General features: G+C 43.4%; 7 protein-coding genes across 8 annotated transcripts; 3 read left to right on the forward strand and 4 right to left on the reverse strand.

Moving 5' to 3' along the window:
• Window positions 1-13,114: 13,114 nt before the first annotated feature.
• Window positions 13,115-16,803, reverse strand: cetn3 (centrin 3). The gene is made up of 5 exons (XM_070924562.1): window positions 16,683-16,803; window positions 15,814-15,949; window positions 15,285-15,399; window positions 14,943-15,134; window positions 13,115-13,590 (listed from the first exon to the last, which is right to left on the reverse strand). The coding sequence occupies exons 1-5, from the start codon at window positions 16,697-16,699 to the stop codon at window positions 13,547-13,549; spliced, it is 504 nt and encodes a 167-aa protein (XP_070780663.1). The 5' UTR covers window positions 16,700-16,803; the 3' UTR covers window positions 13,115-13,546.
• A 19,617-nt stretch (window positions 16,804-36,420) lies between these two features.
• hapln1b (hyaluronan and proteoglycan link protein 1b) lies at window positions 36,421-41,220 on the forward strand. Its single transcript, XM_070924590.1, has 5 exons — window positions 36,421-36,526; window positions 38,528-38,691; window positions 39,314-39,512; window positions 39,914-40,216; window positions 40,931-41,220. Exons 1-5 carry the CDS (start codon window positions 36,421-36,423, stop codon window positions 41,218-41,220), a joined length of 1,062 nt encoding a protein of 353 aa, XP_070780691.1.
• Window positions 41,221-48,227: 7,007 nt separating this feature from the next.
• vcanb (versican b) lies at window positions 48,228-69,085 on the reverse strand. Its single transcript, XM_070925061.1, has 17 exons — window positions 68,951-69,085; window positions 68,641-68,890; window positions 66,606-66,780; window positions 66,266-66,393; window positions 65,554-65,847; window positions 60,780-61,544; window positions 57,952-58,142; window positions 57,091-57,746; window positions 56,349-57,040; window positions 55,688-56,290; window positions 54,469-54,582; window positions 54,268-54,381; window positions 51,410-51,568; window positions 50,461-50,543; window positions 49,461-49,605; window positions 48,550-48,732; window positions 48,228-48,463 (listed from the first exon to the last, which is right to left on the reverse strand). The coding sequence occupies exons 1-17, from the start codon at window positions 69,083-69,085 to the stop codon at window positions 48,228-48,230; spliced, it is 4,923 nt and encodes a 1,640-aa protein (XP_070781162.1).
• Window positions 69,086-72,936: 3,851 nt separating this feature from the next.
• Window positions 72,937-96,437, reverse strand: LOC139301542 (DNA repair protein XRCC4-like). Its single transcript, XM_070924968.1, has 8 exons — window positions 96,357-96,437; window positions 92,415-92,566; window positions 90,964-91,154; window positions 85,989-86,155; window positions 84,639-84,767; window positions 84,038-84,174; window positions 80,710-80,851; window positions 72,937-73,987 (listed from the first exon to the last, which is right to left on the reverse strand). Exons 2-8 carry the CDS (start codon window positions 92,554-92,556, stop codon window positions 73,885-73,887), a joined length of 1,011 nt encoding a protein of 336 aa, XP_070781069.1. The 5' UTR covers window positions 92,557-92,566; window positions 96,357-96,437; the 3' UTR covers window positions 72,937-73,884.
• A 9,387-nt stretch (window positions 96,438-105,824) lies between these two features.
• Window positions 105,825-108,778, reverse strand: zcchc9 (zinc finger, CCHC domain containing 9). Of its 2 annotated transcripts, none has more exons than XM_070924893.1 (6): window positions 108,745-108,778; window positions 107,545-107,982; window positions 107,145-107,295; window positions 106,964-107,056; window positions 106,820-106,888; window positions 105,825-106,090 (listed from the first exon to the last, which is right to left on the reverse strand). In XM_070924893.1, the coding sequence occupies exons 2-6, from the start codon at window positions 107,959-107,961 to the stop codon at window positions 105,978-105,980; spliced, it is 843 nt and encodes a 280-aa protein (XP_070780994.1). In that variant the 5' UTR covers window positions 107,962-107,982; window positions 108,745-108,778; the 3' UTR covers window positions 105,825-105,977. The 2 variants fall into 2 exon arrangements, with proteins under 2 accessions (XP_070780994.1, XP_070780995.1); XM_070924894.1 differs by lacking the exon at window positions 108,745-108,778 and adding an exon at window positions 108,616-108,649.
• Window positions 108,779-109,738: 960 nt separating this feature from the next.
• On the forward strand, window positions 109,739-112,167 carry LOC139301625 (zinc metalloproteinase nas-4). The gene is made up of 7 exons (XM_070925062.1): window positions 109,739-109,804; window positions 110,341-110,410; window positions 110,488-110,602; window positions 111,019-111,191; window positions 111,581-111,662; window positions 111,750-111,871; window positions 112,067-112,167. Exons 1-7 carry the CDS (start codon window positions 109,739-109,741, stop codon window positions 112,165-112,167), a joined length of 729 nt encoding a protein of 242 aa, XP_070781163.1.
• A 4,752-nt stretch (window positions 112,168-116,919) lies between these two features.
• On the forward strand, window positions 116,920-118,509 carry LOC139301369 (alpha-2B adrenergic receptor). The gene is made up of 2 exons (XM_070924743.1): window positions 116,920-117,733; window positions 117,785-118,509. Exons 1-2 carry the CDS (start codon window positions 116,920-116,922, stop codon window positions 118,507-118,509), a joined length of 1,539 nt encoding a protein of 512 aa, XP_070780844.1.
• The last annotated feature ends 25,670 nt before the right edge of the window (window positions 118,510-144,179 follow it).

Here is a 144,179-nt window from a genome sequence, read left to right on the forward strand (position 1 = left end):
AAATAAACTGGAACCAGCGGGAGGTCGATATACAAAGCTTTGGAAAATGGCCGCCAATGATGTAAAGAGTGAAGTTTAAACGAATGCAAAGACATGTTGTGGTCCCTAAACTATTTGTGAAAGACAAATAATCTGATTTATTATTCACTATAGTGATACAGATAATCCTGATGATAAAATATTGCATTTGTAAAGATCACCACCATCATCATCACCATCATTGGAACTCTTCCTGGCTGTAAAACTGCATGACATTCATTGAAGACATCAGTACACACTAGTTTTCTGTATTGTCCTCCACACAAGCCCTCCTCTGTGTGGGACCCTCTGACTGGAGGCCACAGCACTGAACAATATTTTGTGAGCTGCCTTTATTACTGCGGGGTTAGAACATGAAATGCAGTAAATGGAGAACAGTCGGACTGACTGTCAAGCTGGAACCTTCTGCCGTCCTCTTTGTGGTGGGACGCACCAGCACACAGATTTACCTCTGGGCAAAATGAGGGGCTTTTCAAGTCAGCATGAGTACATGAATCCAGCTAACAGCTGATTTCCAGACACCTGTGCGTTGCCAGAAATCTGCACTAAGTTGTAAAAGTGCAAAAAGTATACTGGTCATGTTTGGATGGATGACATGAGGCAGAGCGTGTCCACAAAGTTCAACGTGTATCATCGACTTTAACAAACAAATACATGCTAAATTACTCGTCAAAGTCCCTTTTAAGGTCTGAATGTGGAGGCAGGTAACTGGATCTAATATCTGGTTTGGTTAGGGATACCCCTCTATAAGCAGCGGGTGAGTCACCACATGCTCAGCATGCGTGAATGATATCACACCGACATCTTTATAAGATGCAGCCGCTCTTCATGCTAATGTAGCGTTCAGGAACTACAACTGTTGTCTTTTGCTTACCCTTTTTACAATTTAAGTCCACCATTTTTGTTCAACATTATGGGAAATGCGCTTGTTTGCTTTCTTGCCAAGAGTTAGATGAGAAGATTGATCTCATATCTGTCCGTTAAATATAAAGCTACAGTACATCCCTGCACAGTTTCAGCCTGAGGGACATTATCGTGGACACTGGTGACGCAGCAGATCTGGGCATGCGTGCACCTGAAGCGGAGGCCAAGATACTGCATGAAGTGAAAGAGTCAAAAATCGCACTCCTTCTCAGAGTCATAACTCAGTCAGATCTGAACACACAGACGTGAAACACATATTGAATCATTCAGTGGGACTTCCACTTCCGGGGGGATATCATTACCTCTTATGTCCATCATGAATGAACCTCCAGAAATCCACTTAGAAATCACAGAAAAAAAGACACTTCAGAACTTGCCTGAGAATCATCACAATTTTAAGATTTCTTCAGCATCACAGTAATCCAGTAATAGTTGTCTGTACATCCATGGGTACACTGCAAACAGGAGCTCCCAACAGCTAATTCGGCATGCTATATAGCAATTTTCTACCAGAACAGACAAAGCGCTTTAGAATTTGCCTCTCTGAACTGCTTATCGGCCGGACACTTGGACATGTGGACAGGAGGATCCAGGGATCAAACCGCCAACCCTGTAACGACCAGCTTGACCTCCTGAGCCGCAGACTTAATGAATATAGGCAACAAAAATGCAGCTGAAAATAGAGGAGCAGCAGACCTGTAGCTGACATACAGCTCTTACTCTCCTGGTGGCTTTACTTGTTTGTCATATAAATTCACCCCCCCCCCCCCCCCCCCCCCACCTCCCTTACAGACATTAACCAGTCTGAATGTTGCTTCAGACACAAGAGGAGCCCCCTTACTGAGTTTACCTATAGGGCCCCAAAATATCTAAATCCAGCCCTGACTGGTTCAACTGCCCGCAACTCACTTCATGTAGACATGGAGACCCGGTCCGAGTCCGAGTCATCCTGAGGGGCCACAGGAAAACTGACACTAACAAAGTTCCTGAACAGAGTATTAATGTGGATGGAGTTTATAGTTTCAGCTCAGGTCACTTCTCTTACCAAGTGTCGCTGTAGAAAAGTAACTTTCATCCCTCACATGGCGCGAAGGTCTGACAGAAAAGTTCCCGAGTGTTTCCGACAGTCTCTGCCGGGGAGAGTCAACCGGTCCGCGGCGCCGCACAAAGCCCTAAACCGAGCTGCAGCTCCGGGCTCTAAACCACCACCGAGCCGAGAGATGAGCAGTAAGTTCTCCGGAGTCGGAGCGACACAAACTGAGTGTTTCAGCTTCTTCGGACTTCTTTATGTGAAGAGAGGAAGAGGACGGAGAGGAGGATTCTCCCGCTCCTGGTTCTTTCCTGTTGTTTATCAGTTAACTGGCGTGTCAAGCCCGCACGCCCCGCATCACGCACACACACACACACACTGCAGTACATCCACACTGTCCCGACAACAAAGCCTGGGGGGACCGCAGCTTACCTCCCGCTCAGCCCCGCATGTCCGTCCTGTCCGTCTCTGCGTGTCTCTGCGTGTCTCCGTCCAGCGGTTCAGTCCATCGGTGAGTCTCCGGGAGCACGCGCTTCTCAGGCTTGTCAGAAAGCACCTGGACGCGTCAGGAGGCGGCATCATCATCATCATCATCATCACCACCACACACACGCGCACACACGTGCAAACGCACGCGCAGAAACACACAGAGGAAAGAAAGAGAAGATCAGCATCGTGATATTTTCTGTGTGACATGAAACCGAAACTAAACCGGAGTTAAAGGTTGAAAACACGTGTTTTAATTTGTGTAACTGATTTATTTTAATGTTAATTCATGTTTTTTTCAACAGGTTCCTCCAAACTGAGAAGAAACACTGATCAGGTTCACTACTGCCTCCTAGAGGACACTGTGGAAGCTGCACCTTCACTCGTCTCTGCTCATCATCGATCCTCTTTCCAGCGGGCTGCACCTAACCTTTATTTCCACTACGGAGTAATCTTTGCCCTAAAACATGTCAGAAAAATGTGAAACAAATGTCTGTTTATAACTGAAAAGTCCAAAACTCAAATTAATTCACGTTATTATTGAAGAAAACAAAGAGAACCAGCAAATATTCACATTTGACCTCAAATAAAACTAACAAGGCTTTCAAGTAAATATACATCAGCCAGCTACGCATGTTATGTTTTAATAAAGACTTGTTCAAAATCAGGATTCACAATATCATCTTCAGTTCTGTTGGCACAGTTTGCTTAAGCTGTTAAAACTGGTACAACGCTTTCAAGTGAAGCTGAACATTCTTCTAAACATCTTTCATCAGCATATCAAACATTTTTAATTCTTAATAAACAGTGCCAGCAGATGGAGGGAGATGAGGAAGTACTCGAGGCAGAAAATAAAGAACAAGCAGAGACAAACCACAAGTTGAGCAATTCCTGCCTGTTTCCTCACGAAACCCTCAAGACTGACGTATAAAACTGATTGTGGATCTGTGGAAAATATGACTTCACCAGGTCATCACCAAACATGTCTTAGACACTATTCATTCAGACCCAGTGGCGGTTTGACTGGTTCACTGCGTAAACTCATTTTAGAGTTTCTTAAAGCTGCTGAATTGTTTTTTTGTTTGTCTGCTGTTGTTGTTTTTTGGCCACTTGGGGGCAGCAGAAGAAGCTGTACACCATTTATCACATATTAACACCTTATAAAGACGATATGGTGAACGTCCACATCCAGCCGTCACAGAGCAACACGATCCTTCACGTGGAGTCGTGTTAGTGTCACCTGGTGAACATGAGTCCAGCGTTCTCTCTCTGTTAGCTTTTACTTGTTTCTGGTGCCTCTTGGTTTGTAAAACCAAAACAATGAGCTGAAAGAGGCTAAAACGCTTCGTAGCGCTGATGGACCTGCAGAGTTGGTGATGAATCTCTTGATGTATATATCAAATACTCATAGAAGTTTATCAAGATTTTTAATTGTAATTTCTAAACTATGAAAAGCTGATTTGACAAGTTACAAAGAACATTGTTAATGTGATTAATCAACTGGTAATTATTATTCTCTATTCGTCCATCGACAGTATTAAGCAGCATCCTACATCATCCTGCGTTCACGTGGTGAGCTGATCATTTCCTAAATTATTAGTTCAGTAGATCAACTTGCGTGATGAGATTTATCAATTGACCTTTTTGAATTTAATGTGGCAAAGCAAGTTTAAAATTCAAAGTATGTAAGTATAACCATGAAAAGGTACTTAAAGTATTAAACGTAAAAAATGTCCCATGTGACTGTTTTAGTGTTATTATACATCATTAGAGGATTATTCCTCCTCATTAATGTGAAGCAGGAGTTTACTGTTGGAGTTGAGGTCGAGCTCATTCTGAACTATCAGCTAATGATTATTAGTTCATTGTGGATGAATCAGCTGATTATTTTCTCCATTAATCGATGGATTGTTTGGTCACAATGACCCAGAGCCCAAAGTGACGCCTTCACAAAGCTTGTTGTGTCCAAGCAACAAGGTATTATTACACACAAATTAGTTTCTATTATTTTATCATTCTTTTACAGTTGATTGCCTTGATGTTGACACACACACACACACACACACACACACAATCAGGACACACAGTTCAAACAACTACAACAAACCACTTCAACTGTCTGCAGGTGAATACAAACACATCTGAAAGTACTTCCACCAGCTGCTGCCTCACAAAACAAACAATATTTAAAGCTGCACTGATCAATATTTCTATATAAACAAAGGACCAACTCTGCAGCTCCTCTCAGCTCTGATTAATAGAGCTGGGTCGATATATCGGCTGATATTAGCTTGTTGCAGATATAGTGGCTTATACATGACGGAAATGTCAGTACAGAAAAATGTGTTTGAGGTCTCTGAGAAAACGTCTCTTCTTTACATAGTTTGTCCACCAGAGAGCGCTGACAAACAGCAGAGCTCAAAGAGAGTGAATATTAAAATATTTCACATTTAAATTTATCGAGTGACCGTAAAAACGTCTCTAAATGAAAACTGACGTTGCTCCGTATCAGCTGGACGTTAACGTCAGCTTCATAAGTTCAGTCAGTGTTTCTGCCCCCAAGTGGTCAAACATGATCAGTCCGTCTCCACGTAACACTTTTTTGCTGTCTAATAAACATGTTTTCTCTTCTTCCCTCCAGAGAAAGTTCACAATATTCCAACTGTGTCTACGTTTCCTGAAGATTTAAAACCATCATCATCATCATCATCCATCACCCACTCCTCCTGTTACGGTTGACTCACCGGTGCTTTTTGTTCTGTCTTCACCTGGAAGTTTCCCAGCAGCTCCAGCTGTGGGTGTTTTCAGTCGGTCCCTTGTATCAAACAAGACAGGATTTAAAAAAAAGAAAGTGAACGAAGCGACATCAAGCCAGACCAGCTGGCTTACAAGAGGGGGGACCCAGAACTGGGCTGCGTTTGGATCTGAGCTCAGTCCGCACTGAGCAGAGGTAGTCTACACTCGTCAGACCCTGACGCTCAAACGCCACCCCCTCCGTCCCATCGACACGCACACACACACACACACACACACACACACACACACACACACACACACACACACACACACACACACTCCTCTGTTACACTCACAATCGTACACTCATACCCTGTGACCTCCTGTGTCCGAGCTGGCCGGTCTGTGGAGGAGCCGGGTCACCTGTCGTTGTCACTCAGGGTATATTTAGGTCTGAGGTGTCAGTGATGCTGCCTGTGTGTGTGTGTGTGTGTGTGTGTGTGTGTGTGTGTGTGTGAGAGAGAAATGTGTTGCTGACACTCAGGGCCTCCGTGGGCCTTGGTCTAAGAGCCCAGGATTACTGCTCCAAAGACCGCCGGCTCTACACATTACACATGCAGAGAGAGAGAGAGATCAAACCAGCGAGTATGTCCTAGATATCAGCACACCGAGCATCTGCTGGTCTGAGGATTACCCTCAGCTGTCCACTCCCGTCAGAGGGAGGGAAGGAGACCAGCAGGCTTGGTTGACTTCCATGATCTATGAATCCATCAAATATCGCAGCAGAAACATGACGGACTCATGGAAAAGCCCCAAAAACAACGACCCCCCCCCCCACTGGTTTCTAGGCCAAAGACAAGTAAAACAGGCAAGATGGCCGACACACATCCCTCCAGGGTCAGGTCAAACAACACCGTGATGTTCTCAGTGGGTGTGTTTCCATCCACCTGCTTTCAGCTGCTTTTTCAATTCGCACATAAAAAAACGCAATAAAAGTTGGTCTATCGATGAAGTGACTCGGTTTGTCGACGGTTATGGTGCAAACAAGTCATTTGATTAAACTGTGAGAACTTGTTGTCCAGTTAGCGATCAAGCTAACTAGCTTGCTAACTGACAGTTAGCTAGCTCGCTAGCTTGAACAGCTTTTTTTTCCCTCTTCAAGAAAAGATGGAAAACTCTTTATTGAATGAATTGAAGTACAATCCTGAGAACAAAATGTCAGTGGGAAGGAAACATTGCAGTCCAGAGAAAGAGGCTCAGAGTGACAGCATCTTTCTGGCTAGCGTGTTAGCCGTTAGCTTGCCATCTACAGTAGTTCACCAACTAGCCCCGCAAGTAGCCTCCAAATGAATGAGCTAAAAGAGGCCGGTTGGGCGTTTCTTACCACAAGCTACTCTCACACATTTGTTTGATCCAGTGTTGGATGTATGAAAAGTATTGAAGTGTGAGCTTTAGACATCACTCGCTGTATTTTAGCTCCTGACTGTCGCCTGCAGCTGGTCCACACTAGAATGGACTTTAACTTGGTCTCATTATGTCCAAATCAAAGATATAATCATTATATAATGCAGTTTTGCCACTGAAAGCAGCTTTCCAGGAGCCTCCACGCTGCAGACTGCAGGTCAGTGGGTTTCAGTCAGTGAGGACCTGCTGAAGGAGATGAAAGCAGTTGAAGCGTAAACGATAATTCTACCTGAAAATACATTTTGCGCATGATTTCTCTGCTACAACACACAGAGACGGAGACGAGGGCAGCTTGTTAGCGTTTAGGCTCGAAGGAATGTGTAAAATGTCCTGGTGTGTTAAATTCACATGTTTTAATTTCCCCACCGTTGGTTTGCATCCATCCTTTACCTCCTCCTGAAAAAGAAATGTGCTGTTCATTCAACCCCCTCCCTTCTCCGCCTGTTTAGACTCCTGTCTGCACCATTTAGACTTGAGGAAGGAAATGAAAAGAGGTGGGAAGGAGGGGAAAAAGCTAACAGTGGAAGAAGGCGAAACACGGGGCTGAAATTGAATTATGGCAGATTGGAGCTGTCAGGGAAATCATTCTAGTTCTGGTCTGTTTAGAGGCTGAAACAAACCTTCAACCAGCATCAACAAGCCTCAGTCTTTCAGAGGTTAAATGATCCATGACAGTAGATCCATGTTTACTTTAACGTGTTGACAATTTGAGTACAAGACGTCCAATAAAGAGAGAGATCTCACGGGACCCGAATCATCACGGATTTCTTATCTAATAAACATCGTAGAGTCGAGGCACCGAAACTTTCACCAGGTGGAAAAGTTTGTGCTTGAACCAAAAGAGTGAGCTCTGACCTGTGACTGTGCGCTGCAGTCCCCGAAGTGGGTGTTAAAATATGAGCTCCAGTTAGCAGCAGCGTCAGCTTCGGGCCAGTGTCAACCAGGGATGTATGATAGGGACTGGATACCGACTCAAAGATGGCTCCCAGTCACTTGAATGGAAACTGCTCGCTGCACATGCACGTTGATGTTTCTGCCCACGTGCTCTCGCTCGGTCCGTAGACCGATTAATTAATGGATAAATCTAAAAAACATATTCATTGAAACACGTCCTTTGTCCATCTCATAACAACACATTGATCTGACGCATCAGGGCAGGCAAGATGGCCGACACACATCCCTCCAGGGTCAGGTCAAACAACACCGTGATGTTCTCAGCGGGTGTGTTTCCATCCACCTGCTTTCAGCTGCTTTTTCAATTTGCACATAAAAAAACGCAAACAAAACGAGTTGGTCTATCGATGAAGTGCAATGGAAACAGGATCAAGAGTTTTGCGAAGGTTCAGGTCTGCTTGTTTCATGTACAGTGTGTGTGTGTGTGTGTGTGTGTGTGGCGTCCATACGTAATGTTTAACGCTCACCGTCTGTGTCGGCCGATGGAGGAGGAGGTGGATGAGGTGTTGGAGAAACATAAACAAGCAACGACAGAAGCAATAAGCTCCGTCTGAAGGGAACCAGATGTGTCCAGGGAAAGACCCCCAAAATATTATTACTGGAAGCAGAAAGTCTTCCAGCACTCGTCCTCCTCCACCTCTTCTTCACCTTTACCTCCACCTGACGGTCGGAACAGAGCTTCATTGTACCTGAAACATCTTCCAGGTTCTGATAGTGTGACTCTGGGATTTGCTGTTTTTCATACAAACTCTGCGCCGTCTTTCAGTTTCCTGAGTGTCGGGCAGAGTCAGTGCGGCCGAAGCTGCTGTCGGGGAGATAAAGTTACCGTGAAAGCCATGAGCGTGTGTAAACTAATCCATCCTCACCCAACTGCCAGGCATAGTCCACAATCCACAGCATGTCTCCAGGCATTCCCCCCCTCCGGTCTGTCCGCCGCCCTCGTGTACCTGCTCCACGAAGGAGGTCCGGACTTTCTGTTGTTTCTGCAAAGTGAGATAATAATTTATGTCATCATTTATTGTACAGAAATGATCAAAACAGTAAAGTTTAACTGTCTTTTGATGTTGTCGTAAACTAAAGACGATAAACTGTAGAACCGTCACATCACTGCTGTTGGTTTCCTAAATTTAACTTTATGATCAACTTACAACGTGAACAACTCGTGTTTTAGTGTACGGACAATATTCACTGTGGCACTTTAATACTTTTGTCTTCTCATATAATTTAGATTTCGTGTCCTTTATATATTTATTTATTCTAGTTATTATTCTCTATTGCTTATTACAAGCCTTTATAGCACAACCTGCATGTCACTACACATATTGTATGTGACAAATAAAACCTTTTAATCTTTGAGTCCAGGGCTGCAACAATTATTTCCTTTATCAATTCACCTGTTGATTATTTGATGATCAAGACGACGACTTTAAATGTCTCGTTTTGTCCAAAAAGATGATAGAAAACAGAAATGTTCACGTCTTTGTTTGCAGCTGAATGTCTGTTTCCTTGTAAGTGTTCACATATTTGTCCAATAAAGTTTCATGTTTGGATGCACTAAAAATAAAAAAAATGAAATTATTTCTATTATTATTATTCATTTTCTAACAAATCCGAATCATTTCAGCCCAACGACAGCATCATCTGAAAAGTAATTTGAAACAGCGTGAATGAAACACTGATGAGCTGCTTCAGATGCCGGTCATTTCTCAGCGCAGCTCCGCTCGCGGCGGCCGCGCAGGTTGAGGTCGTTCTTACGGGAAGGGTCAAAGGTCACGGCCCCCACCTGGACGCCGGTGTCACTCCCAGCTGACACGTCATAAACACTCATCGTGAACAGCGACATCTCTCTCGGACGAGACTGCGAGAGTCTCAGTTTCCTTTTAAACGATAATCATCTAAATAACTGATGGAAGCATGTGAGTCAGTTGAACATGCAGTCAACATGCCGTCACAGATCAAACCAGACCGGCAGTAAACCCCCCCCCCCCTCCATCCATGTTCCCTTGTCTCGGTGAGGGTCGGAGGGTAAGTGTTGTCACATGGTCGGCATAACTCTCCTAATGACTGACAGCTGGACGCAAGAGCTGAACTCTGGTTACCAAAGAGACGGTCCGAAGGCGAACATGAGGACACGTACAAAAAGGTTCACGTTCGAGGTTTCTACTGCGAAAACTGGAAGGAACAAATTACATCTACTCGTTACTGTAATAACGTCGGCCTTTTGTGTATTACTTAATTTTACTTTTACGGAAGTCATTTTTTATTTCAGGTTTTGTGCTCGGCTCCGTTACAGAGCAACGACAAAAGTCACATGAGGAAGCCGTTGCTTCTGGTTATGAGTAACATTATGTACTTAAAATAAAGGTTTCATGCACTTTACTTCATTTACTGATGTAAAGCGCCGGCTTTACATGCTGGCTACATGCTAAATGCTAATATTGGCAATAAGCTAATATTAGCCGACAGGTAAGTCTAGCTCTACTCACCAGGATTCATAATATTTTTTGCACATTTTAGCTATTATTTTCAGTAATAAATAAAATAATTTCAAGCTTACTGTGTTAATGGAACAGTCATTTTTATGCAGCTCAAACTGCACATCAGAAGAGGAATTAGCAATTGCCAAAATTATAAAAAAACATAACAGATGGTGTTTCCTGTTTACCGGGAATGTTTTCTATTTTTGAACCACAAAATGAACAGATGAAGAGTTTCACTTCAGCCATCAGTAGAACATGTTGTGCTGAACATGCGTAATATCATGTGTTAACTCTACATGCTACATTAGTTTGAGTTTTCCTGTAGCTGGCGGGTTTAATCCCTGCTAACTATAAAGCTCCACGTCATGTTTCTCCAAACTGACTGAAAGGTCCGACGACTAGCTTCTGAATTGTGAAGTACTTTATGGACCTTTACAGCCCACGGCGCCGCAAGTCTTTTTTTTTCATATATTTTCCCTAATTGCCCTGTAACAACGATCTGTGCAGCCATTTGTTTATGCTCTTGTTAGTGGGTCTCTCTTCTGGCGGCGTGCACATGCTGCATATTCATTAACAGGACGGCTGACAAAAGGGGGTTTGTTCCTCAGTCTTCACTGTATTCACCACCGCAGTTATAGTGAGTCCTCAAACTCCGTACTGTCCTACAAAGGCAGTGAAGGGGTTCACATTTTGACCTACAAACTGCGGGACAGACAAGTTTCAAAGCCTTCGTTTTATGCTAAATATATATTATTTTATATGTTTTACAACAAAAACAAAATGTCCCTTTACTTAAGACTGGCTGTAGCAATCTCCCTAGCTAGCTTTAACTCGTTGCTTTAGCTTTAGCCTCGTTACAACAGTTACTGGTTTTTAGCTCTGTTTTGTAGTTTCTTTGTTGAACTTAGGTTTCTATAAACAGAAGTCCAGAAGTCAGATCTGGTTGTACAGTTACTCAGTTCTGACAAAGGTTTGGCTTCCTGGACACCAACGTTCCTGTAAAGCCTTTTGTTTAGGATCTTGTTAGTGGGTTTCTCTCGGGGTATTCATTAAACAGGATGTTGTTTCTCAATCTTTCCTGCAGAATCCACAAAGTGAAACTTACTCCGGTGTAAAACATCAGTAAATGTGGCCTCGTCCCATTAGCTAATCTAAATGTGGAGCCTAAACTAACCTACGCTATTAAACGTAACCATAGAGCAATCAGACCCTGGCGAGGTCCGCCACACTGATGTATTTATAGAAGTCTCATCAACACAGATGATCACTAGCAATACAAAAGAGTGTGTGTGTGTGTGTGTGTGTGTATGCAGAGTCATATAGTGCAAACCACAGGGGGGCGACTTTGAGGTTGTAACTGGGGAGGAACTGGGTTGGTTTATTTCTGGAGCATGTGTTGCTCTGGTCCAGGGACCAACAGCTGAGCATGTGCCAGAGCAAGGGCAAGTCATGATGTCTGTCCCGGCAGAAACGACCAGATGCAGGTTCTGATAATCAACATCGCTGCCGACCTTCAGCCTGAGCGCGCACACACACACACACTCACTGCAACACAATCCCTGCAGTGTGTGTGTGTGTGTGTGTGCGCACAGTCATACAAGACAGTGTTCCTCAGCCTTTTATTACTGCATCACTTTCATTCGTCTCCCTCAGAAACTTCAAACCGAGTCTCCTGCTCTGTCATTGTGTGATTGGCTCAAGTTATTACCAAAGCAAATTGGGTTAGCTAACCACAGTGCTCTTAATCATCTGAGCAGCAGCAGACGGGGGCTGAGACAGATGAAAAGTAGAGACCAGAGACCTTCATCTGAGTCGATATATGAAGGTCTGCGGGGAGCCAAATAACAGGGAGCTCATGAGGATCCGCCTAAAGGGTTCTGTGGTCAGTATTCTGCAGCTCTGTTGTGAGTACAGTGTGTGACGGTAGCTTTGGCTAACTGCCTTTATTATTTCAACACATTCATCATGTTAATGTATACTGTCAGGATTCGAGTCCCTTGAGGTTTTAAACATCAGCTATCTGAGTGGAAAGAATCCCTTTTATCATTTGATGCAGCTACATCATTTGTTGACGTTAAAGTGACGCCGCTTATTAATTAGACGTACGGCTGCTCAATAATTAAAAGACTAAGTGAAGCTGGCAGTTCATGTCCAACCAAAGAAACGTCCCGCTCTGATTTGTGTGAATGTAAACATCACGATGGAGAAGAGAGAATATGTAGAGACTGATTTCCTGATCAGCTGTTCAGTGTCACCGTGATCCAGTGCCTCCCTCTAGTGGACAGCTGAGGTACAGCAGGAGGGATGAAGGAGGACATGCCATAATGTATAAGACCGAATGCAGCAAACTGGACATAACATGCGTAGATGGAAATATCAAGGACATAAAGACCTGATGTCCTGAGGACGCAACTCAGCCTGGAATGCAGACATTCAAGTGACTGTTAACATTTCTTGTTGGAAAGTCAAACGACTTCAAAGAGACACAAATAGATGTAAAACAAGTAAAAAGAGACTTAAAACAAGTAAAAAGAGACGCAAAATAAAAAAAAAGACATGCAAGAGATGCAAAATGACAACAAAGAGACGTCAAGTTACTAAAGAGACGTAAAATGACGAGATGCACACTGACTAAAAGGTCAGCAGTCTCGTGTGTGGAAGGTCTCTCTCTCTCTACGCTTGCTTTGCATATCAGACAGAACTGTCAGCTCATTTCACTCCATTTCCACCTTCAGTCCGACTTCGCCTCCACTCTGATGAGACCGGGGGGGCGGTCACCAGAGGCAACCAGCCGGGCGGATTCAAAGGTCTGGATCCAGACAAACGCTGCTAGGATGTGAAACACTTAATGTTCTTTTGTATATCCAGCTCACTTTTTATTTTTCAACTCTTTTTCAATTTAATTTTGACACTTGTATTTTTTTGGATGGGGTTCTCTATATTCCGGACGTAAACTAAAAATCATAAATAAATAAAGTGCTGACAAAAGACTTGTTGGCAAACCGATTTGATTTTAATACAAAATAAATAAACAAACATTCACGTCAGACAGAATCACAGACTCTCTTCAGGAATGAACAATAAAAACAGTTGTTTGGCTGACTGACACCAAAGTGAACATCAGATCTGGAATATAAATCAACTTGACTAACAACACCAGATCCATCAGAGTCTGACATGTTCTTTGATACAGTTTGGAGGTGAGTTTTATTAAGACAGAGACATGTTAAAGACACTCAGACCGGCTCCAGCCCGACAGTCCACTCCTTTAATGTGATGAATCAAGTATAAACCAAAAGGCCAATGAGCAGTTCAGTCCACCTCAGACGCTCAGGAGGAAGCTGACACTTGTTCAACATGTTCATATTTTCTACCTTCATGTCCACACAGACGGATGTTCAGTCACTCAGACCAATCAACCCGAAAGTCCTCATCAGGAGTCTCCAGTCATGATGGAGAGGAACTCCTCCTGATTTACTGGAAAACACAAGTTCAGTCAGAGAGTAACATTAACGCTCATTTTGAAAATATTAGACAGCCTATGTTAGTTAGGGAGTCTCTATGGCTGCAACCATCTGTCATAAGGACTATAAAGCGCCAGAAAAGAGTGGAAATAGCCCGTTACAATTCCCTAAAGGCCAAGAGGACGTCTTCAAATGTCCGTTTTGTCCGAAACCCAAAGAGATTCAGTTTGCTATCACATAAGACAAAGAGCAGCTGCAGATACTCACATTAAGGTAACGTTTGTTCTTTTTGCCTACAAAATGATTCTGTTGTTGACAAGCAGCTAATCCAGTCGATCCAGTACCAGTGAGGCTGCTGGAATAAAGTGTGCATCAACAGCGAGCACACCACCTCAGCCGGGGCCATTATCAAACACTAACAACTGAAATAAGAGTGGTGTTCCACCTCCAGGTCCCTGGTGCTGAGCACGCCAGCTTACTGTGACAGAACCATAATTATTGTTATTAATTTGCTGCTTTTCCAGCTATGACAGGTAAAATACCTGCTGCAGAAAAGGCATGCCGATACATGTTTTCTTATTCAAATGATTGCAGTGTAGATATCACTGAAATACCTTATATTACTATTTATTATATTAGTAATAAGTGTAATTATTTTAAGGACAATGCAAAGCGTCTCATGGTTTCAGAAAACAACTCACACATATTCAGTCAAAACCATTCTGGTTTATCTCCCCCTAGAGGCCAGAAACAGGCATAGCATACATGGCATATCTACAAATATCCACAGTGACTCCTCTCCTCTCACTGTGTAGTGAGCTTCATGTCCGTGATGTTGTGTACCTGTATTACACATTAGTGTGCCTCTTTTCCACTTAATCATAAAAAGGAGTATGCCTATAATCAACGAGAGGGGCCGTGTGTATGGTGGATTAGGCAATTATTGCATACACTGAATTTACATAGTTCACAGACTATTTACAGAATAATATAAAGTCCGACTTTGTCATCAGGTGCTGAAGAAGAGACGATATCAGGCCAGTGAAAACCACTGATTTATTCCACCACATGGTAACAGAGAAACAAAGTGTTTGAGAAGATCCGTCTTCTGTTAAAGGTGCACAACAAAATGATTACTGTCTGTTTATCTGCATTAAACATATATATTCCTATATTCCTATAGCTTTTTACTTTCACTCAATGAAGCAGGCCGATTCAGAAGTGACAGCCTTGACAGGACAGTGTCTGTCCATGTGTCCACCACGTACCCCGTGTAGGAAAGCTTCAGTCATGTGAGAACAAATTGAGTTGAACTGGATCCTTCCATCAGTTCTCATTATAACACAACACAGTGTGATCACTTACTTTCACCGTCTCCGTCAGCGTCGAACTCATCGATCATGCCGCGCAGCTCCTCATCGCTGATGTTCTCCCCGAGCTCTCGAGCCACTCGTCTCAAGTTCCTCAGACTGATCTTTCCTGATTCATCATCATCAAACAGCTTGAAGGCCTTCATGATCTCCTCCTTTGGGTCTCGCTCCAGGATGCGATCAGTGACTGCGGAGAGGTTGATCATCAGTCAGTGAAAGATTTATTCATACTGAGTGTCATGATTCCTCCCTTCCATCAGCCGTCGTCACTTTGACCATCACATGTATTTCTATGTCTCTCCTCATAGAGATTCAACTGAACTGAAGGCAAACTTACCTACTTCATTGAAATCCTCAAATGTTATTTTGCCGTTTCCCTCTCTGTCATAGTCTTTAAGAATCTTCAAAACATCCACTTTCTTCACTTCAAAGCCGAGTGCTCGCATCGCCACCTGTTGGGATTTTTAAATTGTGATAAACAGTATATTTACATGGAAATGAGAATGTCTACGTGCACATTTAGTATCCTGGTTTGGATTTTTTCAGAGAAACCAGGTTATGTACATCTCTGCATTCATTGTAACAGTATCCAGGTTTCTGATTATCTGAGTGCAGGAATGTTTATAACTTCTCTACATGTCAGCTGATCGCCATCATTTCTGAGTTAACTCAACATTTCAGAATTTGGCTTCTGGCTGTCTGAACTGCACCTGCCCACCGTGAGTGGAAAACAAGAGCGGCAATACATTTTATCCTATTAACTGTAAGTAGTATTACAATTTGAACGTATCATATTTTAAACAGTCAATACATTGAACTGCTGTTGACTGTAAAATCACCCACAGAATTATGAATAAATTGCTGACCTTCAGCTCGTGGTAATCAATTTCTTTATCTTTGTCGGTGTCAAACAACTCGAAAGCTTCTTTGATTTCATGTTTCTGATCCTCGGTGAGCTCTCTCCTCTTCTTGCGTTTGGTTTTGTCTGCAGGAAGTTCAGCTCTGGAAAGACAGATGACAGTTTCGCACCAAATTCTGTGACCCTATCAGGAATTTTCAGCTATTTTGCCACATGTATATTATACTTTTTCACATACTTATTAGCTGTAACCAAAAAGGGAACTTCCATAGTATTTAGATGAGGTCACAAATTTAGATAGCTGTGATAACACAACCTGTAGTGAATAGGCCTGTCTGTAGAGCACTAATACTCAAACTGTCAATGTGTACACCGAAATCACAGCTGTCAAAAAGTGTGGCCCTCCTGAACACTGGAGGCCCCATCTTTGTTCACAGCTATCAAGATGCAGTATGAGAAACACGTTTGTGGTGGCAATATAAATTATTGTAGCTGATATTCCTGATCAGGTCATAGAATCTGATGAGTCACATAATTTAATGTAACACCTGTTTAACGATCATTCAATGGGAACCATTAGTTAGCAAGATTTAACTGTAACAGTCGGCGTTAAATTCACTTTTAACTAAACAGTGTGCTACATTAGCACGAGGAAATAAGTACTGTAAGCTAACAAGCAGCTAGCTACTTGGCAACATCATAACAAAGCGTAACCTAGCAAGTTAATCGCAGTTTAGCGGACATTTTAGTTTTCAAACACTGATGATATAGCGCCAAACATGCTAACGCTAGCTAACGTGAGCTAGCGTTAGCTACACGTTTGCTGCCTTAAAATAAACTGTCAGAAGTGACACACAGAGCCGCGGACTGGTTTACCTCAGAGACAAACTCATCTCGGTGGATTCAAGGACCTAAAACAAGACGTTACTGTCGCTAAACACACAGATATCAGCGCTCCCGTCGGCACAACAAATCCGTGTATCCGCGCTCACACAGAAGCTTCCTATTGGTCGCTGGGTCAAGACGCAGCAGTAAAGTGTTCTCTGATTGGTTTAAGTCTTCTTCTTCTTCTTCTTCTTCTTCTTCTTCTTCTTCTCTTGATTGCAGCCAAGCGGAGCGTTATCGCCAGACTCTGGAGGTAAAGATATAAATTGGAAAACATTCTAGTCTTATATTCCTAAACAGATATTTGCATGTAGATGATGTTATGTTTTTAACCAACAGTGTGACTCTCCACTGAATGAAGACTGCAGTGTCACTGACATCTGCTGGCTATGTTGAGGATTGCCTTTCCAACGACAAAACGACGTAATTGACAGCTGAAAAGGAGCAAATCGACCTCCTGACCCAGCTCCTGTTACCCAGGCAGAGCGATGCCTGGTCGGCCTGCAGAGAGATAAAAGCTTCATGGATTATTCGGTTAGGACTGACTGAAAGATCCTGTCAGACCTCCCTTCATCATGTTAAAGCCTGCTTGTTCACGCTGGAGTCTCTTTTTTCTTTCCCAAAAGTTTGTCTACGAATCAGAGGATGTTTTTCCTCGTCCAGTTAAGAGGGGAGTCTTTTTTGTTTTTGCTTGTTCACTGTGTGTCTGCTGAGTCTGAGGCTGCTAACTGTTATTAAATAAGGAATTGACTCGACCTGTGATTTTAATAGGATTTTAATATTCTGCCACAATGATGTAAACCAAGAATTCAGAACATACATGAACACATTGGTGGCATAAAATATCCACAATCATAGGTAGATGTGCACACGTATGTAAACCCATGCTGGCTAAAAATAAACACGCAGGAAAACTGTTTTCCACCTACTTTTTATTGTATCCGGCAGGTAAAAGCATCTGAACATACTCTTGACACCATCGTGTCTCACTTAAGACTTCAAAACAATTATTATTTCATACATAAATAACCCTCTCTCATAGTACTTTCATGACAATTAGGGTCCGAGGCTGTGACTGGGCTCTTTGTTGGCCTCCTGTGCAGAGCAGCAGCATGTTCTTGTGGAAGGACTTTATGAATAAAACCTTGTTGTTTATCCCTCTGAGGAAATACCAGTTCAGACGGACAGAGCTGCCACACACGAGTTCAACCTACCAAACCTGTACGGAGTCACAAAAGGCAAACCAGAGACACACAGAGACACATGGAGACACACGTAGAGACACATGGAGACACACAGAGACACACAGAGACACATGGAGACACACATAGAGACACATGGAGACACACAAAGACACATGGAGACACACAAAGACACATGGAGACACACAGAGACACACAGCGACACATGGAGACACATAGAGACACACTGAGACACACATGGAGACACATAGAGACACACAGAGACACACGGAGACACACAGAGACACACATGGAGACACATAGAGACACATAGAGACACACAGAGACACACGGAGACACACAGAGACACATGGAGACACATAGAGATACACGGAGACACACATAGAGACACACAGAGACACATGGAGACACACTAAGACACACATGGAGACACACTGAGACACACATGGAGACACATAGAGACACACAGAGACACATAGAGACACACTGAGACACACATGGAGACACATAGAGACACATGGAGACACAGAGACACACGGAGACACACAGAGTGTTTCTGGTAGGACTGAGTTCACCACCAACAGGCTCCTGTGGAACAACACACAGAGACCTCTTGTGCTGCCGGTCTGGGTCGCTTCAGCAGAGAGAGGCAGAGGGGGAGAGAGGGGGAGGCAGAGGGGGAGAGAGGGGGAGAGAGGGGGAGGCAGAGAGAGAAGGAGGGAGGCAGAGGGGGAGAGAGGGAGAGGCAGAGGGGGAGAGAGGGGGAGGCAGAGGGGGAGAGAGGGGGAGGCAGAGAGAGAAGGAGGGAGGCAGAGGGGGAGAGAGGGGGAGGCAGAGAGAGAAGGAGGGAGGCAGAGGGGGAGAGAGGGGGAGAGAGGGGGAGGCAGAGAGAGAAGGAGGGAGGCAGAGGGGGAGAGAGGGAGAGGCAGAGGGGGGAGAGAGGGGGAGAGAGGGGGAGGCAGAGAGAGAAGGAGGGAGGCAGAGGGGGAGAGAGGGAGAGGCAGAGGGGGAGAGAGGGGGAGGCAGAGGGGGAGAGAGGGGGAGGCAGAGAGAGACGGAGGGAGGCAGAGGGGGAGAGAGGGGGAGGCAGAGAGAGAAGGAGGGAGGCAGAGGGGGAGAGAGAGGGAGGCAGAGGGGGGAGAGAGAGGGAGGCAGAGGGGGGAGAGAGGGAGGCAGAGAGAGAAGGAGGGAGGCAGTAAATAAACAATGACATAATTTTCATCAGATGAGTCTCGTCTGTTGAGGACTGGAGGAGAAGCTGTTAGAACTTCAGTCAGACTGTCTCCCCTCAGTGACTCATGACGTCCTTTTCACCACTATCGTGTGTTTTCACCACTATCGTGTGTTTTCACCACTATCGTGTGTTTCCCACAGAGACTTCTCACCGGCGGTGTGAAGAAGGTGCCGCTGGGTCTCAGCTTATCTCCGAGTGTCTCCTGTCTCACATGTGTGCGCTGAGATAGGTTCTGGGAGAAGACGTGGTATCTCAGCTCAGGAAAGACTCGGCCGTCTTCGTCGCTCTTTGTCCCCCCCCCCACACTTCCTCTCGCTCTGGTTAGTGAGGATCAATGGATTTAAACATTTACGCAACAAACTCAGTCACGGGGTCGACCTGATGGCCGGCTGTGACGTCCTCATTTCAGATCCAGCTGAGAACGTCTTCTTCTTCTCTGCTGCTCTCCATCAAAAGAAAAGGTGAAATAAATCCTGAAGTACACTGAAAACTGCAGTACTCTGATGACACCTGTAAATCCCAAAGATGCACATGCAGACTGACAGAAATAACTAAAACCCAGCGCAGTATTCAGGCACACCCAGCTGGGGACGACGGTCTCCCTCAAGTGCACTAAAACACACAGTTGAACAACAGCTGGGTGTGAGCGATTCTTCACTAATGTGCTTTAAGATGCGATAAAACATTTGTTACACTTGAGTCAGTTCATCCAAATAATGAAAACAAAAGTCACGTTTGGAGACGAGTGAGATTTAGTTTGAGACGTTCACAGCTTTAAAGAAATGAGCCATGACTTTGAACACCACAGACCTCACTGTTCAAAGTCAGGAGGATTCACTTTGACCTGCTGGTGGCGCTAGATGAAAAGTCAATGCGTGAAAAAGTAATGTGGTTCGTCCTCTGGGCACCGTGGATATCTCAGCTGCCATTGGAGACATGTACAGAGTGTAAATCTGCATGTTTCATAGAGGACGATGTGCAGAGGTCACATCTGCAACAGACTTCACAGCAATCCATCCAATAGCTGAGACATTATACACCCCCCCCCCCCCCCCCCCCAGAAATGTTATCTTCATGGTGGTGCATGAAGGACAGTCAGTTCATCCTCTGGGGGTCATGAATGTCTGTTGAGATATTCTAGAGCAGCTGGTTGGACATTAAGCTGCTGTCCGCTCTTTGAACTCTCTGTCTGTCAGACCTCCACCTCTCAGACAGAGGTGGGGTTTCATGCCTCCTCTCTGGCCTTGAACTCACTTCTTGTTGCTGATGTGAACGTGAGGAGGGGGGGGGCGTAATGACCGGAGCGTATTTACCTTGTCCAGGATCAGCAGGCTGCACAGAGGCGGCTTTTTGAGAGGACGCCACATGTGAGCGTGCCGTCCAGAGTACATGTGGTGTAAACAGATTCAGCCTGCGTGTGTGTGTGTGTGTGTGTTGGGGGTGGGCTGATGGAGTCAGAGGGGGGGCAGGGTGGAGAAAGAAGCAGACCCGACCTCAGAAAGCAGCTTCTGTTTTGACTCCTTTCAGAGCTCCAGTCAGAGGAGGTTTATTGAGGTTCCAGATCAGGGTCCTGCTCCAGGTCTGTTCTGCCTACGTGGACAAATTAGTTAATAAAGCTGGATTCAAATGTGTCTGGAGCTGTAACTAACTAACTAACTAACTAACTAACTAACTAACTAACTAACTAACTAACGGTGAATAAACCGGCTCCTTTGCAGGTTTGAGTTTAAGGACTTATCGCTATGACAACAGCTCCAGACACATTTTAATCCACTTTGGAGAACTGAAGAATCCAGACTGTCAAATCATCAACAATCAAATCAAGCCGAGGCCGTTATTTGAAGGTTATTTGAAGGTTATTTGAAGGTTATTTGTAACACAAAATACACGACGTAAACAATAAAAAAATACAAACATACTTCATATCCATTGAGCTCGTACACACTATGAATTGTGAATGGTTCTCAGTGCTTTAAGTGGTTGGGGAGGGGCTGCAGCATGTTAAAGTCTCAGTGTTAGTCGTGTGTGTTCATGTCATTAAACCAAATTCCCCTGAACCCCACCCTGACAGAGGACAAAGACCCCCTGTCCACTCTCTCTGCTCGCTGGGTGTGTCCACTTGAAGTATCAGCACTTGGTTGATGCAGATTTGACTTCTTGTACGAACCAGATTACAACAAAGGAGAAGACAGTGTGTCTCCATAAAGTCCACAAACAGCCAGTTTAAAGACAGCTCAGGACAACACATCTGGATCATGAGCCCCTCTGATGGGGGCCGTCCGGTGTTTCGACGTGACAGAGTTCCTGTGCACAGAGCCAGAGAAGAACTGGACCTGATCACACCAGGACGTGGTACAGGGGAGTCCATCTGTGTGACTTTGTGAAGTATGCGGTTCTAGAGGCTGGTGGTTGGTGAACTACTGCAGCTGGCAAGCTAACCGCTAACACGCTTACAAGTCGGGAACCAGAGGTGGAAGAAGTACTCAGATCCTTTACTGAAGTAAAAGTACTAATACCACACTGTGAAAATACTCTTGCATACATAAGTATCATCATCAATAGTACTCATAGTGCAGAACTGTGTTTACTCCAGCTGGCATTTTGTTCTCAAGATTGATTATTTCATTACGAGTTAATACAGACGGAGAAAGTCTCTCTGAGCTTCAGTGAGGGACGTATCTGAACCCCGTCCTCATCAGTGAGGGTGAACCAGGTCTCTGTTGTGAAGCGGTTCGCAGGCTGAAGACGAGGTTCAATAAACAAGACGCTGACACAACAACAGCCTCCGTCTGACGGCCCTCATGTGGCTTCACTTCTCCCCCCCCCCCACCCCCCCCCCCCCTGTGGATCCAATGTTTGCGGTGATGCTATTGAAATGAATGAAATGCGTCGTGTGTTTTTGATGTTGGTGTGAGCTCGTGACACCTGGTGGACACCTGAGAGCAGAGGAGTGGAGCTGTGACAGCAGCTCACATGCAGCTGTATTGTCCACATACTTACGGAGTACTACACGGTGTGAAATACTTCAGGTGATGAGTCTGTGGATGAGAGCGCACAGGTCACATGACCACAGTTTATTCTGAGTAAAACTCATTAAGCTGACAGAGCTCTTGTTCAGCAGCTGACAGTCGGATTGCTGACCTTTTTAACTCTTTATCACTTTAACCTTCTGCTGTAAAGCTCACTGAGCGCAACAATGGTGCAGTTAATGGTGCAGATTTAGCAGAGTGAGCGGGAGGAACGCATCGCTTACAGCCCAGAAACCTGAGTCCGGCTAAGACCCGACAACCTGGAGGAACAAATCTTCTCATCCAGCAGGATTTGCATTTGATTATTCAACTTGTTTCAAGGTAACTGGTCTCCACTTTGAATCTTATTTATGGAGTCGTCAGTGTTTTAATGCATTTCACGAACAAACTTAATCTACCTGGACTTCAAATAGACGACTGCAGGAATATCAAGACGGTCAACTTGAAACAGGTTGAGAGTTTTCTCTTCCATGTTGTCTTAAAGTGCAGAGAGCTCAGAATAGTGGAAAGTTTGAAAACAAACCAAAACAATGAGCTGAAAGACTGAAATATCACTATGAATGACTCGTCATTTGATCCATTGTTAATCTGAAAAGCTTTAAGCTCAGACTGTTTTCACGATGCCCTGATTTTTAAACTCGTGTCAATAATTCTTCTGAAATCACTTCTGCTCATTAGATTTAGTTTGACGCTTCTAGACAACACAATATTTATTTTGGTTTTGCAGTAAAAGCACCCACATGTGATGCCTTACATCAAAGCAGCCATACACTTTATATAAGGAGAGCAACGGCCTGGAGGTCTAAATGAAACAGTAAGTAAATGGTACACACCCCAAAACAAATACAGCGTCTGCCACAATACAGAACGCAGCGTCTCTCTGGACTCTTATTCTCTTAAATCTTCAATTAGTCTGTTTTAATTAAAGTCCAGAGTCTCCAGAGGAACTAAGAGACAGTGAGGAGGAGAAAAGGTCGGAGTGGTGAAGACGTCGGGTCGTAAATCAGGTGATGAAGAGGAGAAGAGAGAGAGATCAGCAGAGAGAGAGAGAGAGATGGGGGGGGGGGGGGGGGGGGCACATGTTGTGAAACATTCATCGCAGCATGCTGTTCTTCTGAACCAGGACCAGTCCAACACCCAGGACCTGTTGCTAATTACACTGAAGACCGGTGTCCTCTGGGACGCGTCCCATTCAGCTCAGGCTCTCAGACCTTTAACAGAATATGCGCATCGTTGTGTCCTGGTTTTGATCCCATTCAGGACTCAACCAGTCTTTTTCCTTCTTTTCATCCTGGTGTGTGTACATGTGCAGTATCCTGGACTCTATAGCAGTCTAGTATACTCCGGGTCACACAGAACCAGGACACCAGTGCGCATGTAAACACACATCTGACGTGAGGTTGGAACATGTTTAAATAAATCCCTGTGAGGACACAACAACCTGCTGACACTCACATGATGAATGTTTGGTAGAAGTATTTTACTGGAACAGATGAAGTGAACACTCTGAGACAGAACAACTCCCTGCATGAAGCTCGGGATCACAGATTGAGCAACAGGGGCTGGGTTCCTCCTCTGTTTGGGACAACAACAACAACCCAAAGACTGCGGATCCGGTTCAGGTTCAGTGATGAGGGGCAAACTGCCAAACCCACCGACACAGTCCTGATTTTACTATTTAGTGAAGCGTTTTCTTTTTGCCGTTTTGGAAACAACACATCTGGAAATAAACCTGCAGATTTCACCGGAGTTTCCCGCAGTTTTGCAGTAATTTCACCTGCATGCGTCAGAGCGCACACACACACACACACACACACACACACACACACCAGGAGGAGCGCCTGTTGGCTGCTCGCTGCAACACTTGCGTTACTTCCAGAGGAGCCGGGGAGGCTGCACACATCCACACCGCCTGTTCTTCACCTTAACGTATCATTCCGCATCTTGGCCGCCGGAGAGTTCAGAGGTAAGACAAAGTACTTTTACTTCGTTAGTAACGGGGAGAGAAACGTGCAGAATGCTGTTCAGGACATTGCAGACTCTTTCCCTCTCCTCTTTGACGTGCTGTTGTGTTTGGGAAACACACTTCGCTTCATTAGATAACCAGCTAACATACAAACAGACTTCAGGTCGGCGGGTATCATATGATTAAGTGCAGTATTTATTAGAGTAACTCTACATGGGGTCCAAAAGTCTGAGAAAAATCACAAATAATATCAGGAACTTTATTTTATTTTACAAGACAGAAAAGAGAAGATCAGATAATTAACAGTCAAGATATGGAAACACATTTAAAATAAATAATTAAGTAAATAATAATCATTATCATAATCTAACAAATAACACTGAGGTCAAACCAGTTTTTACATAAAAGCATCAGCCGATGTTTTCTCATGTTTTTTGGTCCAGAACTTCAAAAAGTAGCTGCACCACATAACTTACATTAAAAAAGAAAACTAAGACACATTTTAGTGAAATCACATACTTTATCACTAATATAAGTATTTGCTGACGGCCTTTTTTTAACTGACATGAACTTGTAATGGATTGAACTTTCACTGTGTAATGTCCTTTTTCTACAGTTGACTCTGGTCTGTGAAGCTGGAGCCTGAATGAGCTGTTTGGCATTCATTCTAACGTTTTGTAGAACTCAACATTAGTGCAGCCTACAGATTGTATGCGACGTTACAGATGTGACTGGCCTTGGTGGTCCCTGCTGGGGTTGAGGTCTGGGGACTGAGGGACTTCAGACAGGCCTGGTGTATCTTTGGTCCTGCTGGACATGTTGTAGAAAGAGAGATGACGGACCAACTTGTTTTTGGTGAAAGAGGAGTTGATCCATGTTAGACTGGAGGCGGATTTAATGACATGGGGGTCCAGACGTGAGGCCCCCCTTCAGCCTCATTCTGTCCCTGAATGAGAATGTTGTGGAGGACCCCAGTGACTTCCTAACGTCTCTGTTAGCTGTAACTTCCAGAAGTTACTGCTGCCGGCAAAGAGATTGTGCTTCAGAAGAGCTGGAAGGTGGACTTTGTTATCAGGCTAGCTGTTTCCCTCTGTTTCCAGTCTTTATGCTAAGCTAAGCTAACCGGCTGCTGGTTGTAGATTCATATTTACCATAGAGACATGAGAGTGGCATCAATCTTCTTATCTATTTCTCAAGCAAGAAAACAAATATAATATATATATATATAACTATTCCTTCAAGTCTTCTGATTAAAAACATTCATGTTTGGATGCTGTGTAAACACCAGCCTCTCCTCCACTCAGTCTTCCACTGTGGATTTCTGGAATTGTTTATATTGACATTTTTTTATTTGATTGATCGACTTATTGGTCTGTTGCAACTTGCGTCTACTTTCCGTCCGTCATAGCTGGAGTGTGAAATCGTCTCCTCAGCGCTCCATAAACTTTCCTCAGCGATCCGTCGTCGTCTGTCAGCGCAGTCGATCATGTTTGGAAGACTTTTCATAGTTGTGGTCGAACATGTTGTGCAGCGGAGGACGAGTGATTTAGAGCCGAGAACATCGAGGCTGTGAGCGACTCTCAGCCCAACAACCCTCTCTGTGTGCTGGCTTAGACTCGGCGGCTCCACCCTGACCCCCACCCATCAGCCCTGCACCCACCCACCCAACACACACACACACACACACACACTGTGGCCCATGTCAACCCCCCAAATGAAAAGGGGGGGTGTATCCTCTGCAGTGACACACACACAGTCAACTTCAATTTGTGTAAATTGCTGGTGATCAGAAAACAACAGCTTCAATGAATTTGTGTGTGTGTGTGTGTGTGTGTGTGTGTGTGTGTGTGTGTGTGTTTTCTGTGTGTGGGTTTAGATGTTGATTAAGAAGAGGTCTCTTTATTTGCCTTATGAATAGAAGTTTCTGTCGTGTTGACTAATGTGTTTGCCATCTACTGGCTGGAGCTTGAAAGGAAAAGTTCCCCTAAATAGTCTGTGTGTGTGTGTGTGTGTGTGTGTGTGTGTGTTTGTGTAACACCTTCTTGAGGACACGTTTTCTGAACTTTCCCCCGTTTTAGCAGAAATATAAATGAAGCAAAAACATTTATTCAGGGCGAAAACATTCAGAGACTTTGTTCACTGCTCAAACAAATGAAATTCACATGAGGCTCAAAATATATACAGATGTTTGTAGGTGAGTGAAGACACAACTGTTCCCTTAAGGCCGAGGTATGCTCAAAACGAACTGGTTGAGGTCAAAATGTTTGTAGCTCTTCTGAGCGGCCGTCACGGAGAGAGTTGAGACACAATGAATCATACACTTTCATTCGTTCACACTCTCACTCTCTCCTTGGAGACGTTCGCAGCGTTACTCTCGGTTGTTCACATGAAAACTCACAGCCTGTCCTGTTGAAGCATACTGACACCTTTACCATAACCGAGTTAGGCAGTGAGAAAACAAATTGAATGTAATATGGGGTTTCGCAAAAAACGTCCAACAAATGGAGGACTGAGATACGACTGACTGATAACAGGTCTGTTTAATGAGTATTGTTCAGTCCTTTTGCACTGGACTGGACCTTTACGAGCCATTAAAGGAACAGTTCGACATTTTGGGAAACACACGTATTTGCTTTCTTGCAGAGAGTTAGATGAGCAGGTCGATACCACTCTCATGTTAGTGCGGTAAATATGAAGCTGGAGCCAGGATGTGGTTAGCCTAGCTTAGCATAAAGACTAGAAACAGGGGGAAACAGCTAGCCTTACTCTGTCCAAAGTTCAAAACTCCACCTACCAACAGCTCTAAAGCTCACTAATCAACACGTTGTTGTTGTTTGTTTAACCTGTACACAAACAGAAATGTAAAGGCAACAATTTGTGGTTTTAGGGGGAGTTATGTACTGGAACTATTTCTTGACAAACAGCAGTGTATCCATCCGCCCAGTACGTCTGTGCAGGCTGCCAGATACAAGTGGAGAGCACAGGTTTGTGGTTTTGGTCTCTGTACAGCAACGATGGCACCAAACTTGACAACCTCAAGAAGCTGCACAGCCACATCCTAAAAAGTTATCAATAGTTTCAGCACGTAACCAAACGTGTTGTTTTAACATTTCACTTTCTGATTAAACAAACAAGATACAACATGTTCATCTGTGAGCTTTAAAGGTTTCCAGTCTTTATGTGAAGCTAATGTGGTGGAGTAGAAGTAGAAAGTAAAGATTCAAGTAAAGGAAAGTATAGTCAGTATATAACTCTATACTCTGTCAGTATATAACTCTATACTCTCAGTATATAACTCTATACTCTGCCAGTATATAACTCTATTTACACTTCTTCTGGAAGATCAACAGCCTTTTTTCTAGTCATTTCTACATTAGAAAGATTTTAGGTTTAGGTTTAAGTTTCTTCTTCTCATCTTGAATGAGTTTCATCTTCATTTTAAACAGTTTAAAAAGCCAGAAACCCGTAACGGAGAGGAAATCCGATTACCCCGAAGCTCAAAGTATTAACCTGTTTCATATCATATGTAACACTCTGACCTTTGGCTTTCACCCCTGACATGGTATAAAGAGAGGATAAATCCCTCCACACACAACCTTCTTTAAAACACAGAGCCGTGCTGGGATGAAGAAGCAGATTAACTTTTAACTGTATGGCTCTCCTCAGGGTCGAGGGAGGCGGTTCAGGCAGAGAAAGAGTCGTAAATGACCGTCTCACAGCGGGGAGGGACGGGGTGAGGAGAGGGGGGAGACGTGGGAGGAGGGTGAAGGGTTAAGGTTGAGATTATTCGCTCCTTAAAGTGTCATTTATCCTGGAAAGGATGAGCGCTGCGTCTGCGCCGAGAAGTTCAAAGGTTTTATAATCAGGACATATAATATATATAATGTGTCTCTGCGAACAAAAGCTTTTTCAAAATGATGGCAACTTTATTTGTACAGCTCATTTCACACAGCAGTGAAATTCATTGTTTAACAGGGTAATAAAAACTACAGCAAAGGTGAACGGTCTGTTGGGTAAACTGGGATGTAGGAGCAGGTATGGCCTCAGTGAAGGAAGGATGCTGTGTAAGCTCTTTTTATGTCCTTTCCCATCAGACAGTTGCAGTCTCTTGTTCAGAAGCTGTGGTAGACAAATGATGTCGTCCTGTCGTTCTGAAAGGCAGCGACAAAAGCCAGGCTAGCTGTTTCCAAGCTTTCTGCTAAGTTAGCTAGCCTTATGTTTAAATGACTTTAAATAAAAGTGGTATCTAAGTTCTCATCTAACTCTCCTCCAGAAGGTGAATAATTATATAATCCCATTCTCAGAGGGAGCCTGTCTGTGGAAATATTGGGTTTAAACATTTTATCATTCAGGGCAGAAAGTTGGATAACTGGGTAAAACCGTAACGTGTTGGCTTCTCCCATAAAGTTTGTGTGACCGAATCACGGAGGAACGTATGGAGAGCCGAGGTCACAGGATCCGATGCGTTTCCTTGAACTTCATATGGAGCGTCCTGATTGGACGCTGGGGCCCTGTTCCCTCTCCTGCTGCCTGACAGAGCGACTGTGATCCACACTGAGGACTCTTTGTAGCAGCCATGTTGGATGTGACGCGTGTGTTGGTGGGACGGCAGTGGACCGGTTTGAACCCACCGACTTAACCGCCGAGGAAAATATATGTGCTGTGCAACGAGGAAACTGACTGAGCTATTTGTGAATACCCCGAGCTCGGTGTACAGTAAATACCCCACCCATCACTTCCCACCCCACCCACATACAAACACTCTCATAAGTGTCAGTGCCTGTGTGTTCGGCCACTTTTCCAGAGCAGGTCGACTCACAGCTGCTGAAACCTGTTACATCAGGGTGTCCCTGGTCTCTGCAGAGAGGCTGAACATCAGCGAGGGAGGAAACCCCAGAAACGAAGTCTGTGTGTGGTTGGAGGGAGGAGGTTTCCATACTTCATAGACGGCGGCTTTGTTTGAAGAATGACTGAATTTCTCCTTTTTTTCCTTTCTATTTTTAACTTTTCTTAACGTTTTTAGGCCAACAGACAGAATTTAAAATGCCCGTTTTATTAGAGCAAACGTGATGATTGTTTGAATGCCTGCAGAGACACTGCGGGTGACGTCTTATCTGTTTAACAGCGGCATCAGTGTCAGCTGGGTGAGCTGAAATGTTCTCCAGAGCTCTGAGCAACAGAAGTCTCGCTTGAGGGAAGACGTCAAGTAGATAGCAGCACATTAAAGAGTCCAGCACTGTCTCTCCTGCTATTTACACCGTGAAACCGTCCAACAGAGCAGCCGGGTTTGGATTGTTGTGTTATCACCTCTTTGTGTTGATCTGTTATTGTTTAGAGTGATGTCAAACGCAGAATTCGCATCCATCCGACAGTTTTCCAACAGCCACGCCCACTTCACGCAGCAGTGCTTCAGGTGTGAAAGTAGAAAGTAGCTTTCCTCCAAAGCTTTCTAAATTCATTACGACATGAAAGCCTCCAGGGAGAGACTGTCTGAAAGTGTCGTCTCCATGTGAACGCTTCATCGCCTCTCAGCAGAGCGACGGTCGAACCATCGGAAGCAGCTGGGGTTCAGAGAGAGACCGAACCTCCAGCCCTGCGTTCAACTTCCCATCAGCAGATATAAACCGCCTACATTACCCACAATGCAACTCTCCCTCTTACAGTTACGTGGGGGATTGTGGTGTGTTATGCTGGTAGCGGCTAACGTAGCCTGGAGCCTCCAGACCTGTGGGCGGAAACACCTGGAAACACTTCCTTTAACTCTCCTGTTTAAATGTCATCTCCTTTAACAAAGACCTCAGCTCTCTCTGACGCGCCTGAGACAGAAATATAATACAGAGCGTGACATCACGTCCTTTCTGTCCGTTTCAACATAAATGAGTGCTGACGTCACTAAGACGTGCGTGTAATTGAATCCATACGTTCATCTCGCCGCCTGCTCGGCCTCAGGAGCTGCTGTGGCCCCTCACATCACACGCACTCTCTGGAGAGGCCCTCCTGGATCCTCAGTCCCAGGCAGGGCTGATATGCACACCTTCAGTAAACTTAAAGTGCATGTTTCATAGCCCAACAGAACAGTGTGTGTGTGTATAATGTCCACACCTCTGCGTCATAAAGAAGGTAGATGTTTTCTCCACCTGGCTTCTTTCAGATAAAGTTTCACCCAGTCAAACGACTCATGATCAGATTTATGGCTCATGACAGTTCACACACATGCAACACACAACAATAGCACAGACTCAGAAATGTATGAAGACCATACATTTGTTGTACAGTCAAAGAAACTATTTACATGATCGTATTTCTTCAGCTGCTTGTTGGCTGATAGATCATCCTGCTGCTGCTGGTCTTGGTGTTACGGTCTGTTCAGGTCTATTCTGATCTTACTGTCCTCGGATCCCTTTCAGATCGGGTGTCTTTCCTTTAAAACGTCTTTGACCCATGAAGACCTCTGTAGCACACGTCTTCTCACTGCGATAAACTCGCGTTGTGTCTTCAGTCTCCTTTAAACGTCCCCTCGGGTCTCCGTCAGACTTTAAGGCTTTTGGTGTTTCACAGTTCATTTAGGTCTCCGACTGCCGGAGGTTTTGTGAGGGTCAAGTGGACTCTCACTCCCTTTGCAGCGTCGTCATAAATATCCGTCAACAGCAGCCTGGAACCAGTGGGGCGTCTCCAGCGTCACTGTGAAGATGAGACTTGATTCTCCTAAAGAATCAAACATTTGTTCAGGTAGTTGAAAACTAAAACTCAAATCTATTTAGTTAGTGCAAAGTGATTATGCAGAATGGTCCATTTTAGAATAATGCACATTATATTATTGGATGCATTCACTTTAATGTTGCAGCTGCTGAAGGCGTTGAAGCTCATTGTAGTGACTTTATATTCTGCTGGAAGCTCGTGAAGAAACAGAGTTCAAATGAGAGAAGAGGTTGTGTGTGTGGTAACATGTAGAGCAGCTTTAGCCAAAGAATGTGAGAATTAACCAGAGAAATGTCTCAACTGTGACCAGGGTTCATCTGAAATCTGAGTCATTTAAACAAACAGCAGCTCGGAGTGAATCATGAGGCTGCAGCGGAAAGTTTGAAGGGTTCGCTGACTGATGAAGAGGGCACATCTCACTGACTCTGAACTTTATTCCAGCTTCTAAGAAGATTCAGGAAGAAGCCCCCCATGAACACAACACCAAACCTATTTGAAGCACTGAACATGTCAGAGGTTTGCAGGTGGTGTCTTGGTGTGTTGTAGGTGTTATCTTTCCTCACATTATGACGAACACACGGCAGAGCAGGTGTGTCTCTTCACCGGCAGCAGGAGAATACGTCATATCACAAACACTCTTTATCTCAGGACGATGTCCGCGGAGCGTGACGGCATCTTCGACATGATGGGACACTTTGTAGATCGACTGAAGGGGACGAGATGCAGCTGTGTAGTTGGACAATCAGCAGGACCTGCATTAAGAAGTCAGGCTGTGATAGAGTGAAGAGCGAGGACTTGTGAGAGGCAGATTAAACAAGACTGAGAGCTGAAATGTGCGTCGAAACTCATTAATCCGTTTCATATAACCAGTGACCAGTGCTGAACTTTGACCTCTGACACCTGGAGAGGGCCACAGGAAACGTCCGTGGATTCGTCCTCTGGGCACCTTGAATATCAATCGACAGACAGACCAACATACTGTCAACATGCTGCTAGCATGGCGAATAAACAAAGGTCAAAATCAACGCAGCAGACTCGAGACTTCCTGACTCTGAGTTAGGAAGCGTGAAGCTCTGAAAACACTCCATCCTACACCTCCCATAATGCACCTCAGCAGCACCTTCTGACTTTGCAGTTGAGGTTTTACTCTCACTTGATAAAAGCTCTTCCAGAGCCTTTGTTGTGTTGCTATAACTGAGTTTTAGCCTGAGTTATTTTGCAGAACGTAGTAAAGTGTTTATCTTCTGGAGGAGAGGTCAAAGGTCGTATAAACATGGTTCTAATGGAACACATCGCTGTGCAGAAACTGTAGAGACTAAATAAAAGAGTAAAACCAAACAAGGCATGGAAACTTTAAGTGTGTGTGTGCCAGCTGTTTAAGTCAAGAGGTCCGCTCTCTCCTCGTGACTGAATGTGTGATGTTCAAAGTTTGCCAGAATCCTGGAGGTCCAGAATGTTTTTCACTTCCAACACCTCCACCAAAGATCAAGCGTGTGTGTGTTTGAGGATTTGACCTCGTCAGAGATCTTGTGTTCTGAGTTGTCTGTCCAGTTTATTTGACCTCCGTGTTGAGACACTTTGGTGTAGTTTGACCCTCGTGGCTGTTGTGAAAACACATTCATACATCTGTTATTCTTGTTACCTGCCAAGAAGTTAATTCACAAATCCTCGTGAGTAAATGTGAGCTTATTCATATTAATTCTGGTGTAGCATTGCTGTGATACCTGCGTTTTAAATTAATAAAAAAATCTGATGTAAGATAAGATAAAATAATCCTTTATTAATCCCTCAGCGGGGAAATTGTAACCTTAGAAATATAAATATCTCTAGTCTACAGCCATGCACGTGCTCACAATGCTAACATGCTGATGTTCAGCAGGTATAACGGTTACCATGTCCACCATCTAAGTTTAGCATGCTAACATTTGCTAATTAGCATTAAACACAAAGTGCAGCTGAGGCTGATACTTGGTCATAAACCGAAGGAGGTGAAGAAACAGTAGAGTTTGTCTTATAATTATAATAATAGCACTGTTTTTTCTATTTTATCTTTATTTACACTATCAGCTGCCAAAATCACACACACATGTATATGTAAATACACACACACACACACACACACACACACACACTGCTGCCCTTTCAAAATAAACCTCTTTCACCACAGCACTGATGTGTGTATGAGTGCATGTGTTTGTGTTGGCCTGTTCACAGTTACGATCAGTGCTTGGCGTCCTGCAGGGCCTCCAGAGACTGGGAGGAGCCCCCCCCCCCCCCCCCCCCCCTTCTCTCTGGGACAAAAGGTTGCTTCAGATACAACTGCAGAAAATCTCTATGTTGACCAATCACGGGCTCTGATCTCATCACAGGGAGGCTGGGTGTTAAAGTTGTGAAATGTATCTCAGCACTGGAAAAGAAATACGATTTAAAATAATACTTTTAGGACAAAGTTAGTAAAAATCAGACACTGGGACGCTGTAGTTTCTGTTGTAGGTCAAGTGTCCTTTTCTTGATTTTAGTGGAGTGATTTGTTTAAAGAAGCGTCTGATATTTCTGATATGAAATCAATATGCTTTTGAATATTTTCCAGTTTTATAGATACTTGCAGTCGGTGGCAGTAATGTGCCCGAACAGGGTTTTTAACCTTTTCCCCAAATGTGTTAATCTGACTCTGATTGGAGCGTCACAAGCTGAAGAATTACTTTCATCAGTTTTTACAGCCCTTCAGTGGCAGCATGTGGTGTTCAGGTGTTACAGCTGACTCAGGTTGCTCCTGTGTGGTTTCCTGTCTTTTATAGATTATTGTGACCACAAATACACTAAAAATCAGCCTCCCAACAATCTGTAGTCCTATTTCTGTGTTCACTTTCCCCCTAAGCACAACTAAGAAGAACTTTTGGGGACATTTTGATCCAAACATCATTGAGAAAACGCAGAATTAAAGAGCTTCACATGTTCCATCTCTGCAGCATCACATGTCCTCATACCTGAGAGGAACCATCAACAAGCTGTTTGAGGACAAACAGGTGACACACACACACACACACACACACACACACACACACACACACACACCTGGCCTATAAAGACTTGGCCTTGTTTACCCTCCACACAGATGGACGCTGAGGAATGCCGTCACACACACACTGATGATGTCTCCATGTGTGAACTCTCCCTCATAAACAGCTGAGTGTGTTTACAGCTAATACCTGCTAATGGTGCTAACCTGATATTTAATGACGTGTACTATTATGGCTTATTACTCATGCAGTAATGTTCAAGCAGACTTTCATTGTTGTAGTCGGTTGAGGTGGAGCTCATTTCTCGGGTGACTAGAGATTATGTTCATCATGGATTCATCTGCAGGTTATTTTCTTGATTGTTGTTGTTGTTGTTATTGTTTGGTTTGTAAAATGTAAGAAAAAAGTGAGAAAAGTCACCTTCAGATGTTTAAATCTCAAAACGATTCCGTTTATTGTCATTTAAACAAATTGAGAAGCTGAAAGAATGAAATGTTTCAGGCATTTATGCATGAAATGACTTGAACAGCCGCTGATTTCATTTTTGATAATTGACCAATTAATCAATGAAGCTCATATTTCATAAACTGTTTGGTTTAGTCTCATTTTTACAATGCATCGTATTTCAAAGTTCTTCATATGTTTCGTATGTAAAATCTTAGTTTGTAAAGTAACTGAATCTGTCAGATAACTGTAGTAGTGCAGTAAAAAGTACAACATTTCCCTCTGAGATGAGTAGAAGTATAGAATACTCAGGTACCTCAGAATTGTACTTCTGCACAGTACTTGATTAAATGTGCTCAGTTACGCTCCACCTCTGGAGCTAATGGAGCTTGAAACTGCATCATTCCTGCTGCTGCAGAGACGCAGCCTCCTCCTCCTCCTCCTCCTCCTCCTCCTCCTCCCTCTCTGCTGTATCTTCATCTCCCTCCGTCTCCTCCATTCTCATTTCACACATCAGCTGCTCCTCGTGTCCCGCAGAGAAGCGTCCGACTCAAAGTTTTTACCCTTTTTAAAAGGACGTACCACATCTTTCCCCACGCTCCTAACCCCCCCAGCCCCCCCCTCCTCGTTCTGTCCTGGTATGCGTAATGACTATTTTCAGGCAGGGAGGGGTAATAACTGATGTGTGTGTAACTGGCACAGTGTGTGTGTGTGTGTGTGTGTGTGTGTGTGTGCGTGCTGCAGAGTTATTCTGCTGACTGCAGGAGCTCCACCTGGCAGAGGGGGCCAGCGCATCAGCAGTTTGGGATGGAGTGAATGAAGATAAGGGTGGGGGGGGTGGAAGAGGGATCAATCAGAATGACTCCCCCCTCACACACACACACACACACACAGTCTCTGAACCCCCACACACACACTGTGGAAGTCCAGGGCTGCCAATATTGACATTAAAATGAAATCATTTAAAATGAATATGCAACAAATATGAGAATCAGTTAACAGCTTCACTTCAGGATCATTTTCTAACTACTTGTAATTTGGCATAATTATTTAAAAATTAAAAGTAGTGACATGTTCAATTTAATTAGTTCCATTTCATTTCTAGCGTAATCTAGAGAGTTTAGTCCAACATGAAAACATGAGACATTTGTCAACAGACAAACATACGATTCTACATTTATTGAGAATATTGTTTGTAATAATAAATCTCTAATGAATTCATATTTACTTTCTAGGTTTGAATTTCCAAGGACATTCTTTATTTCCCAATAATCAGCACCACATTATGTCTTTTCAGGAGTTACTAGTGAATTACAGATGAGTAAAATAAAGCGTTCAACAAACAAACAAATTTGATATTTTTAATGTAAATTGGAATTTTGTCATTTTGTCTGTGACGACAAAAGAAAAATAACTTGATTCAGTGACTCATTTAATATCGGCAGTCCTGGACTTCCATAGACCACATCCCTAAAGTGGAGGTGAAATGGTGAATCCCTCTCTGCTTGGGACGAGTGTGTAGAGGGTGGGCTGCAGTGTGTGTGTGTGTGTGTGTGTGTGAATGAAGCCTGAGGTGGGGGGTGACGCTGCACTGTGGAACAGCCTCCCTCTGAAGTTGTGGACTGTCAGTGTCACCGGGACATGTTGGATGACAGGGAACATTTACTGCACAGTATGTACCGGGTGTTATGTTGTATGCAGAGTGTGTTGTCCTGGCGTTGTCCTGGCGTTGTCCTGGCGTTGTCCTGGCGTTGTCCTGGTGTTGTGTGTAGTCCTCTGTAGTGTGAATGGAGGTTTTTGTATTTCCTGTTCGGCAACTTTGAGAATGAGAATCAGTGAGATCTTTAATGTGTGTGTTTGCCTGTCGATGAGCTCAGAGACGAGGACGCAGTCTGTCGCTTCCGCACTCCCGGAGAAAATCCAGAGCTTTGGGGGGAGAAACAGCACTGCAGATAGAAACACTGCTGCATGCAGGACTGATGCTGCTATATGAAGAACTTTCTTTTCTCTATGTGTTGCACCTGCATGTGATAGAACTAGAGAAAAACACTTTGCTTAGCATCATCTAACTGTACATACTCTGCTGTAACCCCCCCCCCCTCTCTGCAGTGATCAGACCAGTTTGGTGAGTGAAGATGATTCCTGTCCTGATCTGTGCTCTGATCTCACTGAGTGTAGCAGACCACGACTCAGACACTCTGTACCCTGAACTGGAGCACTCGAGAACCATCTACGTTATAGGTAAGAGTGTGTGTGTGTGTGTGTGTGTGTGTGTGTGTGTGTGTGTGTGTGTGTGTGTGTGTGTGTGTGTGTTCACCGAGTTTCAGTCACAATGTCGTTCAGACTTTTGCAGAATCAAGAGAGTCCTCTTGCAGTGTCCTTTCCTGAGTTTCGTTCACGACACTCTCTGCAGTGTCATTTGTTTCCTCAGTTTATCAGCGCGTCCTGCCGCCGAGGCTCGGTGATAACGCTGCTATGTGGGGATCACGAGCTCCGTGAGATACAGTTATCTCGTCGGGCTATCAGCACTTACAGATGAAAACTTTGTACATGTCAAGATGTCAGACACTGTAAGAGAAATACAGCTGTGTGACAGAGACAGACGATGTACATCATTTATCAAAGAGGCCCAGCTGAGATCTGTTTTACTGCTGAATGTTTAACTTTGTTAGTTGGAGAAAAAAAAAAGCTCATTTGTTCAATATGACGCTCAATAATACAGAAAATGAATTTTCTATTTTATTTTACTGTTTACTGTGAACACTTTCAGAAGGATGAACACAGAAAAGGATTTTGTAAATAGACGATGAGTTCGCTGTTCACGTATGAAACATTTAAAGTGTTCAGTTAGTTGGAGAAAGTCTTGATGACGATGATGAACTTTAGTTGTTTTCAGTACAATGTATTAAAGTAAAATGTTCTGAATCCTACATGAGACCAAATGTTCAGCATGATACAGACATAAAAAACAACTAATTCAAAACTATATTACAAAAACTACTAATGACTAACTTACTAATAACTATTCAACAACTAACGAATAACTTCTTACTAATAACTCATTTAAAACGAGTAACTAATTAAAAATGGAATCAAAATACAAATTAGCCAGCTAGCTAACTAGCTCTCTGTATACCAGATCCTGAGTGAATAAAGTCAGTTGATATTTACAGTGTAAACAACAAACAGACAGCAGTTTGATGATTCAGGAGCTAAAGCTGATCAAACAAAATGTCAGCTCTCCTTTAACGTCCTCACAGTTCAGAACACAGGATCAATGAGCCGGCAGCCGTTAACACACATGCTTATGCAGCAAAGTGAAACGCTGTGGTGTTCGACAGCATCGAGGTGGAGGCAGTGACGGAGGCTGAAGGTCACGGCAGCAGATGAATCACATGCTACGCTAAACGCTCTTGTGTGCACAGGAACAGTTTTCTAGTTTAGGACCTGGTGTAATGGTTCCAGTGGAGATTACAGTTCTGGATTCATTTCAGCTTCCAACATCCACGCTCATGCTGAGAACTGCTGGGTGTTAAAGGGATAGTTCTGGAATTCTCTTTCTTTCTGAGAGCCTAGCTTAGCATAAAGACTGGAAGCAGAGGGAAACGGTTAGCCTGACTCTGTCCAAAGTTAAAAAATACACCTACCAACACGTCTAAAGCTTATTAACACGTTGTATAACAGTTACGCGTTGGAACTATTTCTTGTTGAACATTCGGTGATGTGACTGTGTGCAGCTTCCTGAAGTCTTTTGATTTAGTCCCATCATGCCTTTTGTTTTTTAACCCTAACCCTTAACCTCTAGTGGCTCATGTTGGTGTGTCAAATACCTGCAGAACTAATGACAATCCCATCAGCCTCAGCTGTACATTGTGTTTACTGTTAATTAGCAAATGTTAGCATGCTAACCCACTAAACTAAGATGTTGAACGTGGTAAACATTGTCCCTGCTGAACATCAGCATGTTAGCTTATATATGTAGCTAAAAGCACAGCCTCACAGAGCAGCTAGCGTGGCTGTAGATTCTTGTTAAAATGTGCACAGAGCCATGCTACTTGTTTCCCCCTGCTTTCAGTCTTTATGCTAAGCTAGGCTAACCATATCCTGACTGCAGCTCAGTGCTGAACATAGAGTCATGAGATGAATATCGATCCTCTCATCTGAATTGTTCCTTTGAAAGGTCCGGAGCAGCTGACATGTCCACGTTGTGTGTCTGGGTGTAATTGTGTCGCTGTGTTGCAGAGAATGGCCCTCAACTCTCAGTGACAGCAGATCAATCGAAGGTGGTGTCGAGGCGGGGGGGAAACGCTACTTTACCATGCAAGATCCAGAGGGACCAATCACTGGCACCCAGTCGGAAGATGAGGATCAAGTGGACCAAGCTGACCTCAGACTACCTGAAAGAGGTAATCCGTTTATTTGATAAATGATAGATTAGGCGGCCCTACACTCCACCACTGACCCAGTCAACCACGGAGGACACCTTTAAAACAACCAAAGCCACAAGATCTATTAACATAAAGACAAACAAACAACCAAGACACTAAGTCCAAAAAACAAAAGCCACACAAAAGTCCAGGCTGAGAGGCAGCAAGACCAGCAGTCCTCCTGCCAGCAGTCCTCTCCCTTCTGATGCTGGTTCAGGAGCTTTTAAGCACATCATGCCCAGGCCAGGTGCTCCTTATTGGGCAATCATGATGTGGAACACCTGGTCAGAGCAAGAGAGGACAGAAGAGGACAAGGGACAGAGGCTGTATTGGAAACACTAGCAGTACGTACTGATTTGTCCAAAACGTACTATGTAGTCCGCAGTACGCAAACAAAAGCAAACTATGCAGTACGTCAAAAACACCCGGATGTTGTACTGATTCTGAAAATATATAAAATAAAATATCTCCAGTCTGCATCGGACCAGTCTACCTCACATACTGTGTCCCACAATGCAGATTTAAACTCTTAAATCAGATGTGATCAGGATGAAGGACACCATCACCATCAGACTGACCCTCCGTCTTCTTCTTGCTTCAGGTGGATGTTTTTGTCGCCATGGATTATCACAAAAGGAGTTATGGCAGCTTCCACGGCCGTGTCCACCTGCAAGGCTCCTCTCCCATGGACGCCTCCCTGGTCATCACAGAAATCACCCTGGAGGATTATGGGAGATATAAATGTGAAGTGATTGACGGGCTGGAGGATGGAACAGCGGTGGTGTCTCTTGACCTTGAAGGTATCATAGTTTGGTGAACTAACTCTGTAAAATGGGAAAGAATGAGGCTTTTTTGTCTAAAAATAAAATGTCTATTAAATGTCATTGTCCTGCAGTCAGACTATATTTAGCAGCACGAGCAGCGACCGCTCGGGGGAAAGTCAGGAGTGTGTTCTGTAAGCATCGTGTGAATCAGTGTCAGAGCAGCTTCATTATGTCTGAGAGCAGCCGGAGATATCCGCCGCTACTGCCCGAAGCCAAAAGCGCTGGCAGCAGGCTGACGGGGGAACAGCTGTGCTTACACAGCGAGACGTGCTTCACTTTCAGTCATTAGGTTAAATAACAGGATCGAATGCAAAGCCCAGAGGACAGATCCCAGTGTAGTCTGCTAACTGCAGGTCATCTATCACCCCCCCATGTAGGTGTTATCTTCCCCTACTTCCCGCGTCTGGGCCGCTACAACCTCAATTTCTACGACGCTGAGCGGGCATGTCGTGACCAGGACGCCATCGTAGCGTCCTTTGACCAGCTGTACGACGCGTGGCGAGGAGGGATGGACTGGTGCAACGCTGGCTGGCTGAGTGACGGCACGGTCCAGTACCCCATCACCACCCCCAGAGAACCCTGCGGAGGCAAGAACACAGTGCCGGGCGTCCGCAACTATGGCCTGAGAGACAAAGACAAGAACCAGTACGACGTGTTCTGCTTCACCTCCCACTACAAAGGTGAAGGACGTGACAGCCTGTGTGTGTGTGTGTGTGTGTGTGTGTTTACCTTTACTTAACGACCAATAAAACGGTGGGTCAGACAGCTGATCAATGACTCATCAGAACCTTTGTGTCGAGGCACTCAACCATCCAACTGAACTTCACTTGGATTTTAAAGCAGATTAAGAGTCGACAGCTCGCAGCTCTGTGAGGCTCTGCGCGCTACACTGCACTGCAGTGCTTGAAGCTAAATGCTAACGTTAGCATGCAAATATTTGTTGAGACATTTTAGTCTGGACACAACTTCACCTTCTTCTTTCTCGTGCACGGAGAGGTCAACACTCCCGCAGCTCTGATATCATCAAGAACAACTTGATTATGAGACCAGCGTCTTTATCCGAGTCACCATTTAACATATGAGGAAGTTTAAGCTAAGCTAAGAGAGATTCTTGACTTGACGTGAGGTGATCAGCTGATCACACCAGCTTCAGACAGCATATTAACCAGAGAACAGCCATTAACATTAATTAACTACAGCTGATCTAATCTGCCATAATGAAAACCTGCTCGCTGGAGAAAACGTCCCTGCAGAGATTTACTCGATACTCGACGCTGATAAAAGCTTCATGCCTGCAGTTCGTTTAATTTGCACCTTTCACATCACGTCATGAACACTGCAGCCTTCAGGTGATGTTGTTGTGTTTTGAAATCTTTCCTCCTCTTGTCTTGCAGGCCGGTTCTACTACCTGATCCACCCCTCTAAGCTGACCTACGACGAGGCGGTCGGGGCGTGTCAGAAAGACGGCGCCCAAATCGCCAAGGTCGGCCAGATGTACGCCGCCTGGAAGCTGCTGGGCTACGACCGCTGCGACGCCGGCTGGTTGGCTGACGGCAGCGTCCGTTATCCCATCTCCCGCCCCCGCCGGCGCTGCAGTCCCACGGAGGCCGCCGTGAGGTTCAGCGGCTTCCCCGACAAAAAGCACAAGCTGTATGGAGTGTACTGCTTCAAGGGCCACAACTGAGCTGCAGACACACATACAGACAACATGCTAACACACACACACACACACAAGCATGCACACACACACACACACATTCATACACTAGTGAACACACTAGTGAAGTGGAAACAGTGACAGAGGAACACACACATTGAAACTGTGATGCTTTATTTCATGGAAACCTTCAGACAGAGTCATGTTGTTGTTTTGTAATCTGGGACCTGAAACAGTTTACACGTATTTAAGGTTCATATTATTTAATCAATGCCTTTGAAGGGTGGGTGGGTCGTTGTGGGGGGGTGAGGGTCGGAGGATATCACAGCTACAGCCATACTGTCATTCAAGAGCGGACCGGGCACGTCGCCTAACAAGGACCGACACGCCTGAACTGAGAACAGTTTCACAGCGACGCGCCTCGTGCTCGGACGGAGACTTTGGGCACTTATCTTGTTTTGTTCAAGACCTGCAACAACAACGAAGCCGTGAAACCCAGCTGACAACCGACGGAGAGAAAGAAAGCTTCAATCCTGTGATACTTGTCAGGTAGGAATACAAGCCTCGCACAACTAAACCGATCTTTGCTGTCCATTCTTAACAAGGTGCTACGACTGGTACTTTGTACTTCATCCTACCGTCCAGTATTTTATGTTTTTATACAAATGTGTTGGACCAAACGTCAGCGTCACCACCAATATGAATAAGGAAAAGGAACATCCAACTGTTAGCATTGTTTATGTTTTCTAAGTAGAATGTTATTATCTAGAAATGTATTTCTGTTTATGACTATTTTTTGATATACTATAGAAATATTTACATGATTATTTTTTGTCTTTTTGGCCAAACTATCCGAGTCTCTTTGGTTTACATAAAACATGACATAACGACAGTGGAGAAAATATCAATAACAGAGCTCCACAATACAAAAAAAAAAAGGTATGAATTTTGCACTGAATATGTAGAAGATGCCTGGAGGAGGAGGAGGAGGAGGAGGAGGAGACGAGGCTAACAGTAGTTCGCTGTATGCAGCAACAGAAAATGCCTGGCATAAAGAAACACAGTGCTGAGCTGCAGAGTCACTGCTTCACTGTGTTTGGCTTCATCTTAGACTTCAGAGCATGACTTAGCTTCTACACAGCGTGGATCTACACTCCCTATCTATCCAGCGCCTTGATAAACTGCTATTTTTGATACAAATACTGTAGTTTCTTATAGTGAATGAGCAGCCTAGACTCCGTGAATGTGTCTCATGTGGTTACAACACAAACCTGTCGGGAGTCAAATCTGTTACCATCATGTGATCCAGCACAGGGTCGAATCTTTAAAGGTGATCCCGCAGAGTCTGCTGTCTGATTAACCTTTGCCTGGGTCCAAACCAGTGGTCCTCAAACTGGGGGGCATAGAGCCACTGTAGAGGGGGGGGAGGGGGGGTTTGGAGTGGAACTAAGTTGAATGAACATGACTAATGTAATGTAAAAACTAGGTGACACTATCGAGCTGTAAACTAGCCAACAGTGTATCTGTGTGTTTAGCTCAGCCTCTGACTGAACTGACAGACCTGAACAGAAACTTCCCTCCGGTCTCGTCTCTGTATGTTTATGAAGATAAATGACGCTTCGAGCTCATTTCTCGCTCAAGTTGAAACAGTTTAAACTTTTGCATCAGTTTCAGCCGCCTGGGTGAATTTGCATCCTGGCGTGTCTTCCCATAGAAGAAGGGATGACAGAGACTAAAATTAAAACTAAACCCCCAGGTGCCAAATCCAACATCTGATCAGACAGTAGACTTCTGTGAGATCAAAAAAACATCGTGTTGATTTCCCCCTAAGGTTTGTGTACAGAGTGCTGAGGTCACAGATGGGACTAAGCCAGGTCCTGAGCGAGCATGGCTTTCCTGGCAGCGACTGGCTCCCTGATTGCTATCTAAGCTCTGCAGGACTCAGCTCTGAACCGGCCGACCTGCCTCGGACCCAGCGGGCCCGCAGCCAACCTGCACCGGGCTGCTGAATGAGACAGAAATACAATACGTTCAAAATACCAATAATTCCTGCATGGCGGCATGAGGGCCTCTTCCATGTAAGGGTATCGCAGAGTAAATGGTGCACATTGATCCAGCATAAGCTCGCTGTACACAGTCCCAGCTGGCCCGGACTCTGGTTTAGGTCATCCACTGGGGCCTGGTACAGGGTTCGCTTTACTTGGCTCCACCTTTGACAAGCCACTGAGTCCTGCCACAGTTATCACTGAAGAACTGCTGGACAGACTCTCTGTAATGATTGGACAGCTGGACAGCTGTGAGGTAAACACATACTGAAGAGTCTCCTGCAGTGTGGCAAAACTAAAAGGTTTGTTCCTTTTAACTTGTATTATTTTCATTCTTGTAAACAGTGTTAAGTGTCAGTTTGTTAAAGGATAGTTTGACATTTTGGGGAGTGCAAACTTTGCAGAAAAGACTTGAGGAAGTCGCTGCTCCTGAAAAACCACGACTTGTTGTTTTAACATTTCTGTTTGTGTTGATTATTGAGCTTTAGAGGAACTCTGTAGGTGGATTCTTTAAACTGTGGACAGAGCCAGGCTAGCTGTTTCCTCCTGCTTCCAGTCTTTATGCTAAGCTATGCTAATTGCCGGCTCAAGCTTGATTCTTACCGTAGACACATGAGAATTATTGAGCTTCTCATCTAACTCTCCGAGCGATTAAGTGTATTTTCCTAAGATGTCAAACTATTCCTTAAAAGATTAAATGAAACTCCGAATCTGTTGCCTTTGTTTTCTGTATAATCTGATCAGGAGTCTTGTTAATAACCTCAGCATACAAGGAAACTTTAGGGACCCAAGACAAAAGGACAATAAAACAGTTCGTAAACCACGACTCTGCCTCCGTCTCTTTACACAGAGTTCACCTTTTATCCCAAATACATCGCGACGACTCATGAGCCGCGCTGTAATTGACTTTAGGACGGTTGTTCGCAGAGTGCCAGGTGTAGTTCCTGGGTGATGCAGTAATGTGCTGTTCCACGGGGAGGGGCGCCGCTTGGACAAATGTTTCCTCTCAGAAACACCAGGACCATTCATGGTGCTGCTTTCAGTTGATCTTGTAACTGAAACACAGCCTGTTGGCAAAGCACGGCACAGTTTCAGGAACTGAGTGACGGCATGTTGGTGACGTGTTGCTGGTTTCTGGGAAGCTGTTTGTTTGAACCTGAGAAGGTAAGATCACACAGGTGTCAGGCCTCCATCTAATTAATATACTACAAATACGCTTTTATACATTTTTCTACAATATTACAAACCTCCATATTTAAATTTTTTGAGCGACTACACTCAGAATACGATGTTCATCTGCTGACTAACAAGCCTTTCACTTGATGATGGCAGCGTTCAAGTATTGTGTGTGTATCACAGCTATATATATAATATATGATATATATATATATATCTTCTTCCTGTGAGCCGTAGAGCTCCATTGTCGTCCAAAAACTATTAAAAACACATCAGTGAGCCTCACTGTGGTCCTTCATCACCATGAACACACACACTGTAGTTTATATTGACTCAGTCGCACACACACCGTCCTGCTGCCCCAAATACTCACTAGAGCACCACATGTGGATTCATCCGCCACTGAAAATAGTCCCCAACAAATGCACTATTTCCTCCTGTTTAAAGAGTCACTAAACCTTGTTTTTGCTGACCTCCAGTGGTAGAACTTCTCACTTTGCTGCAGTGATGCGCAGGTGTAGTCCAGGATTCACTGATTCTGGGTTATAAACACAACACAACATCCCCTTATAACTGATACGGCGAACATGTTAGCAAACAGTTGCCTATTTCCGAATCCAGCAAACTCACAGTGACACCTGGTGGTTTGCAGAGTGCAGCCAGACTACAGCACCTTGCTGATATACTGTGGTTTTAAATAAAGGTTTAAGTAGGCTGCGTCTTTCAGTTTTAATATTATTATTCAGAAGTGCTGCAGTAAATGCACACATTATTGTGCAATGTTTCACTAAATTAATTCATGTGTTGGAAATGTTTTTGCTTATTATTATTAATTTATGGTTGACATTTCATGTGATTGGGAAATTATGTTCTCTTTTTTTTTTTAACCTTTCATAACTTGGTTGAAATGTTCCCATAGTTACGATAATGTATTTCTAATGTACATGGCCATATTTCTCATTTTCTCCCCAGTGTTACTTTACATATTACTTGAACATTCAGTTGAGTGGTAAAACGTTTAAAACCGACGTGACAGATACCATCAGTGACACAAGGTTCGGCTCGATGGATTGAAACAGTGAAACAAGCTTCGGTGCCTCAGCATCATCACTAGAAAACTGTGAAGTTGCCAGAAAACCAAAACAATGAGCGGAAAGACGCTAAAAGGCTTTGTAGGGCTGAGGGGAACGACAGAGGTGGTGATTATTATCTGTGGCTTCGTCACTACGAACGAAAAAATGTTGATTATTGCTGCTTTAAAAGTCTCACGTCTTCAGCAGGAACCAATGGGCTGTGAGCTGAGAGCCACAGACAGGAAGTGAGGCGGGACTGAGGCATAACATGTTGGTTTGGGTCCAAATATGGAATTTGTTGACAATAAGAACGAAAATATAGAACAATACCAGACTTATCATTTAAATAAGATGGTGTAAAATAAAACTACACAAACAAAACAGGTTGTGTTATAATAGGTCCTATTATTGCACAAACAACAACATTGAAACCAGGATGACGGACATTTTTACAGCAACTCAAATGGAGAAAGAAACAATGATTACATAAAAAGAAGCTTTTGTGCCACAAATACAGTGAACCCCATCAACCACATGGAGGAGAAAAACATTTTAAAATGCAAATACATGACAAACAATATATAAAAAGGAGAAGGTAAAATGTAAAAGGATCACATCAAAAATCTTGTGGAGCATGGAGGAGTTTTTCACATTCCCTTATTTGTTGGATTAAAAACACAGATTCCAGATCTGTAGCAAAAAGCAACATCTGTAGTACTAGTACTATCTGTAGTAGTAGTACTAGCTGTAGTACTATCTGAGAACACTTTTATATTATATATATATATATATTCAGGAGCATTTTGGTGGTGAATTCGTCGAGTTGATTTTGAGCTCCGGAACATTGAAAAGCATCAACAGCTCGACAAGCTAACGTTGCTAAACAAAGGCTACGTGCAGCCAACACGTATGACGGCAGCGTGTTCTAACAACACGACCGAATCTGTAAACAGAAGGAAGTCATCATCAGCAGAACCACTTCAGTTCCAATGACCTTTATTTAATATCACAGTCCATTCATAGTTTTAAAGTATACAATAAGTTAAGATCATATGGCTTCATATAGTATCTATATTATATATCCTATGATTAACAGCCGCAGCACACACACACACACACACACACACACACACACACACCACACATTCATAAGAACCTCCTCCTCGGCTCTGTGTGTGTGTGTGTGTGTGTGTGTGTGTGTGTGTGTGTGTGTTGCTCTTTTAAAAAACTTTTCTCAGCTAAAACATTTTGTACAAAAATCTACATGTGAAATAACACAGCCAGTAAAGATGGGTCGTAACAGCGGAGACTGTTCAATGATAATAATTTAAAGTGATGAATTCATGCTCGTTATATCAAAACTGCACACGGATCTGCAGCCTGAAGTAATTCACTTGTACATGTCTGTTTTTATTAGTAATGGACTTAAAATACATTTTTAATGATGCATCTCATTTGTTTCTGACTTCACACATACAGAAAAACTAGTTTTCTTGTTTATATTTAGGAAGAGAGAGAGAGAGAGAGGAGGACGACCCCTTCAGTCTTCACCCCTCCCAGCTGAATTCACCTCATAGCTGTTCTCATTTGCATATTTTTCTGTTTCCGTTGTCAGATAATGAAACGAGAATGAACTTTGATCTAAAGCTGTGTTGACCAGCAGTCGTTAACAAGCTGCAGATAAAATCGTTGGTTGGTGATCGCGACATCGTCAGACAACAGAAACAGCAGCTGAGGTTTGAAGCAACTAAAGGTTGTCGTGTTCAGCTACAGGCACAAAGCATCTGTTACCATCTAAAGGAGCTGCAGACGTCCCCGAGGACACGGAGCCGGCAGAAGGTAATCGCTGTGAACGTGTAAAACTCTCTTCAGCTGTTTCTTAATCCTTTTTCATTTTGACGCAGCAGAAACTTGACGACGAGTATGAGAGAAACAAAGGCGCAAACTTAACTTCCAGCTCGAAAAGCAGATGCTCAGATCTCTTCAGTATAATTTACTTTGCAGTTCTGTATTACAGCTCTAGTTCTACAGTAGTTTGTGTTCTTTAATGTGTGTGTTGTTCAGAGAGATTTCTGATCATATGGATCAAAACAAACCTCATGTTCAATAATCAGATCCTGCTGAAATGTTCCCATTCCAACATCCGTCTTTTTAAAAGCTCATTAAACCACATGCAGTCTTTGTGTGTAATAACAGAAACATGCTAACAGTTTAGCTCACTGTCTCGGCCCCCGCCAGCGAACGTGGATCGAAACAACATAGGACTTTAAATTCTTCCAAAAAGTCAGCTTTGCAAATGTTTTACGAGGAAGGAGATTAATTCAACAAACGTATGAGGCATCACGGATACAAAGCAGTGTGCTGGTGAGAAAACTCCACGGGGCGGCTTTAAAGTACGACTTCAGACTGAGTCCAGATCCTCTATCAGGTCATGAACACAGTGAAGAGCTGACGACTGTTTGACTACTGAGAGTGAACACATTAACGGTGAAGCCACTTCCTGTTTAGATATAATCAGTGAGCTAACTTTACAAATGAAACTAAATTGTCACTCGTGTTACGGTTCAGATCCCGGAGTGTTTGTGGACCACGTACCGGTGCAACATCTCCTGGTCCCTCTGAGAGCCATAGATAGACAGTTCAGTGCGTCTCTCTGTCTATCCATGCCTCTGGACCGACGTGGCCGGCCTGCTGTGTTTGGCTGTCAACGATAAGCTGATTTACGAAACCACGAACCGGATCAGTGTCTCATCTGATCCTCGTTCTGTGTTTGGACCTGCGGGTGCCTCTTCTCCCTCAGAGGGTCCTGGACTTGACTCTGGAAAGGGTTCCAGAAGCGCTGAAAGACGCTGTAACTCTGTGGTTGCTCTTGATGGTGTTTCTGATGCGTCTTGGTGTGGTGGACGTGCTGGTTGTGGTGCCGGTTTTGTTGCTCGTTGCGGCGGCGCAGAGTAAAGGACTTGTGGTAGGTTGCAGCTGAGGAGAGAGAGAGAGAGAGAGCGTTAAAAGTGACACATTTCCAGATGTTGTACAGCCAACGCTCCTCAAACATCTGTACTCACGGCTCGTGCAGGTGACTTTGGGTGTGTCCCATTGGCCGTTGGCCCGGCAGCGTATAGTGGGGGTGTGTCTCTGGATGAAGCCCTGTTTACAGTGATAGCGGACCAGGGAATTGATCTCGTAGCGAGGCTTCATGGCCCCGAACACGCGAGCATCCTTCAACACCGGGGGCTGCCCGCACGAGACTGAGAAAACAGAGAGACGTCACAGTGAGTGCTTCAACTTCCATATGTTGGCCACTTGGGGGCAGCGCAACAAGCTGTGAACAAAACACTGACATAATAACACCTTATAAATGTTGATCACACAGCTGGATCAATTGCTAATCTACAAATATTGATATGTACAGGTAATTTATATCACTTATATCATTGGTAGATTGATCTCCTAAATTCTAGGCTGCCATCAACTACGAAACACCATCATACAGATGTCCAGGTATACGAGTGGGTAATCGTCACAGTGAAGGATATAATGCAATGTGGCTGCAAAATGACACCATGTTCACAATTGTCCTTGGTGGTGTGTTCAAGGACAATCTGACACCTTGCAATTGTTAGTAGGCTGTTGAAAAGTTTTGTAATAGCGAGAGCAGTCGTCTGAAAATGAAACCGTGAAAATAAATGCAAGCTGAAATTGTGAAACAGTTTTCACAACAGTCTCATTCAGGGCCAGATTGTGTTTATAACACAACGCCATCTGCACACACTGACACGATCGCACATTTGTCACAGGCTGGCATACAGAGTGCAGTTTGTGATGGCGGTTATGTGAAATACATGAGGTTTATATGCTGAAAGAAGCCAAATCACCAGTATGGCCCCCCTTTAAAGAGCCAATTAGCATTGTAAAGAAAATAGATTAAAACCTCTGGAGTGTGTATTTATTTGTGTGTGTTTCCATGTGTGCGTACCTGTTCCCTTCTTGCAGGTGAAAGTCAGGTGATAGTTGCAGGGCACGTCGTTCCACTGTCCTCCCTCGTGCCAGATCATCACCACGCAGTCCTCTCCAGACTGGAAGAAGCTGTCCGGCTGGTTCGGCCTCCAGAAGTCATATTGCTGTCAGAACACGTGTTTTACTTTATTGTGAAACACCCAATAAACATCCAATAAACACGGAGCTTAGCTATTACTAAATCCCTACATGGACATTCCTGATTGGATGACAAAACGAGGTCACTACTTCACCACCACCCGCCACCATCAGCACCGCTCTGTATGACACCAGCAGCCGTGAGGAGATGGAGCGTGTTCAACACACGTGACTGGATGTAATTCACAGAAAGAGCAGACAGTGGTGCTACTGGGACGCCCGACAGGCCTAAAGACACCTGAAGCTTTATGTGCAGGAGGAAACCTACTAACACCTGGTCTACGTGCACGCTGCAGTGCAGCCGCTGAGTTCTGTTCTGCACTTCACTGAGTGTACAAAGTGAAGCTCTGTAAGGGTGTGCCTCTGTTCTGAATGATAACACATTACGACAGCAGAGTCCCCCCAGGATCAGGTTTCAGGCTCTCCGCTCTCATCAGGCCCCGTTTTCACTGCTCAACTCAGCTCACGTGCTGCAACAGTCCCAGCAGACGCTCGACGTGTGTGAGAACCATGACTAAGAAACGCAGACGAGTGCAGGGATTGGTCGCTGCCGACACACAGGAAGTGATGCGTGTCATGTTTCTGGTTTGTTTCAGCAGAGGAAGGGTTCTTTTCTGTATGTGGAGCCATAAAATGGAATAAACTCCCTCCTTTAATGAAGTCCCAGCAGAACGCCGGCGTCCCGCCCCTCTTTAAGTGAGGCTGGCTCACGAGGCAACTGGTCTACCTCCCTGTCAATCAACAGCGGCTAAATGAGCTATCCTGCTTGGCTGTAACTCGTTATGACGGTTGAGTCCTCACACACTGATGTATGAACTTACCATGGGCTTCCCGTCGGTCCACCTGAAGTCTCTCTCAAACATCTTGTCGTTCAGGCCGAGCCACTGGTAGTCGCTGCCCAGACCTGCAGAGGCAAAACACATCGTTAGCGGACGAAGGGATCGGGATTGAAAGATCTGGAGAGGAATGAAGGAAGCAGAGTGTGAAGAAGAAGAGAGAGGAGGAGATGATTTGTTGACACACTGATCTACATGCTTGTGTTTGAACATGTGTGTTGCAGCAGGAGGAGTGAATAATGAAGAGTGTGAAGAAACGAAGCGGAGCTGCTTCATTTCATCTCACTCAGCAGTTTCCACTTGATTTGATCTGACTCAGATATGAGTGGCATCTTTCCAAACAGTGCACAGACCTATAAAACTGTTTTACAGGCACAGACGCTTTAAAGACTACATCAGTTTTTTGGGTCTCAGATTGGGAGTTTCGGCCTCTTGTGGCATTATTGGAAGTAATATTTGAAAATGAACGTGAACGCACCCGACACGTCTTTTATAATGGTCCGCTGTAAAACTGTGTGCTTGCACCACTACAGTAAATACTGTAAGTTAAACAAGGAAACAGGAAAATGTAATACATGTAGGTACAATCTTTACCATAGTCATCATCTTAGCTTAGCGTGTTAGCTAACATTTAACAACATCTAGTTTGCATTTGGTCTGAAGTAACGGACAAATGAATATTTTGACCTGGTGATGGCGCTAGATGAAAAGTCAGAGGATCACCAAACTCAGTAGGATTCATCCTCTGGGGAACATGAATGCCTGAACTAAATTTCATGACAATCCATCAAATAGTTGTTGAGATATTTCAGTCTGGACCAAAGTGGACGGACTGACAACGCCACAGAGCTCCTCTGTTAGCATGGCTACAAACTGGAACCGTCCTGCCGCTGACGTCAGTTTATGTTAGTACACTGACACATCATGGACTTACGGTTGACATACAGCTGCTCCTCCTGTGACAGGATGCTGGCCAGGTGGGCGCCGTGCAGCCGACACTCCCTCTCAGCAGCGTCCCAGGTCCGACGGTGTGTGAAGTACTTATAGCAGTGAGACTGAAACTTCTGCCAACCAAACCCACAAACCTCAGTGTCTGCAAAGAGGGAAACAATCAAACGGTCAAAGAACTTATCCAGTGTAAAGGTGTAAAAATACAATACATCATCAGGTATTCTACTGTGGCTTCGATTGCACCTCAAAACATACCGGTCAGGTGTGAACGCACCTGAGCAACCACCTAGCAAGCTCTCAATAGCCACGTAGCAGCACATTAGCTGTCAGATATCCTCAGGAGTGATTGATAGTTTACCGTCCAGGCTTTATGGTGCAGCTCATAGTCTGTCCCACAGTCCAGATTTGATTCTGTGCACTTTTAACTTGATTATATACATAACGTCGCCCACGGCCAGCTGATCTGGACCCCTGCTGCTGTAACAATGAATTATTCTGAATGTTGCAGCTGCTCAACTACTCTGATTTGTTTATTTCTCTGTTGTTTGGGGTTGAGGTCCAGCTGGGGGGTGAAGGGCCCTCATGAATGAGCTCAGTAACACACAGTTGGACTTCATTAACCCTCACAACTCTCCAGTTGTCTTCAGGTCAAAAGCACACAAACAAACACACAGTTAATGTACAACACACAGTTAGTTTGATATACAATGACTTAAAGCCACATAATCAGCTCTCTGCTTCGTCAGGCTCAGTAAACAATGGATGTTTTGTCTCAGCTGCTTCAGAATCATTTGTGAGCCAATAAAGCCGTGATGGAAAGCTGCTGTCGAGGCTTCGGGGTATCAGCTCTCGTCAACCTGCCTCGTCTTAATAGCTCCAGTGTGCAGCCACCTGGAGGGTCAGGTGAGGTCTCCAGGCCCTCTAATGAACGCACAGCCTTCTGGCAGTTTGAAAATAGCAGCAGAGAATCAGTAGAGTTCAGAAGGCCAGTCTGAACCAGAGGATGAAGGAGAGCTTCACTGAGTCGGAGGCAGTATTTAGCCGTATTTACCGCTGACTGAATGCCACACAGCTGCAAAAGCTTTCTGGCAAAATAAAAGAGCGATTATCAGTTTTTTTCTGCTTGTTTCCACTGACAGGAAACTACCAGAGGACAGCTGTGTCTGCGGTCCTCTATCTGCTGCTGCATGTATCAGGACGCATCAAATAAACAGAGCTCCAGTCAATAATTCACACCTAAGTTTCTACATGATGTTGTGCAGACCTCGGTGAACATGGACACACCCTGCAGTCCGGGGATTTCCACTTTCCGTTAACTCCACCTTCTACAAACGACTGATGATGACAAGAGAAGTAAAAACCGGAGCAGCGGAGGTTGACCAGCTTGGAAATAACAACCTTTATCTTTTGTATTTTACTTTTATATCCTTCTAGTCTATTTTAATGTGGGTCAAGTCATCTTTGTCACATGAAAATGTTTTGCAAACTGGTTTTATTTGAATATGAATATGTAAACTGGTAATAGCTTTACTAAGCAGCGGTGGAAAGTAACCAAATACATTTACGTTAAGTACAATTTTGAGATGCTTGTACTTTACTTGTGTATTTCTATGTTATACTTCTTTTGACATTTAAGAAGTAAACATTGTACTTTGTACTCTTCTGCATTCATCTGACAGAGAAACAATTGCATATTTAGTACCCTCTGATTAGATATAAATACATAAATGTGTGTATTTAGTGTACAAGTATATAAAGTGCATAACGCTTCCTTCCCTGTTTGATTTATTAACGTGTGCTTTAGCTTAAGAGGTTGCTGTTGGCAGAAAGAATGAACAAAAGCGGAGTTCAAGTTCACTGAAAACAATTCCAACAAAACTGATGTATTTCCTGCTGAATCAGACGTTAGTTCAGTGTTACCACTGACAACAACAACTTATCATTTCACTTTCTAAAAGTAATAACAGAGAACTTTTCCTCACAGAATACTGGGAGAGACAACTCTCTGAAAGCTGGTCAATTTTCATGGAAAATATTAATCCTTGGAGTCTGGTTGTGTGCCTGAGCCTCGATTAGTTGCTGAGTAATGGCAGAAATATTGGACGAGAAGCTGGAACTAATCTGCTGAAGAGCCAACGCCCAGTGCTGGAGGACGGCGGAGCAGCAAAGACTGTCATGACTCAAGACGACATCCATCCACCTGTGTGTGTGTGTGTGTGTGTGTGTGCACTGTACACTACACAATATTTGTAGTAGATTTCCTATATATTAATTATGGGCCTCTATTGCAGCTTTGGAGAACATTCCCATCAGTAATAATAACAGAGAAGCAGTCAGTTTACAGAGCGACTGACTGTACGGGACATTTCAGGTGCGCTCACTTCATAAAGTGGTTTAGATAATCTGGATAAACTCCGCGTTTGTTTTGTATTTTGATGCCACCATGTTTCCAGATCTCCGAAATATGACTTTTTATTTGAAAGCCGAACTACTCCAGCAGGGGTAAGTCCCCGTTATAGATCGATAGATATAGTCTATATCTGAAGTCACGTGTTGTCACTCAGTGAGGCAGCTGAGACTCCATAAAGTACTGAAACTATGTCAACTGCATAACTAACGCAGTTTACGCTGAGACTATGTGGGTTGTGTTCAAGTTAATTCTAATTAATTTAAGTTCTAAGTTAATTTAAACAAAAATAAATATTAGTTTTCATTCCTGCTCAGCAATTACTTCAGTAAGTACAATATTATTACAGCTGATAGGAAAACTACAAAAATAAGCTGTACTGCCCTGATTTTGTGCATTTTGTACCACTTTGTCATTACTCAGATGCAGCTGACCTTGTTCGCAGAGCTCTCCTGCGTAGCTGGGCAGGCAGAGACAGGTGAAGGAGTTGACTCCATCCAGACAGGTGGCTCCATTCAGACACGGGTTAGACTGGCACTCATCAACATCTGCAGACAAACACCAACCCATATTATTCCACATCACCCGTCTGTCAGTGCAGGGTCAACACGGTTAGCTTGTCTATATGTGTGTACCTGTTTCACAGTGCTGCCCAGTGTATCCAGGTGCACACATGCAGATATTTTGTGCTCCTTTCTTGTAGCAGGAGCCTCCATTCTGACACACACTGGTTGAGCACGGCAGGAGGTCTACACAGATGACACAATGCAAAAGGACAGCCATTAACATCACACAAGTAACTGCGCTAATGTACTGTAGCTCAGAGCTTCTCAGTCATTAACTGTCTGCTAAACACTAAGATCTGAACAGCAATCATATCTTAGCAACAGAAAGTAGTCACAGCAGGTCCGCCAGATGTTGAAGTGATGTAGTCAAAGCCTTACAATACCACAAACACAAGAGCTAATGCTAACATGCCCTACTAACTAGCTTACTACCTAAATACCTGCCGTTACTCCCAAAGCCAAGGTACATAACATTAGCAACTACATCATTTTGTGAGGTTCCAGGTTACGTCGGAAAAGAAACAGCTCAGGACTGAAACATCCAATGTTTGGGAGCCGGTCCAGGATGCTAAGATATGAGCGTTTAGGCTAACGTTGATAAAAGTGTTTGAAAATATGAACACCAAATCAAAAATCTAACCTGTAAGTATATTTTTCTATAGCAAGCATCTGAAAAAGATTATGTTAAAACACATAACATTTTAATCACATTGTTCGTATCATTTATGTCTTCTAGATGGATCAACTGGTGAGGATGCTAGCTTTTTGCCTGGGACCTGTTAGCTATAGCAACAGTCCTTTAGCATGATATCATGTATGTAGCCATGAATCATCAAGCATATTTATGACCCTTTTATTAAATATTTAAAAGTCAGCCAAAGATAGAAGATAGTTTTCAACCAAATCATGAAGTTAGCATGTATTAGCTAGCTAGCTTTAGCTGATCTGCTAGCAACAAAATCACCGTGAAGAAATTAGTCTTTACTGTCTGGCATTAAAGATAAATCGACAAATCTTTTTTCTTTTTTTTTAATTACAATGGATTTTGATGGTAAATCTGCCACAATAATAATAGTTGTAAACTGTGTCGTGTTCGATTGGAAAGCTTGTTAGGCATAGCAACATAAACTAAGGGGGGGGGGCTTAGCGAAGGGTCAGTGTTAATGATTTCACTTATTGACGTAGTTTCAGCCAAAGAGAGGGGAGGTAAACCAGTGAAATAACCTGCTGTGATGTTTATACACTGAAGTAGCTAAAGAACAAACCACTGACGATGGCGTTCATGTACCTCTGATATTCACAGTGCTGGCCTCCACAGAATACGCTGAGTCAGTGCCGCTCTCTGGTTGCTCTGTGGCCAGGGTCTCTGCTGGGATCTCAGGGCGCGACTCCAGCAGAGCAGGGACTGTCTCTTTGTCATAGTCATAGTCCTCCGGCAGAGCGGTGGCAGCAGGGTCGGGGATCAGAGCCCACTGGGGGACGGAGTGGGTGCTTTGGTCGAAAGTGTACAAAGTCGAAGTAGTGGAAAGTACCGTCTGGCTTACATACGGCGTGCCGCGTGTGGTGGACTGCTCAGTCTGGTCTCTGTAAAGCTCGGTAGGCGGTGGGGTGTGGTCTTCAGGGGTTGTGGGTGCAGGCTCGGTGGTAACTGCGGGATGTTTCTCATCATCTGTGGCAGCAAGAGGAGGGTGTGTGGAGTATTCTGGTGTGCCAGGTTCAGAGGTCATGTCCTTAAGGTCTGTGGTGAGTGTGGTTTGGTCTTCAAACGTCACAGCTGCCACATCTGGGAAAACAGTAACAGTGACCTCTGTAGGAATTTCAACCATAAGCCCACCCTGTTCCCCAGAAACCTCCCCCTCTCCGGACAGCTGCTCTGCACCTGACCCTGCTTCTGCAAACGCGTCAACAGCAGGTAAAACTACAGGCACTTCTGTGACTTCAGTACCCACTGCGGGTTGAGGCTGCTGGGTGTAAAGGGTAGAATGAATCGGTGGTAGAGTACTGGTTAAGCTGGGCGTCTCTGACGGGCTGGTAAACCTGGGTGTCTCTGACGGGCTGGTAGACCTGGGCGTCACTGACGGGCTGGTAGACCTGGGCGTCTCTGACGGGCTGGTAAACGTGGGCGTCACTGATGGGCTGGTAGACCTGGGCGTCTCTGACGGGCTGGTAAAGCTGGGTGTCTCTGACGGGCTGGTAGACCTGGGCGTCTCTGACGGGCTGGTAAACCTGGGTGTCTCTGACGGGCTGGTAAAGCTGGGTGTCTCTGAAGGGCTGGTAGACCTGGGCGTCACTGATGGGCTGGTAAACCTGGGTGTCTCTGACGGGCTGGTAAAGCTGGGTGTCTCTGACGGGCTGGTAGACCTGGGCGTCTCTGACGGGCTGGTAAACCTGGGTGTCTCTGACGGGCTGGTAAAGCTGGGTGTCTCTGACGGGCTGGTAGACCTGGGCGTCACTGATGGGCTGGTAAACCTGGGTGTCTCTGACGGGCTGGTAAAGCTGGGTGTCTCTGACGGGCTGGTAAACCTGGGCGTCACTGATGGGCTGGTAAAGCTGGGTGTCTTTGATGGGCTGGTAAAGCTGGGTGTCTTTGATGGACTGGTAAAGCTGGGTGTCTCTGATGGGCTGGTAAACCTGGGCGTCTCTGGTGGGTAAACATCTTGTCCTGAAGCCTCATCTTCTCCAGAGGCAGACCCTTCGAAGTCTTCCGTCTGGGTCTTTGTGGTGGTTTCCCGGGACTGTGTGTCTGGGATAAAAGTAGGAAGCTCCGTCCCTCCGATTTCTGTCTCATCGGTCATCACACCGGACTGGCTGCTTGCAGCCGGGGTGGGCAGAGCATCATCTGCAGATCCCTCCTGCGTTGCACCTGCCTCATCATCAGTGCCACGAGTTGCAGAGCCTTCCATGTCCTCGTAGGTGGAGACGCCATCAGTCACAGGCTGGGAGACGCTGGGGGGGACTGATGGTGTGGTGGGTGTTGGTGATGATGAGACAGCGAGTGTAAATGGGGTTGTGGTGGTGGTTCTTGTTGTTGTCTGGTCACCTGGTTCTTGAGTTTTGACTCCTTCTATGTCCGAGTCAGTAAAGACATCAGGGACTGTGTCGGCATCAGTGCCCGAGCCTGTAACTACATCTGGGTATGAATCTGTAGGATGAGGGACTAAATCACTGGTTTCCTCTGTAGGTGTCTCCTCTGTGGGGATTTCTATGGCACTGTAGTCAAAAGTCACACCCTCCTCCTCCTCCTCCTCCTCCTCTTTTTCTTCTGGCACCTCTTCTACCTGAACAGGAGTGGCCGTCTCAAACTGATCTCCTCTGGCTTCCTCTGGCAGCTCTGGCTGAAATGTCACCTGAATGGATCAGAAAAGAAGGTAGCTGAGTAAATAAAGGAGAATCAGTCTTTCAGGGATCATTCCGGTTACAACTTGGGTCATACTTTTGTAGGTTTGGACGTCAGAGCTAATTTCAACGTATATTACAATATTCAGTGTTTTATGGGCTAAATGAATCTACAATCCCATACAAAAACATCAGACTCCACTGCATGGACGGTACCTCGTGTTTTCCATTGACAAAGCTGACAGTTGGAGGCAGGCTGATTGGAGAAGGCTCGAGAGAGTCGGTGTCTCCGCTGCCCTGGACAGCTTCACTGGTCACCTGTGAGAGGTCGGTGATCTGGGGGAAGGGGGGCTGGAAGCCACCTATGCCGCTCATAGGCTGGTTCAAGATGTCCAGGATATGGTCCACTAGAGACAAACAAGAAACAAACAAATAAGAAGTTCAAAAGGTAAACAAATATAGACAACACAGAAATAGAGATGACCGCTGTGTTGGTTTATTCCTCCACTGAAGCGCCTTGACAACATGTTGATGTATGAATTGTAAATATAATTCTGTATGTAATGAAAAACCTGATACCTTTGTTTATACCGTACTTTGAGTTATAGAAACATGTTTTCCTTTTTAATTAATAAAAAAGTAAAGATATCATGATGTAACTCAAAAAGGTGGATTTAGTGTCAAGTTACTCTTTAAAGAAAAGTTAAATATGATCTAACCTGGCATCTGCCAACAGACTTCAATACGACACATCAGGGTCTGAGCGGATGTTCAATACCAAACCCTAAAAACAAGCCATCTTTCTCAGTTCGATATGTCAGTTGTTGTTTTCCAGGATCTCAGAGCAGCTCATGTCTGATGTTTATTAAAACAAGCCAAAGTGAATATCTGGATGGTTAACAGTCGGCGTATGATTAAGGTCAGCCGGTGCTGCAGGGCTGCTCTCAAACAATGCATGCCTGTGTCTCCTGATTAAGACTTTATGGTACACATGGAAGCTATATCGTGGGAACTGGAGTAAAAATGTGCAAAACGTGATGCAAACACAGACCGAGTGTCGTTATCTTGTGTGACACACGCTGTGACCGGATTGAGGAGCTCCTCTTTGAACTGGACCGAGCTAACTAGTTAACCTGCGTTAGCCACAACATGTCGCCCAAAGTCAAAAAGCCTCTGTGTGACTCGGAACTTGATACGGCATGAAAGAGGAAGAGTTTTTATTAAAACACTCAATGCTTCAATTTTTCTAATTTCCTCAGGACGTGGAAACAGTGAGTCGGTGGACCGCACACAGACCAGCGCCCGCTTCATGAGATGATATATTACCTCTGCAACAGTATACGCCTTCAACTGTTCAATAATAAACACAACTCCTGGAGGATGGCACCACTTGGCTGGGGGGTAACAAACACATCAGCACTGAAATTTGAGTGAGTGCATGTGTGTGTGGGTGAAGGGGGCGGGGGCGGGGGGGTGCAAAGTACATTAACTCAAGTTCTGTACTTAAAAGAAATAGTTTGACATTTGGGGATTAATACCAGCGGAGTTTCCTTCCATCATCGCATCATCGCCTACATCTGGGGAATGAAGAAGAAATGAACAACACCACTCGTGTCACTGATAAATGAACTGATGATTTATGTTCATCTCAGTGAACAGATCCTAAACCTGCTGTGAAACAGTAAAACAAAACTATTTTCTTAAAATATTGTTATTTTGCTTAAAGAGCAACTTCACAGCAGCTGAAAATCTTGTTTTTGCTGCCCTCCAGTGGTTTAACTTGTTGATGTAGATATGTACACAAGGGTGTGCCAGTACACCGTGACATCACTGTCGAGCGTAACACACTTTCAATGAAAATATAACGGAAACAAATATTAGATCAGACTCATCAGGATAATAAAGACATGATCAGGACCTCCGACAGCACTTTTGACTGAGACCTTGGACTTCCCAACAAGAACAGTCACTTTAACCAAACATGCAGGTTTGGGACCCCCTGAGCCCTCGGGCCCCTGGACCTGTACCTGGTGAGCCTGTTCTATAATCCATCCACGGCGGTTATACAACTAACACAAAGAAAGAGAGTGTTGTTGGAGAAGTTGTTCGTTATGACAATTCAGGCAGCTCACCAGAGAAAAGACAATTAAGATCAACTATTTGTGGTTTGTTGTCAGCTCCATCTACAGACGTGTAGACCAGAAAGTTGAACATGTGGCTGTTTAGACATCATCGCTAAAGAAAACAGAGGTTAATCACTCTAATGGACCACCAGTGTGTGTTTGTGTGTGTGAGAAACAGAAAGAAAGGTGAAGTTAAAGAGTCATTTGCTCTGATATATCTGACTAATCATGAGGCCCTGCTGCTTTCCCACCGGAGACGCTGTGATGTGTTTACAATATGTTTAGCTGCAAAATTGGCCGAGCAGAGATGACTGACTTCATAACTTTCCACATCTGGCTCTGCAAACAGTGTGTGTGTGTGTGTGTGAGAGAAACTGTCAGCATACAAATACGAAGGTAAGAAAATATTAGCTGTTTCCTACGGAGGCAACAAACAAGACTTCAGCAGCAGCAGCAGATTACTGTGAAGTCCCCGACAGCACAACGCAACAAACACCAGGTCGCTCTGAAAGATAAATGTTCTCCCTCAAAGACCCAACAGTTTCACGTGAAATGTGAGACTTTTGGGTCCCAAAGAAACAAAAGGCTTACGAAAGGTGGAGGAGGAAATAAGAGTTGTAGCCATCTTTGTCAGTAATCACACTCTGGAGGTCTGTCTTTGAATCCCACAGCATCCATACTGGGCTTTGACCAGTGTTTCTCTATTGCAGTTGGCTGATGGTCAATATGTTATACCAGTTTACTTTACCTGGATGGATCTTATCAGCAGACTGTCAACACCAACTGACCCAGACTAGAACAGGTCTGGTCCAACTGACCCAGACTGGAGCAGACCTAGTCCAACTTGGCCCCATCAGTCGCCACGCCCAAATCATATTCATCTTCTGAACAGCAGTAACGTGAGTCCCCGTCTTAACTCACCTGAATTGTTTCGGTCGTGCACGTTGACAATGATGAGATGGAAAGGTGGTTGGGCTGTGGAGTCTCCAGGAGTGGCCAGTGATTGGTCGGGGTCAAACGTGGGTGTAGCTCCAGGGGTGACATCCTCTTTAAAGACAACTGCGGGTGTTTGCCCCACGTCTCCGGTCCCAGCTGGGAGGCCTGGCTCTGGACTGAGACTGTCTGGAATGACCACCTCTTTTGTGATCCCTAGAAGCTGTGATGGTCTTGATGTGGCTTCCATCCCCAGCCCGGGCCCAGGAGTGACACGGTCTGTGGCTATCTCTAGAAGCTCTGCTGGTCTAGAAGTTGTTTTCACCCCCAGCTCCATCCCTGTGGTGGTCTCTAGAAGCTCTGATGGTCTCGATGTGGTTTCTATCCCCAGCCCCAGTCCAGGGGTGACACGGCCTGCGGTGGTCTCTAGAAGCCAACTTGGTCTCGATGTGGTTTCCACCCACACCTGGGTCGAGGTCTCCACTGCTCCCACCTCAGCTCCACTAGAGCTGTCATCGCTGCTGCTTCCCTCCCCACTGCCGCTGCTCTCACCTCGGCCCGATCCCGCCTGGCCTCCCTCCTCTCCCCCGTGGGAGATGTCAAGGTGTGCGGGCTGCGAGCGTGTGGTGGGTAAGGGAGGGAGCTGCATGGGGAACAAAATGTCTCCTCTAACTGGTACCGACTCTACGTTGTGTGAGTGATTGAAGTCTTTAACATCATAGTCGTCAAACATGGGAGTGGGGTTCACAGAGGCTGTGGTGTGAGGGGAGGGGTGGTCTGTCCCATGTTGGTCTGGTGAGGCTGTGTGTGAATATGTGATAGGATCTGGTATTCTTGTTTGAATTTCAGCTCTTTCAGAGTCTAAGAGTGGTCCGGATGTTGGAGTGTGGGGAACGGTTGTGGGGCTGTCAGGTTTGTGTGTATTCGGTGGACTCGTGGTAGTCGGCTCTGGTAGTTTAGCTGTAAGAGAGGGAAACAAAGAAGAGGAGGGGGGGGGTCAAAAGACCAGTGGAGAGTGCATGCTAACATGTTGATGTTAGCATGCATTGTAGTATTTGGAGCCATCCTGACAGAAAAACGGCACCTCTCAGAGTATAAGTTGATAAAACCAATAGTTACGCCTCACAATTCACCCCCTCTCTGTTGAAGTAAATCGTGTTTTTTTTTGTCCTGCTGTTTTCCACTTCATAAGTTGTAGAGGTTTCTTTCAGTTTGGTCAGTTTGTATTTTTATCATTCTTTCCGTAACAATGCTTGAGATGTCAGAGTTCTCTCCGAAATCCAAGACCATCAGGTTCAGTCATCAGAGTCTAATATCTGATGTCCAAATGAATGAATGATGGCAAAGAAATAAAAATGGCTGACTAACGAGGTAGAAAATCAACCTAAAAACTTGGAACCTAACCCTTGGAAAAGGCTCCAGTTAATCAGTCATGTCCAAGAAAAAATGTTTACAGAATGAATTGGTTTAGTCATGACTGTACTATCTGGAAAATGCTAATCATGACGCTGTCAGACTGCCGTCAGCTTACGGAGGACTATAAAAGGCAACTTAGCAGCATTGATTTTTGAAACATGAAGTCACCTGTCAAAAATAAACAGTTTCAGGCCTGGAGACTGCTGTGCCAGTGGTGTCAGAATAATAAGAGTCACAAATGAAGGTCTGAATGTGGCCAGAAAAACCTTATTTGTTGTTCAGAGAAGACTTTACTGGCTAGCCAACAGACATACATTTATTTTCTACAGTAGCTTTCACAGTGAACTGGTTTCTCTTGCTAAAGCCTGAATCCATCTTTCTTCTCTAAACACACATTATTTACAATTCTGAACAGACCATGAAGCTTTCTGTTGTAAAGACCTCTTGTAGCCTGTGATGCTGGCAAAGATGTATATCTCATTATGATGGAATACATACCATATGAGAAAAGACAGGAAATAGGACTCCTAAACACACATACAATGCTCTCCTTTGTGTAGGTCTAAGTGCTGAGTTCATATAGTTAGTGTCCTGGGAGAAAGCAGCAGGCTTTGAACGTCACTGACATAATGCTTTAATAAACGCTACGTAATTGACTCCCCTCCATCCCTCCCTGCTGGCTGTCAGGGGCGTGTATGGAAGGATGGGAGCGGTGGGTGGGTTAGGTGGGGTTCCCTTTTTCTCTTTCGCCCTCTTAGTTTTCCACTCTTCCTTCTATACTCTCCTCTTCCTCAAAGCTTTAAACTAGCTAACTGTATATAAAGCACTAGCTAACTGTATATAAAGTACTTTAACTAGCTAACTGTATATAAAGTAGTTAAAACTAGCTAACTGTATATAAAGTACTTTAACTAGCTAACTGTATATAAAGTAGTTAAACTAGCTAACTGTGTAAAGCAGTTAAACTAGTTAACTGTGTAAAGCAGTTAAACTAGCTAACTGTATAAAGTAGTTAAACTAGCTAACTGTGTAAAGCAGTTAAACTAGCTAACTGTATATAAAGTACTTTAACTAGCTAACTGTATATAAAGTAGTTAAAATAGCTAACTGTGTAAAGCAGTTAAACTAGCTAACTGTATATAAAGTAGTTACACTAGCTAACTGTATATTTAGTACTTTAACTAGCTAACTGTATATAAAGTAGTTACACTAGCTAACTGTATATAAAGTAGTTACACTAGCTAACTGAATATAAAGTAGTTAAACTAGCTAACTGTATGTAAAGTAGTTAAACTAGCTAACTGTATGTAAAGTAGTTAAACTAGCTAACTGTATATAAAGCAGTTAAACTAGCTAACTGTATATAAAGTACTTTAACTAGCTAACTGTATATAAAGTACTTTAACTAGCTAACTGTATATAAAGTAGTTAAACTAGCTAACTGTATATAAAGTAGTTACACTAGCTAACTGTATATAAAGCAGTTAAACTAGCTAACTGTATATAAAGTAGTTAAACTAGCTAACTGTATATAAAGTAGTTACACTAGCTAACTGTATATAAAGTAGTTAAACTAGCTCACTGTATATAAAGTAGTTAAACTAGCTAACTGTATATAAAGTAGTTAAACTAGCTCCACCTCGAGCAGCTACAACAGTAAATGCTGCTCTAACATTGATGCATCAGTATTAATAATCTAATAATGTCAGATAGAATCAGATATCAGTCACAGGAGACATTTTACTGCAGAACTTCTACTTTTGACTTTACTTTAAGTACCTTTTTTCTGATAATACTTCTGTACTTTCTGTAGAGTTTTAATATAGGACTTAGAGTGTCTTTAGATTGTTGTTTTCATACTTTGACTTAAATAAAGGATCTGAGTACGTCTTCCAACACTTCCCATACTGAAGGTGTTTATTGGCGGTTGGCCTGCAGACTCTGGGGATTAGTTGTGGTCTGTTCTGGTCTTTCCCACCATGAAGGAGACCCTGGCTGCATGTTCAGCCCTGCCCAGATATGATGTCATGTGTTTGGTGAGCTGCAGTCATCTGGCTGGGCTGGGGTCTGTCCTCATGCTGTCACTTTACTGTACATTAACTCTCTCCTGCAGCTCTGCCACTTCACTTAATGCTTGGCAGAACACATTACACAGCCCTCAGCTTCAGAAAGTACCTTTATGTTGCCAAACATGTGACTGTTTGCAATTATATCATCTGTAAAGAATCATACTTGAAGTGTATAATCGGTTCCTTTGCCGCGCACCTACTTCACACAGACTAACCTCACCTCTCTTTTAAAGGTTTGTGTTTTTGAGTGTTTTTTAATGATGATGTTACTTGTGGGAGAACTAGATCTGCAGCCCCCCTCTTTTCTTGTCTGTCTGTCTGTGTTTGGGCAGGGTCCAGCTGTGAAGCATTAGGGACCTGTCCCGTTTCTGCTGTATCTGTGTTAGAGTGCATGAGTTGGGTTTTCCCCTCATAAAAACACGTACCCCACCATAAACAGGGCAGTGGGAGTTTATTCTCCTCTTGCTTGGGTTTGAACACCGCTTGTTCTTTGTCATCCCCCTCTGTTGCCACCTTTACACACTCTGCCTTTAAATGGCTGCAGATCGAGGCTTGTTTGTGCTGCAACACACCTCAGCGTTTATGTAGTGAGCTGCAGTTTTCTTGTAGCTTCACGAGTCAAATGTTTCTGTGATTTGGACATTTGGAGGAGGGTCGGTCTGGGGTTTGCATAAAAAGGTGCAGCAGAAGAAAGGATGGGAGGAGACCGCTAGATCTGTAGATACCCAGTTAGCTTTCCTCATTGAAATATCACCAGGACACCCTGAAGGGGTTGCACGTGAATGTGATGGATCTTGAGATGATTAACGGGACAGGACAAAATCCAGAACATATTCTGTTTCACATTTGATAGTTTTACCCCCTCCTGCCTGTCCAGCCAGAAGAGGTGTGAGATGGAAACATGATTTGTTCCCCTTTGCTCAGAGAATATGTTTGAGATGTTCAGAAGTTAAATACTTTCCTAAGCAAGAAAAGCTTTATGCAACCAGCCACTAACCATGTTCAGCAATAATGTCTTAGTATCAGCTGTCTGTCGCCCCCTCAGTGTTTTTATAACCCCCGCTGTTGTGAGTCTGCTCACTGATGTGATCCATCCCTTCAGGCTGAAGCCTTTTGACAACCCACAGCAGGAAGCACTTCACACAAGCCAGGGCGCTCACTTCTTCTCTGTGGGGGGAAAAGTAGTGCGTCTTCCGGCCTCAACTTCAATATTAGAACTACTCCTGATGGTGGGAGAGGCTGCAGGTGGCAGACAGTGGAGGTCAATGATGTCTTACCCTTGAAGCAGAAAGCTCCGTGCCTGTCGATGGGGTTCGGGTAGCCGGTTTGGTTTTCATACTTGTAGAGCGTGCGAACCCCCAGCAGGCCTCCTCCGCACTGAAGCCTGGGGACGGTGACGGGGTAGCGGACGCTGCCGTCGGACAGCCAGCCGTAGTCGCAGCGGTTCAGCCCCGCCCTCCAGGCTGCGAACAGCTGACCAGGCGACGCCAACACGGCATCGTGCTTCACACACTCTTCTCTCGCCTGCTGCAAGGTGAGCTTAGCGCTGACCGCAGGAAACAAGACCTCGCCTTCACACAGAGGAGACAGACGGTACGTCAGAGGTTTACTTTCTGCAGTTAAACTCACTCATGTAAACAAGATAAAGATAAAAATGAAACTTAAATAGAGAAGGAGTTCTTTGGACAAACAATGGTTTCTGGCTGTTGATTGGTCGACCGAACGTGCTGCTGTTGAAATGTAAATGTACCGTGGACGTCACAGTTAACTACTGTTTGTGTCCAAATTAAACAAATGAGATACTTCATGTCAATTAGTGTTCTTTAAAGCTGCTCGAAGGTGTATTTTTTAACTTTGGACAGGGCCAAGCTAGCTTCCAGTCTTTATGCTAAGCTAGGCTAACCAGCTCTGTACCGAACACTCTGACATGAGACTGATATCGATGTTGAAGTGTTCCTTTAAGTGTATTTGCTGTACTTGTGTGTTTACCGTGTAGTTTATCGACGTAGCAGTACACATCGTATTTCTCTGTGGGGTCGCGGATGCCGTACGTTCTGACTCCAGGTCTGCTCATCAGATCACCTGCACAGCCTGGACGGGGCACTGTGATTGGGTATCTGAAAAAACAATAAAGGTAGAACACAGAATCTAACTGCAAAGAAATCTTCAGCTAATTAAGTAATTTCTGTCAATATTTGAGTCCTAAAAACCTTATAACCCTAAAAGTAACATGCTCAATGCAGGAACAGAGTATTTTTACAGTGTGGTGTTTGTACTTTTACTGAAGTAAAGGATCTGAATACTTCCTCCACCCCTGTTTTACACACACCTGACTGACTGGTCGGCGAGCCAGCCGGCGTCACATTGGTCCAAACCATCCTCAAAAGCAGCCGTCAGTTGTTCAGGTGTAGCGATGGAGGCGCCTGCAGCACGACACGCCTCCACAGCTTCAGGATAGTCCAGCGTGTAGCGGCTACTGTTAGCTCTGTAGTGGAACACCACACCTGGAGAGAGACCAATCAGGGTGAGGGCTGCTGGTACCTGAGGTGTTTTTATAAATCCTATATTTCACCTGCTGAACACAGCACTGCTGATGTAACGATCACATCGATTTATATTCCGACCACCAGGTTTAATTATTTCAACTGGCTCTGAATACTACAATACCCATGAGGCTCGGCTGCCGTTGCTATGGAGATGAAGCCGGCCACAGGTGTGAATCAGAGCGGCGGTGGATTCAAATGCTTCGTCGTTGCAGTTGTAAACAAAACACGGCGCCAAAGCTGCCGAATTCATCCAAAAATCGACCCAGAATTTCAAAGTGAATTGATTTAAGTAAGAAAACCTGAACAGAGGTCAACAACACGAGGACCAGCTGTCAGCAGGTAAGAGCCGTGAACTCTACGCTGCTGTTAGCGGGGCACTTTACAATTTATAACTCTGTAGGTGGATGTTTCTTGCTGAAATGCACCTTGGGAGTCGTAGTTGACTCCTCAGATTTTAGCCTCAGTGAAGAACCACATATTTTGTAAAGCAGTTGTTGTCACCTAACCTTGTCTGTGGAAGTAAGACTGCGACTCTCTCACCAGATTCGGTGACTTCTTCAGTGAAAATCCAGATAATTCCACGACAGTACGGAGAAACACAAGCCAGTCGGCTGTTTCAGCTGTCATCCTCAGACTACATGTATCTGTTGTCTTGTGTCATTAGCTCCTTTATTTCCCGCTGGATGGGAGGATTATTTCTCGTCTCTCCTGGCAGCGCTGCAGGAGGATGTGAATAGATGACTGAGCTGTTAAATGGAGAGTTGTGTGTCACTCATAGGGAGCGTCTTTGTGTGGAGCTGCCCAACAAAGAGTCCAGTTCAGCATTAATGTGGAATCTGTGTAAATGTCTGGGAGCCAGAGTTGGATCAGCGCTGGGATATTCCTCCACACGGCTCTGTGGAGTTTCCACTGGATGACCTCTGACGGCCGAACCCCAGAAATCTCTGATATTCTCTACAATTCAAAATGAAGTAACTGTGACTTTCATACACAAACTGCTGTTCACACACACTCATGCCTGCTGTGTGTCTTTGCCTGCTTTTTAAAAACCGGTCTACAAGAGCTGAAACGATAAATTATCGACTAGCTGATTAGCCAATCGAGACAATTCATTGGCAGCAATTTTGATAATCGATTATTTGTTTAAGTCGTGTTTTTTAGACAAAAATGCCCCAAATTCTCTGGTTCTCTGGCATTTAGCAGCTGAAGAGACAGATGTTTCCCTCAGGAGGTGGAGGAGACCAAAACAGAGCTAACAGAGAGAGAATATTAGACTTCATCCATCAGGAGACACAAACATGGCTCCACATGAAGCATCAGGTTGCTCTGTAGCCGCTGGATGTGGACATAAACAACTGTTTGCTTACAAGTTTGCCATAAAGACTTTATCAGGTGATAATAATATGTCAGTGTTGTGTTTACAGCTTGTTCCATTGCCCCCGAGTGGTCAGTGGCTAAGCTAAATGCTCCACCATGTTCAGCAGCGAGCCTCCAGCTGTGTCAGGTCGTGCACAGAAGCTGTTTACAGCTTGTTGTTGATGAAAACAGCAGCTATGAACCAAAACAAAGAGCTGAAAGACGCTGAAACGCTCTGTAGAGCTCTGTGTGTGTTCATCAATGCCAGTGACGCCTTTCACATTACGGTCTTTTGATCCATAGTTAATATTGAACATATTGTTTAAAGAAACCAGCAGTGAAGTCTCCGCCAGCTGAACATCTGGATTCAGTCACTGAACACGTCTGTAGACTCCTGATGTCGGCTGTTAATCCGACCTATAAAAGTGCTGAACTGGCAGAGCGTGTTTGTGTTTGACTGACCGGAGACGCTGAGGCTCATGGTGTCCTGGCTGTCCTCCATCCCGTGCATCACCTCACAGCGGTAAAGCCCCGCGTCGCTGGCCCTGAGCCGCACGATCAACAGCGAGGCGTCCCCGACCGACAGCGGGTGGCTGGGCACCGACACCCTGCTCTTGTACTCCTGCCCCACCTTGACCACCCGCCCCTGGGCCACCAGCACCACCTTCTCCCCCTCTGCCTCCAGCTTTGTCCACTTGATCCTCAGCTCCTCCTCGGGACCCGGGCTGGTGTGAGGAGCGTCCCCGGGGAGGAGAGGTCCAGGTGTGGGAGCTTGCGTGGTGCGTGGCGAAGAAACCGGCATCATGGAGAAGTGGCACGGCAGCACCACCCGGCCCGCCAGAGAGCCGGTCGCAGGGGACGTCTTCTCCATCTTCACGGAGTGAGGCGACGCTGGAAAACATGTCATACATGAAGCAGCAACTTCAGCCCAATAGATTATAGATATATATATATATGTTTTATTCCCACAATAAATAAGGACAGAAACACACACACACACACAACAAACAAACAAACAAACAAACAAACTAAGAACTTTCTTTATCAGGAAGAACAGAATTAGATCCTCAGTACTTCATGAAGCGTCTAAATGTCTCTTTAGTACTTTTTACTTCAGAAATATCTGAAACGATGAATATTTGACTTATAGTTTCAGCTCCACTATAGATTTTTTCAGTGGTGGAAAGTAACTAAGTACATTTACTCGAGTACAATACTTGAGTATTTCCATTTCCTGGTACTTTATACTTCTACTCCACTTCATTTATTATTTACAGCATACAGCAGATTCAGATTAATAATACAAAATATAATCAATAAATAAATTATGTATATAAATAAATTAAAATCAGCTACAACATTAAAGTGATAAACACATTAATGCATCAATAATTATAATCCAATAATATAATAAACATTATTCTGAAATGAGCCATTCTGCATAATGAGTAAGTATATTTTGATGCCAATACTTTTAGTTTTAATACTTTTACTTGTAACAGAGTATTTCTACACTGCAGTATTGCTACTTTTACTGCACCACTGGATATTTTAAAGATCATCAAAGGAAACCTTCATCTTTTCATCACAGAATCTTCTTCCTGGAATAAACGAACAAACTGATGAAACACGTGAAGTGATGCACGAAGCAGCTGGAGCTTCTCTGCAACTGGCAGCAAAGACAGCAGCAATCAGACGCTGGCTTCCACCGACTGACGAGTGTGTGTGAGAGAGTGTGTGTGTGTGTGTGTGTGTGTGTGTGTGTGTGTGTGTGTGTGTGTGTGTGTGTAACCAGGGATTACTGGAAAGCATGTGTTCAGAGTGGATGTGTCTTGGACTAATAATCACTTTCCACTTTGTCAGTCCTGGACCTGCAGCAGGCTGGCTCATGTGTTATTACATCGACGTCAGAGAGGGTGATTTGGGGGGGGGGGGGGGGGCAGTCTCTGCTGGACTCGACTCACCTGGTTGAGGACGAGCAGAACACACACACACCAGGCAGAGCAGGTGAGTGAGGATGTGAGGAATCATCTCAACACGATCTGCAGAGAGAGACGATGGAGAGTAACTCAAGTATTTCCATTTTATGCTACTTCATACTTCTACTCCACATTTCAGAGGGAAATATTGTACTTTTTACTGCACTACATGCATCCGACATAAAGCTGCAACAATCATTGTTAAATTTTCGAGCCATTAAGCGTTTCAGACTCTCAGGTGAGAATATTTGATGCTTTTCTTTTCTTTTCTGATCATAAACCGAATGTCTTTGTTCTGGACTGTTGGTTGAATAAAACCAGCAGTTTGAATGTGTCTCCATGTGATGTGGAAACTTAGAAACAGACATTTTTCACTATTTTCTGACTTCACTAATTGATTAATCGAGACGCTGCAGATTCATCAATAATTAAATTGGTTAGTTGCAGCTTTAATCGCACAGTTTCAGTTATTTTGCAGATCAGGATTTTAAACATGTTTATCTTCTAAAGTGATAAAAGTTAAAAGCTCCACCTCATCTCATCCAAAATGAGTACTTTTACTTTTAATGCTCAGTATGTTTTGCTGATATATAAAAATACTTTGTGTCAGTACAATTACATGGTTAAAAACTCTTAAAGTGACGTCTTCTCCTCCTCCCTCATTTAAAAATCCAGAATCCATTCTAATATTGTTCATTTCAGAAGTTTAACAGCTGGACACAAGATGTCTCCTTCTTCACTGAAAGGTTCACTCTCTTTGTGGTTTTCACATCACACTTGTCTACGTTTCATACTGGACCCTGATTGGCTCCAACTAGCTGTGATGTCATAAATCCTGCAGGTAGGTCCAGGTGTTAAACTTCGTCCCTCCTTCAGCAGATTAATGTGAAATCAAACATCACAGAGAAGCAACAAGAAGAGAAACATGTTTCTGAGTGTAAATGATCGGTAATAATCAATCAATAATATCATATGTAACAACAGAACACTGACGGGGACACTTCTGCTGCAACATGAGTACTTTTACTTTTAATACGTTACATTTTGCTGATAATACTTCTGTATTAGTACATTTAGTCTGCTAAGTTTTGGCTATGAAATATGAACATGACATGAAAAACAATTACATTTTGATATCAAGATATTTAATGAATTATAAAATAAGACAAAGAAAATTCACATTAAAGAGGCAAATATTGAAACGCTGAAATTATTAATTATGAATATATTAATTATTATTAATTATTATATTTGCCCACCGTACATACATTAACTTACACTAGTGTCTTTGCACTCACACTATGTGTAACCCTGTACACAGTTTATAATGAGAATGTGACCCGTTGATGGTTTAAATACACACCTGATATTTCATTATTTAATTTAAATGACGTTCCCGCAGTGAAAGTGTTCTAGTTCAGAATATTGTTGATTTCTATTATTTTTAAGATGCTTTCGACTCTGAGACTTTCCATCTGACTGAATGCCGACGAGGCAGAAGTTAAAATCAAGGCGCAGTCTGATGGGATTGACAGCCAGATGTGGTCACAGCTGTACGCAGCAGCAGATCAGAGAACAGCTGCGGTGATAGCGCTTATCAAGTGATCGAGTGCTTAAACTGTCAGTGGATGGAAATGGACCTAATTGGTCCCAAGTGTCAGTTTCTATCAATGAGTCTCTTATCGTTTAGTTTTATCAGTGTGGGAACATTCCTGCCCCCCCCACCGAAGATCTGCTCCTCTGGTGGCAGCATGGATGAGAAGCCCGCAGATTCAGCATCAATAATAAAGTTATATAAATAACACTCACGAGGTTTAAACTAAACTGGTTTACCTTGTAAATCCTGAAAAGAAAAAAGTCCACAAGGTGCAGCCGTCTCGTGCCACTTCACTTCAAACTTTTCCCACAGGAACTCCCGGAGGTCTGAGGGCGCCTGGTTCAGCGGAGCAGCAGATGTCTGCTGGTCGGACCTCTTCCACCTCTCAGCTCTGGCTGCAAGTTCAAATCCACTTTACACCCGCTATTATCCAGACATGAGGAAGAGGAGGGGCGCGCATGTCAGGACACCCCCCCATAATACACCGCCCAGTGCAGAGAGAGAGAGAGAGAGGGGGGTGGGACGACAGAAAGAGGAAGAGGAGTGGAGGAGAGGGAGGTGAAGATGGAGGAAGTGAGAGAGTAAAGAGGAGACGAAAGGGAGAGAGACCCTGAGAGGCAGAGGGAGAGAGAGACATTAAAGGGTCACTCCACTGATTTACTTTTGCTCTCCAGTGAAGTCGAGACGACTTGAAAGAGACGGATTAAAACAAGGATGATGAAAATCTGAGCAGCAGAGGCCGAGATATCCCCACAAGATCCAAAAACACGGGGTCCTACATTTCCCATAATGCAACGCGACCACATCTTTTCATCAGGCCCCTCCCTGCCTGGTGAACACCCACCTCGTTTTAACTAGAGGTCTCCACAGGTCCGAAACAAACCCACGGGAATCCTATTTGAACACGTTTTAAAAAGCGATCTGAAACGGGATTAAAAGGCGTCAGCGCGCTTCAACCAAAGAGCTTGATGGACGATCAACCAGCGCCTGAAACCCCCTCCTCACAGAGCCACAGTGGAACCAGAACTTCAAGGTTCTGATCCAGAAGAAAGAAAACCTCATTCAAAATGATTTTTACATGTAAAACTGAGTTACCTCTGCAGGTCATTTTCAAAAAACACATTTATTACACACAATTTATTTATTGGTATAAATTTAAAAATGACAAGTTAGACATCACAATTCATTACAGCTCATGAAACACATTAAAAAAAGTCTTCTCAGTGTTTAAAATACTTTATGATTCTGCAGAACCACAGTCAGGTGACAAAGGAAGAACCGCCAGATTGCAGGAGGTTCTAGTGGTCAATTAGGAGGCTCGAGGGTTGCTTTAGGAGGTTCTAGAGATCCTTTAAGATCTTTAGGTGGTTCTAGTGATCATTTAGGAGGTTCTAGAGATCCTTTAAGATCTTTAGGTGGTTCTAGTGATCATTTAGGAGGTTCTAGATTTCTTTATGCGGTTTGAGTGATCCTTTAGGATACACTAGGGTTCCTTTAGGTGAGTCATGGAATCATTTGGGTGGTTCTAGTGGGCCTAAAGGAGACTTCTAGCAATCCTCTAGGATTGTTTGGTGGTTCTAAGGATCATTTAGAATCTTTTTGGGTACCTTCAGGTGGTTCAAGCAGTCCTTTTATGGTTCCTTAAGGTGGTTGTAATGATATTTAGGGTGTTCTAGGGTTCCTCTGGGTGGTTCTAGTGATCATTTAGGAGGTTTTAGAGTGCCTTTCGTCGGTTCCTGCATTACTTTAGTATCTTCAGGTGGTTCCCCAGATTGTAGGGATCCTTTAAGTGGTTGAACACTTGAGAACTGAGACAAGCAGCATCATCAAAACATCAAACATATTGTGGGAGAAAGATTTTCTTCCCCCCAGTTAAGAGTTCCACTTGCAGAATCAACGAGAGTTCAAATAGTTCTCGAGTGGAACCTGGATCTCACAGAGACACTTTGCTGTTTTATTTGTCCTTTCATTTGTCACCCACCTGTATGTTGTTACAGGATCAGTTCCTTATAAATAATCTCACCACAATCCGTGATCCTTGATGCGTAAACTCCGTATAAAAAGATGAGACCTTTACCAACATAAATCCATCTCTGCACAGGCCAGAGGAACCGGTCTGGAAGTGAAGGGTCAAAAGTCCTCAAACAGGTCCTCTGCTGCTGAACTTGCTGCCGCAGCATCTGTAGAGCGCTGGGGAGTCTGCTGCTTACTGGATCCTGCAGGGGGGTCGGTCCTGAGCAACACACACACAAGACAGGGAGAGAGCGGGTCAGTGGGCTAATGAGGCTGGTTTACAGGAGAGTTTTCCTGTTGAGACGGGAAGTGTATCATGTGGCCCATAAGGAGCAAGACTAGAAACACATGGGCAACTTTTATACCTGTGTGTAGGTAGGTAGACGTGTGCGTGTGTGTTTGTGTGTGTAATTGCGGCCCAGCAGCTCCCCCACCTTAAGTGGTCTACATCAAATGCTGGACTTGACTACCTGTGTGTTTTTATCGGGGCTCATGTTCTCCTTCAGTCTCAGCCCAGCAGAAGCTCATATATTCCGTCTTCGCTTGAATGCAACACCATGTGACGTTTAGGAGTCAGGAAACAAAATGTCGGACATACAGAGGATGAAAGAAGGATCAAGGATGCTCAGTGGGTAGCAGAGAAAAGAGGGGATCAAGGGGGAGACACTGAGAAGGAATACACAAATGTAGGCCAGCAGAAGGGGCTCAAATCTCCAGTCTTAAAGGAACAGTTCGACACTTTAGGAAATACGTTAGATGTAGATGAGAAGATTGACACCACTCTCATATCTGTGAAGTAAATATGAAGCTACAGCCTATTAGCTTAGCTTACAGACTCGAAACAAGGGGAAACAACTAGCTTTAATCTGTCCAAAGGTAACAGAATCCACCTACCAGCACAGCTAAAGCTCCCAGATGAACACGTTACATCTAGTTTGTTTAAAGCCACACAAAAACCGAAGTGTAAAAATGATAACTCACCATCTTACAGGGGATTATGTGCCGGACTATTTCTTGGATAGGAGCCATTGCCTGGCAACCAGCGGAGACTCCAGAAAGTTACCGGTCCCGACTAAGAAACAGTCACATAAGCTCTCATAAAGCGGCGATTTGTTGTTAAAATACTTTGTTTTTTGTAGAGACGTTGGACTTGATGGGAAGTTCAGAAACAAAAGTGGATTTAGAATTAACACAAAAATGGCCGGGTTTTATTTTCCAGAGGTAACTGCTTTCCCTTACTGTAAACCACCAACATGGAGCACCTTCCACCTCTAACCTTACAGAGCAACACCCACAATCCAGAGAAGCATCTTGAGCTTTAAGTCACGAGTTGCCTTTTGAAGAACTTCTGGAAACCTGAACACAAGATTGCAGACTTTCTCCCTCCACAGTCCAGCCTCACTGTAACGATGATTAGCTGAATGGGAACGAGAAGAAAAGACCGGTGTGAGAAAGGAGAGGGGAGGCCCTGAGGTTGTTTAAATCATTACCAACTGTACGACAAACACTGCTGCGCTGCTGGAACCAGTTAAGAGGAAACAAGAGATGTGTTCACTGGAGAGGGGGAGCTGTTCTACGCTGCTATGGGGGACCACCGGAGACTTGAACACATGGCGGAGGGGGGGCGTGACAAGAGCGGTTTCAACCCCGAGAGGTGAGGTTAAGCTCAGGCATTGGACACACAGGAGCCCCCACACGGAGCTGGTCTGGTGGCATACCAGACCTGCAGCATGTACACCAATTATGTGCTAGTTTGTAGCTTAAGAAACTAAACAGAGGTTCAGTTTGGAACAAGCCGTGCAGACGGACTTGTCTAAATGACAAAAATTAAACCCAAAGTTCAATCACTTAAAAGGTTCAGTGCACCAAATTACAACAAATACAACATGTTTTCACTTAACTCTGCAGACAGAGCGGGCTTTAGTTGCCCAGGTTTGTAGGTATCCGTCTCAGAGATCTCGTCTTCACAACAGATCAACATCGAATAAAATCAACAGCAACATCTCTGTCCAGATAAACCTGTTCAGGTCTGTTCAGGTCTGTTCAGACTGAGGCGAATTTTGAGGTGGACACAAACAGACTCCACTTCGTGAAAGTACAAAGACAAGAGGAAAACAGAAAAACTGGAGGAAAGTAACAGAAACCTGGAGTTCCTGGTGAGCTCTGAGATCAGCCAAATGTTGATCACACAAACACACTCAGCAGACCAGCTAGCTACAGCTAATGTCTGTGCAGCCGCTACGACACGGACTGCAAAAACACTACAGCAGTCACATTCATGCAATTAATCCAAGGTGCAAATCTGCTTTGGGTTCAGTCTTCAAGGTCCAGTCTCAACAGTGTTTCAAACTGACACATGGTTTGTATAGTTATGAAACAATGGAACCAAATATCTAATGAAGACATGCGGATGAACGTCGCTGTGTCTGTTTTTGAATTTGTTTAATACACTTTTTGTTTAGTTTTGAGCACCACAAACTAAAGTCCATTCACCTCAATCGTATTGGTGTCAAGGCAGAAATCTCAAAACCTGGAAAATGGATCGATATGACTAAAGAAAGGCCTGAAGAGGTAAAACTATTCAGTATTTCACAAAAACAAACATCAGGAAAAAATAAACACAGCTTGGTATTTATCTTGTGACCCTTTAAGGGGTCCCAATCCTCAGGTTGGGACCCACTGCTCTAATGGATTCTTTCCTCTGACAGCAACACACATCGTTCATATGTTTTACAAATGTAATAGATTTTACAGCTCAGTTAGATCATGTTAGAGGGACTCAAACAGCTGACTACAGAAGCTCTGTGCTGATCCCAGTATACACCAGTGGAGCTCCACCAGTCCCACGTCTTGTAGTGATTATCTGTGATGCTAGCAGCGAGGTTTGATAGTTTACAGAAAGCAAGTTTCTTCTAGTGTCTTTTCATGGGAAAAAATAATTTGAGTACACAAACACTTCAATCTGAAGATCATGTTAACAGGAACTACAAAATGAGAACTTAACCCGAACCAGCTGTTTAATAGAACTCATGTACTAAGGAAGTGTTCAACCCAGAGGTACAAACACACACTTGTTTAGTTAAAGGGACACTTCAACATTCTGGAAAATACACTACACAGCTTTCTTTCTGATAGTGAGATGAGAAGATGTCAATCTCAAGTCAGAGCTGGAGTCAGGACATGCTTAGCTTAGCTTAGCATAAAGACTGGGAGCAGGGGGAAACAGCTAGCCTGGCTCTGTTCAGAAGTCCACCTGCCATCTCCTCTAAAGCTCACTAATTAACACGATGTCTCTCATTTGTTTAATATGTGCACAAACAAATGTGGTTTCATGGGGAATTAAGTACCGGGACTATTTCTTGACGCTTAACAGTGTATCCATCCGCCCAGTCAGCCACAGTTGGAGCACCTCTAGAACTTGGACGGACATAAAACTCCTCTGGTTGAATCATCAGTATTTGGTTTTGGTCTCTGTACAGGTATGATGGTACCACACCTGCCGACCTCACCGTGACGACAAGACCGTCGCATCACCTGTTGTTGCTAAGCTAGGCTAACCACAACCTGACGCCAGCTCTGTACTTAACACACCAATGATCAATCGTCTCCTCTCACTCTTGAAAACAACAACAAACAAGCTTATTTCCCGAAATGTTGAGCAATTCCTTTAATTGATCATCCTTGTCTTCTGCTCATGTGGCCTTCATTTAGCTCCCTTCATTCTCTGCTGCTCCTCCTCCTCCTCCTCCTCCTCCTCTCTATCCTCTCTATCCTCTCTGTGGATGACCTGCATGCAGAAAAACATGGAGGTAACAGAGAAAGGTGAATGGGTTGAGTAGTGATGGAAGTGGAAAAAACAATAGCTGGGTGAAGGACTGCCAACAGCCCTGAACCCCCCCCGACATTAACAGCCACCCCTCAGACAAAGGCCTCTCTTCTGCAGCCGGTGTTTGCCAGCTCAGAGGAGGGAGCAGCTTCTGCAGCGAGCCACTGCAGCGATCAAACATCCAGCCAGTCACAGCTGCTCCTCGGCTCACTGCTGCTTCTTGTTGTAGCCGTCAGGGCTGGTAATAAGGCCCGGTAATGGGCACCACTACCAACTACTGACAGCAGCTGGGGATGGATGGCACCACTTACGGCCATCTGCATGTGGCACAGTTTACAGTCGCTGGCACTCGGAGAGCTTGGACTCAGTATATTCACCCTCTGTTGGAAGGCTACAGAAACAATGTCAGATTGAGACATGTCTTTGGAATATTTTCTAAATGGCCACATCCAAAAACAAACTGGCAAATGGGAGATAGGGGGACAAGAGCACTAGTATTGTGAGGTTTTGGATGTGCAGCAACGGGGGCTCAAAGCTGTGCGATGGTCTGATACAGAGACTATAGACACAACGGAGGAGTGTGAGGAGGCGAAAGAGAACGAGAGAAAAGACGAACGTTGCATAATTGTGTCTTTGAGACCAGAGACTGACTTTGGCTCCCCGGTTCAAGTCCTAGACGTCCCTCAGAAATCCCCCCGCTGCACTGTGTTCAGACCTGAGGACAATGGCATTCACCGATATCCAAGAAATGAAAAGTCTGGTTCTCCCAAATTATGAAAAACGTTTCCTCTTTCCTGTCGTGGAGCATCAGGACGTTTGGGATCCTGATTCAGATTCTTACACCTCAACTCAGGGCAACTGCACATTCTGAGCACTGATCTGATATCAGCGCTCTTTCTGTCCCGAATTTATAAAACTGTACACCTCCCTGTGTGGAAGATGGGTCACGTCATGACAGATACCTGATGCCCACGATGGGTGTCACAGTTACCTGTTCTGTTTATGTTTAATTCCCCTCTGGATGCCGGGACCTGCAGCCTCCCATGTCTTCCACACACTCATTAGTGGAGCAGTGTGTTCACATAAAGTCCACAGTGGAAAAGGTCTTCCCCCCTGAGGCTAACAGCCTGCTCATCACCAGCTGGCCCGCCTAAAGCAAAGGCAGCATGTGTTTGTGTGGTAAAAGATTTAAACGGACCGTCAGATAGAACGGAGCAGCAGCAGAAATCATAAACCTGCAGGACAACGCTGCTCTTTTATCACCAATAAACTCTTTGAGAGCTGAATTTGATATTCCCTCTCAGAGGAATGTTGTAAATGTGATAACGCCCTAAAGGTGTTCAGCTGGGCGTTCTCTCTGGACGTAACAGAAGGGGGACAAGAGTGGAAACTGCTGTTACTAGAGCCCGGACCCTGGAACAAGGTCACGCTGCTGGTCTTCGTCGCAGCATCCTCCTCTCTCTTCTACAGTGAGCTCTGCAGAACTCACATGTCATCAGTGAAAGGAAGAATAAAAAAGAAAAATATGGAGCTGGAGGATTCTGTCTGATCAAGGCTGCAGTAACAAGTAAGACACTACTGCAGTAATACTAAAACACGCTCACTGCAGTTTATAACGGCTCAAACTGTAGACAGACGGCCGGAAATCCAACCTATCACCTGAGACCCAGATCGCTGATCGCTGAGGTGATTAATCAGGCGTCAATCGACAACTGACCTGGCAGAAAATTTGATTCTAAAATGAATCAGGAGCCACTTCGGGGCTAAAATCAGGCTCAACTCGTGCAGGGTCTGTCTGGCTTTAAGGACCAGAACGTTTTTCCACGACTGTTTGAGGGAATAAAGGCTCGATTTCATAAATCAGATACAAAACAATAATCTGTCCAGTTTTCCATGACATGGACTTATTTTTGCACAACAAGCTGATTATTCCAAATGATACTGTGAATACAGTACATATGATTTATTATGCATATAATTATAAAGTTATGTTTATAAACCAGCTCCAGACCAGCAAATCACAATCATCTAGTTTAGTGTTTGTGTCTTGTGATAACTACGATAACTGGAGATGAATTATTGCTGCGAAATTACTGAAACCCAAGTTGTCAAGCAGCTGAATCAACTTCTGAAGAAGAGATGTTTTTGGGTGAACAGTGTTTTATTCATCAGCAGGTCATCAATAATAAGACGTTGCATTAGTTTTATTTAGCTAATGTCTTTGGCTTTATTCCAAACGTAAAATGTGTTCGTTCACAGTGATTACTTTATATTTTGTTTAGTTTCTGTCGTTGTTCTTTGTGGAATTTTCATCCCAGTTTCTGTTGACTGGATGAACAACACACCCACAGTGGTGTGTGTGTGTGTGTGTGTGTGTGTGTGTGTGTGTGTGTGTGTGTGTGTGTGTGCTGCAGAGCTCCCCACATTCCTTCACATATTTACGTGGCTGATTGAGTCGTGGTCAATCAGCGGTTTACAGCCGACTGCTGCCATACGAAGGAGATTAGCTTTGCTGCCACTTTAGTCTCATGTGTACTTCACGTACAGCTCAGCGGCAATTTGGGGGGCAACCTCCACCCATCTGAATGTTCAGGGCCGGAGAGCAGATTGGGTGTAATTACCCGACACAAAGAAGATCTCTGACAGGGAACTTTTATGATGTTTGATTTTCCCATTCAACCAGAGGAGTGAGAACAGAGAGGGGGGAGGGGGGTGAAGGCAAAGGAAAGATGAGACGACAGAGGTGATCTGCAAAGAAAAATTAGAATAAACACGAAGCAACTGAAGCTGGACGCGACCATCTCTGCGTCCTCTGTACTTGTGTTCTTCAGTGAAGAAGGGAGGCGTGTCCTAACCTCGACTAATAAAGTGCATTTAAATAGATTAAATGTGTGTTTTTGTGTCCTATTTTTGGCTGGAGGTGTCACACCCCGGCTACATGAATAAATCTGAGCATAACTGTATGTGCAGTTTACAAGCTACAGAGGCAGTAAAGACATTAACTGACTCAGTAAAGCAGGAGAACATCATGTAGGAGGAACGTCTCGTCACACCGAGTGTGACAGATGTGGAAGTCATCACGTGTGTTTTGGCTGTAATGCAGTGCAGTCGTGTACCTCGGTCTCTGGGAGCTCTGTGGGCTCGGTCTTTTAACCGCAGGGTCGGGGGCCCCGAGGTGACGAAAGCGCCGCTTGCGACAGGGGGCCACGTCTGTGATGTCCTTCAGGCTGTCGTCCAATGGGCTCGCAGCAGAGGATCCTGAGGAAAATAAAAGAGTATGCTGAGACAGGTAGTATAAATACATTCTGATTATACTATAACCTTCAGAGTTCATGATCACAACATGAACCTGCCGTCTGTCCCGGACGTAAAGACAGAGACCATCCCTTCATTCAGAAGTGCAGAACTATTGACAAGCATCTATTTTAGCCTCCTTACGTCGGCTACTTGCGTCTTTCCTAATTTAAATACTGCTGATTACTTTTCAGGCCCCGTCTGGTTTGGCACCTCCTCATATCTCCTCGTATGACCAAACTGAGATCCTCAGGCAAAAATCTGTTGTCTGTTCCAAAGTCTCGACTAAAACCTAAAGGTTTTGCTGTTCGAGACTTTGGACCGCTCTGCCTGGGGAGATCAGATGTGCTGAATCACTGCCCCATTTTAAATCACTCCTCAAAGCACACTTATGATGCTGCTTTTAGTTCTGGATGTTTTTACGTTCACATTTGTAATTGCATCTGTAATACTTGCTTTGCTAACTGACACTTTGTGTGTATATACAGCACTTTGTAAAGTGATATATAAATAAAGGTGTTATTTTTATTATTATTCGTCTCCTGTTTGAGCCTGAGAGACTCTCTCCCTCTGTCCTTTAACGTGAGGACGAGAGTTTGGAAGAAGAGCTGTCCACCTGCAAATCAACACGTTCCTGGGATCAGAGAGCAGACAGGAGGACGACGGAGGAAAATGTGGAAACATCCTTAAAATGACGCCTTCTTCCTTTTCTTACATCAATCGCAGCCGATCTATTTTCCTCCGTTCAATCCGGTTACTGGTTTCCACTTCGTCCTCCCTGTTTACGGTGAGTATACGGACTCAGCACTCTGAAGCAGTCTGTAAAAGCTGCCTGTTAAACTCAGTGACCCTCCTGAACACAAAACAGCACAAACAAGTAAAACCATGACAAAGCAGGCAGGTGTGAGGGAGGCAGAGGAGCAGCTGCCAGGTTGTTCATGGTTTTCTCTGCTGTTTGATCGAACACGTTACTACTCTGTGACATCCTGTTGAAATGTGTGTTGTATTTAATCTGCTCAATATCAATCAATAATGGATTAAATGTATAATAAATGTGCTTGTAGTCACGAGACTCTGTAGTTCCCCTCAGCTCGACGGAGCTTTCAGTTTCTTTTCAAATCTCTGTTTGCTGTAAATGGACATCTCAATCTTCCAGTGGAGCCTCATGATTTAAAATACAGTCACTGTTTTTTTGTTGTTGGTGCCCAAAGGACCTAAAAAGCAAAGAAATTAATTTTCCATCTATTACTACTGGGTGGGACCATTAAAAGGTTTTTATACACACACTTACTTCACCAGAATGGGCTCAAGGACCATTTGACACCAACAATAGATTGTTTTGTTGTGTGACCTTCCATCAATGGCTCCCTCATCAGTAGCAGCAGCCTCGACACATAAAACACACCCAAACTGAAACCACACATTTCCGAACCCCCCCCCACCCCATCCCACCCCTCTATCTGTTGGCCTTACCAGGCGACACGTCTGAGTCACTGTCGTGGCAACAGAAACAACACAATCCTGCTTTTCCTCATCAGACGGAGGGGAAGGCCCAGAGAACGGGGACACCTACGTCGCTGAAAAAAAGCCGTGACGTATCAAACGAACCCAACGTGGCTGTGGACGACTTCACATGTGGGAGAAAGTGGAAAAATCAGGGATGTGAGCAGCTGAGAGGAGGGCAGAAACTCCCCTAAACTCCCTCTGACAGCCCGGGTCTTCCTGTAATACACACCTCCCCTCCATACATCTAACCTCCTGCTGCTGCCACATTCATCATCTCCAGGCCATCGGGGAGCACAAGTCTGGAGGTTGATGAAGTGTAACGTCAAAGTTAGAAGCTGCTTGTGTTTAAAGGTGTTTTGTCATCTCACGGAGGCCCACTACTCTGCATTACATAACTCCTCAGTGATGTCATGGTTAGTTTCTGGGCATGAAAAACACAGAAAGTCTCAGCAATGGAGGAAACACGCTCAGCTCCCATGACAACAGCTCCCAGAAATATCATATTTTACAAAACGTGAAAACTTTCATGTGAAAATAAAAACATTCTGAGGACTAATAATGTAGGTGTTGTGAGGTAAGTTATGTCACTTTCAGGCATGTCTAATATTTGGCCACGCCCTAATCAGTGATGTCACAGCAGGTGTTTTCCATCAGCTGTCAAAGGCAAAAACACCTGCAACTGTAATGTTGACTTAAACGTTCAAATGACAAAATCAAGTCGTTTCTGTGGACGGCCCATTAAACTCACTGTCGACTGTCATGTTCATTCAAAGTAATATGTCGACACGGTCATGACCGTCAAATATAATAACCGATGTTCCTGCAAAAGGTCCCCCTTTTAAGAATTTGTACTTTTACAATCAGCGAAGTAGTCGATGATTAGAAGCACTTTCACCAGAGGGACACGTGAAGTACTACAACTACTAGAACTGTACTACTAGAACTGCTGTAGTGTTTAAATGAGGTTCAATTCTGAAATTGAATCCCAAAACAATTCCCAAAATTAAAAATCAACTGCTGGAAAGCTTAAAACACTTCGGAAACATCCTTTTTAAGGCAGCTGCAACATGTAAAATACTGCTGTAATAACATTAAAGTAAACTCCCGACAGTTTATAACAAATCACACAGACAGAGACAGACGAGCAAAACTTCTGACCGGGCGGAAATCAGAAAACAGATCGCTGATCCTTCAGGTGATTAATCAGCCATCGAGACTCCAACTGAACATCAAACAACAGCCGATCTGGCAGAAATTCGGTCTGGTTCTACAATTAGTCGAATCAATTCAATCAATTCAATCAATTCAGGGCTGAAATTGTGCTGAATCCATCCAGTGTCCAAAAACCAACCAGGGTTTGAACAGAGAGAAAAACTCAGCATCCAGTTGATTTTCTGTTTGTTTTTCAAAACATGCAAATACAATAAGCTGATTTATCTTATATATGTTTGGTAGTCTCACGTCTAAAAAGTAATATTAGTAAAAACTCAACTAAAAGAAAAGTTTTTTTGTGCAAGTCAGGAGCCGGTTTGAAACAGAGGAACTTTGATAACTCACATTTGAGGGATTAATGGAGGTCAGAGGATGCAAAGTTTGAGGAAAGAGAAGCAGGAGCCCACGAGGCTTCAGTGACGGAAATCTTACCCCGAGACGATAACGCGGAGGCTGGAGTCGGCTGCACTTCCTCTGGCTCTTCATCAGTACTTCCTCCATATTCATCCTCCTCCTGAGCGGCTGTTCGGTCCGATTTTACTGAATCCCCCTTTTTCTGTCCCTCAGACCTCCAGAGAGGGACACGGATATGAAACACGAGTTTAAAAATCACAACCAAACTTATAAAAATGTATAAAACACTAATTAAACAACATCACATGACTTTCACAACAAAGAGATGAATCAGAGAAATGCAGGCGTCAAACACTGTTGAGCAATTCATTGAGCAACTAGAAAAAGTTTCCAAAAGTAAATTCACATATTCTGTAAATGTGCAGCTGAAACACTTCCTCTCAACAAGTGAGTCTGTAGAGTTAAACATTCCTTAAATGGTCCCAGCTGACGTTGAGGTGTCAGTTAAAGCTCTGAAAGTGTTTGAAGTTATCAGTTGAAATAAATATCACATTTCTAGGACTTCGTGTGTGAGATAGTCGAGTATCAACAATAAAAACCTGCACGACTTCAACGTGTAAGTACTGAAATGTTCAAGCTCACTTTAAAGGAGATACGCAGGTTAAACAACTTAGTATACCTGGTTTCCAGGTTTGTGACGGTCTCCTGCAGACTGCGGATCTTGGCTTTCTTCTCATTCAGGACCAGAACAAACCGAGAGAACAGCTCTGCCTCCAGGGCTTCTTTACCAGCAGCGTATCGCTTCAGTCTGAAACATTCAGCAAAACACACACAAGTCTTCAAATGTTCTTCTGCTGTGACTCTGTATCTATATCTTTCTTACAGTCAACAAACCCCCTGAGAGCATCATAACCAGCAGTGAATGTATCCTACTAACACGTATTATGTGTGTATGTAATATTAAAACACATCAGTGAGCCACACTGTTGTTTCCTTCATCACCATGAACACACACACTGTAGTTTATCTGGACTCAGTCCCACACACACACACACACACACACACACACACACACCCTCCTGCTGCCACAAACACTCACTAGAGCTCCACATGTGGATTCATCCGCCGCTGAAAATAGGCCACAACAAATTCACTATTTGCTGCTGTTAGTTTGATAAAAACTATAGCTAGCAGCTGTTTGAGGAAATGATTAAGCCTTTTGAAACATGAAACTATATATTTGTGAGGTGTTTTTAAAGATTGACGTCTTCAGTAGGAACCAATGGGCTGAGAGCTGAGAGCCACAGACAGGAAGTGAGACAGGACTGAGAGTCGGACTGACAGGTTGATGGTTTTGGCAGTTTTATGGGATTTCTTGACAATAACACAAATATGTAACAACGCCAGCTGTATCCTTTACGTTACATACATGATGAATTGAGGTGGACTGTTCATTGAGCCATATGAATCACATGGGCCCCTCAGACTGATGATGACTCACATCAACACGCCCGTGACATCAGTTCATAGGTCAAAGTGACGTACAGCTGCAGGCGGACGCCCCCCCCCCCCTCACGCAGTGTTACATGAGTTGGGTAATAACTCAGTGGGAACTAAAACTTGTGATTTTAACCTTCCTGTGTCGTATATACTGTCGGTAGTTTAATCAAGCACAATCATTTGTTTGTACAAAAAACCCTAATCTGTCAGAACTATTAACTATACCTGTCTAGTACTAATACTAATACTAGTGAAGTAAAAAGTACAAGTATCCAGAGTATTAGTACTAGATTCCTATTATTAAGAAAAGGAACATTTTTATACTGTAGCAAAGTAAACAGGCTCATTTCCACTGCGGTTGGGTTTGAAGTGGCCTCTTAAGGTCATAAATATGTTTAAAAAGTACTTGTAAATAACCCTATTTGTGAAATGTCCCCCAATTTTCTGAGAGGATTTAGAGCTGAACCCCTCCTGGTGTTGGTCTTAAGCAGAGGGAACCCTGGTTGTTCTGTGCTTTGTGTGTGTTTACTCTGCAGTGATGCGTTGCTGTTCTCGTCTCAGTCTTTGGTTCTCCTCCTCTAGTTTCTGGTTGTGGTTCTCCAGTGTATTTCCCCTCTGCAGACTGTGGATCAGTAACTCTCTCACTGCCTCCGCCGGCTCTGGGACGGCATTCAGCAAAACAGAACCCAACCTGAACTGGAAGAAGGAACGGCATTTTAACCATTGTGACATTACAGGATGTGGTCTGTAACAGACATGGACATTCAGCAGGACAAAGAGAAACAGAGAAAGACAAAAGGTTCCCCAGGGGGGCGCCGGAGAGTTCAAGGGGAGGCAAAGATACTGCGTCAAATCCACTTAGAACTCAGAGAAAAAAGATACTTCAGAACTTGATTGAGAATCATCATGTTTTTAAGTTTCCGTCAGTATCAAAGTGATGCAGTGACAGCTGTCTGTACATCCATGAGTACACTGCAAACAGGAAGTGCTAATAGCTAATTCAGCTGCTGTTAATGGTGCCAGTTTGACAAACAAATGTAGGCTTTGATGACTTTCATTTGGTCTGTCGTTATATTGGTTCCCAAATGGGCCAACATGTAGGTGTTAGCATGTTTCCATCAGAAACTCATCATACTGAGCTGATAAAAAAGGAAAATAAAGAGGAGTTGAAGGACATGGGCAGGTAGTGTAAAGTGTAATAGTGATATAAGTGTTAGGTATATATTTCCAAGTTACTGTTTTAGGTTTCCATTTTCTGATTGAAACATTTTGACCTGGTCACCGACACTGACACATAAGTGCCGCTGTCCCCTGGGAAACCAAGTTCTCCCTAAAACATGTTTACACACAGATAAGAGGCAGAACAGTGACCTCTCAGCTCCCTAAATAACTGACCTTTACGGGGAGGGGGGGGGGGGGGGGGGGGGCACAGCTGTCTGTAGACTGGATAAGAGGGGAGATACAATGTGGTGATAGACCTGGCTGGATGAATCATTTAATCCCTGACACAACGTTCCCTTAACTGAGATATGCATGAACTCTACTGAGGTGACACTGCTCACTCTCTCACATCTTTCCCACCCTCCGTGTTTCGCTGCCGCGTCAGGTTATTTACAAGTGTCTAATATTTGCCAGCTATTACTTCACCACCTCTTAGAAATGTTAAGTAAATAACCTCAGACTAAACAGCCGACTGAAATACTGCTCGAAATGGAAATACCTCTTCTAAGCTCTTCTGGCAAACACTCCCAGTTGTTGCCTCATCGCGTATGAAGCTCTCAGCGGTCACAATTTTACCAGAAATAAGAGCTTCAGCTGTCACCTGACTGCTCATATTAGGGATCGGAGTTGTAAAGCTGCCGGTCAGAGCCTGATGTTGTTGACTGGTCTGAGACACCGGTGGGTTGGCTGGACAATGTTGGCTGAAACACTGTTGATGTGGGCAAAGGTTTCCCATGTTGTCATAGAGATGCTACTGTTTCAAAAGCTGTTTCTGACTCACTGATTCACACTAATTAACTGCCGGACACTTTTATTTGTGGAGAAACCTCTGAGAGCAACTCCACCTATTCTAAATGTACTGAATGTTGGTGCTAATATAAAGCTGGTGAATGTTAAAGTCATTAATATAACAGCAGGTTTATTGTAAAAGAGTGGACATGTCTCAATACAGAGTACCAAGTTTGAACTCGCGTCCTTGGGAGTCAAGTTGAACTCAGGAGGCCGAACTCCAGAGAACAGGAGGACGCGGTACGCTGCCATGTCTCCAGCCGTGCCTGCAGCCGTGTGACGCTACACTTAGACACAGTGGAGCTGCTCAGACACAGAGAGGAAGGTAGCAGGGCTAACAGTTATAATGCTGCTTCTATTCTTTGTTTTCATTCCTTTCTTTAGGGACACTTTCAGTTTTCATTCTCTGAAAATGAGCATGTGAGTTTTGATTTGATTCAGCTTTAGTTTTAGTCATAGTTTCCTACAAATATGTCAGTCAAACAACAGTTTCTAATTAACTAATAACATGGTAACCTTGACAACAGCAGCAGCAACACATCCTGATGGTTCACTCATCATTTAGCAACACAGACTGAAAACCAAGGGTCGACCTGCAGAACTGATGACTTTCCCATCAGCCTCAGCGAACCTTGGAGCTAATGTTAGCATGCTAACACAATGAACTAAGATGGTGAACACCGGCATGTTAGCATGCAGATGTTAGCACTTAGCTACAGTCTCACAGAGCTGCAGACTCTGAGTCGTGTTCAGTATTATTTTGTTTTATTGATGTTGTTTTGATGCCGTATTTGTTGTGCATGTTGCATGTTCTTCTGCTGCACAATAAAGATCTCCTCTAAGAATATAAAAGGATTTGTTGAAACATGCACAGTAATTAATGACAAATGATTAATGATGGAATGAATGTGACTGTGGTTAGGCTACACATACTGTATCAGTTGTGAGAAAAAGCCTTTGAATCTATTGAAGTCGATGGATTCAACAATAGAAAACAATTGTAAAACACAAACCAACATTAAAACCAAATGTCTCTATCCATCTATCTGACACACATCTTTCTTCAGGCTGGAAGTCAGCAGCATTACAGAGAACATGCTGACAAAACGCATCACCACAAACACACACGTTTGGTATGTTAACCACCTCAGGTAACACCTGTACATGTGTGTGAGAGTCTCACTTCTGGGCTCTTAGGGTGTTTTGCAGCGTTGAACAGGAGCTGCGATTAGAGGGGAACGAGCAGGCATTAGTCTGAAGCCTTTCATTATGACTCATAACTTTATGACGGATGAATTTCTGTTTTGTTTTTTGATGTTGAGCAAGAGAAACCCTCTGATGAGACATCTCGGCACACTTCTGTAAATCGACCGTTTCTAACTCTCGTTTTTCAAACAGAAGCATCGATTCATTTCCTCTTTGCTGCAACAGACTCACTTAGATTTCCATTCTGTCATAATTACCATGGCAACAAAGGTTTTGTGTCTCCATCGTGAATGAGTGTGTTCACACAACTGACCCCTGAACAGGGATTATTCAGTCAGTTGCTCAACTCCCTTCCCATCTGTGTTCTCACACCAGTACAGATGCATTTATATGTTTTTAGTTTGTTCTTTGTTAGCAGTTATTTGTTTCATAAGGTCTCCTAACAGCATCAGTCAACCTAAATCAATAGCAGAATTACTTCTAATGAATCAGAATTATTGAATTGAAAGAAATACGGGTGCAACTAACAATTTCTGTCATTATCAAAGAATCTACCAATAATTTTCTCTTTGGTCTGTAAAATGTCCCAAAACTCATGTTGACTTTTTAAAATGTCTTGTTTTGTCTGACCAGCAGCATAAAACCCAGAATTATTCACTTTACTGTCATAGCAGAGAATAAAAAACTGAAAATATTTGCAATTTATATTTGAGGAGCTGGAACCTGTGAACTTTTGTCGTTTGTGCTGAAAAAAAAAAGCTCAAACAATTATCAGATTATCAAAATAGCTGCCAATTCATTTTCTGTTAATTCATTAATTGACTAATTATTGCAGCTTTAAAAAAAAAAACAAGCAGCATTTGTCTTTCTAAATACATTTCGATAATCAGAAACAATACTTCAAAGTATGAGACCTAACACAGGAACTGCAAAACAAGCAAAGCTGGTCCCAAAAACAGCTGTTTATACCAAAAACAGATCATCCTTCAGGTATGGGAATGCTGGTGCACGCTGTCTTTATAATGCTGCACTCAGTTGTTCACACAGACGGTGACGAAAGTAGCTGCTTGAAGATGAAACCCTGTCTACTTTCTCACCTCCACACAGCTGGCCACATCTGGAAATGCTGAGACTGAACCAAACAGTACATCTGTGGGCCGTAAAACCAAAACAATGAGCTGAAAGATGCTAATATCTGGGTGATCATTCTGTGTGGGTTCATCAAGCCACTGAACACTACCTGCTCAGCAGACAGACTCAGTCAGAGACCAGCTGAAGAGCCAGATGTTTCCCTCGGGAGGTGGAGGAGAGCAGAAACAGAGCTAACAGAGAGAGAAGACTGGACTTCATCCATCAGGTGACACAAACACGACTGTGACAATGGGACGATCATGCTCCCCCATGGAAAGAAGTATGCAGCTGTTTGCTAACACATTAGCCTTAACAACTTCATCAGAGTATCGGAGCAAAGTGCAAGAACATCTGGCCGTCTCACTCTGAATGTTGGATTGTGTCCTTCGGCCCTGACTGCGACTTGAAGATGAGAAGCTCTCAATACAACTGGAGCTGGGAAGACGACATTCAAAGCCAATGACGCGTTATAATAGAAATATTTATTACATGATAAATCAATTAAGACCAAAAGCGCTGATCTGTGAACAGTTTGCTGCAGCTGCGAGGGTTAAATTAATCTGTGACCTGCAGATGATGTGAACCACATGAAAATCCGAGCAAACACAACAATGTATTGTTAAAGGCCGTCCTCAGATCTGAAGCAGATCACAGAACGGATCACACGTTTGATGATTTCTAGTTGCTGTGTTGGATCTCACGTGACGCCACGACTCCAGTTTCTGAAATAACACCGACAGTTGGAGGCGTGAGCAGACTCCCATTTCACACTCCATTCATCACTTCCTGAGTTCAGTCAGGAAATCAAAACAAGCTCGCTGCACTTTTCTCTGGAGCTTTTAAACCTCAGAGGGAGATTAAGGAAGCAGAGGTGACATCATGTGAACCATCAACAGCCCTGAAGACGGCTTTAATGTCAACAAGCAACTTACATTTTACTGATAATGCTGCAAAGTCAAAACACACGGCCACTTTTTTAAATGAACCTTCTGACTTGTCTGCCGGGAGAGAGGGAAATTTAAATAAACACACTCACAAACGTCTACAACACGTCTCAGCATGCAGCCACAGTGAGGCGTGTTCATACATCAGCAGCAGCAGTTATCTGTGTGTCACACTGAGACACTGTGAAGACTAATGACTGTAGTTTAACTCACAGAGATGTCCTTCTGAACCTTCTCATACGCCAGCGTGACGGTGGAGCTGTGGTCCGGTGGAGACGGCGTCAGGGTGAAGCTGTACGTGCTGCAGTTTCCTGTCTCGGTCAGCGCCTGCTGGAGGTCCTGGACGTACCTCACCGTCTCCAGCTCCAGCTCCTCTGCCTCACCACACACTGCTGCCTCACTCACTACAACGCCATTACACAGAAGAAAAGAAGGAATTACAAACAGCATGAGGCTGAATTACGCTGCTGAAAACTCAAACAGAAAAGAAAGATTAGTTTAAATAAGAATTCAATAAATAGCACTCTGGTGGTTTAGAGACGTGGTTTAAGATGCCAAACATGAACTGCCAAGAACTCAAGTACTATAGTTTAGAACAAGATCTTTTAACTTTTCTTTTGCCTTTTGACTTAATTATCAAGATAGTTGCCAATTCATTTTCTGTCTGTCGTTTCAGCTGTAGTTTTACATTTTCATATGTTTTGTGTGCAAAAGTTGTGAAGTAACTAAAGCTGTCACATAAATGTAGTGAAGTAAAAAGTACAAGGTTTCGGTCTAGTAGTAGTAGAGTAGAAGTAAAAAGTGGCATAAAAAGAAAAGTACTTCAAATGTGTATAAAAGAAGTGGACGCAGCCACTGTGACATCACCCTTTGGTTTGTTTGCCTTGAGTTTAGCATTTTGGCCGTCGCTATCTTGGTCTTTTGGAACCAGAAGTGACCATATTTGGACGAGAGGGTGGAGCTGGGGATCTGACTGCACCTGGCTCCTGGCTTCGCCGCGAGAAATCGCTGCTAACAAAGTTAGCTTGCAAATGTACTTAACAGAAAAACATGAACAGCCGACTCCTTAGAGTCTTTTAATACAACCGAACGCCTCTATCCTGATTGACAGGTTGCCGTGGTAGCCACTTGTCAATCACAAGGTAGCCCCGCCCTAAAGCAGACCCTGCTTTATCATCTGTTTTACTCTAAATGGGACCATAATTTACTAAATGAACATCATGCTGTATTGAAGAGGACTTGAGACCATAAACTCACGAGGAAAATGTTCACTGAGGTAATAAATCACGAGAGAAGTCGGGTCATTTTTTCATAGACTTCTATACAATCGGACTTCTTCTTGCAACCAGTGGAGTCGCCCCCTGCTGGCCATTAGTAAGAATGCAGGTTTAAGGCACTTCTGCATTGGCTTCACTTTTCAGACCCGTAGGTTGGTGCTTCGGTGAAACTAATAAATCTTCCACTGAGTGAAGCTGTCCGAGCAGCTGAAAAGGTCAACGACACTCTAAAATGTTCCCAGGTGAAGTGAGAAAGGTGTGTGTGTCTGTGTGTGTGTGGTCAAACAGGTGAGGTTGTCCAAGTATCAGGTGAGCATAAATCTATCAGGTCAGACATGTTAAATGTGAGACAACAAGTTGTGAGGTCATGCTGGGTGAAATTTTTACCGTCTCCTCTCCAAGCATCCTGTCCATCAGTTAGCAGCACTTGGAAGCCTGAACCTAAGCCCCGCCCCCTCCAGTCCACCCGCAGGAAGTAGGAGGAGTCAGGCTCCGATGAGATGTGGATCTCACGCACTGAGTTGTGCATCCCTGCGGACCTGAAAACACCAGAAACACACAGAAAACGACACAAAGTCAGAGGACTAGTCTGGTTTCCGGCACAATGAGATTTGATGTTTACTGGTTCAGCTCAGTGACGCCCTCTGAGTGTTAGTGTGGCCTCTAAATACTGGGTCTGTTTTAATTCAATTACACTGCTGTCCAGTTTTCCCCCCGCCTGATCAACATAATTAGAACTATAACAATTATAACAACAACAATAACAAATAAATCTATTAGTCTACCTATGACTGTCATAACGAACGTCTGTCAGCCATTTAAATATGAAGATTTCCTGCTTCTCTCGGTTTAAATTATTGTAAATGGAATATTTTGGGGCTTTTGGACAAAACGACACTGAAGAAGTGGGATAGACTTTTTCATTCATCATCTAGCATCTTTAATAAAGGCATGAAAACAGGGATCAGAGGTTCGCTTGCATTAAGAACCTGGACTGCTGCAGAGTGGAAATAGTATTCAAAGTCATTTTCTGTAAAATTACAAGTCATCCTGGACTTTTCTTATTTAGAGTATTTGTAATGAGCACACACTGATTCAGATTTGACCCAAACGGTAAAACACTAAAACACATTCTGACTGGCAGAGCAAGACGACAGTCCTGCTTGCTGGAGGTGTGTCAGACCTGGTGGAGATCATAACTCCCCCACAGCTGTTCTTACATCATTTTCCTGGCATGTGTCGCAGCCTGCTGTTCACGTGCCAGCCAGCTCTTTACTCCCCTCACCGTGGCTGCGACCATCCTGCAAAACAGCCGCTAACAGAAGGAAAAACCTCCTCACGCAGCTACTTTGCCATGCTGTGAGTCTATCTGCACAGCAGCATCTGCAGGGGGCCGAGCATTGATTTACAGAGAGAGTGGAAGACATGTTGACGGTCCGAAGGGAAAATGGATCTGTAAACCATCAGAGACCTCATAAGGCTTGGCCATGACAAACGTAGAACCCCCCACTAGAGAAAACACACAAGGCCTGATTGTTGTTAGCTGTTTTAGAGCTGCTAACAGGACTGCTCGATGGTGTGCAGTACCAGATTATATTCAGGTAACTGACCTCCACTGAACAGTAATTATCCAATCACAGCCAACCACAGCTTAGCAACTGTAAGTCTGCCTGTTTTGGATTGCCCACATGTTGAAGTGATACTCTGATACAAAGAGTCTTTATTTTAGCCTCCCCAAAACAAAAGTACAACAGCAAACAGTTTGTCTGCTCTAACGTTAGCATGCCTGGCTAACTAACCACAGTCAGGTAACGACTAAGATAACTAGCTAGTTACCTACACTGGTAATCTAGTGTTACTTCCAAGGCCAAGAATTAGTGAACTTCATTATTTTGTGGGGTTACAGAGGAAGTTAGAAAAAGGACTGGACCGATAAACGTCTATCAGATCAGAGTTTAGGCTAACGTTAGCGGCCCTGTCCTGCTCTTTATTGGTTTATCAGTTCCTACTTGATATTTTGAAAAAGTGAAATGATACGAAAGATTGTCGATGGTCTATGATTGTCTAATTTCGCCCCCAGGGATCAATAAAGTATTTCTGATTCTGAAAAATCTCTGACGGCTGACACATTTACATTGTCTCATGGTTTATCCCATCTTCATCATCATCATCATCATCATCATCATCATCATCATCAGGTGGGGTTCATATCTTTGTAAGTCTTTAATCTGAACACTGTTCATCTTCTTAGCTTGTTGTTACTGGATGGGTATTTTTACTTTCATTTACTTTATATCATCTTATTTTTATAATTGCTGCAGTATTCTAATGTTTGGAAGTTAACACATGCTACATATTCTTTTCTATTCATATTCAAATGAAAAGTTTTTCTACTGTTGTTTCCCCGATTAACATGATCTATTTTTCTATTTATCAAATGTTAAATCTAATATATTCTCCACCACCACCATCATCCCAATATGCCTCACGCTAGAATGAGGGTTATGTAATTGTTAAATGCTGGTTTTCCTGAGTGCCGTTTGGTCGTGTAATGACCAAAGTGAGCAGGACTGTTGTAAATGATTAGTCCAGCTTCATGCACCCATGTCATCACAGCTCTGTAAGCACTGTAATGCACTAATACGCAGCCTCTCATTAGGTGTAAGTACAGGCTGAGCAGAGTGAAACAGAGAAACTCACACCTCAGTTAGCTGGATACTAATGACCGACCACAGCAGAGCGCTGCCCGACGCTGCCGGACACATGTTTCAGCAGAGCACAACAGCAGCCTCAGCTTTAACAACATCCTTTTAACACCTGCTTCAGGACTAAATATACGCACAGTCGGAGGAACGTCTCATTTGAAAAAGAGATTCTGAAAAGTGTCAAGACACTGTTCTTTGCAGCAGGATGTGCCACTGTCTCTGCACCACAGACAGGGACAGAACTACCACAGACGACCTGGACTCCCCCAGGTCGTCTAAATTCTACAATTAAATTTGCAAATGGTGGTAATTTAATTGGCTTTTTAATTGGATATTTTTAACCACGCTAGCTGCACGGTTCTAGAGATGGCAACGTTGACCTGTTAGTCGGTCAGTCCCTCCAGACTGAAATATCTCAACAACTGTTGAACTGACCGCAAGAAAATATTCTACAGACATTCATGGTTCCAAGACGATGAATAACATCGACTTGGGTGGTGACTTTTGACATTTGTGGTGAAATGTCTCAACAACTATTGAGAGAATTGCCATTAAATTCTGTACATACATAGACTCTTTGTCTAATTAAACTCTGTATGTTTAAATTGGACTTTAATTTTCAGCCAGGAAAGACAGAGAGAAACACTATTCACCAGCAAGCGTGGAGAAGCTTAAGAACAGCATTTAGACCTTTATGTTGGCAATAAAACAAAATGTGCAAATAGATATATCTGGACACTTAAACACAATTATTCTTTCACTTGTGTAGCAGTTTGATATGTGTATGTCTTGTGAATTTAGTCAGTCAGTCAAAAACTAAAAGATATTAAGTTTAAAATGATATAAAATTAGAGTTGCAACAATTAGTTGATTAATCAATAGACAGTAAAATGATCTGCAACTATTCTGATAATCAATTAAGTAGTTTTTAAGGCATAAATGCCAAACATTCCCCAGTTGCAGCTCGTCATGTGTGAGGATTGGCTGCTATCATTACTCTTATGTGACAGTAAATTCAATATGTTTTGACTTTAAACTGTCGTTTCAACACGACAGGCAATGTGATCGGATCACTCTGGGCTTCAGGAAACTGTTTTCTAACATTTTATAGACCAAATGAAGAAGCTGCAACCACAAAGTGTCTGACATTTTTCTGATAAACGACTTAAACAATCAATCTATCATCGAAGTTTTCTGTTGATCGACTATTAGATTCACTGACTAATTGTTTCAACACTTAACATGTTTATAGACTTTATTTACTGCAGGGACTTCAACCCATGACCTCAGTATTTCTGTCCACAGAGGGAATTATTTAACTAAATCCAGTCCCTCATCTCATGTCCTGCGATTCAGTTTCCAGATGTGGATGGGGTTTGCTGTGACTTTCTTTCCGCACAAGAGTGTCCAGCTAAAACCTCAAATGACAGCAGCAACAGGAAAATATCCCTCTCGTCCAGTAACACACAGACAGTAGGAGCAGTTAGCTAGCTAGCTAGCTTAACCCTGGAGACGCTGTTTGTAAACACAGAGACTGGAGCTTCAACACGAGATGAAACACGCGAAGAAGAAAGACTCGTTAACAACAACAACAACAACAACAACACGTCTGTTTGTTTCTTACCTGCAGCTTCGCCGTCTGACGGTTTGTTTTGTGGAATAAATCTTATCTTTAGTTTGAGCAACTCCGAGCTGTACCGGTGAAGTCTGCTCCTACGTCATCATCAAGCGACACAGCTGAACAAATCAGGGGCGCGCAATATCAACCTGTCAAATACTCGGAAAAATACTTTGTAATAAAAATAAATAAATGGTATAGTATATGTTTAATTTACATCTCGCGGATATTTTTTTCCTCTTTTGTTAAGTTTGATGATGTTGTTTCTTGTATCTATAAGGTGTTAAAATGATCATTTTCAATGTGATCAATTGTTCCTTGTACAATATATTGTAATATTTGGAATATGATCAATACTCTTTATTGTTAGGGAGAGAAATATGTGCCATTCATTAATAATAGGCTACTTCTAAATATATTTTAATTACCATCAAATAATCTTCCAAATGTGAGGCATTTCTTTTTACTATTCTCTGTTCATTACTTCATCACATGCATGTTTCAACACAAGACAGTTTTCAGTGGTAAATAACAAGTGTTCATTAGGGAATTCCAATGATGGAAAGTAACTAATTACATTTACTAAAGTACTGTATTTAAGTACACAGCTTTTGCTACTTTATACCTGTGCCTGTACTGTACTTTTTAATCCACTACACTTATTTGACAGCTTTAGCTATTAGTTTCTTTGCAGATTAAGATTTTTTACACATGAAACAGAACTGTAGTGGAGTATTTGTTAAAAATAAGAAAAATACAGAATATCACCAGACTTATTCTTTTACTGAACATTTCCTATAAGGCTGAAACACCCAGAAAACATATGAAGTCTATGATGATCTTATTAAGACGGAGTTCTCTTGTTCATCTGTACCTGTGCTTGCAACCATCCCCATGTCAAGCTTCAATGTAAAAGACAATGCTGATCACAGGAATTGGCCAATAAAATGTCTAATGTCTGGAAGCTAACAATGTTAGAAGTTCTGTCCTTTTGACATACCTTCACTTTCACAACACGCCGGGGGAAACTAATCTGCATATTCTGGACAGCAAAAAACAGACAGACAACTGTTACATCTGATGAGAGGAAGCAAGTTAAAGCACAACATAATAATCTTCCCTCTCTCCGTGTCCCTCGTGTTGTTTTGGTTTCCTTGTCAGAGAGACTAAGGCAACAAGCTGTGTGCCACATGTTGTAGAGAGGGAAATGAAGGGATTAGTGCAAGTCCATGATTTGAGTTCTGCAAACAGACGCTCTTTCCAAGAATATTTGCTTTAAGAGGCGGTTTAGGCATTAAAGTGCTTTGTATTAAGGGGACAGACACACACTGAGGCCCACATCAGCTGTTTTATAGAGGGATTTACTTTCAGTCAGTTCAGCACTGCATGCATGACCAGAGTTCACCTGTGCAGCTCTCCCAGGTGGCCCCCATCAGTGCATGGTGACTTATTAAGTTTCAGTCAGAGAATCTCAGAGTAAATTCTGACTTTATTTATAAAAAAAAGACGACCATGATTTCCTAACAATTGACTGTTCACTAAACCCCTCCCCAAAACAGTGATTATCCAATCACTGCTAAGCAACTGTAACTAGCTTAGTGATGTCTGTCGGTGTTTGGATTTCTCCACATGTTGAAGCCATAGACTGTATATATATATATATATATATATATATATATATATATATATGTATTGTTTATATACAGTCTATGGTTGAAGCTACTGTGTACACGGAGCTGTAGTCAGAGAAATACTCTGTATACAAAACATGAGGAGGCAGCCTTTTGTCTTTGCCGTCACAAAAACAAAAACACAAGAGCAAACGTGTAAGGAATGGTGTGTTTGTGTGCTCTAACGTAAGCTGATGTTGGCATGTCCAGCTAACTAGCTTACTACCTACCTGCCGTTACTTCACAGGCTTCACAATTTTCCAGAGAATTGTGCCCAGTACATGACTAGCAACATATTGCCCAACTATGAGTTAGCTAGTCCTGGATGCTACCAGAGTTTAAGCTAACGTTGAGCTAACGTTAGCAGCTCTGTCAGGCTGTTTATTGGATTTGGGGAAATTCCAACAACTTCAGCCGATGTTGGTTAAGATAGCTCTACGTTTGCCAAACACATCAGTTAGTCCTCAAACTAAAAGCCTTTTTTCTTGCAACGTTGAAAGTGAAACATACAGTCTTTAAATTTAAACGTATGTCTAAACGTACGTACGTAACATACATACGTAAGTATGTATGCTAAACAGCCAGAGAGGGTTAAGTTACAACAAATTAACTGATGTTGCATTTTTCCCCATCATACTTATATTAGGACTAACTAGTTCTACGTGGTAATACAAGAATAATGCTTTAGTTCAGTTGACGTACATGAAGTACATGAATCAGCTGGTGAGGTTGTTGACTTTTTGCCTGGAACATGTTAGCTTGGCATGTTATCACGTATGTAGCCATCGTGTGCATAAAGTCACCTGGAAGCTTTAAAAAGTCAGTTGGAGACAGTTTTCAGCCAACTCCTGGAGCTAACGTTAGCTTAATTAGCGAGCTAGCTACATCTGGTTCTGCCAGCGACAATTAACATTTCAGTTGACAAAATCAGGAGTGCATCTATGTTCCCAGGCGCCGCAGCTCAATATCCTCTTAATCTGAGACATTAAGGAGACTTTCAAAGGGCTTTATGTTCTTATGTGTTTTGCATGGCAGCTCGGTCGCCATCGGTGTGTGAATGTGTGTGTGAATGAGACCTGATCTGTAAAGCGCTTTGGGGACCGTTAAGGTTGAAGAGTGCAATATAAGTGGAGACCATTGACCATTTCACTTTACCCTGAAGTGGTGGAAGCTACTGGGAGAACAGGTTTCCTCCAGCACCAACTCAAAAAACTCAGTAATGAACTTGTGCCGTCTTGTTGTCTTTGCTCATGTTTTAGTTGGCTCCGACAGTAATTCCTTCCTGTTTATGTATTTGTATTTCTCATCATGCAGTTCTTTAATTTCTTTTCAGGCTCTTTTCTGTCTTTCAGGATGTCCATCAGAGACTGTGTCCTACTTTGTAATGTCCCCTTGCTGATATGAAGCTCAGATAAGTAAATCATTTCTCACGTAATATTTGACGGGATCAGAGGCAGCTCCTGCTCAATAATCCACTGTTTTGTAATTAAAAATCATCATAAATCTGTAATATAGCACTTTTACACTGAATTAAAGCCGCTATGTATAGAATAAGAAATTCTCCATTTTCTTCATGTATGAATATTGATGTTCTTCCAAACACTTGATCGTCGCCTTTATACAGAGTATGGAAACAGTGCAGTATCTGTATTTAATTACTGATACAGTCAGTGAACACGACCTCCTCCGTCCTGCCCACAGGCCTTCATCATGCAGCCTCAATCAATTAACCAAACCTGTTTCCAGACATCTGTGTAAACACATCTGTGCTTGTTTCTGTTATTCTTGTTATTAGTTTGGGATGTTCTCATTATTACTGTCCAACATATTCAGTCCACTGTGGCTGTTTGAGATGAGAGTGCTTTCATTTGACTTTACATCCAACTGTAGTGTGCAGAGCTTCTGTTCAACAATGCTCTTTTCTTGTGCTTCGTATTGGATTTGTGGTCAAACATACTCTGGCAACTTGCTGCTGTTTTTGGAAATGTTCTTTACATTGGCTGAGTGGACCTCGGTTACACAAGATGTGAAGAGTTTGTCCTCTACAGTGTCTGTGTTTCCTCCTGCCATTAGTACGGTGCTGAATGATAACCAGTCAGAGTCTGGTGAGATGTTTACATGTTGGCCGACCTGCGTCTGTAGACACCAAACGGAGACGATCCCTAAACAGTGTTGGAAGTCCTGCATGTGACCAAACACACAGTCAGCACACAAACACAGCCGCTGGTCAGAATAAAGAGTTTATTCACAGAGTTGGAGGCCGGTTGATCCTGACGGGCCGGCGATAGAAAAGGTCAACAAACCTCTCCAGGGTCCCGGTCATTTATTTAGATTGGCACAGGAAGGATGTGGATCTGGTCTCTGCTTGGTGTGGTGGGTGTCGATGGGAACAGGCTCAGAAGATCAGATCTGAATAGTTAGTGTTTGGAAGGTGGACAACTTGACTTTAACGGATAATTCTGATTTACGCCATCTGTGACCTCAGCTCTCTGTGCTCTACTCGGTCACATAGCGTTACCCAAACAAACCTTAGAGGAAAAGGAAAAACATTGTTTATAACCTGGTTGTATCCTCAGACGTATCGTGATCTCACAAAAATCAAAGTTTAAATCCACTGGCCACTTCCACAGCATGCACAGCGAACTTCACGTACATCCCTGTGAAGAAGAAGAAGAAGAACAACAACAACAACAACATACGTGCTGAAACAGTGGTCCACAGTGCTGCATGATGAGAAAGTGACTGACTATGTTTCGTCCAGTAGACCCACCAACAGCTTTTAGAAGTTACTGGGACCCATCAGATAAACAGAAACATGTTTCCCGGTGGCTCCTGGCATCACCGGAGGGCCCGACCAGACAGCACAGCCTTATTAGCTCCAATGGACTCCCAACAGATCCACACGGGGGCCTCGGTTTCTGGCCTCCTCTCGTCTGTCATTAACTGTAACGCTTCACTTTCATCTCCTCTGTACCACTCAGGGATCCTTCCTTCCGCCTGTCTTTAGCATCGCCGGCACCTAATGGCCTCAAGCCGACATATGTGCATGAACACGTACGTGAGTCAGGCACTTTAGGTTAGATCCTGCAGTAATGACTTCCAGCTCAATCTTTAGGTAACAAGCACTTCCTGGTAGTTGTGTCTGCCTGAGGACCCCAGTGGCTCTCTGTAGTCTTTCAGTCCTGTCTTTGTCACACTGTAGTCCTTTTAAGACATTAAAGATTTGTCTGTCTGTTAAAGTGATGGCTTATTGTCATTCAGACATACATGTTGGTGTCTGTTAGACCAGCATTTAAAAACAAAATGTATTTATTTCAAAAGACTCGCTGCAATCAGAGGATTTAGTTTGCGTGGGCGAAGTACAATTAAAATGTTTGTGATGTTTTGACCAATTAGCAAGCTTTTCGTTTGCTTTACCTGCAAAAATACACAGTTAGCACGCTCGTTAGCCTCTTCAGTAACTCTTTATTGAATTAAATGATGAACAGTCCTGAGAACAAAATGACCATCACGTTTACGTAACGAGGTCCATGTCTTAAAGAGGCGTATCTGTGGCGCCCGTGGCCCTCAGTGGTCAACCAGATAACTGATTTGACTCTCACCATGTTGTGTTAAATGTTTATATATAAAAAGTCCATTTCACAATATGAGAAACCCACTCAATTGCGCTGAGATCCAGAACAATATCAAGCAACTTGGACACTGCCAGGACCCTAACCACAACCAGGCTGCAATCCTACCTCAGAGAGCAAATTCTGGCATTAATGAGTCTGTTAGGTTTGTATGTCCAGCCACAACTCTTGGCTTTGAAGTAATAACCACCGAAAACTCGTCTAAACTCGCTGTGAGGTCCTCCAGAACAATTTAGAGGAAATGCTCAACTTGAAGACAGACTGGAGTTGGATTTTGCTCAATCAAGACTGAAAGATGAGGCCAACACAGACATACACCAAGATGCAATACCACTAACGGCCACCAGATGCAACGAAATCTGTGGCTCGTAGCAATTAATTCAAATAGAGCAGTTAAATTATGTCCAGTGTGCTGGCCGAGTGAGATCAAACCACTGGAACTTAAAGGATAAGGTTGGTGATGGTTTATATTTTTCTTATTGTCAGTTCAGGTCAACATAATTAACCCGTGATGTTGCTGTGAAGTTTTGCTACACGAGCAAAAAAAGCAGAACGCTCCTTGTTGGTTGTTACTCTTCATCTTCCCTCACACAATCAACCCATCTCTCACAGGAGGGGGGGGGCAGTTAAAACACAGTCCATAAATAAAGGTAGAGAAGTTCATTAGGACTGGCCTAGTTTCAGGAGGCAGGGGCACCGAAGAGGGGCATTCAGGGGACTCTGCAGGGATTATGGATATTTACTGCTGCAGGGACTCGACGAGCTGTTGTCAGAGGGGCCAGAAATCCAAGCAGCAGTCCTGCACGGAGAGTTTAGCATGGGATGAATCTGCGTCCAGGCCAGCTGAAGCATCGCGAAGTCTCACTGTGGAGACGCTTCCTGTGTCGATGTGGTGCGAGATGAACCAACGCTGCAAATTAGCTCCGATGACTCCGGGAATTCATTATTGATGTTCTCAAATCTATATTTCAAATTAATCTCAGTACCTGTCGGCTTCTCCTGCTCATGGTGATAATCGCTGTCTGTTTTATTAACAGTGGTTGGAAAGGTTGGTGTAGGTTGATTGATAAATTCTTTGTTTGTACATGCTTGTAAAGGGGAAGACGGTGGTCTTGGTTAAATACTGAAAAAGTCAAAAGTGACCCCAAAGTGCTCTTGATACCTTTAAGCTAACCACCTCAGGATGGGAAACCCAGTCTCTGGTGTCAAAGTCTCGCACAATGCTAACGTCAGCAATTAGCAGGTATAATGTTTAGCATGTTCGCCATCTTAGCTTAGTGTGTTAGCATGCTAACATTTGCTAATTAGCACTAAACACAAAGTGCAGCTTTGGCTGACAGGTTAGGGTTGATGCCATTTATTCTGCAGGTATTTGGACAGATTGCATATTTTCTACCTTTCTGCCACAGCCGCCTGTATCGTGGTTGTCGTCATAGAAGAAATGAACACTGATGATAAAAGATGTTGAGATGGAAGATGAAGGACCTCTGATGACGTACGTACAGTAACAGCTCAGAGGGGGAGACCAGGACAGAGGGGGATGTTGGGCAATCCAAAGACCGAAAGACAATAGTTGGAAGACAGACCCCCTCTCAGCGTCTCTTAAATTGGATCCAGGAGTCATCAGTGAATGAACCCTCTGTGCTTTTGTTATGAGGCACACACACCCCCCCCCCCCCCCCACTCACTCACTCCCCCGTGGATGAATCTTTGGGGTAAATTGTGTAATCAGCCTCAGTGAGCTGGCAGCGTGCAGCTCTCTGGCTGCAGTTTCACTTTGCCTCCATGAGAACGCATCAGGCTCTGTGGAAACCAGGCACAGAGGGGGGTCCTCTGGGGGTAACCTCCAGGAGGTGGACCCCCCACCCCCACCCCATTTTCATTTACTTATACTTGACTTTTACCCAACCAGGGAGTCTTTGGAGCCAAAACAGCTCCACTTCATATAATCTCACAGAGAACAGAACAAGAACAAATAAGTCGAACACACAGCAGCAGAATAACATGCCGACACGAACGCACAACAGCTGCACTGCGTTTCCTCTGCAGGTCATTTCATTGATTAGCAGCATGTAAACCGCAGAGTTAGATTTTGAAGGCCAATCGACTGAAAACATAAACAAGATGGTGGCGATGGAGAAGACAACCAGAGAAATCAGGACGAATGAGTCTAGAATCAGCTGAGGACACAAGTCCTTTAAATCGTTTTCAAAAAGATAAAGATTATTATTATAATAATCATTATTATTATTATTATATTCTGTTGCCTTTTGTCGTCAGCACAGTGTCTTCGGTGTGGTCATCGCTGTGAGGTTGCCAGGTTTTGTACCGTCATTTCTTCCATGTTTTTCCCCGTTAAAGGGAGTCTTTCCTCATCTGGATCGAGGGTCTAAGGACAGGGAACAGATTGTGATGTTGTTCTGTTTCAATAATACTGACCTGATGTTCTATTACGGTTTTATTATGTAACATAACTCTAGTCCTGATGGGGTTCTACAGCAGCCTGATTCAAAGTCTGAAAGGCCACATCACAGGTCAGATGAGCGTCGACAGTTTCAGTATTTTCCTCTGTGGACTGGACACCGGTCAGTTTTTCAAAGAGCCAAGAAACCTTTTGCATCATCAGTGATGTCAGACCTTTTTACATGCTCACCAGGGGAACACACACACACACACACACACACACACACACACAGGGATCTCTGCTCTCTGAAACAAAAACTTCATCTTCATTGAAAGAATCTGGAGTGTCTGAAAGAACTCCAGCAGTCCGCTCTGCAGTTTACGAGGCTTCCTCTGAGAGTCTGTTTGAGTCTCAGCCTCTTCAGCTGCTGACGCATTCTGTTCTTTAGTGAAGTCAGGGTGTTTACAACCTCACTGATCGGTCGCATACGGCTCTGTCCTGCAACAGGCTCTGCTCAGCTGCTCTGAAAACCAGACCACAATATCATCACGTTATTCCCTCACCTCCATGGGGGGGGGGGGGACTTTATCTTGCAGCTCTGAAACGTCGAGAAACGAGAAAAAGACGTTTGCTGTTTCAGCTGCACTCAGGTCTTCATGCAGAACACAACATGGTTATATTAAAAGAGTAACAGCAAAGAACCTAATTGCTAGTACCTATAGTTAACTGTAGAAGTATACTCCAGTAAAGTAAAAGTACCTCAAATCTGAACTTGATTACAAATACTTAGCTACATCATCACTCTGGTAACACGACGTGTGTCGGCTGCACATAATAACTCAACTCAGTTCTTATTGGTATTTTTAAAGCAGTTTGTGTATTACTACTTCTGTTAGGTCTGTTAAATATACACACACACATATATATATATATATATATATATATATATATATATATATATAAATGTGCTTTGCAGGACGTTTCACGGAGCGGCAGGATGACCGTCACACCAGCAGAGCAGCTCAGTGCTGCCCCCGAGTGGACGAGTCTTCACGTCACAGCTGCATTAAAACCAGAGTCACCATCTGTGACACAGAATTACACTTTAACATTTTATAATTACACTTTTTATTCATACAACGCCTATTAACAAAAGTTACAAAGCGCTTCATGTGTGAACATGAAGATTAAAAAAGACATAACCAAGAAAAGAAAATGTACTTCAAACTATCGCTGCCCACTGAACTGCTCCAGGAGGAATCATATAGCGTCAAACACTCAGATACATGAAGGTCTTCAGTACATATTATGATCATATGATTTCCCAACATCTCTCCGTCGTGTTCAGCAGCTGTTATTAATCATCACATCTGTGTCGTTTCTCCATGAGGCCACGTACAAATGTGAATATACCAGCATTTGTTTTTCATGTTGGATTAGGACATATATTATTAGTAAATCGATTATTTCATCTGGAGACATCAACTTGGGCAACAGGAAATTGATATTTTTTGTTTTTTGACATGTTATATTTATTGACATTTTTACTGTTATTATTTCATCTATCTCATTTCATCCTTTTGATCTTGTTTTGTGATCTTTGTGATTATTCTCTTCATATTTTATCTAATTCACACGCCTGTTTCCTGTTTCATGTTCTGTGCTGTTGTTTTCTTGGTCACTCTCCTGTGAGAGATTTCTAATTAGAAGTTCTATACATGTATATAACAATACACCAACGTTTTGTCTTGATAACAAAGTCAGGCTGTAAACATACAGAAGCAACGCTTTTTTATTAAAAGCACCTCAAATATGCACAAAGAGAATCAGAACGAGTCTGAAGAACCACCTCACTGCATGCGAGTGGTGATGAGTCCAGAACAGAGTCAGAGTGGAGAACCAGCAGGACCGTCTCTGCAGATCAGAACATCACCACCTTAGTCTGCTTGGGCTTGGCTTTCTTCACTGGAACGTGGACTTCCTCGTGGTCTGCACTCATGTTGTTGGACAACCAGGCAACCGTCACGGTGTTAGCTAGAAGGAGAGAGATTGAAGATAAGAAACACAGCGGAGGAAGACACATTCAGATCCTTTATTTAGTTCAAAGTAACGAAACTACACTGAAAAGGACTCTGTGACAACTAGAAGTCCTGTTAGTGTGACTGTGCTGTACTGTCTGAGTACTGCTGTACTGTCTGAGTACTGCTGTACTGTCTGAGTACTGCTGTACTGTCTGAGTACTGAGTACTTCCTCCACTGGTCAGCTACTTCACACGTGATAATAAATAATAAAGAAAACATCTTCAGTTGTGTAAGAAGTAGAGAGTTTAGTATTCAAAATGTTACTTCAATAAAACTACACAGACGTAAGTATTATCAGCTAAATGTACTCAACGTATCAGAATGAAAAGTACTTGTACTTGTGAAGTGTTCCTGTGAGCCACTGATACAAGTCCAGCTGTTCAGAACAGAAAAATGATGGTGACGACTCGCTGTGTTTTTGGACTTTTGGTCGCACAAAAGGAAAAATATTAAATAATAAATAGAACAATCAGTAATGAAAATAACAGTAGTTGCAGAACCTCTTTAAATGGTTACCACAGAGTGAACAAAGTGAGGGAGCTGAACAGATCCTGAGTTTAAACAGTCGCCTCGTTCATTAAACACGCAGCCTTTTTTTAAATACGTCTGATATTGTGTCATATAACTGTAATAACATCCTCTAATGTTTCAGGTGAGAAGCTGGAGACAGAAGAGACTCACTTGCAGCCTGGTGCTCTGGACAGTCCTTCTGAAAATGTTCCACTGAACCACAAACACGACAGCTGCCTCCTGCAGACAGAGACGATCAATTCAACTGGAGTCAAATTAAAGAGGACGCACGGCGGTGAATGTCTGGGCTCGTACCTTGAGCATAAAGTCCTTTAGGATTATCGGGGCAGGACCGTGACAAGTGTCCCGTCTGACCACAGATGAAGCACTTTGCGTACGGGTAATCACCTGACAGAGAACATGTACTCATCATTAAAGCAGGATTCAATATGAATGCGATCGGATGTAAAGCTGTGGGTCTCCATGCCGTCCTCACCCAGAGCCGGGTCCACTTTGGCTCGACATTTCTGGATTTCATGTTCGGTGGAGCCGCAGCGGTAACAGATGCCCCGACCCATCTCCTCGTCTCTGTCGGCCTCCGGACAGTCGGCCAGACCGTGACCGGGCTTCCTGCAGTTAAAACACAGCTGGAGGAGGGACGGAGAGGGAGGAGGGGGGGGGGGGGGGGGGGGGGGGGGGGGGGGGGACGAGGAGAGGGAGGAGACGAGGAGAGGAAGGAGACGAGGAGAGAGGGAAGAGAGGAAGGAGACGAGGAGAGATTTAGGACAGCAGCATCACATCTGTGTCTCGCTTAGGACTTCTGGTCACTCAGGACTGACTTCCAGAAATGCTGAACCTGGTTCGGTATCTGGAACATGTGGTTTGAAGGCACTCACCATGTTGTTCTTCTTGTCTGTCTGCCTCTTTACCCGTCTGTCTTCTCTTCTTCTGTCTTTTTTCAGGGCAGTTTCCACCTCCTCCCGGAGCCCCTGCTCCCCCTCCCTCCCTCCTTTGTCCCCTTTAGGCAGCCGCTGTCCGGTCTGCTGGAGATACTCCAGGAAGCCGTTCACGTCCTCGCTGACGTAGTCCTTCTTCTTAGGGTTGGGTTTTTTCACAGCTGATCCACCAGGCTGAGTCCCTCTCAGATGGTCCCTCGGAGGTCCTTGTCTAGCACCAGCGGGGCCACCAGATCTGCCTGGGTGACCTCCTCCTCCTCCTCCTCCTCCTCCTCCTGCTGCTCTCAGCCGGCTCCATGGAGTGGCCTCTGCTGGCTTGTGTTTATGGACGTTATTGGCTCTCGCCCACCTCGTCATGACTGCACCTTCTGAATGAAGCTGACGAGAGAAAAACAAAATAACTTCTTTGTTTTGACGGTGTTTTCACTCCACGACATTTATTAAGACAACTTTAGTTACTTTACAAATCCGGATTATAGGAACAAAATGAAACCAGCAAATAAATGATGATGTATTCTTATAAGTTAAAGATACGACTATTGATCCATGAGCTCCATCTTCACCATCTGCAACATTAGAGTGACGAACACATTAATGCATCAATAATTATAATCCATTAATATTATATATATCTATATATATATATATATCATTCGGAAATGGGCCATTCTGCAAAATAAGTACTTTTACTTTTGGTACTTTAAGTATATTTGGACACTAATAGTATCTCCTTCCTGATATTTAAAATGCAGGACTCATGTATTACTTTTACTGGTATTAACGTACTACTGTTACTACAGTAAAGATCTGAGTACTTCTGAGTCGTTCAGTAGTTTAAATCACAAACAGATAAAAAGGAACAACTGAATTTGGCCAAAAGCGTCAAACGTTACTGACATTAACTGAAGCTGTTGAATCTAATTTCCTTTTAAAACATCGTCAGGAAAAATTATTACTCGGCTAAACAACTAGCTGTTAGCATGTAAGTTAGCAGCTAGCTTTACTCGTTACCTTCGTTTTTAATGAAAAACAGCCTTTTCACAACTAGACAACACAACTACACAGTTGGTGATCACAAACCAAGCCTTGCTGCAGAAGATATCGGTTAAAAAACATCAGTGTAAGCTCAGACAACGTTACCCTGGCAGAGTTTCAGTCCCATGTGTTTGTGTTTCTCCCGGAAGTGTTCAGGCTGCGTCTTCTTCTGGGTTTCTTTAACGGCAGCTGGTAAACAGCGAATCAAGCTCATTACCGCCACCTGCCGCTTCGGAGTGTGGACCAGAGCTTAAATCCAGTTTGTCTGATCAAATCTAATCAAATCAATCAATTAAATGATTATTATGACTATTATTACAGACACATGAGCGTGTAAGCAGCATTTTAATGATGTAGCTGGTTGAGTTGGAACTAATTCTGTACATTGTATGTCCTGTCGTGTATTTTAATCAATAGTAGTTCATATTTTATAAACACATTATGTGACTTGTATTAAAAATCTTAATCTGAAAGGAAAATATAAATAGTAAAATAAAGAATCGAGCATCTTCCTCTGAGCTTCACAGGAGTAAATGAGGCCGGAGCTCACAGGTGATTTTACTTAATGTGACTAATGAGGAAGAGGAGCTGAAAGCATCAGTGTGTCTGTCCTGAACTCTGAGGCCATGTTGCATCTGCTCCTCACTGCTCTCCTGTTTGTTGAATCCCATAAAGATGGTGAGAAGTCACACACACGCACACACACACACACACACACACACACACACACACACACACACACACACACACACACACACACGCTGTTTGATTTGACTCTCTGGACAAACAAACATGATTTATTTCTTCCATCTTTTGTGTTTTAGTCGACTGCAGTCCTTTACGGGAAGCCAAAAAAGGTACGGCTTGGTGTCGTCTCAGCCTGGATCGATCAGTGTGTTGACATTCATGAGATGTGTGTGTTTCTTTAATGTACACGTGTGTTTTTACAGCACCTCAGGAAGACTGGTTCACCAGGTTGTTGCATTATATGGAGTCTAACCCAGAGACTTTAGAAGGTGAGCCTGTCGGTGTTTCATGTTTGCGTGTATTTAAATTTGTAGTTGAGAAGAAAAAGTTTGAACAAAGAAGGAAAATCTGTATGTCTTCTCCTCCAGAGCTGATGTCCAAGAAGTATGCAGTGTTGGAGGGAGACATGATGTTGTCAGTGAGTGAAACGACCTCATTATTCATTCGATTTACTTGTAGAATAGTTTTAATTGCTGAGTGTTTGTTGTTGCACAGCGTTGGGGGATCTGTGAGTGACAGATTTAATAACAAGAATGGTCCAAATCAAAGCAAATGGCCGAAATATTCTGACTTTTAGTCGCTGGATCCTACATTTCCCATCATCCAAAGTTTGAGAAATCTACATACTTAACTGTTTTATAACAGCAACTTGAAAAAGAATTATTCTCACTGCTCTCAAATGGCAGTTGAGGGTTTTTGTCAAACATTTTATATAAAAAAACAATATTTATCAAAACGTATCAGGTCTCTATCGAGGAAATGAGAGGTGGTGATGGGTTCAGTCTGTAATGTGGGGGATATATGGAACAATGGAGGGGGCTCATTGTGCTCATTAAAGTGAAGTAGACAGAGAGCCGAGACCTGCATGAACCTGCTCAGTTCTCAGTAACTAACTAACTAAGGAAGTGTTTCTTTGTACCTGCACACACCTGAAGTCCGTTATCTCCCCTACAGAGTGACAGGAACGCAGTGGAAAGCACGTGGCCGACACTGGAGATACCGTACGTCATCAGCCCAGAGTTAGGTGAGCAGTCTGACATCACTGGTCCAAGTCTTAACTCACACGAATCTTTATTTGACTGTTGTTTCTGTGTTTTCCAGCCAGTCGGACGGACGACATCCTCTCTGCGATGGCGATGGTGTCCGAACACACCTGTGTGTCCTTCCACAATCGCACCTCTGAGACAAACTACCTGCTCTTCAAAAAAAGCAAAGGGTATGAAAACTTAGTCACATCCTGACATTCATTATGCAATATTAAAATAAAAAAAAGACCTGGATCACATTTGATGAGTGATGACAGCTGGGCAGGTGTTGAGGGAGAACCTGTGAGCAGGTTGAAGACAAAGCTAGTGAGTGTTGCTACATCGAAGGTTAAACCTGGAGCGAAAGGACAGGAAGGGCAGGAGCAGGACCACACCCAAAGGACAAGGACTTCAAAATAGTTCTTGAGTAAATGTGCGTAATATCTTTGGGTTTTGGACTGTTTTGTTGGATGAAGCCAGAGGAGCAAATCTCACAACCGAGAGACGATTGATCGATTCATCAATGAACGTCACTTAAGCTCTAAATGAAATGTCTCAAATGTGTTTAGGTGACATAAAACCTTTTTCGTCTAAACTGTCGTTCTAGTTGCGCATCATATGTGGGCTTCATCGGCGGAGAGCAACCCGTGTTTATCGGGCCGCCGTGCATCGTGGGAAACATCGTCCATGAGATTCTTCACGCTCTGGGCTTCCACCATGAACACACCAGGACGGACCGGGAGCAGTACATCACAGTTCTCCCCCACAATATTATGGCAGGTAATGTTTCCGGGTTGGTGTGAATTGAACCATTCAGTGTGACTTCCACTTCTCAGAGGAGATCATGATCTCTGATGTCCATCCAGGACAAACCTCCAGAAATCCACTTCAGAACTTGCCTGAGAATCTTCATGTTTTTAAGTTTTCTTCAGTATCAAAATAATCCAGTGACGGTTGTCTGTACATCTGCAAACAGGAGCTGCTAACGGCTAATTCTGCATACTTCTGTTAGTGACAATTTGCCAAAATGTAAATAAATATAGGAAACAAAATGATGCGTCTCCATGGAGAAATAAATCCAGTCCCAGTGGGGCTAAAGTTTAACTTTAACTGGTTTACAGATGATGTTTGTCTGCTGAGTGAAAATAATACATAATAATGTGTTTCAGGGATGGAGAAGAACTTCAAAAAACAAGAAGGCAAAACCTTTGATATTTCTTATGACATTAATTCTATCATGCACTATGGAAGGTAACGTGTCCAAAATACAAAAGCATGTCAAGTGTTTTTCCTCTCCGTGAAGGTTATTTTGTGACAGTCTTTTTATTCATGTTTCAGTGGGTTTTTCTCATCAAACGGCCTGCCCACCATTGTACCCAACGAAGACGTGAAGGGGATGGGACAGAGGGTTAAAATGACAAAGATGGACATTGAGAAAGTTTGCCGTCTCTACAGCTGCGGTATCTGCACTGTGTATTTTTACTGACATAAGCTTACTGTTAAATTTTGCAGATGACACTAACAGTTTGGCCCAATTCCATATTATAGTCCATACTAATTGCATACTGTATGTACTGTGTACTAATTGTCTTGGTGTACTGTGTTTGCAGTTTTATACTAAAAGTAAACGATATAATTTCTCCTCTCTTTCCCAGATGTCACAAAAACCGAGGCCCGGCAGCAAAGCAGTGGTGCTGAGAAGGAGGAAGATGCAAACAGGCATGAATTGGTCCACGATCTGGTGTCTGAACCATGAACTGAGGTCATGTTTCTGCCAACAAACCAGAGGAACCCCCCCCCCCCCCCCTTCTAACAGTGCAGCACCCGACTGCTGCTACCACTAGAGGGCACAACAACACAGAGCTGATCTGACGCTGACATATTTATTAATAAAACCAAAATATGTACATCCCAGTTCCTGAGATTTGTCTTCACTGGTATATTTCACGTGACCTTTTACTTCACTACATTTGTCCGACAGCTTTACCTCAAATGTACTTGAGTAAATGTTACTCTCCACCACTGGAGTTGAATAATTACTTCAAAGTCGTCGTCTGAGTTGTGAAAATTTAAAACCAGCTGAGTAAAGTGCACTGAAGTTGCGATGAGAAGTTCAATATTTCATGTCAAGGTGAACAATGCATGCTGGGAAGTCTGCTGATACACTGATTCTGTTTCTGTAAAACCTTAATTTCAAGAAGTTTTATAAGGTGTGAAAATAAAAAGTAGACATTTTAAGGTTGTTTAGAAATGAATGAAACTTCTTAGCTTTCTGTTAATGAGAAAATATCAGCTGATTCCTCTAAATGTGGTGTTGAGTTGTTTCCCTTGATGAACTTTGGATAAAAGAAATGAGAGAATTAAAACAGTATTTCACACCATCTGTCCACCATCTGTCTCTTCTGTGTATTACAACACAACAAACAATAAATATTAACAATAAATGATGATAAATACATTGCAGAAGTAGCACATATAAAAACAGAGTATGTGAAGGCAGTACTTCAGGTAGTACCTTTACTCTTGACTGCAGGTTTGGTCGTACTTTAAAGGCTGATCAGCGGTGAATCCCACATTCCCATCGCAGACTGAAGAAATCACAGACAACCTCAGATCATATTAACAATCTTTTTCTTTCTTCTTTTTCTACTGTTTGTAATTAAAAGACTATTAGGGCCTGTTTAGAATTCAGGCCCTTCTGTTTTGATTGATTTTGACCATTTTAATAACTGAAAACAATGCCAGTGTTGTGCTGAACGTCTGATATAATGCTGTGGAAATGTATCAGGGGCTTCTCTGTGGGCGGATACATGCAGGAGGAAGAGGAGGATTAATGTTCTGCTGCTGATTTAGTGATCTGAGTGACAGTCGGTGATCATCTCTGTACAGCTGCTCAACAAACAGGACTTTCTCTCTTTGTGTCTGCCGTCAGTTGAATGAAAATCAGGTCATAAACATTCCTTCATACCTTCATCAGATGGATGAACATCAACACGCTCCTTCTGTAAATCCTCACATGCAAAATGTTTGAGCCCAAACTGGTTGAATCCTGAAATTCAGCTGCAGTAGTGGTTCGTTTAGTTGGTGCAACAAATCATGTTGAATTTAGTTCAAATGATCCAACAGTTCCACCACAGCAGGCGCTTTTACGATGTGTTCGTTCTTCACCCTGAAACACCTCAGACGCCTCAGACAAGTCAAACACAAACGTCCATTACTGCGAATTCAAGCTGACAAAATACAAAGTGTAGTTTTAACCTGCTGCTTTAAAAGGTTTCTGAAAATCTAAATTTCTACATTTCTACTGTTTTTATGGAGGACAGAAGCCTATGGAAGACTAGATGGGTCATATATATATATATATATATATTCAGAATATTAACAATCAAATAAACAGATTAATAATGAAATATATTAAGAAATTAAATACAATTCAAATGAAACAGATATCTATTCAGTTAATAAGAAGGCAATAAAACACACAGCTGAATGAGCTGGAGAGGAGGAGGAGGAACAGGGTCTGGAAGTTGATGAAGATGTGGAACAGATCAAATGTGTGCGTGCACTAATCAGCTGATCTCAATCAGCTGTGTCCTCCTAACGCCATCACCATGGCAACTCGTACTCCTGCTCAGAGAGTGACGCTGATGCGGAGTTGAACGTCTCATAATCCGGCTTCTGGCTCACAGACCGCGACTCCTGCTGAACCCCCCCCCCCCCCCCCCCCCCCACAAAGGTGTGCTCCCGGTTAATATGGAGGTCCATGCAGCAGCTGGTCGGTGCTGCGGTGGCTCTGAGGCTCACTCTGAGTGTATGGAGAGGGAACACTGAGGGAACACTGAAGAAACACTGAGGGAACACTGAGGTAACACTGAGGGAACACTGAGGAAACACTGAGGGAACACTGAAGAAACACTGAGGTAACGCTGAGGGAACACTGAGGGAACACTGAGGGAACACTGAAGAAACACTGCGGAAACACTGAGGAAACACTGAGGGAACACTGAGGTAACACTGAGGGAACACTGAGGAAACACTGAGGGAACACTGAAGAAACACTGAGGTAACGCTGAGGGAACACTGAGGGAACACTGAGGGAACACTGAAGAAACACTGAGGAAACACTGAGGGAACACTGAGGGAACACTGAGGGAACACTGAGGGAACAATGACGGAACACTGAGGGACTAAAAGCTGGTTTAAGAGAATATTTAACATGTCCTCTGCTCTCTTCCCACCACATACACTCTGAAATGAAGCATGAAGTTCGAACTGAAATTGTGTAAAAAGTGTGAAAGACGAAAGTCTCAAGAGTTGTGAACGTTTTACAGTTTGAATGGAGTTTCTATGTGAACGTATGAATTAGTGGGAAGAGGTCGAAGGTTTTTCTCATTGACTTCCATCAAAACTTGAGTTCAAACAAAGTTGAGTATTAGTTTGAATGTGAGGAAGATGAGGAACATTCTGATGTTTGAATAAAGTTTCTAGCTGAAAGAGTTTAGAATAATCCGTCCTTTCATTTGAAAGAGCAAAGTGTCGCAGACAATATGAGAGGTGTGAACAGTAATAAGCAGAATGTCCTGAGCTGAAGTCTGGACGCAACATTTACAATCATGAGAATAAAGAATTTACAACATGATTATTATTGTTTTGATCTCATATTTCTGTCCGTTTTATATTTGATTTGCTCCTGAAATGTTTTATTCCTGGTTCGAAGACGTGAAGCACCTTGTAACTCAGTCCAGAAGTATTATCTTAATGATTATTTATTAATGAATAATGAAATCGTTTCTGTCATATCTGTGTCACATGTCTGACCTTCCTCCCAGCTGTGAAGCTGACAGACGGGTCTCAGCTTCAGTCCGGTTCCCGGAGTGGCCGTGAAGCGCTCCGCCGGAGTTCTGACAGTTTGGAGTCCAGCTGAAGCTGCGCGTAAAAAAGCGCGTCCTCGTTGATCCGGTAACATCCGCATCAGTTCCTCCACGTCTCCCTCTGCGAGCAGAGTCTGTCTCCAGCGTCCGGACTGAAAGCAGGACCCGGGACTGAAAGCAGGACCCGGGACTCAAAGAGGAGCCCCGCACGCGGATATATCCGTTTTTTAATCGATCGATCGATCTGTTTTAATCCCCACAGATCTGAAGCGGGTCTGCGGGTCAGTCCTCACTGAACCCAGCCTGTGGAGATCAGGGCACCACAGTGGACTTCCCGCCTCGCTTTGTTGGAGCATCTCCGGACACCTTCATCGAAATTCTGCACATTCCTGCAAGAACATAAAGTTTGAAAGTTGCCGGCACGCAGAGACGCCCTGACTCAGCATCAACATCAACATCTGCATCCTCCAGTAAGTTTAGAGTCGATGATCTGACATTTGTTGTGAGGCTGCAGGATGAGATGGTTCTTATCTTTCTTCATTTACTGTGTTGAGTGTTTAGTTTACTGTCCGCCATGTTAAATGTACAGATTCCCTTCTGTCCAGCCACATGTTCACTGTGGAAACATCTGTATTTCTGTATTTGAATGAAGTCAACACAGTTTGGATCACTGGTTTAAAGAATATATGGACTCAGTGTGTAACTACTGAACCAAATGAACTGTGGGCACAAATAAAGAGATGTTTAACCAGCAGAAGAAGAAGGACGTGGACCCTGAACGCCTCACGCAATAAAAACACTGACAACTCAACTGAAACGTTGTAGTTTGTGGAAACATGAACGTTCCTACAGACGCTTTAACTTCTGGACAAATATACTTTCATCTGTGTCTGCTGACGCTGTGCTGACTCTGCAAAAAAAAAATTTGAAAATGCATGCAAATAGAAGTCAAGTCAATTCTATTTACTATGTAAAGTCGATATCGCAGATCACAAATTTGCCTCAAGGGGCTTTACAATCTGTGCAGGATAGGACGCCCTCGGTCCTTAAGGTACAGAGGCTCAGTATTTATTGACTTGTTAATACCGATGCATCATATCATATTAATTAATTATCATATTAACTTTTTTAACTACTTCAGGAAAGGAGAAAAATACACAAATCTGTTTTCAGTATCTTATAATAACTATAACTATAGCTGTGTATAACACAGTGGAGTATAAAGTGGCATAAAGTACATTTACTTACTTTCCACCACTGGATATTACCAGTGTTTGAAGGTATCAGTCCAGTGGGGATTCTCCCAGTCCTCCCAGCTGCCCCTCAGCCACTGCGTACATGTCTTGTGTGTCCTGAATGTTTAGATTTGTCTTTATGTTACTTTATGTTGTACATGTCAAGTTTTGTTGCTTATTGTCTGTGAAAATTGAAAAATACTTTTGAAAAACTCTTGACCACAGAATGTGTCTCTCTTGTAGGTGTCCCTCGCAGTGCAAAGATCACATGACTGATAACCATCCGGCCCCTCGGCCTGTCCTCTTACTGGGGAAATCCCGTTTCTCAATGGTCTACCATAGAAACACCCCCGTGTGGTCTCTAGCTCTGTAAGTTCATAAAGTTTTGCCCCCGTCACCACCATGGCAGCTGCTCCAGACGCACCCTGCCTGTCGGAGCTCGGCGGACTCCCCAACAGGAACATCAGTCTCGTCTCCGGCACCCGACCCTGCAACCGGAGCACCGTCAGGACCTCGCCTTACACCCCGCAAGCCACCGCAGCCTTCGCCATTGCCATCACCTTCATGATGCTCCTGACCATCGTCGGGAACATCCTGGTCATCATCGCCGTCCTGACGTCTCGATCCCTCAAGGGGGCTCAGAACCTCTTCCTGGTGTCGCTGGCTGCTGCAGATATTTTAGTGGCCACGCTTATTATTCCCTTCTCGTTGGCTAATGAGCTGCAGGGCTACTGGGCGTTTAGCTCCATCTGGTGTGAAATCTACCTGGCGCTGGATGTTCTCTTCTGCACCTCCTCTATTGTGCACCTGTGTGCAATAGCACTGGACCGCTACCTGTCGATCTCTCGGCCCGTGTCCTACGGCTCCAAACGTACTCCCACGCGCATCAAGGCGGCCATTATCGTAGTCTGGCTGATCTCTGCAGTCATCTCTTTCCCTCCTCTTCTCACCCTGGACAAGAGCGAAGGAGGCGAAGAGGCGTGTGAACTAAACAACGAGCGCTGGTATATTCTCTACTCCACCATTGGCTCGTTCTTCGCTCCCTGTGTGATAATGATTCTGGTGTACGTGAGGATTTATCAGATCGCTAAGAAGCACACCCGCTGCCCGCCCGGACAGAAGCGTAAAGCGCCGGCAGGAGAAAATGCCAACATGGCACCCACTGAGCCTCCGGCAAAGTTATCTGAGCAGTCACAACAGAACGGGGATCAAGGAGGTTCGACTGCCGGCCAAAAAGAAAAAGTCCTGAGCAAAACGTCTGGCTCAGATTCCACCTCGTCATCACTTCGGAAACCGCATGAGGATACCACGGGCCAGGACACTCAACACTACCCTCCTAATTCAAGCACCGCTCCAGTCCAAAAATCAACCTCCTCCCCCTCAATCCCCCAACATGGCAGCCAAATCCTCTCAGCTGTTCCCCACAAAGAGTCCCAGACAAATCCTGACGAAGGAGGGGAAGCGCTCCCCGACAACACCTCGAGCTCTGGCTCCGACGCCGAGCTGGAAACGGGCGAGGAAGGCGTTCGAGAGGACAGCAAAAAAGAGGCGAACAAGACTGACAAGCAAACTTTAGGATTGTACCAAAGCAAAGGGTTCAAAGTTCAGGTGCTAAACCTGGCCTGCAGATACAAAAGCACTATGGCCACATCAACTGGCACCCAACTGGTACCCGAGGAAACACATAAGATTCAGGGGACGCCCATATCCCGCCGCAAAGCCATGGTGAACAGGGAGAAGAGGTTCACCTTCGTCTTGGCTGTAGTGATGGGAGTGTTTGTGATCTGCTGGTTCCCCTTCTTCTTCTCTTACTCTCTTCAGGCGGTGTGCCCTGAGACTTGCAGCATCCCCAACCCTTTGTTTAAATTCTTCTTTTGGATTGGCTACTGCAATTCCTGCCTCAACCCGGTCATATACACCATCTTCAACAATGACTTCAGGAAGGCCTTCAAGAGGATACTGTGCAGGGACACAAAGGGTACGTTCTTCTAGAAAGGAAAGAGTTATTATGTTTTGAACTGCGGGGCGGACAGAAAGATAATTTGTCGATAAAAAATGGTTTGCTTCTTTCTGTGTTTGACCGGGACTGACCCTCTTCAGCATCGACATAAACACTTGTGCATTAAGGAGGAAATTGCGTCCATTTTCTCTTCTCCTTGTGTTTGTGCGAACGCTGTTAGCTGAGTCAGAGCAGCACTGACAAAGAGGGAGATTTCAGAAAGCCACAGTCAAGTGGCTGCATCAATTATCTTTAATGTTATTTAAGAATACAGTGTAATTGTATATTCAATGACTGGAGCAGAATGATTTGATTATATTTTGAAATGGAAGTCAAGAGGATACAGGGTCTATGTTCAGTAATTTAAAGTACAAACAGAAGTATGATGGGGTATGTGTTGTTGTGTGTTGTTGTGTGTGTGTGCATGGGAGTAGCGGAGAGTTGCCTTCGGGTCTTACTGGAAGAGAACAAATATCACTAAGTGTCCTTTATGGGAGATAAAATGGGCACTGAAGGAATACAAGATCAGGGAACATGTGAGCATCCTCCTCTCTGTGCCTCCTCTTTTCACTCTTTTGCTTCTCTGTTTCTTACGTGTACATTAAGATGGATGGAGGTTTTTTCCTTCTCTGTGTATTCCCTAGCTTCAGTGAACCGTTGGATGTTACACCTCTCCTGGGAATCGCTCATTAAGGCGATTGCAAGAGGTTTAAACGGGAAAAACTAGAGCGAGAGAGCTGAGCTGCTCACTTCCTTTAATCTTTCTTTTTAATGTTATTTTTTCCCTCTGCTAAACATAAAGTGATGCAGGTAGTCGGCGCCTGTGTTTTAGGTGAAGCTCAAGTTTTCGTTGCGATTTTGATTCATTTGCAATATTCAATGAACGCGATGGACAGTAAGCTTCGAATCCTACAGTGTGCTCTCTGCCAAAGCAATACAGACTGTATGTGAACTCGGCGTTGACCCCGGCGATGAGCAGAATCCCTGATGAAGAAGCTCCTCCTCCTCACTCTGGACAGATCTGATTTATTTGGGTGTGAATACTCTGTATGTGTGTGTGTGTGTGTGTGTGAGTTTGCAGCTGCATGTTTTTTCAAAAATGCACTTCTTATCTTTTGAAAGCCACTAGAAATGTGTTCGACTGAAGAATCCAGTACTGTACACACATGTAAGATAACACAGGTGTTGGAATCAGCGTTTGTACAGTATTAGCTTAAACTTAAAACAGTATTCTTGCTCATTGTTTTAAAGTCCAACTGAAATTAAATTGCATGTTTTTTTCTGTCAGATCTGCTCTGTTAATTACACGTCCTGTGCGCTGTCTTACAGCCATGCTAGCTGCTCTGTGAGGCTATGAGCTAATGCTAACATCAGCATGCTAACATGAAGATGTTTAGCAGAATATTTCACCATCTTAGTTTAACGTGTTAGCATGCTAATAATTACAAATTAGCACTAAAAACCAAGTACAGCTGACGCTAATGGGAATGTCAATACTTTGGCAGGTATTTGGTCGTAGAAGTTAATATAATTCATCCTGAGGGGAACATGAATTCAGGCTACACCAGCTGAAGAGCTGACAAACTGACAAACTACTTCTTATCCACATATAAATATCATTTCTAGGCTCTAGAAAAGTTTTACAAATATAACTATAATGGTTTAAATCATAATACAAAGTGTATATTATATTGTTTTTGCGGTTCGAGGTGACTTGCTGCACCGTATCTAGACCACTTCCAGACCCCGTCGGACCAGAATTTGTGGCACAGTAAAATCCATTCATGTGTTCCCGCGAGTAGGCAGTGAACAACTGCAAGCTAACCGCTAACATGATATTCAACTGTGAACATGCTAGTCGCAATCATGGTCACAACGAGCAATTGCTAACGGACTGCGCAAGCTAACGGGACAATAAGTTCACAGTTTATTCAAAAAGATCTGTACCAGCGACTTCTGTCTCCCAACTGTCTAAAAACCAGGTCTTTACCTGATGTTTGTCAGCAGAATATACGTGGACAGATGGCGTTAAATAAAACTGAATGGTGACACACAGCTAATAAGCTACAATAGCCTCCTCCATTTTGGACCCTTCCTCAAGGGTCAGCACTGTGAAGACGGTTTGTTATTAGTCGATGGCACAAATTTGAGCAAATCCACTGATCTTGGTAACTCCACTGAAATTAATTGATTTCACTGAAAAACTTTGTTGTTTTTAAACCCATCTCAGCTGTTCATCAATCACGAACAGCAACACATTTGAAAGTTTTATTTTTTACTGCAGAAAGGGATGTACTTTGTGATTTCAGCTGGACTTTAAGTTTAGATTAGTACCTCTCAGTATTGCCTGGTATCTACTTGTATCTTCTATCTCTGCTCCTGTGTAGTTGTGGCCCAGTGCTATGCTTTCTTTTGAAATCGCTTCATATTAAAAGGGTTGAATAAAGGAGACGGTGAGACTATAAACACTGCTTGTTGTTTCAGAGGAGGGTGGGTGGGATTGACTGTGAGCACTTACAGAGCAAAGAATAATGGAATCAGACAATTTACCATCACTGCTTTCTGTCAGAGTGTTTTAGGGGAATTATCTTTGTCTGCTTCAATGACCTTTGACCAGAATATAAGATACGATATACTGACATGGATATGGAACTCTAGGTACATTAGACCTAAAGTAATAGATGGAAAAAGGCAAAAGAAGAAACGAATCCCGCGTACCTTTATACACATATTATCACATCTGCACCTAGAAAATACCACACGTCTAAAAAATAAACACATATCTGTTAAATTAAAGGTGATAATTAACTGAACAAGAGTCATATTAGCTCACGCTGATAAATACATGTGAGCTGTTAGACAGCCAAAAGCAGAATGTGTTGTTTACTTCAGTGAAGTCGCACTTATGATTTAAATGTACGGTGTTAAAGCCTCCCAGTGGTATCATTTAGTGTAATTAGGGCGGCTCTCATCAGCTCCTGATGAGTTGATGTTTCGTCTCCAGGAGATGGGGAGTTATTTAAAAAGAAATCTTTGATATTTATGAGCCCCTATGGATTTAAAAACGTCTGATGTTGCTGAGTCCTATGAAAAAAGACACTGTCGCAGAAAGCAATGCACCCAACTGCCACAGATGTGACCCAGGACAACAAGACGGAGGGACTGAAAGCAACAAACACAGGCCTTTTCCAAAGCTGGACGAGTTCCTGCAACACGGCATTAATTAAACAGGACGTGTGTTTAGATCTGCAAGGAACTGTTTCAATACAAAGCGAAACCGTAAACTTCTGGGTTCTGTTCCAGAAGGAAAATTCATTCACAGCGTTAATAACAACAGATCCAGCCTCAGAACAGAGTCTTTGTCAACAGTATGTCGCGTGGCTCGCTTCGTATGTTCAGATAGGTTTGTTAAAAAAACATTGAATATCTTTCATTTAATAATTCTGTGTTTTTAGCGAGCATGATTTCCCATAAGCCCTGGATCTCTGTGGGCTAAATGTCACGGCCGGACAGACGAGGCGAGTCCATGTCTGTGGTTTGTTCACGGAGACGACCGAACGCCGCAGAAGGTTTTAGCTTGACGAAACCAAGTTAAACCAAGTTAACAGTACCAGCACTGCAGCACTGCAGCACTGCAGCGCTTGTACATTTCCATGGGAGCTGTAGTTTTTACTGTGCTCACAAAGTAACCGCTCGACTTCGTTAAAATCGAGATTTCAATTCCTGGATTTCAACTCCAGATGACAGAAATGCTTGAATAAGCAGGTGAAACAGAGGCTAGACAGGTTGCTTGTGTGCAGTGTTGCTACTAGTTTAACTACATTTCCTGGTGACGTTTGGGTCACGTTGGTTTCCAGTAGCAGGCTACTGTTCCCCACTAAGAGGCAGCATAGCGAGACCAAACACTACCAATATATTTGGAGGGCTGGTCAGCTGGCAGTCCCGTTCTCTCTCTGTTCGACTGTGTTATAGAGGTGGGATGTTAAATTGGTGGGATACTTTTTTAAAGGGTTTGGGAAGCTCCAGATTATGGGTCATTAAGTTCCTGTGGTAGAAAACACTCACATTTTCACCGGGATTGTCTCATTGTTCTAGAGACAAAGACGTATGCTGTTTAAAAGACGCGTCACAGAGAAAATCTACATGGAGGACAAGTTTAAGCTAGGCTATTTTTCAATGGTATCTAAAGATGTGTACCTTTCAGTGTGAGCATGTGCAGAGGTGAGCTGTTAGTCACAGTTCAGCGAGGATGTCCAAACATCATAAAGGCCATTCGGGTGTCAAATGATGCGCCAGAGAAGTTTTAAGAGTAGACCATTATGGTCATTTCTGTATATTTATGACAGTTTCATAGCTCGGAGGCATCACGGTATTAGATTTTTAATGTCTTTTTTATGACGGCATATTAATCGTCTGCTCTGTGACAGAATTAGTTTCACAAATACCTTCAGACATTCATGCTAATGAAATGCTGTTAAGTACAGATTCTGTTTTAGGTGTTGTGTGTGTATCACTTTCATTGCCAGACAAGAACGCCAACATTGGAAAACACCCTGAATGATGATGACAACGTTCACTTGTCTTCACGTGGCAACTAAAGTGTAATAAGGGAAAGATCGTTGTTGTGGTTAAAGGATAAATCTGGTCATGTTCTATATATTTCTTCTCCTCAACAGATCCAGCAACAAGTCCGGCGTATCAAAGCCTGATATACCAGAAGCGTTCTGGTTTGTAGTCCGAGTAGTATTGACCAATCACGTTTGAGCGGGCTTTGGTTGCACGCAGGTAAATAGTCCGACCATCTGACGACAATTTAGCTTTTATGAGCTTTTTAAAATGTGATCTGCATTCAAGTCATCGTCAGACGATAGCTGGCAGGATCCGAGAATCAGACTGTAAACGATGACTGGAGCTCAGAAGAGGAAGTCTTGACCCAGATGTCCTTTATCCGGATATCTGCCAGCTACACCGAAAGCCCCGAGACACTGAACGTTTCCCCCAGAGGCTAAATCGTACGACGATAGTCGAAAGCCAATGGCTTCCAAGACTGTATAGATCTTATGTCGTAAGTAGCAGACAAACAGACGAGACCACATTACCAGAAAGTCTGTGATGGGACGTGAACTTCGATCTCCTGACATGCTGCCATCCACCACACCTTCGCTTCACACCTCCTACATACACGACACCACTTCCTGTGTTGGCACTGAACGTAATCACATGGTGTGTTCTCATCTGGTCCATTTATAGGCTCCATCTGTCTGCTGATATTTGTGTCAGCGCTTTCTCTTAAAGCCGCGGGTTTCTTCAACATCGCAGCTCGTACCGCGCGGCATCACTGTGTCTTCGTTATGTGTGTGTTCGTGACACAGACTCAGTTATTATCGCCCGCCGAGTGAACTCGTTATCGCGGGAGGCAAAGTGCAGTGAATAATTCAGCCAGATTACATATTGATGCTGCTCAGTCAGTTGTACGGGGCCCGGAAGAATCTGTGCTCTGGATTTAATAATCTGTACTCTGGATTTAATAATCTGTGCTCTGGATTTAATAATCTGTGCTCTGGATTTAATCATTTGTACGTACGGATTACTTAATTCATGCACACGATGTAATAATTATTTAATTAGGGATCATTCGTGCACTTGATTTAATAACACACAACACAGATTACATAATTTGTGCTCTCGATTTAATAATTTTTGTGGTGACACAGCTGCTTTAAATTGATCCATAAACATTAACATAAAAGCCACAATTTGCTTTACACACACACACACACACACACACACACACCTTCATGTATGAGTTCAGCCTTTGAGTCTATGTTCACATGTCACTGAATAATCTGTTAATCATTAATTATTGAACACCTGTAGCCATCATGAAGAATGAGCGTTTGAACGCATGTGACCCAGCAGCTGTAACTTCATTCATTATTTACAGAGACAGTATGAAATAGTTCGGGTGGGGGGGCGATATAGTTTAATCAGTTACGGGACACTTCCAAACTGTACAAACAAATTTCAATATATATTAAAAAAGATGGAACACAAAACACAAGTTTTCTACTTCTGCCACGCAGCAGAAGACAACATGCGTGCAGAGCTTCAAACTAAAAGTTCGCAGGTTTCATTTCACTGCGGCGAAACATTGAGACGGATTCAACTTTTGGAGAAACGCAACCCGACGTCACGCTGCGGCGGCCAATCACGTAGTCCGCAGATCAGACCGGAAGACGCCCACGAAAACTTTTACCGAAAGTAAATGTGTGTTTTTAATCTGTTGACGGGGGCAGACGATCACTCACACAGACCGGCATACTAACCAGGTCGGAGGGGGGGGGGGCTGAAATTCTTCTTCATCTCTTTTCACTTGTTCACAACATAATAACAGATCTGAATGCAGCCTCCGTCAAACAGAAGAAGACAAAAGACATCACAACACGCCACCATGTTGTTTATCTGACAGGTGATCACCAGTTCATTGTAAATATAAAGATATGAATTATAGCTGCTTTAATTGGTGAGCATTAAAGGTGTGTTTGTAAACAGAGACAACTTCCAGTATTTTATGCTAAGCTAAGCTAACCACGTCCTGATTCCAGTCCTGCACTTAACAACATCCATCGTGTCATTTCGCTCTGTTTCCCAACACGTTGGCCTGTTTCTTCAAAGATGCCACCTGACTTTTCAATGACATCTTAAATTGCACACCTTTCTGCCGTGGCCACGGGTGAGGCGGCTTGTGAGTAGCAACATGTGGCTAGCAGCCGCTCCACAGAAAAGCCACCGCAATAACAAAGAGAGACATCGCGGCCGTTGGCCTTTTCTGTCGTTTCCTTCGTTTTTTTTCCCGCCCAGATGTTTTTCTCTCCTGTCCTTCGTTGCCTGTGGTGCTTTCATGGCGGCTGCCTCTGCCTCGGGGCGACAGCTCACGCTGCAGACAGCTTCTCCAGATAAACGACAAGAGTCAGCGGGGGGGGCGGCTGAGGGGGAGGACGACGGGCTAATGTGTTGTAGCTGTAAGTGCCAGGTGACGCCGGGGTGACACACTGTGATTTTCTGACACGAGGCGCCGTCACGGAGCCACTGTAACATGAATAATATACAGTATGTGTCCTGAGGTTGGAAGAGACTCGTACTGCCGACAACATTTAAAATGATTTATAGTTTTAAAACATCGGCAAAGAGAAGAATATTCATACAGTAAAACACCTGCAGCTTGTCCCTGATGATATATCACCAGTAGCAGATCTATAACACTATTTATTTCACGTTCTATTAGATTACTGATGTCTCTGTGTAACAATACTATATTACTATATTGTTATTGTGCTTTTGTATTAGTATATTATGTGCTATATTGTAGTATTCTCTTCCATTTCTAATATAATACTTCACAGTATTGTATTACTGTATAGTGTGTGTGTGTGTGTATTACATATACTGCACACATATATTATACATAACACTATATTAAGCATGTTGGTAAGCAGATAAGCTGTTTAATATTTCCTTAATGCTTCATGTTTTCTTACCTCTGTGCTGCTGTGACGTGTGAGTTTCCCCTCAGGGATCAATAAAGTCTGATCGTATCTCTTTGTGTTGAATATAAGATGAGTGTGAGAAAGAGAATAAGAGATAGAAACGCACCAACCAGAAGGAGAGAAGTGTGTGTGTGTGTGTGTGTGTGTGTGTGTGTAATAATCCAATTCTGTGCAGTTCAAACAAATCAGGATGTTATCCTGTTAGAAAGTAGCCATTGTGCTCGGGGGTCTGCTGTGACATGGTTAAATGTCAGACCCCATCTCTGCAGAGACTAATAGGATGAGAACGAAGGAACACACACACACACACACACACACACACACTAGAGGTATATATTTATTTATTTATACTTTAGACACTTAAAGCTGCATGAATCATTATTTTAAATGAACGATGGGTCAAACTACCGTGTGAACGTAGTCGCTGTTGGTGACACAGAGAGACGCAGAGCGTTTTAGCCTCTTTTAGCTCCTAGTTTTGGTTGCAGCAGCAGATAGAAACACTGAACACGAGCTGCTCAGCAGTAAACGGCCGACAGACACAGCCGGGGACGAGCTGAAGCACCGGAGAGTTTGTAGATATTTGTCGTTTTAACTGGTGAAAGTGACGTTCAGCGCCGGCTACAGGTGAGATGCTGCTGAATGATCAAACTTTTCTGATAACAGAGAAGAGATAACAGACTCGAGTCGATCACCGGCCTGCTCAAATCGTTTTTCACGTTCACACACTCTACATATTCACTTGCATGTGCAGTAAAATGCTGCAGAGCCAGCTAATGGAAAGGAGCGCTGCGCTGCAACACCAGCAGGCTGAGGTGAGAAAACACAGCCAGGGACTGAACTTTGATACTGATCCAGTTAAATATGCTGGTCTTCAGGATCAGCTCCAGTATATGGACCTCGAGTTGTCAGATATAACAATGAATAAATAACATAAAAAGACGGATAAGGACGATTATCGCTGCAGAAAGCAGCAGTCATGTTTCCCTGAGGGTCCCTGAAGACGAGAGGCTTCAACAAGATAAACTCTGTTAGTCTGCTGATGATCACGTGTCTCATGTACATGTTCATTAATCCACTTCACTCTTCAGCTGCAGCAGAGAAGCGTTGGACTTTCAGCTGTTGAATAACAGATTTGGGAAGTTAACAGCAGCAGTACACCACTAGAGAATATTTTTAGTTGAACGACGCATGAGTTTCTAGAAAACCCGCTGAGTGTTTGAAGTGTGTGTTGGAGTGTGTGACTTCAGGACGAGCTGGAGGGCCGTTCAGCAGCACATAATTGATTTTGGGATGCGGCTCAGCGTTGATATTTACATGAGCGGCGGCTCTCAGAGAGCTCAAGGTTGCCGTTGTTAGTCATGCGCTCATACTGCTGGTGAGTGCAGTTGTGAGACACATTCTGCTCACGCTGCAGTTCTTTAGGGTCGCAGAGCCACGCTTTGCTTACACATTTCTCAGGAGGTTTTTCTGGATGTTTGGCAGTTTTTCAACTTGAGTGGTTGTCGTGTGTTCGCTCTGCTCCCTTCAGCCATCTGTCCAAAGAGGCAGAAAGAAGGAAGTTGGCTGGATTAAACCGAACACACTAGTGAACTCCGTCAAAGAAGAGGTTCTCCTGTAGTTGGACATTGGATCTTTAGTTTTCTGTCATTCAAACATCAAACGTTGCCTGCAACATATCCTGTAAGGATGAGACGTCATCATTTAAGACAGTTCCAACTCAACTCACAACTGCTACTGAGCTCACATATAAACTGATCCATCGCTATGACAACTGAGCAAACTCCATCCACTGATGAAGACTGTGTGATGCAGCCGAAAGCTGCACCTTGAGTTGGAGTCGTTGTGTCAAGTTAAAGCTTAGTTTGAAGCCGCTCATCAGAGCTGAAGCCAACTTCTTGGTGGTGGAAAGTAATGAAGTACATTTACTCATGTACTGTAGTTAAGTACAACTGTGAGGTACTTGTACTTTACTTCAATAATTATAATCCAATAATATAAAACATTATTCTGAAATGTGCCATTCTGCATAATGAGTACTTTTACTTTTGGTACAAATAAAAAGTAGTTCAGTTAGGCAACATTAAAGTTGTCACACACAAGTAGTGGGCGGATGGCTACGTGGTCAAGAAATAGTCCCATTTACATTTCTGTTTGTATAGATATTAAACACACAAGACATATTGTGTGTGTACGACAACTACAGCGGCGTTGGAAGACATATTGTTTCACTTTGGACTGAGCCATGCTAGCTGTTTCCCTCTGCTTCCAGTCTTTATGCTAAGCTAAGCTAACCACGTCCTGACTCCAGCTTCGTATTTCACACACAGTATCAAACCTTTCATCTCACTCTCAGAACGAAAGCGTGTTTTCACCAAGATGTTAAACGGTTGCTTAAATCTTTTCTTTTCTTGGAAACAGCCGTGTGGGTTCTTTCGGAGGACAAAGAAACAAACGTTTTCGTCATTCAGGTTTGTGGACTTTCAGAAGAAAACTGTGTTTTTAGTAAACAGCCAGTGGAACCGGTCTGCCTTCATCGCCTCTCCACCTCCTCATCGGTTTCACACGTGACATCAATCTTTGACCGTTTTAAAATCCAATCGTTTGACCGCGGCAAACCATTTTCTACCTTCCTTTCAGCTCCGTCTTCTTTCACTCAGCGGCGAGGATTTTATTATCCACTCTGAGCAGAAGCTGATTACATCTGAGGGCACTTCTCCTCACCGCTGATGTCTTCTTATCCTGCCCTCCATCATGCTCTCCTCCTCCAGGTCATGCTGTGTGACTACCAGCCTTCAGCTCAGCCACAGAAGAGAACTGTGGCCTCTGACTGCTGCTATCAGCCTTCCCAGAGCTCACGGACGCGCTGCCTTCAAGCAACTTCGCCAATATGAGCCAAACACAGTCTGGCTGGAGGCAGAGCTCCCTGATTTCCACGCTGCTGTTTGTCTTCAGCCTTCAGAAACAGTGAACAACCTGTTTTGTTATTGCTGAGCTTCTGGCTCAGGAAAACATGCGTCAGGGCCCGACTTGATCAAACAGCTAGAAATGAAATGTTGGACGTAAAGTGAGACGAGAAGAAATAACACATTCTCTCTCTTACTAATGAAATGTTGAATTCATGAGCACATTGACTCATTTCAACACACTCTGGGTTTTGGTCCTTCAGCCTTATTTGGTCTGGTATGGCCACTGGCTTATGGTGGCTAATATTAGCAAACTTGATATTGCAACAGACATTACTGAGTCAGTCCCTTGATGTCACATGTAATCACAGTGGCCACTCGTCAGCAAAGCAAAGAGTCTCGCTTTAAGGATAAAAGAAATCTGTCAAATTTCTTTTTGAAAAAATGGTTTGCCGCGGTCAAACGATTGGATTTTAAAACGGTCAAAGATTGATGTCACATGTGAAAGCGATGAGCAGGTGAAGAGGCGATGAAGGCAGACCGGTTCCACTGGCTGTTTTCTAAAAACACAGTTTTTCTTTCTGAAAGTCCTCAAACTTAAATGACAAAAAAAAGCTCTTTTCTTCCAAAAAATGAAAATATTTGCCAAGTATAGTTTAATATTTTGGGGGGGAAACTCTTTCTTTCTGAGAGTGAGATGAAAGGTTTGATACCACTCTCATGTCTGTGTATGAAGCTGGAGTCAGGACGTGGTTAGCGTAGCTTAGCATAAAGACTGGAAGCAGAGGGAAACATCTAGCATGGCTCTGTCCATAGTGAAAAAAAACATGCCTACCAACGCCTCTGTAGCTGTCTTACACCCAAATTTATCAAATTTCTTTTGGCTGAAAACAAAAACACTTTGGTCCAGACAAAATATCTCTGCAGCTATTGGCTGACTCAGTTGATTCTCTAGCGCCATCATCAGGTCAGAATTTTAACGTGTCCAATACTTTTTATGGTTTATGACCAAAAACTAATGACTAACACGCTAAACTAACATGGTGAACATTATACCTGATAAACATCAGCAAGTTAGCCTTGTCATTGTGAGCATGTTAGCATGGTGATGTTAGCATTTACCTCAAAGCACCTCTGTGTCTAAGTACATCTGCAGACTCATTCATCTTCATCATCTGCACTCGTCAGTTCTTTCCTGCTCCACTTCCCCATCATTTAACGCCTGTTTATTAATCCCCAGTTACGTATTACAAATATATCAAATGGTGATTTCACGTTAGTTGCTCCTGGGGATATAAACTATTTCACACAAATAAAAAGAAAAGTCACATGTGTTTGCAGAAGAATGACAGGACTTGTTTACAGGGATGAGCAGTGTATGTTAAATCCTTGTGTCTAATTGGTTGTTTGTGCTCGGAGCAGACATGCGATTAATCATGTGATCACTTGGGAGCTGGTGTAAAAGGTTACTCCCACACTTTACTGTCAGTGGTAGTGTCGCTTATTAAATGTGTTTTATTCTTCAGCTCTTTTGTTCTCAGGTTGGCCCTTTGGAGCTTTATGAAGTGCAGCTCCTGGAGGTTTGATAAATACGGGTCCTGCTCTCGTGCTTTATATATAATCTCATGAGGTGTTAATGCAGAACCAGTGTGATCACAGACGTCCAGCCGTCACACAGGAGCCACAACTTGACTCTTAATGCCCTTTAAACAAATGGTCCCCCCTAAGAAACTCAGCTCTGGTCCAGGATTTACTCATCTCCAGTCTGGACTGTTACAAACCCCCTCTGACTGGGCCAAAGACGAACTGTGTTGAGACATTTCAACTCACCCAAAAATGTTGCCGACGGCTTCATCTGCACTCTCCTTCTGCTCATCCGTCAGCAGCAGCTTGAGTTATATCCTAAGTCCCGTCTGGTGTTTGTGTGTGCAGCCTCATACCTTCCTGACATGTTTCGGCTTCATGCCGCTGGCCCTGCGCCTGCTATAACTAAAGCAAAAGATGTCATTTTCATCACAAAATCACTTGAGCTTGAAGCCATGCTAGCTGCGTGTTCACCACTTTGATCCTCACTGAAATATCTCAACAACTGCTGGATGGATTGCCATAAATTCATGTTCCACTGATGTTGCCCTCAGGATGAACTGTGTGAACTTTTGTGATCCTCTGACTTTTCAGAGAACGACCAATGAAACGCAGCCACACTTTCATTCGTCCGTACACGCCTGATTCCCTCTACATCTTCACACCATCTTATCTTCTTAGTTATTAAATTAATTCATTTGGCTTGGAAACTTTCTTGTGTATGTGGACTCCTTTGTTGCCTGAGCCGAGTTCGTAACAGCTGATTTGTCCGTTACTTTATGACCAAAAACCTGCAAAACGAATGACATTCCCATCAGCCTCAGCTGTACTTTGTATTCACCGCTAATCAGCACTAGCATGCTAAACTAAGAACGTGAACATGGTAAACATTATACCTACTTAGCATACATTAGCATGTATGTAGCATACAGCAGTACAGCCTCACCGAGCTGCCAGCATCTGTTCTGTGTTTAGATTTGATCACCATTTCTATAAAACGTTTCTCAGCATCTTTTTTTTACTTTTGTAACGAGGTCTTCAGCTTCACTAAAGGCTGAAGCCCCAACTGGGCAAAACAGGCAACTCCCGAGAGGCCCGGAACAAAAGGATTACTGTGTCAACTTGTTTGTGGTTATTTGATGAACTGTTGTGGTTAATTAACTGTTCTGTTGGGGAGCCTTTAGATGCGTCAATGTCTTAAGACCTTTATTATTTCAGTGTTGTGCTTATATGTCATATATTCCTAAATGAATGTGTTTAATCAAATAACCACACAGCAAACATGGAGCCAGTTTGTCTTCAGCACCAACTGCACAGTGACTGGAGGAATAGGGGGTTTAATGGAGGCCAAGCAGCTCTCCTTTGCCCCTGGACCACCGAGCAGGTTAATCTGGTAATCTTACTTCTTTCCATATTCTCTGACTTTCATTCAATATCCTCAAATTTCTCTGATTTTCATTTCATATTCGTAGAATTTCATTTGATATATTGTCATGGTCACAATGTTTTTGATTGGTTGCTAACCTGAACCCTGATGTGAGCCTGTCAGAGGGCAGAGAGGAGAGGAAGACCATGATGTACGCTGTATGATAACCTTCATCCCTGAAAGACTTTGGGTTGCTTTCTATCTGTTAACATAAAAACCAACACGAGACGAGGACCTGAGTGGAGCTGGTCCGACCCCACGAGGGTCTCTGGGGAGACCTTCATCCTTTTCTTGAGTGGCAACATTCAGTTTATGATGTTCAGATTTCAAAATAGTATATCACCAGAAGAGAGAGAGTGCCACCTCTCACCAGTGTGTATGTATGTATTTATGTGTGAACGTAGAACTCGAGCTGCAGCTAACGATTATTTTCATTATAGATTAATCCGAATAGTTTAGTTTATAAAACATCAGAAAATAGCACAAATATTAGTTTGTTTTAATGTAAAAGCGGCACATCTTCACATTGGGGAAGTTAGAACCATCATATTTGAAGGGATTTTTGCTTGAAAATTGACTTCAGTGATCAATCGATTATCCAAGTGAATAGTGAATAGCTGCTGATTCATTTTCCTATCGATTAATTGTTGCAGGGATCATTCCCTCATTTGGTGTTTTGATGCTGTCGATTATGATTGTGGTATTTGAGCAGCGATATATCGTGCATGTTATTATGAGAAGATGTATAGATATTTCATTTATCCCCCACAGCAGCAGCACACGAACACACCGCTTGGTATAAAGAATAGTGCCGAACAAATGTCAAACACAAGCACTTTTAAAACTCTGCCCTTTTAAGCCTGTGCATGTAGTTTGTGAAAGTAATTTGAATATAAATTCTATTTGTCAGATGCAGGTTATTTATTTGACACTGAGGCAGCAGCATATAAAAGCTGCCTCAGCTCCAGGATATCTACATGTTCAGAGTATAAAGAAGCCTCAGAACAACAGGGAGATAAATGGACAGGATCGTGCTGTAATTCAGCATCATCTGATGGGATAATCGATCTGTGCAGAAATACGGCAGCACTGCATTTTGGCAATACACACATTTCAAATACACACATATGACCCCAGCAGAGACACACTGGCAAACTAAAAGCAAGCTTGAAAAACACGAAATGCTGATAGCCATTAATTTCAGATTACTGTACAGAGCACATAAAAGTCCTCCATTAAGGTTAGCCAACGTCAGGACGGAAATGAAAGCGGTTAGCAGTGTTATCAACCACAGCGAGATCTATGATGAAAGCAGCTGAAAATGTCAGCTCAGACAAACAAACTGAATTTCTGTTCAGAACGACAGATAAAGATGAAACACGTGAACGCACTGATACATGTGACTGCATGAGCTAAACTAATTATTTTGGGGGTTATAATTATTCCACAGGCACCATTCACACCTTTTATACTCAAGCAGGGTTTTCACTGAAATCTCTTTCTGTAAAAAAGAAAAATAAGAATAAATCACATTAGCTTCAGCCGGCTCCATTAGATGGAGAGGAGGAGGTGAACCAGTCGGAGGGAGAGGCGGGGAAGGGAAAAGAGAGGTGAAACATGGGGGAGTCAGCTGTGAGAAAATGACTGGAAATTGGACCTAAAATAAGAGGATAAAAGGTAGGTGGTGCAGTATGGATTAATAGGATGCTGCAACAGACAGAGCGTGTAATGAAACGTATGAAACGGAGGGATTCACGGAAAACATTTGCTCCTGATTTGTCCTGATAAATAAAGTTATTGAAAAAGAGATGTCTGACGTTATTAGACCAGGTTTCAACAATAATGTTATAAACTTTATTTGTACAGCACAAGTTTACAAAGAGCTTTACAGGAAAAAGAATAAATAATAATAATAATAATAATATATAAAGTAAATAAAGTTCAACAGACTGACGGGACAAACTGCAATGATGAAGATGAAAGTTCATTCTTGACCTTGGAAATAGTCGTTTGACAAGACAAATAAATCTTACAATAATTAAAGATCCACTTACTGTCTTTGCACCAACAGGCACGTAAAGGCGTTATTTTGGGGGGATTCGTAGAAATGACCGACTTCACAATCAACAACATTCACACTTTACCATCTGAGTCAAGTTCATGAGGACAGTTTTGAACTTGAGAGTTGAACTTGAAATTTAAATTAAAGCGTGAACTCAAACACAGCAGCTCTCCTCACACGCTTCATGCTTTTACTGCAGAAACAGCTTCAGCTTCATGAAACCTGTTTGATTTGAAGACACAGCTCTTCTGACTCATTTTGGGACTATTTGAATCGACTCGGCGGCAGACGTCCGTCTATCTTAATTGATGTATGAATTATGTATAATCTCGACAGTCTTTGCTGCTCCCTTTTCTTCTCTCCTCTTTTGTCTTCAGGACAACAGAAGCTCACAAATGTCTTTTTTTTTTTTCATGCATTTTCTGACAAACAGACCCCATCAGACGAATGATTCACTCACCAGGAAGATGGGCGCGATTTTGAACATGGCACCATTAAGAGCGCTGCCCACACCCTCCTCTGGAGGACTCCCACATTGTGAGCTTCTCCCCTGTGAGACCTTACGTGGGTGCTATTAATTCTGCTTCGCTGTGGGAAGTCATTGTGCTGCTGTCTTTCACTGTCACCCCTGATTGTTTCCATTCAAAGCAGCAAAACGCACAGCAGGAGCCGTAATGCTGCTGCAGCGTACACCTGCAGACACCCCGGCTACGTAGCCGGGGTGATATTTGTGACTGGCGTCCGTGACCGATGTGTTGCTGAGGGAGACGATCCTGCAAATAAACAGCTTCACCTGAAGGTATCTTCTCAGCTCCAGGTCCCTCTGTGGGCTCTGCAGTCCTGCACGACTCTCCATCCAGGATCTCAAACTCTCAGCTTTTTTTACTCCTTGTTTTTACAAATATTGCTGCATATAAACAAGCTGCTGGTTGGCGTCCGTGTTTGTTTTAGTACAATAACATGTGACAGTTGGATTTGCAGGGTCGTCTACCTCCAGAGCTCCAGTGGTTATCAGTGTGTTGTCTGGTGGATTCACTCGGTCGGCAGGTTCGTGCTCCTTTCTGACTGTCAAAGACTAAAAGATCTTTGGTTGGTTTGTCCAGTTTTTGAAGGTTTCAGCTAGTCTTCAGACAGCGTTTGTCTCCAGACGTAGAGCAGTTTACTGGGGGATGTTACCTGGGAGGTGCTGTGTTGAAGGCTGTTAAGCAGCAAAGTGAAGTGTGTTTTGGTGAAATATTTGGTTTTCTACTTTTCTCTTTAATCCCCTGATATTCTGTTCACCATTTTAGATCATTTTGTTCAATAAAATGTTACTGAATAAGGAAAATAAAGCTATTCGAGCTAACAAGCTTGCCAACAGTCAAATATCAAACTCGTTATCTGGTTAGCTTTGCTCGGTCACTAACAACAGTGTCTTCACATTACGTATCATGGACTCGTGTCTCCTAGCTGTGTGTAAACCAGGTGGAGCAGTTTATACTCCGTCAGAGGGGCTTTAATAAAACTGTCTGGTGTCACACAGCTAATAAGCTACGATAGCTTCCTCCATTTTGGACTCCGAATCTTCTCCTGATGTTGGGCAACAGTGCAAATGTGCATCAACCAAAGTTAAACTTGATGTGATCGCTGCGATTCTAAAGGAATGGATATACTCAGTATACCTGCGTATACGCACCAATACCCCTCTGAATGTGCACTGTGTGATGAAGCTGATGGATTTGAGCTGAAACTGAGCAACGTAAGGAGCTGAAATGGCTGATTTTCCTCTTCACACAGGGGTGACAGAGTTTAATGAACCGCAGATGAACGAATGCGCTATGCAGTAGCCGTGGTATTAGATTTCAAACACACATTCACCACACTTCCTACTAAACCCAACTCTCTCTCTCTCCCACTCTCTTGTAATTTGTCAGCTGCACTTTGGACCCTTTCTGGAACAAAAAAGACAGCAATCGCAGGCCAAACAATTGATGCTGGAGGTTTCTTCCCTCTGTGAAGTCTGAGTGCTTCTAACCAGAGAAATGCTCGCTCACCACGTCCATTTGCCTGTTTTTTTATATTGTCCCTGCCTTCTCATCGCACAATACTTCAGTTAATATGTTCCAGCAAGAAAAGCAGTGCTTTTGTTGAACTCTTCGCGCTGCAGATGTATATAACATTAGTTTGAATATCAGTGAGACGGGTTCTCATTTAGTTATACAGCGTGAGAGAAAGATTTGCATACAGGTATATCAAGTGTTTCTGATCATTAGTGTGGTTTGAACAGACTCGGCTGGTCTAATAATATATTTATGTTATGCACATGCTTTCCAATTCACTCCTCAGGCTACATCTGCAGCTACATATGTGAAAGCATGTGAGGCAGAGAGAGACAGAGGGAGCCATGACCAAATATGTACCTCCACTGAGACGCGATGGCTACTTAAAAAGCATGATATTGATGCATTTCCTCCACAAAGCAATACAACACAGGTGTTCGTCAGCAATTTCGTGGAAAAACCTCCATTAAGTTAATTTTCCCTGAGCAGCAGAGTATCTTAACTTTTAGTTTTCCCATAATGCAACTCAATAGTGTCTTTCATTAGACCCTCCCTGCCTGGTAAATGCTCGGTAAACTCCATGCCTCCTTTTGTAACACAGGCTTTCTGTAAAAAGAAAAAGAAAAGCTAAAACCAATAGTACCAATTTGTCTGTGTTTTGGGGAACATTTTGCAGCCCTGAGCTGTGTCTGCAGGCCTCCTCACAGCTGCACACAGCAACCCCTGAAAGTCACTCGCTGCTGCCTGTAAAGCTTAAATGCTGTGAGCACACAGTGATAACTGAACTTCCCCCATCTTCAGTGGTTGGCCACCTATCAATACCTTTCCTAAACTTCCCAAACCATCTACATACTTGTGTTGGGTTTCAATTAAAAAAATAGCACTTGCATCTTTCTATATATCAACTTACATATGCAAATTAACTTTAATGTAGCCTCCGATTCTTGTGAATGGAGAGAGAAAAACACTTGTGCACTAATGCATCGTATGGATAAATAAATCAAAATGAAGAGCGACTAATCGAAAGGCCCTAATAAATAACAAACAAGCAGGACTGGCAATTTAAAACTCGGAGTGTCACTGAGTGCATTATTACCAACTGAGAGCGTCATGAGGCTGACTCACCATCCCCATCACTGATCTATTACTTTATGGCTGTGATATCAATGATTACAGGGATCACTGCATACTGCAACATCAAAACTACGCAGCACAGGAATCAATACATGACGTCAGAGGAGACAGAAGTGCCTAAAAACTGTCGGCCTTCAAAGTGCATCTGTGTGTTCAGTGGTGGAGGAAGTATTCAGATCCTTTACTTAAGTAAAAGTACTAATACCACACTGTAAGTATAATCTGGAAAAGGCAGCTTGAATCACATCCAGAGGTCCTGTCGGGTGTTTGTGTATGCAGCTACCGGAGGAGGTGCGGCCTCATACCTTCATCAGCTTCATCATGCTGGCCGTGTGCCCGGCCTCTGCTATAACTAAAGGAAAAGTTATTTTTCACTACATCAGTCTTGTTTTTAGCCAAGCTTGCAGCTTTGACTTTGTTTATCCTCTGTCATTTTGTGTGAAACATCTCAACAGCTGTTGGACTGTGATGAAATGCGGTTCAGGCCTTCATGGTCCCCTCAGGATGAACTGTAATAACTCTGGTGATCCTCCACCATCAGGTCAACATGTTCATGTGTCCGATACTTTGGTTTATGACCAAATACCTGCAGAACTGATGACGTTCATCAGCCTCAGCTGGATTCTGTGTTTACTGCTAATTAGCTAATGTTAGCATTAGCTAACGCACTTTGGTTAATATGGCAAACATTATATCCACTAAATCAGCATGTTAACATTGTTTTTGAGATTTTTTAGTGATGTGTGTTTAAAAGTACTTTAATTTGCACGTTATAATTTATTTTCTAATCTGCTACTGCATGAAGTCATGAATCTATCTTTAGCACTTTAGCGCCAGATCGTCACACTGGGTTGGTTTTCCTCTTGTCCTTCCTACTCGCCGCCACTGATGCGCACATATAAAGGTATTTTATGGATTTGAAGACACAACGTGACCCAGCGTCACACACTGCTTACCGGCTTGATCGGGGGAAGAATTAAAGAGAGCGATCCACAGGCGATTACCCTCCTAAACGTCATCACTACCAATAGATCCCCATTATAACGCAGAGGACGATTTAGGGCCAAATGTAGAGCAATTACCGAACCACAACACCACGGTGTTCTCGCCACAGAGGATAATATTCCTCCTGCAACTGAGTGTGTGAAATGTGCAAATGCATGAAGAAAGAAAGCAACGTGAAAAATGATCAGAAATATCCATTCATTACAGAGACTGCTGACCTAGCTAGAGGCACATAGCGTAGAGAATCACTGAGGAATAGATTTAATCTCCCTCTGCCTTTATCTTTCCTCATCTTTACAATCTATTTCTCTCCCACTGCTTCCTCTGAGTTATTCTTTCATCACAGTAATCATTCTTCTACGAGTCATCTGTAACGTTTCCTCCTCATTCCCACTTCTCTCCTGCGTTCAAACCCTATTTCTCTTCACATTCACCTGTCATGGTGGTAAGCTTTTCGATTTTATTCTGCAGGATTTTATGGTTTGTAATAATCTGCTCTAAATGTAAAAATCACCTTTTTCACACCACAAATTTAACACATGCAGCAATCCTCCTAATTATCGCCCTCACAGGTGTTAACAGATGTGTGCAAAATGCAAAGACGCACAGCCATGTTGACAATTTCCCCTGAATTACCTTGGCTTTTGAGTGAAGGGTACAAGCTGGCATTTCTGTGGCTTTCAAAGAGCACAGCGAGCAGCCCGAAGAGCTGCCTCCATAAAGACAGCTTTATTGTGTGCCGGCTTTTCAGAGTCCAAAAGGTGAGACTGATTAGAGGTTTCTGGTGACCTGCTGTCGTTGCTGAGCCTGCTGGCTGTGAACTCAGATGTGTTTATGCGACAAATATATATCAGTGTTCTCTATCTGTGTAAATGCTTCTCAGTTTAACTTTACAATTCAAAAATGAAAACAGCCAGTGGCTCCAATGACGGCTTTCACTGGCAGATTTTGTCAGGTTTAGCAAGCTAATTAAGCTAACGTTAGCTCCACGAGTTGGTGACTTTTTAATGTTTCCAGCTGACTCATTTAAGGACAAAAATCTTATAAAATTGTCTTAAATATATATACTTGATGGCTTACATGATATAATGCTAAAAGACTGATGCTAAAGCTAACGGTTCACAGGCAAAAAGTCTTTATCCATCAGGATGATGTAATGATAATAATGTCGAGTGGAGCTTGTTAGTCCTACCTTTATATAATAAGGACAAATGTCAGATCAGACTGATATTTAATTCTAACATGACCCTGTTTGGCTGCTTCACACACTTTTAATGTTACCAAAGAAAAGACCTTTAGGATGGAAACTTACCAATGTGTTTGCGTGAGGTTGGCTGAAGTTGTTGGAGTTTAAACCCCAAATCCAATAAAAAAGTAGGACTGAGATGCTAACGTTAGCTTAAACTCTAACAGCGTCAAGGACCAGCTTCTCCACAGTGGAGAAATAAAAAACTGGATGTTCCAGCTGTGAAGCTTTTGTTTTAACATTACCTGTAACACCACAAAATAATGCGGTTAGCTGATGATGTGCTCCTTGGCCTTGGAAGTAGCACCAGGTTACTACAGTAGGGAGTAAGCTAGTTAGCCGGACATGCTAACGTCAGCAGTTTGTGAGCAGACAAACACATTTAATTCTTACACTTTTGCTTTTGTGTTTTTTGGTTTTGGAGAGGCTAAAAAATACATATAATGTTTTGGCGTCTAATAAACCTTCAAACTTATGGAACTATTTCTCAAACTGGACTTCTTCTCACCAGCACCTGTAGAAACATGCCTGACTATATTCTGACTCACCCAAGGTACATTATGGTTTGATCTAATCTTTAACAAAATAAAAGTAGTACTTTTGTGCTCTAATTCATTTTCAGAGAAAGAGACTGGGAGATTGACAGAAACTGCTCATTTCACTCAGCAGAAAGTGCAACATCTGAAATGACAGAGGTTACACAAAGTGTCAGATCCGGAGGCAGGAAGTGAAGCCACCGTAGCTCGGCCCGAGGCTACGATGAGGACAAAGAAAGAGAGGTGTCAGATCAATACCTGCCTGATGGACAGGGCTGAGGAAAGCAAAAAGTGAAGAAGAAGAAGAAGATGTGCACTCTTCAGTCTCACCCATGATGGACGTGGGTGTCAGTCGTCATTAGATCCGTGGTGACGGGTGAGGAGGTGAGTGTGCTGGGAGATGGAAGCACAAAGGCTGGGCGGAGGGCAAGAACAGAAAGAAAAGGTGGAAGAGTTGCAGAAATTTCAAGTTGGAGAAGTTTAGTTTTACCAAAAAATGTTCAACTCGGTGTGTCTGCCTCCCTCTGAGTGTTTGTGTATTCTGCACCCGCTCTCCATTTGCATGAGTCATGACTATAGTCGTCATCTGCGAATGATGAAATGAAGGACGCCGTGCCTGTCAGCCTGTCTACATATTACAAATCTTGTTGGGAAATCTGGTCCTCATTTTTTCCCATGCTGCCCTCCTGGAACACATATATTACATCTGTTCCATTTATGCATGACTTTTCTGTGGCCACAGACGCCATGTCACCTCCAGAGACGAAGGCACAAAGTCATTTTAAATCAACATGCGGAGCAGGGGGAAGGTCTATTGTGCTCCGCTCACTCTCCACAAGAAATAAGGAATATAAATGGAAGGACAGTTATGAGGAAAAAGAAATATGTGACTCACAGAGGTCTCGTATCATTCACAGAGGAGAAGAAGTTAAGTGCATGTTGTCCACTGTATCGGTCAAACAGGCACTGTGAATGAGCCAGTCACACTCTGTTTATCTGTTTGAATCAAATCCAAAGTGTCCAAACATCTAAAAACATTGCCCCCTTTCTTCAGAAGCCAGCGTGACGTCAAAGGCAGAAATGACACGTCTAGTATCCCTAATGCTGTGTTTTTGCTGTGGCCTTTGGTTTCATGAAATGTCGTAAAAACAAAACGAAGAATCTACAGCCATGCTAGTGGTTCTGTGTCCTAACAATGCTAACGTGTTGGTATTAAGCAAGTGTAATGTTAACCATGTGCACCATCTTAGTTTAGCATGTTGCTAATTAACACTAAACACAAAGTACAGCTGAGGATCATAGAAATTAAATAAGGTACTGAAATTTCATGACAATACGTCCAATATTTCAATCTAAACCCCATGCTAACCTCATGGTGGCGCTAGAGGAAAGGAAACATTACTACTGGGATGCATCTTCTGGGCACCATGACCAATCCGTCCAATACCAGTCAAGATATTTCAAAGCCAAAAATGTCACGTTTTTAATATTTGAAGTTAAAATATCTCAAGATGCACTCCATGGATTGGCACAACATTTGGTTCAGACATTTATGGTTCCAAGACAATGTATCCCAAAGAGTTTGGTGATCCTCTGACGTTTCCTCTAGCGCCAATCAATCAAGTTTAATTCGTCCAATACTTTGGTTTATGACCAAATACCTGCAAAACTAATGACATTCCCATCAGCCTCAGCTGGACTTTGTGTTTAGTACTAATGATCAAATGTTAGCATGCTAACAGGCTAAACTAAGAAGTTGAACATGATGAACATTTTCATTGTAGGGATTTCCCCCAGGATGTGACAGGGGCCACTGTTGGTCCAGTGGTCAGCCTCAGTGATTCACAGTGAACAGCCTGTCTACTGGTTTAAGTGAGCCCTGCTGATTACGATTATCTCTGCATTAAATGTACTAAATGGACCAGAATACCCTCAGGGAGGCACACAGGGTTCATTATTAAATATTTCCCATTAAGTCTTCTGCTGGAGAGGCTTAAAGGAGCGATATATAAACACAGATCACATATTCAATCCCAAGGTAACTACTGTTGAATCATTAATGCTGAGATGCAGTGAGTTTGAGCTGAGGGTCTGACAAGTCCCACTAGTGTGACTGCAGCCACTGAACCCTCTGAATACTGTATGTCCATATTCTCATTTATTCAGGGAGGTCGCCACATTAGGTCTCATTTATCTCTCTCTCCTGCCGTCACTTGTTCTCTCTCCATTTGTGTCCCACACTCTGCAAAGACAGATCCAGAGCTATAAAGAAAAGCACTGTCACCATCCTCACTGACAGATGTACAGTATTTAAGTATTTAGGTTGGCAATTAAACCTTTCCACTGAGCGCAAAACTTTTATGGAACATTTTCAATGTATTAAAACTTTAAATCTCCATTATAGCGACTCATCTGCTGCTTTCATTAACCTCATCTGATGAAGAGCTGGAAGAAGATGCAATATGACAAGAGGACAATGAGAGAAGTCTGCGTCGTGATGGAGGAAGGCAGTATAACATTCTGCTGGTGAGATACTGCAGCCAAACTTAATAAGCTCCGTTTTAATATTAATATGCATTCTGCAGTTCACTGTCGCCTACACAGCCGCATTTACGAGGACATAAAGAGATTATCATTAAAAAATGCGACCCTTTAATCAATTCATGGGCTTTTATCTGTTATATTTCTGGGACACGGTGTTCTTGTGTGTGTGTTGGAGAGCGAACATGTGCTGACAAACCCAGCAGATCTGTTTCTCACCTGGATGTTAGCATCCTTATCGTAACTGCTCTGTTTGCATGAGTGCAAACACAAGTACAGGACTGTGTGGAGACGGTCTCTGCTCTGTTATTTATGCACTGTGTGTGAGTTTGTGATACGTATTTTAATGTGTGCAAACAGTAAAAATAAGCGACACATGACATCGAGGATTCACGAGGTGGCACTTAAGTGGCCATCACGACTCCTGGGATTCAAAGGCCCGTCATTATCTGCCTGATGTGTTTGAAAGGGTTCCAGGATTCAAGACAAAGATGTCCTCTGTACAGTATTTGATTGTCATTGTGGCGAACCAAAATGCTGTTTTAATGTTAGAATAAACTGTAACTGGGTTCAATACTGGGAATTAAGATCCCAGTATTTCCCATAAGTTCTCGCCACAGTCTCCTGTGATCCTGGGGTTTTTATCATGTGTCTGTTCACATACGCTCAAATGTAACGAGACAAAGGCATTTTCCACACAACTTTCATAGACTAAGTCCATCCTTGAAATGCTGTTATTAGCATTTTTCTGTCAATCCGTGGGTCGGCTGGTCCAACACTAAAATATCTCAACATCTACTTGATGAACTGGCACCAATGTTTGTAGACGTTCACGATTCGCAGATGATGAAGCTAAATAAGGTGAGCCCCTGACTTTTCCTCTAGCGCCATCATCAGGTCAACATGTGAATGCGTCCAATACTTGGGTTAATGACTAAATAATGGGAGAAACACTAACGAGCATGTTCAGTCTGCCGGAAGCTAGAAAACCGCATTGGTTTATGTGGTCGGTGAAAAAAAACCATCATCTCACTAAGAGAAACATAAAACTTCAGAAAGTGAGAATCACATGTGATGAAGATGAAGATGGCTGCCGGGTAAGTTTGATCAAAGTAATGTAACTCCAACATGAAGGGATTCTCGGTGGATAACACTGATAAAAGGTGGAAGGAAGGAGGAAAACTGTGTGAGGCTGTACTGTGCAAATGATGACGATATAAGAGAATTAATGGGGAAATGAAATGGTTCGAAATCGTTCGACTAAACTCTGAAAAATTCTGGTTTACAGATGAGCAACAACTGGAACGGCAGAAAGATATGTTTAAAATACCAGTTTTTGTGTTTTACTACCTTACACTAAGTGTTATGTGCCTCAGTTACAGAGCACAAAGATCTTATTTTATTTTATCTTTGCATTGCTTTTGTGATTTGAGAAAATGTTACAGCTACAGTATCAGAGAGATGGAACAAGAATACAGATTCAGATGATTTTCAGAAGAAAGTTAAGTATCACAAAATTCCAGGGTTTCAATTCTGCATTACCAGAACTGATGGGTGTGTCTGACGTTCGGAGGACACCCCACATGACAACACCCTGAGGGCAAATAGCTTTCAACAAAGCCCCAATACGGTGGTTA

This window comes from Enoplosus armatus, chromosome 18 (assembly GCF_043641665.1).
Source record: "Enoplosus armatus isolate fEnoArm2 chromosome 18, fEnoArm2.hap1, whole genome shotgun sequence".
Lineage (NCBI taxonomy): Eukaryota > Metazoa > Chordata > Actinopteri > Centrarchiformes > Enoplosidae > Enoplosus > Enoplosus armatus.

What these genes read in the sequence shown, in the direction of transcription:
- cetn3 (XM_070924562.1), bottom strand. An exon ending in TTGATTACCACGAGCTGAAG is followed by an intron (nt 15,400 to 15,813) that starts GTCAGCAATTTA and finishes AAATCCCAACAG; the next exon opens with GTGGCGATGCGAGCACTCGG. An exon ending in TGAGGATTTCAATGAAGTAG is followed by an intron (nt 15,135 to 15,284) that starts GTAAGTTTGCCT and finishes ACCTCTCCGCAG; the next exon opens with TCACTGATCGCATCCTGGAG.
- hapln1b (XM_070924590.1), top strand. Translation starts at nt 36,421, where the DNA reads ATGATTCCTGTCCTGATCTGTGCTCTGATCTCACTGAGTGTAGCAGAC. An exon ending in GGTGTCTCTTGACCTTGAAG is followed by an intron (nt 39,513 to 39,913) that starts GTATCATAGTTT and finishes CCCCCCATGTAG; the next exon opens with GTGTTATCTTCCCCTACTTC. An exon ending in CTTCACCTCCCACTACAAAG is followed by an intron (nt 40,217 to 40,930) that starts GTGAAGGACGTG and finishes CTTGTCTTGCAG; the next exon opens with GCCGGTTCTACTACCTGATC.
- vcanb (XM_070925061.1), bottom strand. Translation starts at nt 69,085, where the DNA reads ATGACATGTTTTCCAGCGTCGCCTCACTCCGTGAAGATGGAGAAGACG. An exon ending in TTGTCAATGGAAAACACGAG is followed by an intron (nt 57,747 to 57,951) that starts GTACCGTCCATG and finishes TGATCCATTCAG; the next exon opens with GTGACATTTCAGCCAGAGCT. An exon ending in GGACCGACGGGAAGCCCATG is followed by an intron (nt 49,606 to 50,460) that starts GTAAGTTCATAC and finishes GTGTTCTGACAG; the next exon opens with CAATATGACTTCTGGAGGCC.
- LOC139301542 (XM_070924968.1), bottom strand. Translation starts at nt 92,556, where the DNA reads ATGCACAACTCAGTGCGTGAGATCCACATCTCATCGGAGCCTGACTCC. An exon ending in GGATGCTTGGAGAGGAGACG is followed by an intron (nt 91,155 to 92,414) that starts GTAAAAATTTCA and finishes ATGGCGTTGTAG; the next exon opens with TGAGTGAGGCAGCAGTGTGT. An exon ending in CAGCAACGCATCACTGCAGA is followed by an intron (nt 84,768 to 85,988) that starts GTAAACACACAC and finishes TGAATGTTTCAG; the next exon opens with ACTGAAGCGATACGCTGCTG.
- zcchc9 (XM_070924893.1), bottom strand. Translation starts at nt 107,961, where the DNA reads ATGACGAGGTGGGCGAGAGCCAATAACGTCCATAAACACAAGCCAGCA. An exon ending in CAGACAAGAAGAACAACATG is followed by an intron (nt 107,296 to 107,544) that starts GTGAGTGCCTTC and finishes TCCCTCCTCCAG; the next exon opens with CTGTGTTTTAACTGCAGGAA. An exon ending in TCCAGAGCACCAGGCTGCAA is followed by an intron (nt 106,091 to 106,819) that starts GTGAGTCTCTTC and finishes CTCTCCTTCTAG; the next exon opens with CTAACACCGTGACGGTTGCC.
- LOC139301625 (XM_070925062.1), top strand. Translation starts at nt 109,739, where the DNA reads ATGTCTTCTCCTCCAGAGCTGATGTCCAAGAAGTATGCAGTGTTGGAG. An exon ending in AGGGAGACATGATGTTGTCA is followed by an intron (nt 109,805 to 110,340) that starts GTGAGTGAAACG and finishes TCTCCCCTACAG; the next exon opens with AGTGACAGGAACGCAGTGGA. An exon ending in CCCCCACAATATTATGGCAG is followed by an intron (nt 111,192 to 111,580) that starts GTAATGTTTCCG and finishes AATGTGTTTCAG; the next exon opens with GGATGGAGAAGAACTTCAAA.
- LOC139301369 (XM_070924743.1), top strand. Translation starts at nt 116,920, where the DNA reads ATGGCAGCTGCTCCAGACGCACCCTGCCTGTCGGAGCTCGGCGGACTC. An exon ending in ACAGAACGGGGATCAAGGAG is followed by an intron (nt 117,734 to 117,784) that starts GTTCGACTGCCG and finishes CGTCTGGCTCAG; the next exon opens with ATTCCACCTCGTCATCACTT.